The sequence below is a fragment of the Oncorhynchus nerka genome, linkage group LG26 (assembly GCF_034236695.1).
Source record: "Oncorhynchus nerka isolate Pitt River linkage group LG26, Oner_Uvic_2.0, whole genome shotgun sequence".
Lineage (NCBI taxonomy): Eukaryota > Metazoa > Chordata > Actinopteri > Salmoniformes > Salmonidae > Oncorhynchus > Oncorhynchus nerka.
The window spans coordinates 20,122,743-20,251,345 of record NC_088421.1 but is presented as its reverse complement, the minus strand read 5'-3'; the positions used below and the strand labels follow the sequence as shown (position 1 = coordinate 20,251,345).

At 44.5% G+C, this 128,603-nt stretch overlaps 9 protein-coding genes and 1 long non-coding RNA gene across 17 annotated transcripts; 3 read left to right on the top strand and 7 right to left on the bottom strand.

Moving 5' to 3' along the window:
- The first annotated feature begins 12,237 nt into the window (after positions 1–12,237).
- On the top strand, positions 12,238–16,007 carry LOC115110679 (butyrophilin subfamily 1 member A1-like). Of its 2 annotated transcripts, none has more exons than XM_029636521.2 (7): positions 12,238–12,359; positions 13,605–13,685; positions 14,105–14,203; positions 14,324–14,425; positions 14,534–14,809; positions 14,928–15,006; positions 15,110–16,007. In XM_029636521.2, exons 2-7 carry the CDS (start codon positions 13,626–13,628, stop codon positions 15,694–15,696), a joined length of 1,203 nt encoding a protein of 400 aa, XP_029492381.1. In that variant the 5' UTR covers positions 12,238–12,359; positions 13,605–13,625; the 3' UTR covers positions 15,697–16,007. The 2 variants fall into 2 exon arrangements, with proteins under 2 accessions (XP_029492381.1, XP_029492382.1); XM_029636522.2 differs by having other exon boundaries at positions 12,240–12,359; positions 14,537–14,809.
- Positions 16,008–16,011: 4 nt separating this feature from the next.
- Positions 16,012–17,290, bottom strand: LOC115110696 (nucleoplasmin-like). Of its 2 annotated transcripts, none has more exons than XM_029636554.2 (6): positions 17,189–17,290; positions 16,953–17,068; positions 16,767–16,849; positions 16,422–16,632; positions 16,173–16,262; positions 16,012–16,074 (listed from the first exon to the last, which is right to left on the bottom strand). In XM_029636554.2, the coding sequence occupies exons 2-5, from the start codon at positions 17,002–17,004 to the stop codon at positions 16,186–16,188; spliced, it is 423 nt and encodes a 140-aa protein (XP_029492414.2). In that variant the 5' UTR covers positions 17,005–17,068; positions 17,189–17,290; the 3' UTR covers positions 16,012–16,074; positions 16,173–16,185. The 2 variants fall into 2 exon arrangements, with proteins under 2 accessions (XP_029492414.2, XP_029492415.2); XM_029636555.2 differs by having other exon boundaries at positions 16,953–17,065; positions 17,189–17,281.
- A 93-nt stretch (positions 17,291–17,383) lies between these two features.
- LOC115110909 (ATP-dependent DNA helicase Q5-like) lies at positions 17,384–34,032 on the top strand. The gene is given in 18 exon segments (XM_065010935.1): positions 17,384–17,657; positions 17,834–17,957; positions 18,113–18,472; positions 18,474–18,557; positions 18,560–18,637; positions 19,147–19,950; positions 20,040–20,747; positions 20,914–20,996; positions 29,731–29,952; positions 30,325–30,421; positions 30,955–30,991; positions 31,100–31,158; positions 31,772–31,845; positions 31,961–32,584; positions 32,677–32,722; positions 32,851–33,066; positions 33,174–33,246; positions 33,325–34,032. Coding segments are annotated over 18 exon segments (3,882 nt in total). The 5' UTR covers positions 17,384–17,565; the 3' UTR covers positions 33,426–34,032.
- LOC115110699 (uncharacterized) lies at positions 21,497–27,014 on the bottom strand. Its single transcript, XR_010461201.1, has 3 exons — positions 26,403–27,014; positions 23,490–23,679; positions 21,497–22,765 (listed from the first exon to the last, which is right to left on the bottom strand). It is a non-coding gene; the product is annotated as an uncharacterized LOC115110699 (long non-coding RNA).
- A 115-nt stretch (positions 34,033–34,147) lies between the features above and the next one.
- Positions 34,148–48,450, top strand: LOC115110675 (cerebellar degeneration-related protein 2-like). Its single transcript, XM_029636517.2, has 5 exons — positions 34,148–34,745; positions 44,969–45,081; positions 45,956–46,104; positions 46,400–46,564; positions 46,741–48,450. Exons 1-5 carry the CDS (start codon positions 34,667–34,669, stop codon positions 47,726–47,728), a joined length of 1,494 nt encoding a protein of 497 aa, XP_029492377.1. The 5' UTR covers positions 34,148–34,666; the 3' UTR covers positions 47,729–48,450.
- A 2,924-nt stretch (positions 48,451–51,374) lies between these two features.
- Positions 51,375–64,431, bottom strand: LOC115110692 (rho GDP-dissociation inhibitor 1-like). Of its 3 annotated transcripts, none has more exons than XM_029636548.2 (6): positions 64,342–64,431; positions 55,209–55,404; positions 53,540–53,626; positions 52,561–52,637; positions 52,278–52,341; positions 51,375–51,844 (listed from the first exon to the last, which is right to left on the bottom strand). In XM_029636548.2, exons 2-6 carry the CDS (start codon positions 55,396–55,398, stop codon positions 51,645–51,647), a joined length of 618 nt encoding a protein of 205 aa, XP_029492408.1. In that variant the 5' UTR covers positions 55,399–55,404; positions 64,342–64,431; the 3' UTR covers positions 51,375–51,644. The 3 variants fall into 3 exon arrangements, with proteins under 3 accessions (XP_029492408.1, XP_029492410.1, XP_029492409.1); XM_029636550.2 differs by having other exon boundaries at positions 51,479–51,844; positions 53,540–53,623; XM_029636549.2 differs by having other exon boundaries at positions 51,479–51,844; positions 55,209–55,401; positions 64,342–64,425.
- A 1,011-nt stretch (positions 64,432–65,442) lies between these two features.
- Positions 65,443–68,707, bottom strand: alyref (Aly/REF export factor). Of its 2 annotated transcripts, none has more exons than XM_029636531.2 (6): positions 68,332–68,707; positions 66,730–66,885; positions 66,461–66,608; positions 66,172–66,238; positions 65,906–66,080; positions 65,443–65,758 (listed from the first exon to the last, which is right to left on the bottom strand). In XM_029636531.2, exons 1-6 carry the CDS (start codon positions 68,572–68,574, stop codon positions 65,744–65,746), a joined length of 804 nt encoding a protein of 267 aa, XP_029492391.1. In that variant the 5' UTR covers positions 68,575–68,707; the 3' UTR covers positions 65,443–65,743. The 2 variants fall into 2 exon arrangements, with proteins under 2 accessions (XP_029492391.1, XP_029492392.1); XM_029636532.1 differs by lacking the exon at positions 68,332–68,707 and adding an exon at positions 67,377–68,325.
- A 1,332-nt stretch (positions 68,708–70,039) lies between these two features.
- On the bottom strand, positions 70,040–71,537 carry LOC115110697 (mapk-regulated corepressor-interacting protein 1). Its single transcript, XM_029636557.2, is given in 4 exon segments — positions 70,040–70,840; positions 70,946–71,050; positions 71,240–71,389; positions 71,392–71,537. Coding segments are annotated over 4 exon segments (387 nt in total). The 5' UTR covers positions 71,459–71,537; the 3' UTR covers positions 70,040–70,775.
- A 9,411-nt stretch (positions 71,538–80,948) lies between these two features.
- On the bottom strand, positions 80,949–83,059 carry LOC115110686 (protein phosphatase 1 regulatory subunit 27-like). Its single transcript, XM_029636533.2, has 3 exons — positions 82,147–83,059; positions 81,619–81,769; positions 80,949–81,375 (listed from the first exon to the last, which is right to left on the bottom strand). The coding sequence occupies exons 1-3, from the start codon at positions 82,664–82,666 to the stop codon at positions 81,255–81,257; spliced, it is 792 nt and encodes a 263-aa protein (XP_029492393.1). The 5' UTR covers positions 82,667–83,059; the 3' UTR covers positions 80,949–81,254.
- Positions 83,060–109,129: 26,070 nt separating this feature from the next.
- Positions 109,130–117,291, bottom strand: pecam1a (platelet and endothelial cell adhesion molecule 1a). Of its 3 annotated transcripts, XM_029636503.1 has the most exons (15): positions 117,144–117,288; positions 116,981–117,004; positions 115,071–115,364; positions 114,479–114,760; positions 114,045–114,305; positions 113,614–113,901; positions 112,582–112,881; positions 112,029–112,310; positions 111,762–111,894; positions 111,517–111,587; positions 111,145–111,198; positions 110,957–111,046; positions 110,742–110,798; positions 109,643–109,671; positions 109,130–109,434 (listed from the first exon to the last, which is right to left on the bottom strand). In XM_029636503.1, exons 1-15 carry the CDS (start codon positions 117,199–117,201, stop codon positions 109,306–109,308), a joined length of 2,352 nt encoding a protein of 783 aa, XP_029492363.1. In that variant the 5' UTR covers positions 117,202–117,288; the 3' UTR covers positions 109,130–109,305. The 3 variants fall into 3 exon arrangements, 2 of the variants coding, with proteins under 2 accessions (XP_029492363.1, XP_029492364.1); XM_029636504.2 differs by lacking the exon at positions 109,643–109,671 and having other exon boundaries at positions 109,329–109,434; positions 117,144–117,289; XR_003860660.2 differs by lacking the exons at positions 109,130–109,434; positions 109,643–109,671; positions 110,742–110,798 and adding an exon at positions 111,301–111,360 and having other exon boundaries at positions 111,016–111,046; positions 117,144–117,291.
- Between the last annotated feature and the right edge of the window lie 11,312 nt (positions 117,292–128,603).

Genomic DNA, 128,603 nt, shown 5'->3' with positions numbered 1-128,603 from the left:
GCAGTAAACAAAAGGACATTTCCCCTTTTTATCCTGAAGACTTTTTTCGCCCCTTGAAAGTGCAACCTAGCGAGGGAAGGTGACCTTTGACATCAATGTTTCTGTGGCGTCTCTCTGTCACATGCTGGAGGGGTGGTGACAAAGGTCAAACTGCATCACTCGGAATCACTGTTCAGGCAGGCATCAAACTGGCCCTGATGTTTTGAAGGTGACCATTTTGTCAATATGAACAAGCCTACTTCCCTATGCGTGATTCGCAGTGGGGCAATTTTCCTATGTAAATTGCTACAACCGTTCTCCTACTCATCACGCATCCTCATTTTTATTTATTTTATTTGACCTTTATTTAACTAGGCAAGTCAGTGAAGAACAAATTATTATTTACAATGACGACCAAACCCTAACCCGGACGACGCTGGGCCAATTGGGACTCCCGAGCATGGCCGGTTGTGATGCTGGATTGAACTCTCTCAGGCAAAGAAATTCCTTTGTTGTAATGCTGTGTAATGTCGTCCAAATTAACTATGGGGGCCATAATGTGTATTTGAGCATGCTTGTTGAGAGGAACCTGCTTCCAAGGAAAGAGAGAGATGCTGAAAAGGTCACACTGTGTGGTTTCTTGCTAGGGACCCTGGTGACACAGTAGGACACTGCATTGTCCCCAATACAAAGAGACTCATTTAGGCCCAGGGTAATCACCTAGTTTTCCGGCAGGGCTTTTGAAGAATTCCAGCACCTCATACAGTGTGAGCCTGCCTAATCTTGTTTGAAATGGGTGGGACTGGAAGGAGGCGCAGAAACTGTAGTGTGGTCGTCTTATTGGATAGATAATTTATGGTATTGTTAAAACAGTCAGGTCCAAAATGAATGAAACAAGGCATGACAATTGGTCAATGAGGCTGAAATTAGGGAATGTCTTCCTAATTGGGACGTTGGGCTAGCCTCGTAATTACCAGGCTGATTACCACTGCGTTATCAAAACAGAATGTAACCTCGCAAGACTTTTGGGATGTTGTACAAGGTTAACGTTGGGCAGATCGTCGACATTCAATCTCTATTTTAATTAGATTCTCGTTGAATCTCCAATTTAAATGTAGGCTTGTTAGAAGTTGTTCAGTCATCTCTGTAGTTAATGTGCTAATGGAGGGTTCATCATACTATAGTCTAACTCACATTAATCACTGTTCCCTCTGTCCTCCTGCAGGATGCCCCTCCTCAGTACTACAGCAGCAGACAGACACTGGTGGGAAACCCCTGTCTGGAACAGACTCACGACAATACACACTCACAGGTAAAAAGGCCCAGCACTGGATGGGTCAATACGTTTTCAGTCAATACGTTGTCAGTCCCATTGATACCTGTGTGTCAGGCGGAGCTGGGGGGTTGGTTATAACTTCCAAAGTAGCTGGTATCATAAATGCATTAATATTTGAATGGTCGTCAATCATCATTAAGTAGTTTATACCTGCACCGGGATTATTAGGCGCACAGATTGATACAAGGCAATGTGCAACGAGCAGACAAGTCAGAACCATGGAGAAAGAATTAGGCCTAGGCTACACCTTGCTCTTTAGATAAGTCAGACATTAAACTAAATAACATCAATCATGCATGATCAGGTAGACCGCAGTCTACAACATAAGCAGCAAACACATCCACATCAATTTGATAGGCTATTGCTCTCTGTAGTCAAGCACAAGGAACTGAATCCCATGTGTCTACTACTGTGCTATAGTTCAACCTAATTATGTAATATAGAATAGACTACTTTTGCGTTCATATGCCATTTAAAAACAATTTACAGGGGAGAACATTATAGTAAACCTACTCACCGAACAGATGTGTCGTGTCATGGGGTCATTCATGCATAATCATGCAATGTAAAATTGTAAATACATTTTGAAATGTCCAAAAAACAGGCAGAACCTAATCCGAACTAACATCTATGTATATTGTCAAAAATAAGAAATGATACGGTTTATATCCCTGAATAAATTTTCTTTCAACTTAAAATTGAGCTCATGAGACCCTGCTCAAATTGTCACTCTTTTTAAATAGTAACCATTCCAGTCATGAGATGTGCATCCCACTTCGCACTTGCAAGTCTTTGCTTTTCAAAAATATTATTTTCTATTTATTTTGTTATATATTCCATAATATTCTACCTATAAAATAGGGATGCTTTGACTGTGATAAGGGCACAGGAATATAAAAGTGTATTTTCTACTAAATTAACAAACAAGGCTATTGCCAATGCAATTTCATATAGCCATAATCACCAGCAGCTAACCAGCAGCGCAGCGCCAGTCTCAGGCCAGGGGGCCCATCAAGGGGGTATAGCGACACACAGCTGTACATTGCTTTATAAAATAAGCAATACCAGCTCAGACCAATTCCAAGATTTAATAAAATCATATTATACAGTATATCATATTATATGTACATTTGTCATGTTTTATAATGTTAAATAATATTTATTTTATTTGTTTTTTGGTACAATGTTTTTCTTGTAAAACATCTCCAGGAACAGGAGTCCCCGCTACTGCTGTGTGTGGATAGGTTTATTGCTCTGATGTGTATAGTCAGCAGTGATGCACTGACAAGGATTCTCCATGACCAAACAGACACCAGCAGTATCTTCCATCAAAGTGTTTGTGACATCTCTCTAACTGTTCCATTGTGTTCCTTGGCTGTCTGCTTCTTCTCTCCATCAGTCAGGACAGCTGTTCCTTATCGGCCTGCCCTCCAGCTACCGCCTGCCCTCCCTGGAGGCGCCCCTCCCCAGGCTGCCCTCCTACGAGAGTGTCAGGAAGAAGGACCGCCAGAGACAGATACACATGATGATCGCTGACCGTTTCGGCCTCAACGGCACCATGCTGACTGAGGTAAGATACCGGGGGGTGGACGGGTACCATTGAGATAAGTGGCAAGTTTCCTCATAAGTATTGAACGCTGCCTGAAAGTGTAGGTTATTGAACGTCACCAAAGTCCATCTTTAGTCCATTATTAAAGAGCCTCACATATATCATCTGTTGTTTACTCCTAAGTGCAGTGACTTATAAAAGAGAATAAATGAGAGCTTTTGTTCATTATGAATGTGCTGTCACAGGATAACTGGAGCTTGTTCTAAGATGAAACACTATTCAGAACGCCGTAAATAGGAGCCCTATCATCTCATCTTCTGCTGTAGTGATGCACAGACTGCGCATTCCCAGGTTTTACTGTGTTGATCTTTCGCCGGGGCTTTGACTTGTGTAACGCTCGAGCAAACAAGGTAATGAGAAAAAGGCAAATCAAACATAATTAAAGCTTGCGTCCTCAGTGTAAACAGTGGCAGAGAATGCAGCTTTGTGCTTTTTTCCTCCTTTACTCGTCTTTTTTTGCTCCTCTTTTTCTTTAGTAAACGTCCCAGTGAATAAGTGCCCTCCCATCAGTCCCCCATTCTGTCACCGTTAGCTCAACGTGGCCCCTGTCAGACTTTAGAGGGGGTCTAATGTCCCATAATTGCCCTGTCTGTGCTGTGGCCGTAGGGGCTGGAGTGAAACTTTGTTGCATTGTACGTGTGTGGTGTTTTTATAGGCATGCAGGGCTGTCCTTGCCGCCCGCGTGGCCCCAAGCAATTAAAAGATAAGGGGTTAGTCAGGGAGTGAGGAGCTGGCTGATGACGGAGATAGGCTCTGTACTGGAGGAGTGATGCTAAAGGCAGCCCGGGTGCTGCCAACCTAATCTGTCATGTAAACGCTAACATGATGCCATTAGGTTTGATGTTAGAGATCATGTATCAGCCAATACACGCTAGGAAACACCTACACCTGGGAAATGGAGTCTCTAATCTTAGATGGGATGTAATTTTAGAAGGTCATGGGTTATTTTGTTGTGTGTGTGGAATATATAGCGTTTAACATTTTCAGTATTTTTTATAGCCTCTCAATTATGAGTGTTAGCATTTATTTATTTATTTTTTATTTAACCTTTACTTTAGGAAGGTGACTCATTCTAAGTGGCTCACTTTGTCACAAAGTATAGCTTGATATGATGAGCCGCGACCCACTCAAATCAAGCCATCCACTCACCCATTTGACACGTACCCACTTACCCTAGGTTCTAAAGCAGTGTTAACCAAAGCTTACTCTTTCTCTCCCACAGCCCCCTCCAACGTATGAGGAGAGCATCCACCACTCCATTGAAGTGCCCTTTGACATTCTGGGGTCTGTAATAGACGCCCCTCATCCCCAGAACATTTACCCTCCGCACACTGGCACAGACCTAACCACTCAGTGCCCATCCACTCAGGATGCCAACAGTGCCACCCTACCAGTCTGAATCCTCAGACTCGCTACTGACACACGATGACAAGAACAACTGGAGTATTGATGCTTTTTATCCATCTTGATGTGCCAAACTGGTCAGAGGATAACAGACAGGGGAAATGCACACATTCTCAATAGGTTGAATCAGACCCAGCAGCCAATGGGTTGACTGTACTGTAGGAACATCCTGCAGTGACAGTATGCTGGAAGATAGTGAAATTCTACATTGTGGGTTACTCCATACTGACAAACTTGAATGTCTAAACACCTCTTGTCAGTTGTGATTTTAAACTGGAGCCTAAATAAGATTGATGATCTGGGAAGACTTGGATTGCCATTCTTCAGTGAAAAGGGAAACCGTCCTGCAGATGACCAATACCATGACTATATATGTCTGAGGTGGCAGGTTCTAATGCCAAAGTTAACTGTAAGAGGAGACCGGCCAGGTAGAAAGACACTCCATGACAAATGTGCTGCTGAAAAACAAAGACCATTTTGCTGTGAACAGAAAAAGCACCAAAAAGGGAAGAACGATCTTTAGATTTAAAAAAAAAATGTTTCTCATATTTTCTACATTTGATCATTTTATGGATTAAAGTAATCTGGATTATTGTTTTTTGGGGAACTGTGTTGTAGCAAGTTGTTGTCTGAGTAAAACCACTCTCCTCTTTTAGTGCAATGTCTGAGCCAAAAACGTATAAGCGTGAGTTGTAAAATGCTCCTATGTCCTACCCTGCTGAATTTGGGTTGTACAGCTGAGCCAGCTACAATTTGTGTGTTAGTCTTGGAACCTGTGAAGAGTGAGTCAACAACACCAAACATGTGTTGGCTCTGGTAACGGGTCTTAAAAGCCCAATGCAGCCATTTTTTTTATTACAAATAATTTATGGGTAACAATAATGTACCTTACTGTAAATTATCAACATTGTTTTTTTGTTGCTTTTAAGCATTAAACGTTTTAACAAGCAATAATTGTGGTCTGAGTGGAGAGGAGAAAGGGGAAAACTAGTTGCTATTGTTAGAGGTTTGGAACTCTTTATTATTAATCTATTAACTCATTTACCACCTGGTGATGTCACCAGGCAATACGAAACTCCACCCATGCAAAACCTGCTGTTTAGAAGGTCTTTTGTAGAATGTATTTTCAACCAGGAAATAATACTGATCAAATCTTGTTAGTTTCATCAGCTGTTGTACAATATGATGCAAAACACAAACTGAATTTTGACTGCACTGGGCCTTTAAGATACAATTCAGCATTGGGATTGTGGGAAGCGGTAAGGAGCTAGCTTTGTTTATTCAAGACCTCTGTGAACAGTGAATGAGAATAGTTGTGTAAAAAGCTTATTTTTTGTTGTTGATTATAACAGTCCCTGCACAAGTCCCTGCACAAGCTTGAGAAGAAACCAGTATGAATGACAAGAAATGTGTAATATACAGTGCCTTGCGAAAGTATTCGGCCCCCAAAACATAAAGCAAAATCTACAATGGAATGGTTAAAAAATAAACATATCCAGGTGTTAGAATGGCCAAGTCAAAGTCCAGACCTGAATCCAATCGAGAATCTGTGGAAAGAACTGAAAACTGCTGTTCACAAATGCAAGGAGGAATGGGAAAAAATTTCAGTCTCTCGATGTGCAAAACTGATAGAGACATACCCCAAGCGACTTACAGCTGTAATCGCAGCAAAAGGTGGCGCTACAAAGTATTAATTTAAGGGGGCTGAATAATTTTGCACGCCCAATTTTTCAGTTTTTGATTTGTTAAAAAAGTTTGAAATATCCAATAAATGTCGTTCCACTTCATGATTGTGTCCCACTTGTTGTTGATTCTTCACAAAAAAATACAGTTTTATATCTTTATGTTTGAAGCCTGAAATGTGGCAAAAGGTCGCAAAGTTCAAGGGGGCCGAATACTTTCGCAAGGCACTGTATTTCCCTCACATAATGTCTGAAACAAAAGTATGAGGTTTCAACAGCCGTTAGCAAGTTCTATTCAAAAGACATATAAATTCCTGTCTGTCACGTAAACTAATTGAGATGGTGGTGGCTTCTAGATAAAGACATGTTTAACATAGCGCCTGTGTGCTGTCTCTGTCTGGCCTTAATGTCCACTAGTGTCCTTTTCACCTCATTTAACACATGATTTACTTAACAAAAGGCACATCTCAATAGGTGGTCCAGGTATGACATGAACAAGCAGGGGGAGGGGCAGGTGGTACTTTCCTCTTTTGTTCTCCATTGTTCCTCAAACAAGGAGGAGGCTGATGACATCACATCTGACCATCTCCTTTTATTTGATTTATTTAACCTTTATTTAACTAGGCAAGTCAGTTAAGAACAAATTCTTATTTACAATAACGGCCTAGGAACAGTGGGTTAACTGACTTGTTCAGGGGCAGAACGACAGATTTTTACCTTGTCAGCTCGGGGATTCGATCTAGCAACCTTTCGGTTACTGGCCCAACGCTCTAACTACTGGCTACCTGCCGCCCCAAACCTGCCACTCCAAAATCCTTGAAGTTAACTTAAAGTTTGCGGTTGTCTCTAAAACACTATTTTGCTCAAAACATCTTTTTTTAACCCTTTAGTGTATGTATTTATACTTGGGATATTTGAACAGGAAAAGTAAAACAAAATCACTGGAGGACGTCTAACTTTCACTTTCCGAACCCTCTAAACTGCACTTTACATTGGTGGGAGCAGTGTTTTTGTGCATTTTGAATGACCCTGGAACCTAACGATTATACACGTGAATTAATGACCTGTAAGTTTACTTTGAGCCCACCACCAAGTTAAATCTGACCTGTGCACACACATTGAACATATGTATGTAAATAATAAACTTGTTATTAAATCCAATTGTATTAGCCACATTCACCGAATACAACAGTAGACCTTACAGTGAAATGCTTACTTACAAGCCCCTAACCAACAATGCAGTTGGATATACAGATAAGATTACGGATAAGAATAAGAAATAAAAGTAACAAGTAATTCAAGAGCAACAGTAAAATGACAATAGCGAGACTATATACAGGGGGGTATTTTATATTTTCTTAATCATGTAAATTGTTACTTGCAATGGGTGAATTGTTTTTAAAAGTCATAATGACAGTCTAATGAGGAAAATGGATGCATCTGTTTCTGTATTAATGAACATATGTTACCTCTGTGCCTTGTCAAAGTACTTCTCCATCCATTGTCACTCAAAAGCTTAACCTCTGACATCTGGTGGCCAGCTATAGAATTGCAGTCTTGAAGATTACACCATATTAACTGAAAACTGAACCAACCCACCCCATACTTTTGAGACAATACTCTCACATACACATAATGGGTCACAGTCAGTAATATATAGAACTCATTAGATGAAGTGTCCACAAGGGTTCCATTGTCCTGCTGTTGGGTGTCTAATGAGAGAGAGAGAGAGAGAGAGAGAGAGAGAGAGAGAGAGAACAAAAAGAGGTCATTAAGCTCCTCACAGTTGGGCAGCACAGCTGGAAACAGCCTAAGGGCAGAATGAGAAGACACTCCAGGATGAACAACTTCCATCACCGTCTTCTGACTGACAGACACAAAGTGCAACTGTTTGGTAATCCCCTTGAGCTCTTGTCGTAAAAGATGAGCCCCATATAGTTAATTAGGTCGTTTGATCCCTTAAAACACAGACCACAAAAAGAGGTGACATGGGGTGCTCTCTTCATCATTGACATCTCAACAGCTAATTAAGCATAAAGATTTGGCATTTAAGGGATTAGCACATATATATATATATTGAAAGACAGGTTTTTGTTAAATTTACAATTACTTTCTGATAACCCTTCTGATTTCAATGAAGGAAAGCAACTAGCAGTGGATTTTTTCTTCAATAAATGTCCTAATCTTTGTAGCCCGTTACACTCATACCTGTATATGGATTGAAAATGACAGATTTGGGCACTAATAAGTGCATAAATTGGAATGCAGTTACTGTACATGCTATACATGACATCAGAGCTCTGGCTCTGAACTTCACAGTGCTGTATGGGTTTTGGCTGACAGCCGTTCTGAACTTGAGCAACACGCGTGCCAGAGGTCTCCTCAATCACTCCCAGTAATTGGGCAACTTTTACAAATATTTTGTTGTCTGAGTGAGGGAAATGATGTAAATGAAGATGAATCAATGTATTCTGAAAGACGAGATGTTGAGGAATATAATAAATACAGCTTTGATGTCATACATTCTCCGACCACTACCTTGTATCCTTTTCCCTCTTGCTCTCATCCAACACTTCCCACACTGCCCCTACTCGGATGGTATCGCGCCGTCCCAATCTTCGCTCTCTCTCCCCCGCTACTCTCTCCTCTTCCATCCTATCATCTCTTCCCTCTGCTCAAACCTTCTCCAACCTATCTCCTGATTCTGCCTCCTCAACCCTCCTCTCCTCCCTTTCTGCATCCCTTGATTCTCTATGTCCCCTATCCTCCAGGCCGGCTCGGTCCTCCCCTCCTGCTCCGTGGCTCGACGAATCATTGCGAGCTCACAGAACAGGGCTCCGGGCAGCCGAGCGGAAATGGAGGAAAACTCGCCTCCCTGCGGACCTGGCATCCTTTCACTCCCTCCTCTCTACATTTTCCTCTTCTGTCTCTGCTGCTAAAGCCACTTTCTACCACTCTAAATTCCAAGCATCTGCCTCTAACCCTAGGAAGCTCTTTGCCACCTTCTCCTCCCTCCTGAATCCTCCTCCCCCTCCCCCTCCTCCCTCTCTGCAGATGACTTCGTCAACCATTTTGAAAAGAAGGTCGACGACATCCGATCCTCGTTTGCTAAGTCAAACGACACCGCTGGTTCTGCTCACACTGCCCTACCCTGTGCTCTGACCTCTTTCTCCCCTCTCTCTCCAGATGAAATCTCGCGTCTTGTGACGGCCGGCCGCCCAACAACCTGCACGCTTGACCCTATAACCCTCCTCTCTTCTCCAGACCATTTCCGGAGACCTTCTCCCTTACCTCACCTCGCTCATCAACTCATCCCTGACTGCTGGCTACGTCCCTTCTGTCTTCAAGAGAGCGAAAGTTGCACCCCTTCTGAAAAAACCTACACTCGATCCCTCCGATGTCAACAACTACAGACCAGTATCCCTTCTTTCTTTTCTCTCCAAAACTCTCGAACGTGCCGTCCTTGGCCAGCTCTCCCGCTATCTCTCTCAGAATGACCTTCTTGATCCAAATCAGTCAGGTTTCAAGACTAGTCATTCAACTGAGACTGCTCTTCTCTGTATCACGGAGGCCCTCCGCACTGCTAAAGCTAACTCTCTCTCCTCTGCTCTCATCCTTCTAGACCTATCGGCTGCCTTCGATACTGTGAACCATCAGATCCTCCTCTCCACCCTCTCCGAGTTGGGCATCTCCGGCGCGGCCCACGCTTGGATTGCGTCCTACCTGACAGGTCGCTCCTACCAGGTGGCGTGGCGAGAATCTGTCTCCTCACCACGCGCTCTCACCACTGGCGTCCCCCAGGGCTCTGTTCTAGGCCCTCTCCTATTCTCGCTATACACCAAGTCACTTGGCTCTGTCATAACCTCACATGGTCTCTCCTATCATTGCTATGCAGACGACACACAATTAATCTTCTCCTTTCCCCCTTCTGATGACCAGGTGGCGAATCGCATCTCTTCATGTCTGGCAGACATATCAGTGTGGATGACGGATCACCACCTCAAGCTGAACCTCGGCAAGACGGAGCTGCTCTTCCTCCCGGGGAAGGACTGCCCGTTCCATGATCTCGCCATCACGGTTGACAACTCCATTGTGTCCTCCTCCCAGAGCGCTAAGAACCTTGGCGTGATCCTGGACAACACCCTGTCGTTCTCAACTAACATCAAGGCGGTGGCCCGTTCTTGTAGGTTCATGCTCTACAACATCCGCAGAGTACGACCCTGCCTCACACAGGAAGCAGCGCAGGTCCTAATCCAGGCACTTGTCATCTCCCGTCTGGATTACTGCAACTCGCTGTTGGCTGGGCTCCCTGCCTGTGCCATTAAACCCCTACAACTCATCCAGAACGCCGCAGCCCATCTGGTGTTCAACCTTCCCAAGTTCTCTCACGTCACCCCGCTCCTCCGCTCTCTCCACTGGCTTCCAGTTGAAGCTCGCTTCCGCTACAAGACCATGGTGCTTGCCTACGTGCCTACGGAGCTGTGAGGGGAACGGCACCTCAGTACCTCCAGGCTCTGATCAGGCCCTACACCCAAACAAGGGCACTGCGTTCATCCACCTCTGGCCTGCTCGCCTCCCTACCACTGAGGAAGTACAGTTCCCGCGCAGCCCAGTCAAAACTGTTCGCTGCTTTGGCCCCCCAATGGTGGAACAAACTCCCTCACGACGCCAGGACAGTGGAGTCAATCACCACCTTCCGGAGACACCTGAAACCCCACCTCTTTCAGGAATACCTAGGATAGGATAAAGTAATCCTTCTCACCCCCCTTAAAAGATTTAGATGCACTATTGTAAAGTGGCTGTTCCACTGGATGTCTTAAGGTGAACGCACCAATTTGTAAGTCGCTCTGGATAAGAGCGTCTGCTAAATGACTTAAATGTAAATGTATACGAGCAACACAAACATCCATGAGACCAAATGTGAACTTCACATTTCCAAATCATAAAACTCGTGTCATATACAGTGTCAGTGTTTATGATCACTATGTTTGATGTACAGTTACCAGATGACATGTCATCATACCCTGTTTTATTTTTTAACAGAAAGAGACGATTTGTTTATTGGGAAGAATATTTGCCGCAGTACCCACACCTGAATGCACTCATGAATATTTTCTGTGCACACCAAGATTACAATCCGTTTCTCTGAATTGTCTTGTGAAAGCCTAACACTGTAATATGTTATAACTTAGCTAGTCATGTAGGCAATAGAACAAGCTTTCAAATCATGCCCTCCTGAGCCAGATTGCGGTTTATAATGGACCGTTTTTGGATTGTGTAAACAACAACAGTAATTGTGTGATGGCAGGAATGCAGGGTTGTGTTCCAAACGAAACAACTACAAGTGTGCTTGCTCTAGTTCCTCAACAGCACAGCTAGGAGAGCTAAACTAAATCCTTCTGGTTGAAGACTCTTCTTTGACTCATAAAAGTGCATTGAAAATGCTTAGGAACTGTGCACACTTTGGAGAGGTATGTGGCCACTTAGTCCTCTCGAACCTACTCACTCAGACCCTTGTAATTTTGGGGGGGTCTTATGTTACACCTGCCCCATATTCTCCAGGAATAGTCTTATCATGTTACAGAATGTATCCAGAGTAGTTTTAGATTTTGTTATCAAGAAATGCGTCAAAAAGTACAGTAAATGTAAAATGCACAGAAAATAAACAGGGTAATAATGTTTGGATTCAGTCTTGTGTCAGGTGAACTGTTGCATCCTCACCTTTGATCTAATAATTTTCCCATCATCTCCAAGCTGTTCCCTTTCAAATGCAACCATGGTTATGCATTTCATATAATTTATATTGTACACACACACACACAAGTATTTGAACCCACGTTTACCATGTTTATTATATTAAAGACACATTCATTCTCCTCTACTATATAAGTAGGACAGGGTGACAATCCCTCCAACTTTGAGAAAAAACACTTTATATCAGTTGTCTCGAGATGGCTATGCATATTCATGAAATTAGGCTAGTAGCATAGTTAGCATAGTATCTCTCTCCATTGCATTCAGGCGTTAATTAACAAATCTTATCGAATATTTAAAACGGGATTACAATAATGCTATGTATCCACCAATCCAAAGAAAGGATAGGCGGGAGCTAGACAGCCCGTAGTTCCACTTTGTGGACAACTGATGTACCACAACAATCATGGCGGCGCTGTTTGTCTGCCTTCGGATTCAGAAAACGGAGAGAGCCGAACCATCTTCGTTCCTAGGAAAATCTTGTATGTAAACAAGGTCAGTCATACTGCAGCATACAGTCAACTTGTTCTCCAGTAGAATTACTCCTCCTGTGTATAGAAGACACCAATCGGCTTACATTACAACATTGTGACAGGTATGTCTAACAAGTTTGTACGACTCAACGGCATGATTGTGTCAAATTTGCCATAAAATATAATACATTAATTTCGATTGCATGAAAGTCCACAGACGTCACATAACAGCATGGCATTGTTTAGTGTCGCAAAAATAACTTAACTATCATGCATAGTGCAAAATTAGACATGTTGCAATGTCAACCAAGGATATATAGGATCAAGCTCTCTGGCAGTGCCACAAAGTCACACGACCCTACTCATTACTTTCTTTGTGCGCAGACTGCGTGTGTCTAGACTGGTCTGTAACTGGGTCACTGTCACTCAAACAAAATATGTAATACACATAGGCCTACTCTGAATACCTGAACAATGTTTCCTGTTTTTGTTTTCATGATTTAATTTGCCTACTCACATTTGTGTTGCATTGTATTCCACTTCCTTCCATTGTATTTATTTGTATTCTATTAAAGGTTGACATGAGTTTACCATTCATTTTATAACAAATGCCACCTGGTTCTGCTCTCCACAATGTGTGCTGATGAATATGCATTTCATTTATCAAAATTATTATTTTGTGCCAGTCATTATTATTTGGTCTATATTGTGCTTGCCATCCTCTATCTGTTTGTGCTTGGCTGTATCAGGACCATAAACCCTGTTTGGAAGTCCTCCTAGGTAATCTGCTAAGGGCTTCAGTGGCACACTGACCTAACTCACGTGCCACATTTACCCTGCTACTGACAGCAGATTTACTGGCTTAGCCCACAAGGTGTGTGTTTGTGTGTGTCTGTGTTATGGAAAAACAAAGGCCAAACACATTACTGCTGGCAGATGAGACAGCAGCAAAGAGCATGCAGGGCCAGTCACGTTGCAGAGGGCCAAGTAACCTCTGCTCTGACTCATCACTGATCCTAACCAAGTTAAGTCTTCTTAACAGGGGAGCTGCGGTACTCCTTTGGCCATGATGCCAATGTCTTTTAACTTGACTCGGGACAGAATAAAGGGCAGTAGGGTGGAACAGCTGACACATTTCTAATGAAAGTAGGGCAGGGGTAGTTTTAGATTTCAAACCATTTGAGTCCCCTTAGAGAATTTAGTTGGTCCTGCTACCACTGAATCAGATCAGTGGTGTGGTTTTAGTTCAGCAGTAGCACCTGTCAATCTGAAATCCTTACACGGGTAGTGTATATTCTGTCAAGTAGAGGTTCCCTGTCTGTCAAGGTACATTTATAATGCTATTTTATCTGTCTTTTTCTTTGTAGAGTCTCAGCACAGTTTCCAAGATGATGCAGTGTTTCCACTTTATAGTCGAGCCGGTCAAGAACATCACAGCCAAGCTTAAGGTACAGTAGGTCAAACTCCTGTCATGCATTACAAATCCTCCAAACAAAAACAACACCATTTACATGTTTTTTTGTTCAAATCTTTTTTTGCTAAGGTCAGAGATTTTATCATAAAGGAAAGTCACCTTGAAACGGCTGTGGAGGGGTTGTCATGGTAGCGTCACCAGTCACATGCTTACTCAAGTAGATAGGTTTTAATTGTTCCTGTAGTTTGATTTAATTACCTATTGATTTATATTTAAAACAAATTAAAAGCTGATGGGTCCTTTTCTGGGTTGACCTTATTACTTTTTAAACCACTAGCAAAACACTAATTTCTGTCCTAAATCTGTTTCCTTTCCTCTTTTCCTAATATTTATATTTCATTGCTACATTCTATGTGATCTAACTCTTTTCACTCTTTTTTTTTTGTCTGTCAGGAATCTCGCAAGAGGGCGAAGAATGAGAAGCGAGAGCCACTGGAAGAGAATCAGCTGTTTATAGTGGAGCTGGCTAGAGATCTCAATCGAGTGTGCCAGGTACACTGAAATATATACACACCTTTTGTAACATCCATTATGCAAGTATCCACTGTCAGGTCTAGTTTGGAGGATAAACAAGTCTACTAAATCCCCCACTTGTCTATGTCCTCTCTGCAGAGGTCTGAGGTGCTGGGGAACATCTGGAAACTAGAGGACATCTGGCCCACTCCTCTTTGCAGGGCCTTCATCCTGGAGTGGGCGTCTCTGCTGGAGAGTAAGGTATGGAGAGCAGGAGCCAATATACTGTAACAGCTATTAATATATACTGTATAGTTTGCAGGCGACTTTCTCCAAACACGTGTTGAATGAGTCTTCACCTGTTGTCAGCAGAAGAGGCCCATGCAGTCGGATGGCTGGCCAAAGGAGAGCGAGTGGAGGGAGCAGGACCTGTTCAGTGAGAACGAGATGGAGAACGCTAAGAGGACCATCATTAACTGGACCAAGGACCTGAGAGCCCAACCTGAGCAAAGTGTGTGGCCTGGGGAGGCTGTGGCTCAAGTTCTGGAGGACCTCCAGGCTGCATGGAGGAGTCGCCACATGCCCAACCTCCTGACAGCCATGGAACTGCTCATGTGGGTCTTACTGACACAGGGCCTGGACAAGGTGGGGGCCTCCTTAAATATCAATTGTCCCCCTTTAAAAGAAATGAATGTATATTCATGTTAACACCTCTGATATTTACCAAAGCTGCTTTCCTCCCTCTCCATCTTTGTGCTTGCAGGAAGCCATCCCTCAACAGTGGCTCATATGGAAGCAGAGGACTCAGAAGATAGGTGCTGCCCACTACATTCCTCACTCAGGTATGTGATGCCTTGGACAGGCATTGACAGAGCCAGGTGTGATGTTCACAGAACGTATCGTTAATTTGACAATTTTTTGTTACTAATCTTATGTATATTCCAGTATGGGACTGGATCTCTAATGCAGCAGTGGAGATTTCCCTTGACCTGGACACGGCCAACCCTGACCTGCTGATCTCCAACGACGAGAAGAAGATGCGCTGCGGTTTCGAGAGAAAGGATGTGCCAAACTACCACCAGCGATTCGATGGCTGGTGGTGCGCCACAGGGGTGGAGGGTTTCAACTCTGGCCGCCACTACTGGGAGGTGGAGGTGGGGGAGCGGGACTTTCGGCTGGGTGTGGCCAAGGAGTCAGCCCTGAGGAAGGGCTTCAAGTCCCTGAACACAGACACGGGCTACCTGACCCTGCGCCTGGAGAGGGGCACGGAGCTCAAGGCCCTGACTGTGCCCTTCACTGCCCTGCCGCCTGGTCTCATCCCCCGCAAGGTGGCCGTCTACCTGGACTACGAACAGGGCCAGCTGTCCTTCTACGACATAGACAGCCGCTCCCACATCTACACCTACAATGAGAGCTTCAACGAGAAGCTGTTCCCTCTGTTCGGCACGACGGAGATCATTAAGGACCTGGTGATCAAGTCCCCTAGGAGCAAGGCCTATTGCCTCTGTCCCTCCCTGTGCCTGTGGGGCTGAACTTTCCCTCTTAACACCATCCCTTCACCCTATGGTTACCCTCTCACCACTCCTGTAGAGTAATCAGAACCTTCGTTACTGTAAAGAACTAGACCATCATGATATTGGATAGCTATGTGACCACTGATGCTGCTGCTTCTATGTGATTATTTCTGCCTCTTCCTTACTCCAGTTATGCTATGCACTCACATGCTCTGTATTTTCGTACATTTGAAAGAATACCGTAGTATTATTGTAATCTATTGTGAAATATTAATCCTGCAATAACAATGCACTTTCCGTGATGAATAAATATACGAAACTCAAAGGTTCTACTTTTAGTGCTGTGTTTTATTGAATTCCTTCAAATTTGATCATGTTATTGAAGAACACTGTGATCTGAAAAAAAAAACACAATAACTATTTCATACTGAACTGTACAATGTCATAAGGTAATCCTGTTATGAAGCTTAGAAGTTCTAGATTTGTTTACTTACCAAGTGGGGGTGTTCATGAGAAGAACTCCTTCTCCTCCTCCTCCTTCTCCTCATCCTCCTCCTTCTCCTCCTCCTCCTCCTCCTCGACCACTATGACAGCACAAAAATACCAGGTATCATTTGAATTGAACTTAAAGCCAAATAAAAAACAGAGTCCCAGAATTGACATACAAATAGTTTCTGATTAATATTTATTTTCTTGCCATTCTCTCGACAATAACATCATTTTCTCATATCTCAATTACTTACATGTCAAATGCTGTCCAGAAATGAAGAGGGGGCCCTGCCCAGAGCGAAGGTTGAAGATGACAGGTGGGATGAGCTCAAACCCACTGAAACTGACCATAGGTTGGCACATAGGGTGAAGTGTGGCAATGGGCACTGGCTTGCAGCATTCCCCAACTCTGTCCTGTACCTCCACCACATGCATCTCCTTACTGGCCTCTGCACTCAGACACATCTATACACAAGGGGAGCAGAGATTAGGAGTTGGGCTGTCATTGGACTATGTTAATTGTTGTGTCACGGACTAAGTCAAAGTGATCTCTGCTAATGGGGTGTGTGGAGATGGACTAAAGACTTGAACAGACTGACCGTTCGGATAAAGAACTGATGCTCCAACAAATCCTCCGCTATTTCAAACACTGCCTTTCTCTGGGTGTCATTCAGCTCACAGCCTAGTCAGAGGAGAGAGGAGACCCTGGGTTTACAATACATTGTTGTGCATCTAGGTCACCAATTTCAAACCATCTCAAAGTGGCATTAACCTCAGTTACATACCCCAGAGCACACAGACAGTGTCAGAAACAGAGGGTGAAAAGGAGAGATCCATGGAGATGAAGTGGAGTGGAGTTATCCTCTTAATATTCTGCAATCCTATGCCTCTTCTCTCCCTGCTTTATTGATAAATAAATCAGGGTTTTTGATTGTGTCAGTGTTTTTGGTTTGGGTGTTGATAAAGTGGTCTATGGAGGTCACCAAATTCAATTAGAACTCAAATGTAAATTGTAACTCACCTCACTGAACAAGACAACAAAACAATTCTAGCATTAAAATCTGTCCTGGCCTGGGTCGTGCTAATCAGGTGCTAATCACAGCGCATTCGACTCTCATTGGCCAGGAAAACAAAGGCGTGTACCAATGGATGATGAATCCAATCAGAGTTGTGTGTGTTTAATGTTTTTTGCACAAAACATAAACAGATCTGTTTCGGGCATTTGACATGAAATAAAAATCAATATTTAAAAGAAAACCGTAGATAAAATATGTTTATAGAGATTCACTGGTTAAAATATGGCTTCCTTTATTATGTGCCGACTGGCACGATGTCATCGATACGCGACGACGAGAGAATTAAGTTTGTTGTCAAGTTGGACGTTTTTCTGGATAAGAGATGACTTCCATTAAAAAGGCGTTAAAACCCAATTTTGGGTTCGATAAGTTCCGATCCCAGACGCAGGAGGACGTTGTTACAGCAGTTGTTAAAGTGAGACCATAATAGGCATGTTGAACTTACAATAACTTACCTATGAACGGCTCATTGGCTGTTACCTACTACTAGCTAGCATGATCAGTTATTGTCATTAAACATATCTGAGTAATGCCGTTGCCCAAATCGGACTGTCGATGGAATATTGTAAATTACTGCCCCTGTTGTGTGCAGGTGACAGGGATGTTTTTGTGTGCATGCCCACCGGGGCAGGGAAGTCCCTCTGCTACCAGCTTCCCGCAGTGTTGGCTAAGGGTATTACCTTGGTCATATCCCCTCTTATCGCTCTCATCCAGGTCAGTCTCTCTTCTTTAGTATTTTCTTCTGTTGTGTAATTTGTCCTGATTACATGGTTGATTCTGATATAGACTGAGCTATCCTTAACTGCATAGCTAGCTACTTATTTAGGTTTCTTCAATGATGATCCCTTTCTCTGTATCCACCATAACAGGACCACGTGGACCACCTAAGGGACCTGAACATTCCTGCATGCTCCATCAACTCCAAGCTCCCTGCAGGGGCGTGCCGTCTGATCCTGGCCGATCTGGAGAGTGAGAGCCCCAGGTTGAAGCTGCTTTACATCACCCCAGAGATGGTGGCCTCCTCTGCCTTCCAGCCCTGCCTTACAGGCCTACTCTCCCGGAGCCTCCGCTCCTACCTGGCTGTGGACGAGGCTCACTGTGTCTCCCAGTGGGGGCATGACTTCAGACCAGACTACCTCAAACTGGGCAGTCTGCGTGCCTGTCTGCCCGGGGTACCCTGCGTGGCGCTGACAGCCACGGCACCCCAGAAGGTGCAGGAGGACATAGCAAAGTGTCCTGAGGCTGCAATCACCGCTGTCCTTTGCCACACCTGTGTTTCGCAGTAACCTGCATTATGAGGTGGTGTACAGGGAGGACCCCTGGAGGACCCCTACAAGCACCTGCATGCCTTCATCAGGGAGGCCCTGACCATGGGGGAATGCCCCAAAGGACAGGTTGGTGGACTAGATTCCCCTCTGACTCTCTCTTATATGCAGTATCTCTTACTACTCTATCTAATGGATGGTGTAATCAGTTAGGACTGGGCGATGTGGCCTAAAAATCACAAGTCTATTGTTTATTATGGGCGATTCACGATATATATCTAGATTTAAAGGTCAAATACACTGCATTTCAAACAGTCAGCAATAACATAATGAATTCAGGGCTTGTGATGTTATACCCACTAATAATGTAATTATTTTATCAAAATAGTTTAATCTGCTATTTTGCAATATTCACTGATCTGGCTGAAAATGCCCGTTTTGCAACAAACTGAACATAAATTTACCAGAATCAGTGTTCATTGATTCTCTGGTTTAGTAGTGTCTCCTCTGCATGCAATTTGAGGAGTTGAAAGGTTAACTTCTCCTCTATTACAGTAAAATCATGAATGGTGTAATCAGAGTAATGTATTTCGGTGTCCTTATGACCGATTCTGTTGGAACAAATAATCTTCCTGCAGGATGTACTACTCCCCCCAGTTACTACCAGGAATCTGGGCATGCGGGGTGAGACGGGCTGCCCTCTTCCTGCAGGATGTACTACTCCCCCCAGTTACTACCAGGAATCTGGGAGTGCGGGCGAGACGGGTTGCCCTCTTCCTGCAGGACATACTACTCCCCCCAGTTACTACCAGGAATCTGGGCGTGCGGGGCGAGACGGGTTGCCCTCTTCCTGCAGGACGTACTACTCCCCCCAGTTACTACCAGGAATCTGGGCGTGCGGGGCGAGACGGGTTGCCCTCTTCCTGCAGGACGTACTACTCCCCCCAGTTACTACCAGGAATCTGGGCGTGCGGGGCGAGACGGGTTGCCCTCTTCCTGCAGGACGTACTACTCCCCCCAGTTACTACCAGGAATCTGGGCGTGCGGGGCGAGACGGGTTGCCCTCTTCCTGCAGGATGTACTACTCCCCCCAGTTACTACCAGGAATCTGGGCATGCGGGGTGAGACGGGCTGCCCTCTTCCTGCAGGATGTACTACTCCCCCCAGTTACTACCAGGAATCTGGGCGTGCGGGCGAGACGGGTTGCCCTCTTCCTGCAGGATGTACTACTCCCCCCAGTTACTACCAGGAATCTGGGCATGCGGGGTGAGACGGGCTGCCCTCTTCCTGCAGGATGTACTACTCCCCCCAGTTACTACCAGGAATCTGGGCGTGCGGGGCGAGACGGGTTGCCCTCTTCCTGCAGGATGTACTACTCCCCCCAGTTACTACCAGGAATCTGGGCATGCGGGGTGAGACGGGCTGCCCTCTTCCTGCAGGATGTACTACTCCCCCCAGTTACTACCAGGAATCTGGGCGTGCGGGGCGAGACGGGTTGCCCTCTTCCTGCAGGACGTACTACTCCCCCTAGTTACTACCAGGAATCTGGGCGTGCGGGGCGAGACGGGTTGCCCTCTTCCTGCAGGATGTACTACTCCCCCCAGTAACTACCAGGAATCTGGGCATGCGGGGTGAGACGGGCTGCCCTCTTCCTGCAGGATGTACTACTCCCCCCAGTTACTACCAGGAATCTGGGCGTGCGGGGCGAGACGGGTTGCCCTCTTCCTGCAGGATGTACTACTCCCCCCAGTTACTACCAGGAATCTGGGCGTGCGGGGCGAGACGGGCTGCCCTCTTCCTGCAGGATGTACTACTCCCCCCAGTTACTACCAGGAATCTGGGCGTGCGGGGCGAGACGGGTTGCCCTCTTCCTGCAGGATGTACTACTCCCCCCAGTTGCTACCAGGAATCTGGGCGTGCGGGGCGAGACGGGTTGCCCTCTTCCTGCAGGACGTACTACTCCCCCCAGTTACTACCAGGAATCTGGGCGTGCGGGGCGAGACGGGTTGCCCTCTTCCTGCAGGATGTACTACTCCCCCCAGTTACTACCAGGAATCTGGGCATGCGGGGTGAGACGGGCTGCCCTCTTCCTGCAGGATGTACTACTCCCCCCAGTTACTACCAGGAATCTGGGCGTGCGGGGCGAGACGGGCTGCCCACTTCCTGCAGGACATACTACTCCCCCAAGGACCGGGAGCAGTTGAACTTCCTCATCCGCAAGGAGGTGGCCCGCAAACAGGTTACGTGTAGACTACACTGTCAACCTGCCTCACAGGCTTATGAATAGTATAGAAATATGATGGTGCTGTAAATGCATGGGGATTGCAATTGGTGTGTAGAGTGTTCAAATCGTTTTATGTTTGTTTATTTAACTTTGAGCGAATGATTGTGTGACTTCTCTGCAGGCAAAGCGTGGCTCCGAGAAAGATCAGGACAAGGCTTCCATCACAGACTTCAAGACCATGGTGTCATTCTGTGAGCAAGAGGGGTGAGTGTTATATAACACAGGGGTTCCCAAACTTTTACACTCAGGCCCCCCCTTCCAGCATTGGGGAACATCTCTCGCTCCCCCTGCGCTCGCGCGCCACATCTATTTCTGTGGGCACAAGCACTGTTCATGACACACCCCTCTTGTTGGAGGAGAGAAGATTTTACAATATTTCCTGCAAATCTACACATTTTTTCATGGTGTGCAGAGAAACCTTTGCTGTTTTAAAGCAAATTTTCTTGCAATTCTATATGTTTTGTCATGTGATATTTGAGTGACTCACATTACAAAAAAATCAACAAGCTAGTTGATCTGGACATTTCTGACAAGTTATAAATTGCTCTCTAAGGTCTGCAATGACTGAGAAACTGATGATGCACTACATAATTATGAAATTGCAACTTGTGCATTCTATTATTTAAATGTTCAAGAGTGTGTGTGTGTGTGGGGGGCACAGCAGCAGCCCACAGTTTGGAAACCACTGATATAACTCACTACAATCATCTGCATTTTTGTTTTATTTCATGCAAGAGATACAAAAGCGTATTGCACTATTTTAGGCAGCCTAAGAAAATGCTTTTTCAGAAGGAAGAGATGCCATTTTTAACCTATGCAACAACTATACGGAAATGACAGCATGACTCTTTTTCTGTTTTTGTGTATAACTGTGAAGCATATTACAAGGCTTCCTCACTACCTCAGTTCCATGTTTGTACAGCAGAGGGCAGGCATGGTCCTCTGAATCGCCTGAGGAATGAGATAATGGCTTGTTTTTGCTGAACTAATGCTGTGTTCACGTGCTAGTCGGAACTAGGAAACAGACTTTTTCGACTTGCTAACTGGTTGTAGTTATCCACGTGCCGCGTTCAACCAGTTAGCAAGTCGGACATTTCTGAGTTTCCTAGTTTCATCTAGCACTTGAACAAGGCAATAAAGCAAAGGAAGTTCTTTACATAGAAGACATATGGCAACACTCTCACACAGTGTTTGTTGTTGATTGGAACTGCAGAGGGCTCTTTCTTAGAGTCTCTGAGCCAGTGGCAGAGGTTGAGTTGACACCCATACATCCTAGAACTGACAGACATTCATCTCCCCAAGCAATCTCCTGTGCTTCTATTGGGATCTTTTAGCTACATGTCCAGTTGTTTGTATTACTTGATGCCTTTTGTGTGTGTGTGTGTGTGTGTGTGTGTGTGTGTGTGTGTGTGTGTGTGTGTGTGATTCCATGCTCCTGTGTTCCTTGTGTTGTGTGGATCAGTTGAAGCCGTCCTAGAGGTCTAGTCTTGTCCATCTCTCACGTCAAAGACTGCTTTTGTTAGCCAGCAGAGCTCAGGGATGCCCCATGGAATGTTGATACTCCTGGAAGCCTGGAAGCCGGGCCTGTTTTGCTGCTTCTCAGGGAGGCTCTGTGTGTGTTTTGTATGGAGGTGGGTTGTTCAAGGGCCGGGTTCCTTTATAGATGGGCTCCAAACCCTCCCCATGGGTCCTCCTCATTCCTCGGGGGTTAATAGGCCCATAGAGTGCTTCTCTAGAATGTCTCTCCTGGTGATATAGTGGTGACAGAGGGTTTTCAATTCACACCTCTCTGCATGGGTCCTCATTCTTCTGGGGTTTAGAGGTCAGTAGAGTGCCTGTTTATAATGTCTCTCCTCATTATTGGGGGAAGTGGGGATTGTCTCAGGTTAGCTGACTATGTGGGCCCTTGGTTCTGGTTCTGTGACAGCAGCAGCACGTCAAACAGGTCATCAGCAGCATGAGCAGGAAGACCACTAGGAAAGAACACACGATTGACAACAGCTTTTATAGTAGCTAGCCTACATATTTGAATTTTGTCCAGACAGGATGATTGATTTCACACTATCTAAAGTGTGAAATCAATGAAAGACTCAACGTGGCTGGGTCTTTCAGCATGACAATGATCCCAAACACACCGCCCGGGCAACGAAGGAGTGGCTTCGTAAGAAGCATTTCAAGGTCCTGGAGTGGCCTAGCCAGTCTCCGGATCTCAACCCCATAGAAAATCTTTGGAGGGAGTTGAAAGTCTGTGTTGCCCGGGCAACAGCCCCAAAACATCACTGCTCTAGAGGAGATCTGCATGGAGGAATGGGCCAAAATACCAGCAACAGTGTGTGAAAACCTTGTGAAGACTTACAGAAAATGTTTGACCTCTGTCATTGCCAACAAAGGGTATATAACAAAGTATTGAGAAACTTTTGTTATTGACCAAATACTTATTTTCCACCATAATTTGCAAATAAATTCGTTAAAAATCCTACAATGTGATTTTTGGATTTTTTTTCTCATTTTGTCTGTCATAGTTGAAGTGTACCTATGATGAAAATTACAGGCCTCTCATCTTTTTAAGTGGGAGAACTTGCACAATTGGTGGCTGACTAAATACTTTTTTGCCCCACTGTACATACATACATACATACATGTATGTATATACATACGTGTGTGTGTGTGTGTGTGTGTGAGAGAGGTGTAGCTTACCGATAAAGAGGACGAGGACAGCGAAGGCCCCCATCTCCAGAGGGCTGGCGGTGGGGAGACCCTGCAGTTTGGCCCAGAGCTTCTGTAGCAGGGTCAGCATCTCCTCCCTGGCATCCATCATGTCCCTCACACTGAGGGTGGGTGCAGCTCTGTAGTATCTGGGTGCAGGTTGTGTGATGTGACCACTTTGCTGAAGCCACAAATAAAAGGATAAAGTGGATGAAAGATGGATTATTGATTATTAATAATGGATAATTATTACAATATATTGTTCGAATTATTAGAATCTTGGCATTTGTTTCATTCCTTATTCTTCACCCATAATGGACTGTGAGTCTAGAAGTCAGAGATGCTGTATGTTACTGTCTAACTCTGTACATGACCTGACACCAATGGAATGTTGACAAACCATTGCGTTCATCCTTGAATATATAGGAGAGCTGCTAGTGCATGTGTTTCTGATGAGTAGGTATGACAGAGTGAAATCAACTGATTCCAGCTCCTCCTATAAGAAAGAGGAGGATCTAGAAAGTGTGTTATAATCTGGTAATATGTTGGTGTGTGTGAAGGGTTGAGTTTTTCTGGGTCAGTGGGATTGTGTCTGTTCCAGGCTTACTAGACTAATTCTAGGGCTCTCCCAGCAGCATGGCTGTGGACTGACACACAACCGTTATCACAACTGTCATGAGACCGAGAGGAAGGTCCCACTGGCTGACTGTATAAAGGGAGGACTTTTATCTATGTTATTTCAAGGGCAGACACTGATATTTGCCTTGTTGTGTGTTAAAATATATTCTAAGTTTCTGTCTATTCTTTATGCACATATGAGTAAGGACATATGTTGCTGTTGCTATGGGAAAGTATGTTCCCTATAAACTGTGAATAGCAGTTGGGTGTGACAATTGATGCCAAGACAGGATCCTGCTCATATGAATTATCTCATGATCATCCCTTCACAGTTCTCCTCCTCATCACACTCTCTTTATCTTCTTCTCTCTAGTTATGCACCTTCTCCTCTCCCAACCCTGATCACACTGTAGGCTACTTGATTACATTACATGTCAGTTCTCTTCCTCACAACACTAGATTGACTTGGATTTAAGTTTCTCGGCATACACATCACAGACAAACTGAATTGGTCCACTCACACAGACAGCATCGTGAAGAAGGTGCAGCAGCGCCTCTTCAACCTCAGGAGGCTGAAGAAATTCGGCTTGTCACCAAAAGCACTCACAAACTTCTACAGATGCACAATCGAGAGCATCCTGGCGGGCTGTATCACCGCCTGGTACGGCAACTGCTCCGCCCTCAACCGTAAGGCTCTCCAGAGGGTAGTGAGGTCTGCACAACGCATCACCGGGGGCAAACTACCTGCCCTCCAGGACACCTACACCACCCGATGTTACAGGAAGGCCATAAAGATCATCAAGGACATCAACCACCCGAGCCACTGCCTGTTCACCCCGCTATCATCCAGAAGGCGAGGTCAGTACAGGTGCATCAAAGCTGGGACCGAGAGACTGAAAAACAGCTTCTATCTCAAGGCCATCAGACTGTTAAACAGCCACCATTAACATTGAGTGGCTGCTGCCAACACACTGACACTGACTCAACTCCAGCCACTTTAATAATGGGAATTGATGGGAAATGATGTAAATATATCACTAGCCACTTTAAACAATGCTACCTTATATAATGTTACTTACCCTACATTATTCATCTCATATGCATACGTATATACTGTACTCTATATCATCGACTGCATCCTTATGTAATACATGTATCACTAGCCACTTTAACTATGCCACTTTGTTTACATACTCATCTCATATGTATATACTGTACTCGATACCATCTACTGTATCTTGCCTATGCTGCTCTGTACCATCACTCATTCATATATCCTTATGTACATATTCTTTAACCCCTTACACTGTGTATAAGACAGTAGTTTAGGAATTGTTAGTTAGATTACTTGTTGGTTATTCCTGCATTGTCGGAACTAGAAGCACAAGCATTTCGCTACACTCGCATTAACATCTGCTAACCATGTGTATGTGACAAATAAAATTTGATTTGAAATTTGATTGGATTAAGATATAATTTAATGTATTGATTCTATTAAAGGGGAAGTCTTTAGAAAAATGGAATAGTGCTTCAATTCATTTGACAGTATTTTTTTTATTGACTATAGGTGTGGCATGTAAAACAGATACCAGACTGTTGGCTCAGTCTCTTTGTCCTGTTGTCTGTGTCCCTTTTAAAGAGCTTCTGTTCCTGTTGTGTTGCTGGACCAGACCGAGTCCATCGTGGTGGAATGTGTTCTGGCCAATGTATTTTGTATGAATTCCGCTGACAATAGTTTTTACTTTAGTGCTGTTTCCCACAGCTGCTCTGTCTCTCTCTCCCAGGTAGACTCCCACCAGCTGGTGTGGTGATAGATCCCAGTCAGACTGGGCTTTCACCAGTCTCCGGTTTCACGGCTAGGCTGGGGGGGTATGGGAGCAAGTCTTCCCACAGTAGTAAAGTCTAGCTAAATATTCCGCTTTTAGAAATGTCATTATGATAATGACATACAGGAAGAGTGCTCTCCTTCTAGAGCTGTTCCAACTCTGGTCCACACTGTGTTCACATGTAAATAGCCTCCCTATTAATACACAGCTGGAATACACTGATGACAGCTAAATTACACTCTTCACATTCTTTTGGTTAGGCTATAAAGTATGCTAACACTGTTATTCTGGCCTGTATTTGCATGTATATAGGCTACATGTACACACTCACAACCAGCATACACTCACCTGAACTGTATGGGTAGTTTGCAGATATGCAACAGAGTAAATAAAGGTGCTAAACTGTGCTTGTCTAACGAAGCGAATCAGTTAGTGATGTAACACAAGCACCAACACCTACCTGAGTGAGTGTGGAGAGCGAGTTCCCTGTGTGTTGCTGGGTGAGTTGGAGCCAGCAGTGAGACAGAGGTGGTGACCTCGCCTCCTCGACCCAGCGGTCTTTTCAGGATTAGGGTTAGCAGAGATAAGTCCTCAAGTAGCGATTAGCATCGAAGCCAAGAGATGACCAAAACCCCACCCGCTGCACTGCTGTCCTCTGTACAGTCTGTTCTGGGCTCCATTTGAGCTTTTTCTCCAGCTGTCATTGGTTTGCTTTCCACCGTCTCTCGCTCCACTCTTACTCTCTCCTTTTATTCTTGCTTCTCTCCCAGTTAGTAGTAGCTGTTGTCATCTCTTGGTGCCAGTGGAAAAGGCAGCGGTTGTGCAATATCAACGCTGTTTATCTCCACTTACACAGGACTCCTGCTGTGTTTTTGTGCTCTCTGCCTGTTGTATTAATATAGGCTAGTTCATCATCTCCTTCTGCTGTGGGTCATTTTCTTCTTCCTTCACTCCTCCTCTGGAAAGACTCTGTTGCTTCATGAGCTCTGTCTCTCTGTCTCTCTCTCGCTCCCTGTCTCTCTCTCTCTCTCGTTCTCTCTCTCTCTCGCTCTGTCTCTCTCTCTCTCACTCTCTCTCTCCCCTCCTCCCTTGGTGAGACTGCCTCTTTCCCCCTTCTTTGAAAACTGTGGAGACTGGGTTTCCATCCGAGGTAGTCTTACTTTGTGTTATGGAGGTGTCTTGACTAGTATTCCTCCAAGAGACACTAGCCTGTATGAATGTGTGTGTGTATACATGACATAATATTGTGTATTGAGTGAAAAAGCAAGCTGTTATACAAAGAAGCGGAACAGCCATACTCTAAAGAGTGAATAGACATTCAGATGTTAATCTATTTAAAAGTCATTTAGAACAGTAACATCCTCACCAACCACCACCCATATGACCAATCTCACTCACCTACAAGTCTCTTAAAAGTAGATCATTTTGGTTTGCTATTCAGACGAGACTCTAGGCAAGCAGTTATTTTATAAAACCTCGTCTCTGTTTCACATTATTCACTCAGGAATCTTTCCACACCCACAACCCCTTTTTCTCCTCATCAATCGAGTTTGTCAGAATAGAAGGGAGTGGTGTGTCTTGAGTGATCAGAAACCGCATCCAGTTCACAGACGTATCGATAAACGGGTGTTCTTTTACTGGAGAATACACTTCACACTCCTGCAGAGTCACTGCATTTGATTTCCATAACTGTTTGACCGCACCCATTTTGATTTGAATGAAACTTTCCATACATATTTGCCCATGGTAGAAGTGGTCAGAAAGTGTCTTTTTTTGGGGGACCTGAATGCCAAAACATTCTAGCTCAAAGTTACCCATTGCTCAAAGTGAGTCATCAATGTCTTCATTCCTGGAAAAGATAAACAGTTGAGTTTTAAATCATTTAAAAGCTTACAAAAAGGGTTGTCAATATTTTTGATCATTTCTTCGGCTGAGACACAACATGCTCTTGAATACAGGGTGGGTGTCATTTCAATCATAGAAATATAATTAATAGAATGTGCCTATCCCTTCAGACCCCTGCAATTAAGCTGATACACCATTGACATTTTAAATGTAATTCAAATGTTTACTTCCAATTAATACCATAAAGATGGCTGCTGGTCCACCCACCATTGAATGTCGACTTAAATGGGAATGTCTATTCTATGCTCTATATTTCTTTGATTTCAATAGGTTTCCTATGGAAGGTTGACAGTGTTATTTAAACAAACTGATATTCCCATTCAAGTCAACATTCTCTGATGTGTGGACCTCCAACCATTTTAAAAGTTGACATTTTTATTTGAGTCACATTTTAGTAAATGTATCAGCCCAAACATGACAACCACCCTGTATTCAAGAATATGCTGTGTCTCAACCGATGGCAGGCACAACACACAAAAACCTCAGATGAGGAAAAATAGGGTCTACGCTACAACATACGGGAAAATGTGTTTTTGCTGTTGAGTTTACACGTTTTTAGATGATTGACATCAAATGTAAGAAATGTTTTGGGAACAAATAATCAAATAGTTTGACAACCCTTTTTGTAAGCTTTTAAATTATTTAAAACTCAACTGTTTATCTTTTCCAGTGATTTTAAGACATTGATTATTTCTCATGTTATGGTGGGGTATGCAAAATAAGTCAACTTGAGCACCTATATCGCCTAAATGTTTTGGCATTCAGGTTTCAAAACTCAGTGGTCTAAAGTACTTAAGTAAAAATACTTTAAAGTACTACTTAAGTAGTTTATTTTTATTTTACTTCACTACATTCTCTAAAGAAAAATGTACTTTTTAATCTTTACATTTTCCCTGACACCCAAAAGTACTCCTTACATTTTGAATGCTTAGCAGGACAGGTCAGGAAAATTGTCCAATTCACGCACTAATCAAGAGACCATCCCTGGTCATCCCTACTGCCTCTTATCTGGTGGACTAACGAAACACAAATGCTTAGTTTGTAAATGATTTCTGAGTGTTGGAGCATGTCCCTGGCTATCCGTAAAAGTTATTTTTTTTTAAAGATCATAATTGTGCCGTCTGGTTTGCTTAATATAAGGAATTTAAAATTATTTTTTACTTTTGATACTTAAGTATATTTTAGCAATTGCATTTCCTTTTGATACTTAGGTATATTTAAAACCAAATGCTTTTACTCAAGTAGTATTTTACAGGGTGACTTTTACTTGAGTCATTTTCTATTAAGGTATCTTTACTTTTACTCAAGTATGACAATTGGGTACTTTTCCCACCACTGCCAAAAAGTCACTTTCTGACCACTTCTATCATGGGCAAATATGTATGATACGTTTTTTGTTCAAATCAAAAGGGGTGTGGTCAAACAGGCATTCAAATCAAATGGAACAACCCCTCTCTGCTCAAGTGTGATTAACATCTAGTGATAGCGAGTAGTGCCAAAGCCTTATTTGGCCAGTTGAGTGTGACCTTGTTTGATCACACGTCATGCACACACACACACATCGATCATAGACTGTAATGGGGAATCTGTTACACAATGGTAGCTATTGATCAATGATGATCCTCTTTTGTCATTTCTCCATGACACAATCATTTTATAATTCCTCCTATCAGCAGCATTAGCTACTTTTCTGATGTCATGTACACTTTTCTGTATTGTGAGTCTTAATGAGGAATACACAATATCTTGGCTCTGAGCATTTTGAGACGCTGTGGGCTCTACTGAGCTACTCTGTAAATGCTAGGCCTCCTAGGGGTTTGACCTCTAGCATGTCTGTGCAATATGTTTGTCTCTCTCACACCTGTATTTCTGGGCTCTCTCAGCTGCCGCCCTGCCACCATCTCCAAGTTCTTTGGGGACCAGAAGCCAGACTGTGCGGGGGCCTGTGACTACTGTCGTGACCCCAAGGCTGTGCGGGCCCAGCTGGAGAAGGGGGCTACTTTGTGTACCAAGACTGAAGCAGCTCGGAGCACACAGCCCAGGGGCCCGTTTGGGTTTGACCGTGACCTCTACGCCAGGGGGAGGAAGGGCTACGGCTTTGAGAGGTCAGAAATGCAACGATCTAGTAGCCTGGAGGCCAGTCTAACTCTGTTGGTTAAAGTAGAAACAGACTGGCATCCAGGCTAACATTTGTTGTAGTTTTTAGTTGCTAACAGGGCAAGAGCCTGTAAGTAAGCATTTCACTGTAAGAATACCTGTTGTATTCGGCGCACGTGACAAATAAACTTTGATTTGAGATGGGGGGGGGGTCTTTCCTTCTGACTTGCTATTCATGTTTTGGTTGCACTATTTGGTTGGGTTAGAATTATTTTCAAATGTATTGTTGACTTTAAAATGTGTTTTCTAGCTGTCACTCATAGACAGTACAGTAGGAATGCTGAGGTCTGTGGTGATGTCATCTCCTCAGGCATGATGAGGGAGGGCTGGGAGAGTGGAGGTGATGATGATGATGGCTCCGAGCATCGGAGGAAAGAGTTCGGAGATCTCTTCAAGAAACAAATGAACCTGCGCAAGGTGAAACCTCGCATTCATGTACAGTGTACATGCTGTACATGGACAGCCCTGCTGTCATACTGTTATACGCAACATCTGACTCATAAGCATTCCATTGCTTCAGTAAACAAACCTTCATACACTGTAGCAGCTTCCTCTCTCTCCACATCTGTGTTCCAGCTGTGGCCAGCCAGCCAGGCAAGGAGGCTACGGGGCTAGGGGCCCCTGTAAAGGCACCATGTGGTAAATCTCTCCCATATGTGGAGTCAAATCAGCACAACAGGGCTATTCAAATCCATACTATTAATCCTGACAAACAAAAGACGTGTTGAGTTGAGCCATTATTTTGAGACTGTTGGTTTGAGATGCTGCCAGCAACAGCATGGGGCTTGGAACACTGAAAATATTAGAAACTAGGTGAGAGAGGCAGCAGTCTAGTGCTGGAGTGAGGAATTTGAGGGGCCCTCTGTAGGTTCTCTGCTCTAACTGACAATAGAAGTGTGAGGGGGTGTCTTATTTCCCTTTGTTTACTTCTCTCTCTCTTTCCTCTGTAGGTGTCTGAGGGACACAAAGATTCATTTATCCCCCCAGGTGGGTTCTCTACTGTTGTAATATCAGTGTAGACAAGCAAAGTGACTGACTAATAATACTGTTATGTGACTGAATGGGTTTGGATATTGTGTTCAACTGTTTCTGCAGATGATAACTGCCCACTCAGGGAGGCCAGCAGCCAGAAAATCCCCAGGCTCACTGTCAAGGTACAGCTCTAGTATGGAAACGTCTCACACACGTGCATGCTCACATGCATGCTCACGTACTTGCAAAGCAATATGCACACTCACATGTTTTTGATGTTTAATGCACATGTCCTTGTGTATTCAGTGTCTCCACCATCATGAGCTCGTTAGAAACTATTTATTTATTCATCCATAATTCAATTCTGCTTTAAATCGTTCACCCAACAAGATGCTGGCTTATCCAGGGTCCCACTCTCAATTTGTGATCTAATGCACAGAGCACTGAACATCTATGTTTGCAGATCGAGGGAACAGAAAGGGGATTGTACTACCACTGTGGTTCATACATGTATTACAAGAATAGCCATTTTCAAGGAAAAAAATTAGCCCCATTTGTATTTTTTTAGCGGTGATTGTATGTCATGATTTTAAAAAGTTTCAATAAATGTATGTATAGTGTTGATTTTATTCTGGAGCTGCTACTGACCAGTTCTCCCTTGTAAAGACATGCTTTAAATCTCAATGACACTTTCCTTTTAAATAGAGGATGAAATCAAATGAATACTTCTTCACTTGCCTTTAAAAAAAAATAGTTTTGAGGAGAGTGTGTGCCAAATGTGTGCATCACTTCTAGGCCCGGGAGCACTGTGTGGCTCTGTTACAGGAGGCTCTGAATAACCACCAGGTGGCAGCAGCACACACACACAGGTACCAGTCACTACTAACCACATGCACCTAAAATACCAAGTCACTGATGCCACTGGGACAACTGAACTGACACTTAGATTTCTTTCTTTGCATTTTCCCCCTGCCCCTCATCCAGCTCTGACACACTCTCCTTGGCAGGGGATATTGTACATGAGGTCTTCATGAGGTCCTCCAACCCCTTCCAGGCTGCCAGTGAGCTGCTGAGGGCCTCTAACTGCGAAGGCTCCACTACAAGTCCAGGGGCAAACAGGGGGACAGGGAGCGGGGGTCCTGACTGCCTGGCTGGGTCCGGAGAGTCAGCCGGTGAGGAGGAGAGGGGAAAGAGGAAGGAGACAAATACTGGAGATACAGCACCAACCATCAGCTCCTCCATCAGAGCTAAAGCCAATGCAGTCTCTCCCTTCCTGAACAGTCCCACCAAGACAGGAGGCAAGGCCCTGAGCAAGAAGCAGAAGCTAGCGGAGGCTGCTAATAACTCCCGCAACATTACCCAGTACTTTGGGAAGAAACCAATTGAAAAGAGTCAAGAGGTGGGGATAAGAACCAATGATGTGTCATCTCAGGCCTTTCAATACCACCCCAGTCACTCCCCTGCTACTGTCTCCATGGATACCATCCCTATGGACACTAGTCCCATGGAAACTATCCCTATGGACACCATCCCCACAGAAATCAACAACTTGGATAATGATGATGATGAGGAGGTTAAAGAGGAAGCTAAACTGGACTCTATCACAGTGTAAGATGTCCCTCGGAAGTTGTAGATAGCCTTTGACTGGTTTATTCTGTTTTGCGACTCTCTCTCTCTAAACTCCTTTGTCTTATTCACAGGCAAAATGCACATGAAAACAAGGCTAAATCGTTGCTAAAACAAAGGGTATGGAGATCAATATTATATTGCCACAACAGTCTTATTGTGTCGTCCATCTTTTTTAACAGTAATGTAATGATGACATCATTGTTAACATCTACTACCACATGTTCTCTGTGTGTCAACTATGTGAGGACAGTGAAGAGAGGGAGGCCCTCCCCCCAGCCAAACGTAGCTGCCCCCTACAGGACAGCAGGAAGAAGGTGACCTTTAACCCAAACATCCAGGAGACTGTACTGGAGCCAGGGAGCCCAAGCAAAGCCCCCAAGCCTGTGTCTCTGAAGGAGGTGGCTGACATCGTGGTGCGCTGTCTAGACCCTTTCTATACGCAGGGCAAGTTTGCCACCAAGGTGAGGGAGAGAGGGAAGGGGCATAAGCTGTGATTAAGATATTTAGTTCTTCATTTGTCACTTTTTCAAATTGTAGTATTCCAAATGTGAAATCTTCCTTGTTGTAGGAGCTGTTCAAGTCATTTGCCCGCTACTTGTCTCATTTACTAGCAGAGGGGAGGAGTAGGGGAAGAGGTCAAGGTGAGGAAGACAAACATTGTGTGATGCTCACTAGCGCAAGCTGCCTTTTCTAATAATGAACTATATTTTTGTCCACAGTGAAAATGCAGGCCAAGATACTGAGCCGTTACAGAGATGATATGCTGCTATGCTGTGTCAACTCCAGGCTCATGCTGTCGTGGTGTGGAGAGCCGCTGTAATGGCGGCTATTAAACATGTACTGTATACAGCACGTCTGCTGCTGCTGCTATGGAACAAGTAGTCATCCCTGCTCAACGCCGGACAGAGGTGGCTCTTTGTTTGATGTTAGCACCATGTGACTAGGACATTGATGCTATGGCTATACCAGGCCAAACCCTGCTGCTACCCGGTCTGTCATTCTGCCTGACTAAAGAGGACAGCCAGCTGGATGTGTAACAACCACACTCTATCCTTGATTGATTTAGGAGCTGTAATTTCATGTCTTTTTTGTTGTTAGTTTGTTATTAGTTGTTTTCATGAGATTCTCAATGAGAACTTTTGTTTATCCTGAGGAATCCCCCAAAATATGAATTAGTTTTTTCTCTTGCCCATAAGTTATCTTGTCGAAAAAGATCAGAGCTGGCCATGTCTGCCTGTGCAGGTTGGTGACTGGGTGGGTGCCTTTTCAAACAGTCAGTCATTTCAAACATGATGGAATCCAAAGAGCACTTGATGCACCAATGGGGAAAAACTCCCAGCCATCACAGAAATGTATCCAAAAAACCCAGCCTTCACACACTATTGCTCCATGTGAGACCTGTTTATAATAAAATCTCTAACACTGAATGTCTAGTGGCTGGTACTAAATGGCTCATGGGCTGTATACAATTAGATTAAGTGGAAAGACTGTTTTATGGAGCAGCATCATCCCCTGTATAGGGAAGGGGGTTGGGGATCGTTGCAGAATGGATCTGGGGAGATATCGGTGCAAAGCATGAGTGAGTGGGGGCTTGTAACAACAGCTGGAGGCCTACGTAAATCACAATGGCGGCGGGGGGAATTATGAGTGGCATTTGCCAGTGTCACACATTTGTTCAGTGAACGTACACGTCTCAATATTGTACAATTATTTCCGACGTTATTCTCTATTTTTATTGTAGGCCGAACGTGCTGTCGTTGCGTATAGGGACTTGGTTACAGTGTTCAGTTTGTGCGTGCATTTTGTCGGCCTTGAGATATTAATTTAGTGTCAGGTGCGGTAAATTGATGCATCTGTCACATTCGAATGGTTCATTGCAGAATGTTGGGGGCAGGTGCGCCCGCGGCTTTCCTAGTGAATGATAAGGGTCGCTGAATGGGTTACGGTTTGGGAGGCTGCGCTGTTCGAGATTTCTTGATCATACGAGGCATGCTTCCGGGCGAGCGGTCAGAGACGTTACAGAGCGCACGGTGAACAGCCACAACGATAGACCAAGCATCGATGCTTCGTGCAGTCAGGATGGAGGAGTTTGTTACTGAGGAAGATGAGCCATGGTACGACCAACGGGATTTGGAGCAGGGTGAGTAGACTGACACACCATTGTTGTTACTTTGTGGCGGTTGTGGTTATATTTGTTGCAGGTTTTGTTTAACCTTGTATGCGAATCATTCCGATACAATAAAAACATTCCCAGCAAAAAGCAGCTGATGCTGGCTACCGACCTCATCACTGTCATTTAATGCAACAACATGAAGATGTATCAAAGGATGCTAATTGACCCCTCAAGAAAAGACAATATTATTGACATTGTTCATTTGAAGAATATATGACATGTTCTGCAATTTTAGCTCGATATACAAGCGTGCGTGTCTGGAACGGACTACTGTCTTCATTGTCGATATTATCCTTGATATGATCAAACTGAAATTTTCTGATTGCGCTCATGCACTTTAAAGACGTACCCCAAGTCCCATACATTTGAGAATGAGGCGTGGGATCCATCGAAATTCTGCTGCAGGTTTCACCTGTCAGACCATGTTACACTCTGTTATTCTCTCCTGTGTGTGTGTGTGTGTGTGTGTGTGTGTGTTGCTCTCTGACACACACACAGGCCTACTTCCATTTCTCTCATTTCCACCTCTGTGTATAGTCACTGCTCTAGACTTCCCCTTTATCCATTATCGAGCTCTTTGCCAATTATTCTGATCTTGTCAGTGACGTGCAGTGTTCTCAGAATAACCCTGCTGTCTGTCTGACTTCACCCTCCATCTCTCACATCATAAATGATGAATGGTCACGTGCCAACCCTCTGCCCTCAGTTATTTTCCTCAAGTCACCAAAATGCTGAGTTGTGGTTCTCTCTTGCATGGGGATGTGCTGGTGAGGTATTAGGTGATGGAGCCTGACATCAGGCTGACAGACTGAGAGATAATTTAAAACAAGTGGGATATTCAGGGAGACAACTGGTTGACATTCGCAGGATTCTGTGGAATTTTGAACAAAAATCCTGTGCAGTTGCAATCTCTGAGTGAGGAAAATGTCAGGTCTGTTTTTTTAATCGTTTTTAAAAAATTACTGGCTAGACTGAAGACACGGCATTTACTAACCTCATGTCTGTGCTCTGATAAATCATAGGGATCAATAATGGAGACGCTCCCAAAGAATCTGTTTGGAGATGCTTGTTGAAAAGGCACATAATACACACAAACTTTTCCATTCACCCAGGGCTTAGTCTGATAATACATCCCTCCTATAGAGTGACACACCCCTTTGTATCTCTTCTTCAACTGTTTGATTTAGTTAACTCAATTGAACCCCAATCGTCTGTCTCTTCCTCCACTAATGGCTAGATAGACATAGATGAGGATCTGTGTAGTCTCTGCTCTCACTCCCTGTGTATTGATCTGGCAGAGCAGTGTCTCCCACCTCTGGTCTTATCCCCATATTTCGAAACAGAACGGGAAAGAAGCTATTGTTTTAGCATTTTATATGTCCCCACAAGTTATGATATAGGTCAAAGCTGTATTTTCCTAGCAATCAGTCATTGTAAAGGGTAAGGTTGGTATATTAGGATAGTAGGCGGTGTGAGTTCCAGATGGTGGGATGAGGTACAGTATATGTCCTTCCCCAGCCCTCGTCCTCCACATCACCCCATTGACTGATGACCCAGAGAATAAAAGCAGCTTTGCGTCTCATCAGTGATTCCCTGGTCAGGGTTTGGGAACCAGGTGGGTCCTGCTGTTCTGCAGCCAGCAGCAGGCTCGATCTCATCTCACAGCGTTTTCCAAAATGGAGAGTCGGAGCATTAAGCCCAGCTGGATGATCTGTTTAGGGGGGCCTCAGACATGGCCTCTCAGGCTGGGATCAGAGATTTCAGCCTGGAGGTTAGAGGGATTTGAGGCGACACGGCATGTCAAATTGTAATAGTACAGTTTTAGCATGCTGTTCCAACCTAGGGAACAGCATGCTAAAACAGCCAGCAGCATACCACTGCTGGCTTGCTTCTGAAGCTAAGCAGGGTTTTTTATTTATTTTATTTATTTCACCTTTATTTAACCAGGTAAGCAAGTTGAGAACAAGTTCTCATTTACAATTGCGACCTGGCCAAGATAAAGCAAAGCAGTTCGACACATACAACGACACAGAGTTACACATGGAGTAAAACAAACATACAGTCAATAATACAGTAAAAAAAAAAAAAAAAAAAAACAGTCTATATACAATGTGAGCAAATTAGGTGAGAAGGGAGGTAAAGGCAAAAAAGGCCATGGTGGCAAAGTAAATACAATATAGCAAGTAAAACACTGGAATAGTAGTTTTGCAATGGAAGAATGTGCAAAGTAGAAATAAAAATAATGGGGTGCAAAGGAGCAAAATAAATAAATAAATTAAATACAGTTTGGAAAGAGGTAGTTGTTTGGGCTAAATTATAGGTGGGCTATGTACAGGTGCAGTAATCTGTAAGATGCTCTGACAGTTGGTGCTTAAAGCTAGTGAGGGAGATAAGTGTTTCCAATTTAAGAGATTTTTGTAGTTCGTTCCAGTCATTGGCAGCAGAGAACTGGAAGGAGAGGCGGCCAAAGAAAGAATTGGTTTTGGGGGTGACTAGAGAGATATACCTGCTGGAGCGTGTGCTACAGGTGGGAGATGCTATGGTGACCAGCGAGCTGAGATAAGGGGGACTTTACCTAGCAGGGTCTTGTAGATGACATGGAGCCAGTGGGTTTGGCGACGAGTATGAAGCGAGGGCCAGCCAACGAGAGCGTACAGGTCGCAATGGTGGGTAGTATATGGGGCTCTGGTGACAAAACGGATAGCACTGTGATAGACTGCATCCAATTTGTTGAGTAGGGTATTGGAGGCTATTTTGTAAATGACATCGCCAAAGTCGAGGATTGGTAGGATGGTCAATTTTACAAGGGTATGTTTGGCAGCATGAGTGAAGGATGCTTTGTTGCGAAATAGGAAGCCAATTCTAGATTTAACTTTGGATTGGAGATGTTTGATATGGGTCTGGAAGGAGAGTTTACAGTCTAACCAGACACCTAAGTATTTGTAGTTGTCCACGTATTCTAAGTCAGAGCCGTCCAGAGTAGTGATGTTGGACAGGCGGATAGGTGCAGGTAGCGATCGGTTGAAGAGCATGCATTTAGTTTTACTTGTATTTAAGAGCAATTGGAGGCCACGGAAGGAGAGTTGTATGGCATTGAAGCTTGCCTGGAGGGTTGTTAACACAGTGTCCAAAGAAGGGCCGGAAGTATACAGAATGGTGTCGTCTGCGTAGAGGTGGATCAGAGACTCACCAGCAGCAAGAGCGACCTCATTGATGTATACAGAGAAGAGAGTCGGTCCAAGAATTGAACCCTGTGGCACCCCCATAGAGATTGCCAGAGGTCCGGACAGCAGACCCTCCGATTTGACACACTGAACTCTATCAGAGAAGTAGTTGGTGAACCAGGCGAGGCAATCATTTGAGAAACCAAGGCTGTCGAGTCTGCCGATGAGGATGTGGTGGTTGACAGAGTCGAAAGCCTTGGCCAGATCAATGAATACGGCTGCACAGTAATGTTTCTTATCAATGGCGGTTAAGATATCGTTTAGGACCTTGAGCGTGGCTGAGGTGCACCCATGACCAGCTCTGAAACCAGATTGCATAGCAGAGAAGGTATGGTGAGATTCGAAATGGTCGGTAATCTGTTTGTTGACTTGGCTTTCGAAGACCTTAGAAAGGCATGGTAGGATAGATATAGGTCTGTAGCAGTTTGGGTCAAGAGTGTCCCCCTTTGAAGAGGGGGATGACCGCAGCTGCTTTCCAATCTTTGGGAATCTCAGATGACACGAAAGAGAGGTTGAACAGGCTAGTAATAGGGGTGGCAACAATTTCGGCAGATAATTTTAGAAAGAAAGGGTCCAGATTGTCTAGCCCGGCTGATTTGTAGGGGTCCAGATTTTTCAGCTCTTTCAGAACTTCAGCTGAATGGATTTGGGAGAAGGAGAAATGGGGAAGGCTTGGGCGAGTTGCTGTTGGGGGTGCAGTGCTGTTGACCGGGGTAGGAGTTGCAATTCATAATTGAAATTCTCAATTATGGTGGATTTATCAGTGGTGACAGTGTTTCCTATCTTCAGTGCAGTGGGCAGCTGGGAGGAGGTGTTCTTATTCTCCATGGACTTTACAGTGTCCCAGAACTTTTTAGAGTTAGTGTTGCAGGAAGCAAATTTCTGCTTGAAAAAGCTAGCCTTGGCTTTTCTAACTGCCTGTGTATAACGGTTTCTAGCTTCCCTGAACAGCTGCATATCACGGGGGCTGTTCGATGCTAATGCAGAACGCCATAGGATGTTTTTGTGTTGGTTAAGGGCAGTCAGGTCTGGGGAGAACCAAGGGCTATATCTGTTCCTGGTTCTAATTTTCTTGAATGGGGCATGTTTATTTAAGATTGTTAGGAAGGCATTTTTAAAAAAATATCCAGGCATCCTCTACTGACGGGATGAGATCAATATCCTTCCAGGACACCCCGGCCAGGTCGATTAGAAAGGCCTGCTCGCTGAAGTGTTTCAGGGAGCGTTTTACAGTGATGAGTGGAGGTCGTTTGACCGCTGACCCATTACGGATGCAGGCAATGAGGCAGTGATCGCTGAGATCTTGGTTGAAGACAGCAGAGGTGTATTTAGAGGGGAAGTTGGTTAGGATGATATCTATGAGGGTGCCCGTGTTTAAGGCTTTGGGGGTACCTGGTAGGTTCATTGATAATTTGTGTGAGATTGAGGGCATCAAGTTTAGATTGTAGGATGGCTGGGGTGTTAAGCATGTTCCAGTTTAGGTCGCCTAGCAGCACGAGCTCTGAAGATAGATGGGGGCAATCAGTTCACATATGGTGTCCAGAGCACAGCTGGGGGCAGAGGGTGGTCTATAGCAGGCGGCAACGGTGAGAGACTTGTTTTTAGAGAGGTGGATTTTTAAAAGTAGAAGTTCAAATTGTTTGGGTACAGACCTGGATAGTAGGACAGAACTCTGCAGGCTATCTTTGCAGTAGATTGCAACACCGCCCCTTTGGCAGTTCTATCTTGTCTGAAAATGTTGTAGTTTGGAATTAAAATTTCTGAATTTTTGGTGGTCTTCCTAAGCCAGGATTCAGACACCGCTAGAACATCCGGGTTGGCAGAGTGTGCTAAAGCAGTGAAAAGAACAAACTTAGGGAGGAGGCTTCTAATGTTAACATGCATGAAACCAAGGCTATTACGGTTACAGAAGTCATCAAAAGAGAGCGCCTGGGGAATAGGAGTGGAGCTAGGCACTGCAGGGCCTGGATTCACCTCTACATCGCCAGAGGAACATAGGAGGAGAAGAATAAGGGTACGGCTAAAAGCAATAAGAATTGGTCGTCTAGAACGTCTGGAACAGAGAGTAAAAGGAGGTTTCTGGGGCGATAAAATAGCATCAAGGTATAATGTACAGACAAAGGTATGGTAGGATGTGAATACAGTGGAGGTAAACCTAGGTATTGAGTGATGAAGAGAGAGATATTGTCTCTAGAAACATCATTGAAACCAGGAGATGTCATTGCGTGTGTGGGTGGTGGAACTAATAAGTTGGATAAGGTATAGTGAGCAGGACTAGAGGCTCTACAGTGAAATAAGCCAATAAACACTAACCAGAACAGCAATGGACAAGACATATTGACATTAAGGAGAGGCATCCTTAGTCGAGTGATCAAAAGGGTCCAGGGAGTGGAGAGGTTGGTTTGGGGGTCACAGCGATTTAGACAGCTAGCCAGGCCATCGGTAGCAAGCTAGCATAGGATGGAGGTCTGTTGTTAGCCACCTCTTGCGTTCCGTCAGTAGATTAGTGGAGTTCCGTGTTGTAGAGGGGATTAGTCCAAATCACACAACAACAAAAAAATAAAAACAATAGATATAGTTATAGAGGCCCAAGAAGAAACAATAATAATAAAAATAAATAAATTGTCCGATTGTCTATTCTGAGAGCATCCGGTAAGACAGCTAACGGTTAGCAGGCCGCAGATGGGCATTCAGGTAACGTTGCGACGGAGGAGCCAGCCGGATCTCCTTCGGGTAGATAACGTCGGCAGTCCAGTTGTGAAGGCCCGGAGGGGCTCCGTGTAGGCAGTAAAACGGGTCCGGATAGGTGACTGCAGCCCAGGAGTGATTGACGGAGCTCAGGAGTGGTTGACGGAGCTGGCTAGCTCCGGAGTAATTGATGTTTGCTCCGGAATCGACGAAAGCAGATAGACACACGGATAGCAGCCAGCTAGCTGTGAGATCCGGGAGTGAATGTCCAGAGAGCAGTTGAAATCCAGGGACATGGAGAGAAAAAATCGGTCCGGTATGATTCGGTTGGTCCTGGTCAGTTCCTGGATGGGAGACCAGATGCTGCTGGAAGTGGTGTTGGAGGGACAGTAGAAGGCACTCTTTCCTCTGGTCTAAAAAAATATCCCAATTCCCCAGGGCAGTGATTGGGGACACTGCCCTGTGTAGGGTGCCGTCTTTCGGATGGGACGTTAAACGGGTGTCCTGACTCTCTGAGGTCATTAAAGATCCCATGGCACTTATCGTAAGAGTAGGGGTGTTAACCCCAGTGTCCTGGCTAAATTCCCAATCTGGCCCTCAAACCATCACGGTCACCTAATAATCCCCAGTTTAAATTGGCTCATTCATCCCCCTCCTCTCCCCTGTAACTATTCCCCAGGTCGTTGCTGCAAATAAGAACGTGTTCTCAGTCAACTTACCTGGTAAAATAACGGATAAATAAATAAAAAGGGGTCATATTGTATTTGCTATGGTCTATTTCCACTCACTTTCACACAGAGTGAATATGTGATTATTATGTAAGTGATCTGTATTCAGGTCTGCTCACCTATTGCACTCAGTGGTCATAATCATCAGCTCAACATGTGTATCCCGTCTGTCCAGGTGGTAGGGTATGATGTCATAGTTGTAGCAGCTGGTGCAGTGTGGTTGTGATGTGCTTCACTAGATGCTATTTGAGTTATACACATCCGAGGGCATAAGGATGATGCATAGCCACACGTGCAGAAGGCTGCAGTGCACATGAGCTGTGTGTGTGCCAAGGTTGCCATGGGGAGATGTCAGTTTCAAAGTGTCATTGCTTTGTCCTGTTACAGTTCTTATGTTATTCACTTGTATTCAATGAAGTGGGTACACAATTACTCTTATTTACCGGGATATCTCTTACCATCTCAGCAAACTCCGATTCTTATCCGTTTGCCAGCACAAACAACTGTTGTGCGGCAGCGTTTTGATTAAGGCACAACCATAAGATTACATAACTTTTAAGCTTAAGACAATGTGTACCAGGCACTTTTGTGTTGGTCACGTAGCGTCTGTGTTGTAGTGATTTATTTGGAATGCTCGCTCTATTGTCTCACACACAAGAGCTGGTACTGTTTTATAATACAGACCCTTATCACTCTTCTAGTTCTCTCTAATGGTCTGTCCATTGTGTTAAAACAGGAAGATATGGTAGCCTTACAGATGAGCTAATTACATTTTTAGCTACAGTACCAGTCAAAAGTTTGGAGACACCTACTTATTCAAGGGTTTTTCTTAATTTTTTACTATTTTCTACTTTATAGAATAATAGTGAAGACATCAAAACCATGAAATAACAAATATGGAATCACGTAGTGACCAAAAGTGTTAAACGAATCAAAATATATTTGAGATTCTTCAAAGTAGCCACCCTTTGCCTTGACAGCTTCGCACACATGGCATTCTCTCAACCAGCTTCACCTGGAATGCTTTTCCAACAGTCTTGAAGGAGTTCCCACATATGCTGAGCACTTGTTGGCTGCTTTTCCTTCACTCTGCGGTCCAACTCATCCCAAACCATCTCAATTGGGTTGAGGTCGGGTAATTGTGGAGGCCAGGTCATATGATGCAGAACTCCATCACTCTCCTTCTTGGTCAAATAGCCCTTACACAGCCTGGAGGTGTGTTTTGGATCATTGTCCTGTTGAAAAACAAATGATAGTCCCACTAAGCGCAAACCAGATGGGATGGCGTATCGCTGTAGTCATGCTGGTTAAGTGTGCTTTGAATTCTAAATAAATCACTGACCGTGTCACCAGCAAAGCACCATCACCACTCCTCCATGCTTCATGGTGGGAACCACACATGCAGAGATCATCCGTTCACCTACTCTGCATCACACAAAGACACAGCGGTTGGAATCAAAAATCTCAAATTTGGACTCATCAGACCAAAGGACAGATTTCCACCGGTCTACTGTCCATTGCTTGTGTTTCTTGGCCCAAGCAAGTCTCTTCTTCTTATTGGTGTCCTTTAGTAGTGGTTTCTTTGAAGCAATTTGACCATGAAGGCCTGACTCTCGCAGTCTACTCTGAATAGTTGATGTTGAGATGTGTCTGTTACTTGAACTCTGAAGCATTTATTTGGGATGCAATCTGGTGCGCAGTTAACTCTAATGAACTTATCCTTTGCAGCAGAGGTAACTCTGGGTCTTCCTTTCCTGTGGCAGTCCTCATGAGAGCTAGTTTTATCATATCGCTTGATGGTTTTTGTGACTGCACTTGAAGAAACTTTCAAAGTTCTTAATTTTCCATATTTATTGACCTTCATGTCTTAAATTAACGATGGACTATCATTTCTCTTTGCTTATTTGAGCTGTTCTTGCCATAATATGGACTTGGTCTTTTACCAAATAAGGCTATCTTCTGTATACCACCCTACCTTGTCACCACACAACTGATTGGCTCAAACACATTAAGAAGGAAAGAAATTCCACAAATGAACTTTTAACAAGGGACACCTGTTAATTGAAATGCATTCCAGGTGAGTACCTCATGAAGCTGGTTGAGGGAATGCCAAGAGTGCAAAGCTGTCATCAAGGGTGGTTACAATAAAGAATCTCAAATATAAAATATATTTTGATTTAACACTTTTTTTTAGTTACTACATGATTCCAAATGTGTTATTTCATAGTTTTGACGTCTTCACTATTATTCTACAATGTAGAAAATAGTAAAAATAAAGAAGAACCTTTGAATGAGTAGGCGTCCAAACTTTTGACTTTACTGTACGTGTTGAAGACGGGCCTCTTGTCCTCTGCCTCTGTCCCTTTTGAATTGTTAACTCCTGTTGCCATTCATTGCATTCTCTCTGATACACACACACACACACACACACACACACACACACACACAGCTACTGCTCCAGACACCCATACTATAATTCAACTCTTAGATGTGTACTGTGCAGCAGCATGGTGTTCCCCACTGTTATGTTCCTGTTAGTGCTGACACCATGCACTGTGCTGATTTAACATGCTGCATTCATGTTCTGTAATGGAGGTCAATTGTTCTCTGTTTAACACTCCCTCTCCTCCCACTGTACTGTCATGGGCTCTGAGTAGTGGGGCAGGCATGTTGGAGCCAGGAGCCAGCACAGCTCCCCTCTTCATCCTTACTCTCAGTCCAAGTAGGCCTCGTCATTGCAGCACCCGATGAATAATGGATCCATCAAGCTGCTGGTGGAAACCAAGTGACTCGCTGCCCTTATCCCTCCCAGGTCTAAAATGGGATCATGTTTGTATGTGTGTTTATTTGTGGAAATGTCTGTCTCAAAGCAGATTGAGAGCAGAGATGTGCTGGAGTTGATTGGTTTCTGGGGAAAATGTTAAACAATCTTGTCGTGACAATAAAGATGTATGTGTAGCAACCAGTGCAGCTAAAACCTTTACGCTTGTATGTACAGACTGTACAGCCGCTCTTCTGTTTGGAGTGGGGTAATACGAACTACGAGGGATATCTCTGTCATTCTGACCAGGAGTAATGGTAAAAGAGTTCTGAGATGACCTGTATTGGTGTTTTGCCCTGTGTAATCCAGACGGAACCTAGTTAGCACAGGCTTTCTCCCTTATCCTCCTTCTTTCCCCTGCAGTCAGACTCCATTTTCTTGAGCTGATCTTGGCAGAGATCACAGAAGCTGGTCTTAATAAGAGAAGATGGAGGATTATTTTTTTTCTTTACTCCAGCAGGGGGAATTGAATGAGGGGATTTTCTCTATTGCTTGTTCTGATTGAATTTGAAATGAGGGGGCAAAGTCTTAAATCCATCACTTTAAGGAAAGCCAGAAAGCATTGCATTAATGGAGTTAAAACATTCCATAATGATCTGATGCAACACTTTAACTGAGCTGGGCTACTGCCAATATTACTGGTGGATGAAATGTGAATGAAAGAGTTAAAATAGTTGTTTTTCTGTATCCAGACCAGTACTCTCTCTCGACCTCTCTGTCCCCTCACAGACCTGCACCTGGCAGCTGAGCTGGGGAAGACCCTTTTGGAGCGCAACAAGGAGCTGGAGGACTCCCTACAACAGATGTACATAAACAATGAGGAACAGGTGCAGGAGATCGAGGTATAGCATCATTACCACTTTCACTAACTATGTGTGAGTGTGTGTACATGTCATGATTGATGCTGATGTCATGAATGATCCTGCAAAGTGCCCTGCCCTACCTCTTCAAACTGTATCTTAAATTACCCCCCCCCCCCTCAAAAAAAAAAAAAAACTGAACCAGCACTTGACCCCCCCTTTCTAGCTCTGACTCTACTGATGGCTACTTTATTGAGGAAACATTTACTTTCTATGCCTTTGACTGGTGGTGTGTTAGCTGGAGAGTGTGGGTTTTAAACTACTGACCGTGCACTTCATGATCCTGCAAAGTGGCTCTTCTCTCTAGGCTAGAACAATTACATTCTCCTTGATGCGCCATCAAGCCAATTAAACCCTGCAGAGCTCTGATAGGAGTGGAGCAGAGTGCAGGTGCATGAGAGAGGGATAGCGAGCGAGTGTGTGTTTACTTAGTGTGCGGCTGTGTGGGAGAGGGGAACCCTCTGACTCTGAGCCAGATCTGCCACCTCATTAGACAACAAACACTGGCCTCCTTATTAGGCAACAACAAAGCTGCCTGCTAATGGCCGACTCAACCAATCACACACTTTAATCTGCTGGAGAAGAAGAATAGAGGTGATCCACACTTGTTTGTGTAGACCGGAATTAGGAAACTGTGATGCTATTTTGCTTAACCATCATGGAATACTGTCATATCTATGTGACTGATTTAAAACATTTTTTACAGCAGTCTCTTGCATTGGGCGTGTCTCAGTAGTCTAAAACAGCTTCCTCTCCTCCTCTCCATCTGCACTGACTCCATCTGCACTGCACTGACTCTTTAGATTGTCTCCCTGTAAGGTCCATGTCTTCATTCACATGTCTATTCCCCCTGCAGTACCTGTCCAAGCAGCTGGAGATGCTGAGGGAGATGAACGAGCAGCATGCCAAGGTCTACGAGCAGCTAGACGTGACGGCCAGAGAGCTGGAGATCACCAATGAGAAACTGGTTATAGAGAGCAAGGCCTCGCAGCAGAAGATAGACAGGTGAGGGTTAATACTCTCCCGAGTTGTTCTCGCTGCTATGATCTACAATATGAGCATTCACTCTATGTAAGACTGTACCATGACACTCTTTCTTCATGGTGTGTATACCAAGGATTTGTAAGAAATATTTGGTTTAAGAGTTAACAACCTTAGTTCTTGAATGGTTCCTACTGTTCATAGTAAATGAATGCGTCTCACCGTTATTTTTGTAACACAGGCTCAGTATAGTCTTGTACATTATGTTGTGATGTAAATAAGCTTTAGTCCACTTTCGTGTGTGTGTGTGCGCTTACAGGTTGACGGGTACCATGGAGACACTGCAGGCTCAAGTGGATACCATGACAGCTCGTGTGGAGGAACTACGTACACTAGAGGAGCTGAGGAACCACAGAGAGGAACGGGAGCGACGCAAGAATGTCCACTCCTTCCCCTGCCTTAAAGAACTCTGCACTGCACCAAAGTACAGTAAACAGCAATGCTCTATGTAGTCTCTCTCTAAAAAGTCCAAAGTACTGTATGTGAAAATATGCTGAGTACATTTGACAAATGACCTGAATGTATGGTGTTCAGATTACATAAGAATGCAATCTCTCTGTTGTATCCTTGTGCTCCTCTGTGTGGTGTATCGCTCTACAGATATGAGGATGGCTTTCTGGTGGCCAACCCCGGCAGTGTGGACCTGGTGTCTGAGCGTGAGCGCCGGCCGCTGGACGAGGAGAACGAGCGTTTAAAAGGTGTGGTCTCCTCCCTGAGGTCCGCCATGGTGGCAGAACGGGGCCGGAGGGAGGGGGCAGAGAGGGAGTGCACAGCTGTGCTGCAGGAGTTTGAGCTTATGGAACAACGCCTCCTGGGTGCTGAGGGCTGCCAGCTGCGAGTGCAGGAGCTGGAGGCGGAGCTACAGGAGATGCAGCAGCTGAGGAGGTCCCGGGTCTGTCTGTTGGATGAGGGTCTGGAGCAGACTCTGCTCAACAATGCCCCGGAGACCGACACACCCGAGGAGGGACCGGGGCAAAAGGAGGGAGCGGAGGGGATGGGGGAGTCTGGGGGGACAGGAGGAGGGGGGCAGCAGGGAGGCCCAGTGAGGAAGAGCTGCAGCGACACGGCACTCAACGCCATCTCGGCCTCCGACGCCTCTGGCAGGCGACAGGGCAGCTACGCAATCCACGCCAACGGCGTTCGCAAGCGGGGCATGTCCATCCTGAGGGAAGTGGACGAGCAGTACCACGCCCTGCTGGAGAAATACGAGGAGCTGCTGGGGAAGTGCCGGCGCCACGAGGAGAGCATGTGCCACGCGGGGGTGCAGACGTCACGCCCTGTCTCCAGAGACCCCTCCATGAAGGACTACAGCATGGCCACCCCCAGCCCCTCAGCCATGGCTGCTGCACCCCCCACCCCGCCCCAGACCCCCTCTACTCCAGAGGCCCTGGAGGGCATCAGCCGGCAGGTAGACCAGGTGGACAAGCGGCTGGGCCAGAACACCCCAGAGTACAAGGCCCTGTTCAAAGAGATCTTCTCCCGCCTGCAGAAGACCAAGAGTGAAGTGAACTCCACTAAGGGAGTCCCCAAGGGTAGAAAGTCCCCACGGGTTGGAAGTCCTAAGGGAAGAAAGTCCAAAGACAAATGAGCTGCTTTCGTGATACTAGTGAACATGCACTGAAAACAATGGGTACAAAAGCCACAGATTTTCTTTCTGAATTAGTTTCTCTTTGTTTGACCGTGTTTGTTCAAAGTGGTCACTTGATGACAGGTTACCTGTACTTCTGCACTGGGGAAATGATACAATCTACTGTGGATGATCCCTCAGCTGTTTTATCCATCTCTCTGGACACTGCCACGTTTTATCCATCTCTCTGGATACTGCCACGTTTTATCCATCTCTCTGGATACTGACACGTTTTATCCATCTCTCTGGACACAGACACGTTTTATCCATCTCTCTGGACACAGACACGTTTTATCCATCTCTCTGGATACTGACACGTTTTATCCATCTCTCTGGATACTGACACGTTTTATCCATCTCTCTGGACACTGACACGTTTTATCCATCTCTCTGGACACTGACACGTTTTATCCATCTCTCTGGACACTGACACGTTTTATCCATCTCTCTGGACACTGCCACGTTTTATCCATCTCTCTGGATACTGCCACGTTTTATCCATCTCTCTGGATACTGCCACGTTTTATCCATCTCTCTGGACACTGCCACGTTTTATCCATCTCTCTGGATACAGCCACGTTTTATCCATCTCTCTGGATACTGCCACGTTTTATCCATCTCTCTGGACACTGCCACGTTTTATCCATCTCTCTGGATACTGCCACGTTTTATCCATCTCTCTGGACACTCTCTGGACACACGTTTTATCCATCTCTCTGGACACTGATCCATCTCTCGTTTTATCCATCTCTCTGGACTGCCACGTTTTATCCATCTCTCTGGACAGCCACGTTTTATCCATTTATCCATCTCTCTGGACACTGACACGTTTTATCCATCTCTCTGGATACAGACACGTTTTATCCATCTCTCTGACGTTTTACTGCCACGTTTTATCCATCTCTCTGGACACTGACACGTTTTATCCATCTCTCTGGATACAGCCACGTTTTATCCATCTCTCTGGATACTGCCCGTTTTATCCATCTCTCTGGTTTTATCCATCTCTCTGGACACTGCCACGTTTTATCCATCTCTCTGGACACTGCCACGTTTTATCCATCTCTCTGGACACTGCCACGTTTTATCCATCTCTCTGGACACTGACACGTTTTATCCATCTCTCTGGACACTGACACGTTTTATCCATCTCTCTGGACACTGACACGTTTTATCCATCTCTCTGGACACTGACACGTTTTATCCATCTCTCTGGACACTGACACGTTTTATCCATCTCTCTGGATCCATCTCTGGACACGTTTTATCCATCTCTCTGGACACTGTTTTATCCATCTCACGTTTTATCCATCTCTCTGGACACTGACACGTTTTATCCATCTCTCTGGACACTGACACGTTTTATCCATCTCTCTGGATACTGACACGTTTTATCCATCTCTCTGGATACTGCCACGTTTTATCCATCTCTCTGGATATTGACACGTTTCGCCCATCCCAGTATGAATGAATTGTACAGCTGATGACATTCATCATCTGGGTAGATGAAATGCCTTGATTCTTGACCTAATTTAAGATAATTTGACAACCTAGTCGTGCACTTTGTTCAAGACAATGTTTAAATGACTGAGCGTGTATACTGAGACTGCACTAATTCTATTTAAAATGTATAAATAATTGCTATTTAATGTTTTTGATGACTGACAATGAATAATATGTGCAGAGCTATTCATAAAATATTTTCAAAAACCATCTAGTTAAATATTCCTGATCTCAATAACACTGTTGCCTTAACATCTTAGGCTTCATGTATGCATCTATCCAACATATACATTGGTTTTGAAATCAGTAGGTGAAGCCAATAAACTTCAATTGAAGGAGCCCATGGTAGTAACTTGTTCTAAAATAAATACTGTATGTAAACTGTGAATTGACCTTTGTAAATTAGGTTGTTCAAGCTAGAGAACTGAGGACCTCCTGATAATGCACTGCATAGAAATGGAACTCTCAACCACACTAAGCTACTGTAACTGTGCTCTCTAAGCACCGACTCAGACCATGGGTACATCTCCATGACTCCTTGTTTTCTGGACTGCTTATTTCAAGTACACAAGGGGCTCTAGCTGCCCTCCAGTACTTTGGCTTTTCATTTTAATATTTTCCTTGTTCTCTTCTGCTCTTCATTGTGTACAAACATCATGTGATATGGTCTTCTATGCATTTGTAGACGACTATCTAAATGTCTAACATGGTTCTGTTTAATGAGAACGGTTGCTGGTGTGTTAGATGGAGCCTGATAGAAGGGTGAAGATGGTTTACAGAACATTGTACTTTAGAGCTGGATCAATAACAGAACAGTGTAAAAAGTAACATGACTTTATTGATTAAAAAGACAACGGGACCTCCAGTCTGAAGACTTTCATGTGACAGGTGAACAGTGTTCTCCAGGTGGCACAGAGGAGTAGATACAAAGAATCAAAACCATACTGAAACAACGATCCATTGAAACCAAACAAAGCCCGAGCCCGACATCACAGGTTATGACGTTGAAAAATGGAGTGTAGAAAAATATAACACGGTTATGTAGTAGTAAGAGGTCTTGGCTGTTCTCGTTCTGTGCACAAGTTAGACCTGACCTAAAACATCAGGTTCAAATAACTATTTGATGTTGAGCTCCCATTCTGAAAGTCAACAGACCTTAGCAGAGAGCAGCTGGTGGTTGTAAAGGCTAGAGGCACAGCCAGTTTTGGTAATCCTGGAGTTGATTCATACTCAAGGTGAGCAGATTAACAACCCTTGTGACATTCCTCTCTGCTCACAAGGGCCACCAGCAAGGCCCCATATGAGACGCTACTGTAATGGAGTTAGTGACTGGAAGAAGGCCTCAAGGTCTGCTTAGAGGGCATTTGACAAGGAGCTAATTTCTTAGTTAACAAAACCACATTCACGTCAGCAAACTGCACATCAGGTGGTCTGCACTGAGACCTGATGCCGTGAGGGAAGGGAGCAGAGATGGCTGCTGTTCACTTTCATAGTCTACTTCTACTGGCTAATCTGGAAAGAAGGTACAAGAATCTCAATGGTCTGATCATCTGTTCGCACCTGCACTCAGCCTAAAACTCTTTTACTCAAACCCTGTAGGAGGCTCTCGTAACAATCTGACAGTTCTGTTCTGAAGGCAAATGGCTCTTTGTGATCATTTCCTTCATTGTTAGTTCTACGGGAATCCTCTCTAAGGCCACATGGCTGCTGAATGAACTAGGTAGGGAGGTGAAAACCCTGAACAGGAAGAGGCACACTTGCACCTTCAGCAGGTGGTCACAGTGCCTCTGGTGGACTGCCGGTAAGTGCTGTTCAATGCCACCTCTTAACGGTTAGGAATTCACACTAGTTCCAGAATAAACTAATTGTGTGGATTCTGGTACATATAATCTGCTCAAAGGCTTTCCACTGACAGAGGGCCACATCCCCAACAAAGAGTACAGAGTGTGGACCACAGCCTTTAACACACAGCAACACCTTTACAAGGCAGATCATGGTTGTATAAAACAATCAGCAGGAAGGGGGGTAAAGAGGGGATGAAGGGGAAAGGATGGAATTCACACAGTTGATTGACATCCATATCAAGAACATTAACAAATCAATCTTTCATTAAAAAAAAAAGTTTATATACAAGCTAACCAAAACAAATTCATGATTGTGCACATGATTTGCTTTCTCCACATATTCAATACTCAGCATCACAAGGAGTGTGTGTGGGGGGGGTGAATGGCATGACAACGTGATTGGAATGAAACTACTGCAGGGATTGGGGTGGACGAGAGAAAAATTTGCCTTAATTACTTATCACATTATTATGAATTCAAAATAATGGAGGGGGAATAAGAAGAGGGGGAAGAATTAAGTTGACTGGGACTCAGTCTTTCCACTCTTTCTTGATGTTAAGGTTCCACTCCCAGGAGAGGTGGTCGTGCTTATCGTCATCAGTGAACTTGGACTTGATGTTGTAGGTGCCGCGGGCCAGCATGCCTTTAGGGGCCTCCTCCAGAGGAGTCAGGAACTCATACTCTGCCGGCCGCGGCCCGTAGCTCCCCACCATGTAGTCTGACTTGTCAACTACACAGAGAGAGAGGAAAGAGAGGAGGGGCTTAGATTTATTTTCCAAAGTTGCCTCTTGACAAAAACTTCTCTGCGTCATCAAATACAAATTCTATGGCCACTCCGGAACTATTAACAAGTCATTTAATGACCGTCTAGGAATGCCAATGTAAATACCTCATCTACTAACTTGACCTATTTACTGTGCACAGGCGAATACAGTCACCTGAGTTGACCAAGCCACTCCCAACATCCAATCCCAGATACATCCCTAACCCCTGTCTCCGATGCACTTGTTGTGGACATCTGAGATAATTGGATAAGTATAAGCAATATGGTCATATCTCCATGTTGTCCTCTAGATGAAAGGTACACTATATTGCTTAACCTTATCCGGCATTCTCAAATCCTCACAGTAGACAGAGCAAGAAAATGAAACAGCAGAACTTACCCTTGACTCCTTTCCTGTAGGTCTGCTGGGCATACTTCAGTCCCGACACAATCTCCTTGTTGACCTGCAGACAGAGACAACCGTCAGTGATGAGGTCCTCTTTACACATCCACCTTTCGGATAAGACAGCAGCCCTTTCATGATGGGACATGGTGTGTATTCAGCTTACAATTGAATTTCAGTGGCCAAAATAGCTTGATAGTGGCCAAGCTGACACTGGTCATGTTAGTTCGATTGGATAAACAGACATAACACATTGCTGAAAAAGGCCAGACTCATTCACCTTGAAGCTGATCTTTATCTTGTACTCCACGCCTTCCTTCAGGACAAAGGACTGTTTCTTAAAGGACTCCAGGTCTCCTGAGGAGGTCGAGCAGAGAGAAAGAGGCGGCCAGACCACAGAAAGAGAATGTCAGAGACCCTCAGGCAGAGTGAATGCAGGAGGAGTCTATCATTTTGTTCCAATATATGCAATGTACAAAGTTCTCCCCTGGAAGTAATCGTGTTAGACTGGATGGGTGAAAGGTGTCAGATCAGTGATTCAGCATCTTTAAAAATGTGAGCACAAAGGCAGGATTTTCTAAGTGTTCCAGGTTCCCAATCTGGCCCTCAAACCATCATGGTCACCTAATAATCCCCAGTTTACAATTGGCTCATTAATCCCCCTCCTCTCCCCTGTAACTATTCCCCAGGTCGTTGCTGCAAATGAGAACATGTTCTCAGTCAACTTACCTGGTAAAATAATGGATACAACATTTTTATTAAAGGGTTGTAGCCTGCTATTATAGTGTCCACTAGATGGCGCTTCCCTGTATGTGAGTTCAGCTCTATGGCCCTGGTTTCTTCCCTGTAGGTGGCTCTACAGGCCATATGAGGGCAGAAGAGTCTCAAACCAGCAGAAGAAATGCCTCATTAACTCGAATAATAAAACCAATCCATTAGGAATGGCCCATGGAACATGCCTGATATGTCTACTGGAAAACGTATGTTTGTAAACCATAGGTGGCCAGGTGTTGCGGCTACTATGAACAATTGCGTCTGCTATGAGGCAATGTCTTTTGTCCCCCCCAATGGTAAGCTTAAGTTCCACCCTCACACATTCATATGGAAAATATTACATGTGCTCACTACAAAGGCTTCTTTTCACACTAAAACACATTAGAAGTCTTTCAATATGGAGCCTTTTCTCAAAAAGTGCACCTCAGTCTATTCTGAAACACGCCCTCTAAATACCAGTACAACCACAGTGCTGCTCTACTCACCCTGTAGGTCAAGGGTCAGGGGCAGCGGCGCCGTCTCACACATCAGGGTCAAGCGTGTCACCTGGACATTGGGAGCGTTGGGGTCTACTGGGAGAAAGGGAAAAAAACAAAGCAAAGTACAAAAATGTAAAAATAATTCATGGTAAACACAAAAAACATTGACTATTATAAGAAGTGCGTGTTTAATTCTTTAGAGTCTAAGACATTGTGGGGTTAAGATGCTCATACTATGGATCATTTAGCTATTTGATTTAGAATTTTAGGACACCTTTAGGTATAATTTAAAAAAAATAAAATGTTGATTTAGGCCTTTAATACTAAAGCCCATAGAAACGCATTGAATAACAAATTAATGAATGGAAAAAAGGTCAGTCAAAAATAAAATTATAAGAAATAAGGTTTTAAAGTGTCAGTCCTAGATCTAGGAGATAGATTAAAAAAATAATGAAAAAAATAATAATAAAATAATGAAAACTGGAAATATATATATATTTGACATATTTAACCATTTTTATGGGTTGGCACAAAACTACCTTCAAACTTCCATTTGTTTTTAATGGAGAATCTCCCCTTTCAATGGCTCCCGAATGGCGCAGCGGTTTAAGGCACTGCATCTCAGTGCTAGAGACGTCACTACAGACCTTGGTTCGATTCCAGGCTGTAACACAACTGGCCGTGATTGGGAGTCCCATAGGGCGGCACACAATTGGCCCAGCGTCATCTGGGTTAGGGTTTGGCCGGGGTAGGCAGTCATTGTAAATGAGAATTTGTTCTTAACTGACTTGCCTAGTTAAAAAAAAAGAGAGTGGTCATAATAATTTCTAGGTCTAACTGTTCCAACTCTACAGACATTTAACATGAGAAGACATTTTCCAGATGTCTCATGGTCTGACAAACATTGTTCAAGCTGTGCCAACTTTCAGATGCGGAAGTACGACATCGGAGGATGTGGTGGATTGAGATGCATCCAAATGCAAAAAAAAACTTCTCTCTAGCTTAAATTGAATGATTTTGATGGGGATTTTTTGTCATGCACCGGTGCGTCAATCAACTCAAGGGGGCTAAGTCAATAGGCTAAAGCAGAAAACTACAACAGCTCATGAAGAACAGTTCAACTGTGAATAATGACATTTGCAACAGATGGAAGTGAGTATCAGACATAAAACAACGTGAAAATATTTCTACCAGCAATCTGTGGTTCATCGCAGTCTTTGATACCGCAGCTCTAACTAAAGCCCAGGCGGCTTGGCCTCCTTTCCAGTCAGCAGCCTGTATCTTGCCAGCCTGTATCTAGTTCACAGATTGTTGCAGGTGTCAGCTACTGACCTGTCTGGGGGGGTAACTCTGTCACTGCTGTACCCACTGAGCACCAAGACTGCCAACCTGTTGCCCTCTCCCACCCTCTCTTATGGTATTTGCAAACTCATTCAATTAAATCCCTGAAAAGAAAGCCTGCTGAAGGACTTGAAAGTAGGAGGGAATTATAAGAAAATAAACAAAGATGGTTGCACGAGATGTGGATGTGGGTTTGTTTGTTAATCAGTTTGAGAGGGAGAGAGAGAAATAGTCTGCAGGGCTGGTGTGTCCAAATTGCATGAGTGTGTCTGCAGAGTGTGTGTGTGTGTGTGTGTGTCTCTACAACGTGTGTAATTGGAGCAGCAACACAAACCTGCAGCCGCGGCGGCGTTCCCCAGCAGGGCCTCCTTGTACTTGCGCAGGCTCTCGTCGTCCTTGTCCAGCTCCTGGATCTCCTGCAGACTCTTCTGAGCGGGGGGCTTGTAGTTGACCCCGCCCTCCGCTTCCTCGTTGGCCGCTGCGATGGCCGCCAGCTGCTCCGGGGTGGGATCCTGCTCTGCCATAGTCTACTGAGAGCGAGAGAGACACAGGTCAGGAGGTTTGGTCCAATACGTTGAAAATAGATCAACAAACTGCAAGGCAAAACACTGTAAAACACTGTTGTTGCGTAGTGAGCACAAAACACTTAAACCCCCCCCCCCAAGGCACTGTCTTACCGAAAAATGTAAACGCCTTTATTAAGTTACACCGCAGGAGGACAAGATTAAAAACAGCACACCTGAGCGTACTCCCTGAATACTTTGTGAAGGTTGAAAAATTGGTCCTCCCTACAGTACCTCGTCTTCAGGTAAACCACTGGTCTGAAATGACTGCATTGGTAAAAGACGTGTAGTAGAGACCTCACATGCTACCAACTAATGAATCATGTGAGATTGGTTACTTTTACAAGGGAGGGAGGAGGTAAGGATTTATTTCCAAACTTTTCAAGCAGGGCCAGAGTTTGAAAGATGGTAGCAGCAAAGATGGTTTAGTATGAACCAATAAAAATCCCAGATCACGCTTGTAGGCGATGTCATGGCGACATTGGCTAGCTAAGCTCATGCGCAGAAACACGTCATCAGGTCTAGCGGTCGTCTAGCGTGGATGTGCAGGCCATCAAATCAAAGGCACTCCTCGATATAAAGTTGTTTTTGACAAAAATGAAAATGTGTCACTTTGTCAAGTAACAACTAAGGAATACTTTTGCACTTCTCAAACCCTGGTCTGGCCTCCAGTCTGCTTCGCATGGGTTCCCGGAAGTCGTGCGATATTGGGCCTCTGGGTTTAGAAACTCTGTGGTAGCAGTCAACACGCCACTTCCCAGATGCTCATTAGGATCCTTTAAATAAATCTGATTTGCATGCATTGTGGGGCAGGTACCAGGTTAATAGGGTGTCCTGGTAGATGATTATAGATTTACATCCTTCTCTCATTGCATTTTGACCTCAGCAGCCTCATTGCTGCTCTGAAACAATACCCAATCACACACACAGAGCCAAGGCATGTGACTGAGCCTAACCAGAACCTTCTATTGCGATAAAGATCTCTGGGCCTGACTCACACGTCCTGGCTTGGACTTCATTGGACACAGTCCTAGCATGGAGGTCATACCAGAGAGGGGCCAGCGCTGTACATGCGGGGGGGGAACCACGGTGGGCTGGTTGGTCTCAACACAAACCCTCTCCCTCCCTCCTCTACCACGCTGTAGTGAGCTACAGTCAAGCTTCTGTGGATCAAGCAGATAACAACATGCTAATGTGGGGAGCAGCACCCAGCTGCACTGCATTACCAGTCAACATCAATTAGGGTCTGGGGAGAGTGATGCTACGCAGGAATCAGGACAATGATATTAGAGGGAGGGTCCTCTTGCCAGAGAGGTGGGTGTCGTGAGGAGAGAGCAGTTGGTGTTGAAATCAACCTTTCCCCACAGATGGGAAGTGAAAGGGGATACCTAGTCACTTGCAAAACAGAATGCATTCAACTGAAATGTGTCTTCCACATTTAACCCAAACCCTCAGAGAGGTGCGGGGGGGCTTCCTTAATCGACATCCCTGTCATCGGCCTCCAGGAGCAGTTGTTGGGGGTTAACTGCCTTGCTCAAGGGCAGTTTTGTAAGGGCAGTTTTCTAAGGGCAGTTTTGTCTAAATACATTTTGTCTAATGTTTATTCATGTGTTATTTGAGTCACTCAGACATTAAAACAAAATCTATGTGCTAAAAAACCTAGCTAGCTAAAAAATCTTTAGCCGACATGGCCCAGTTGATCTTTTGACATTTCTGACAAGTTATAAATAGCTCTCCAAGGTATACAATGACTGAGGAAAACTGATGATACTCTACTCAATTTCGAAACCGCACCTTGTGCATTCTACTATTGCAGCGGACACCCCTTACCCCACAGTTTGGGAACCACTGCGCTAGGCTACCTGCCGGTTAAGTACTGTAGTAAAATAGAGGCCTACGTCTAGCTGGTGTAATACCTCTGCTACACCGAGGTGATTTCATAACACTGCTGCTCTGTACTTTCTGTCTCCCTTCATGAAGACAGGCCTCCTTGTTCTTCGTGGTATTGTGAGTGATTGGCACAGAGCGCCTCTCTGTATCCGTGTACACACCACAGACAGTCAGCAGCGTAGTCTTCAGTGGTAGCAGTTCAGCGTGATGGCGCCAATGCCATGCTGCATTTTCTACTGATGCATTAGTGATTTACTGCAGTACTGCATCTAATACTTTAAAAGCTTCACTTTACCACAGACCAATAGTTTTTTCCCCACAGCAATAAATGACAGGATCAAAATCTTAAACTCTGCACTTACAGGGCAGGTCAAGGCTACTTCTAGTGCTTGTATCAGCTTACTGTGCTTTGTTAAGTAGAATTTCAACTGAGAGACTGCAAATCCATTGACCCAATCTGTTACTGGTGAACTGACACCAGCTGGCCCCAATTACATTGCAACAAAGCAAATCAACTCGGGAAAAAGCTAATCAACTTGGCCTGTGCTGTAGCACTGTGTAATTACACCGTAATACACAAGTGTATTAGTGTAATACAATCAATTAACTGAGCAACATTGAGTATCTCTGACAAATTGTAAAACAGAAAATGGCAAGAGCAAGAATACTACTTTGACAAAGGGCCCTGGCAGACCTCCACAACACAGAACAATGCCAGTATGTTTATGGATGTCAGTCGGTTCACAGGAAACCACCTAACCAACAACGAGAAAGGAAGCCTAGGCTATGCTATATATCACACACTGTCATGCTCATGCAGCAGTCGAGTTTGAAACACACTTGTTCAAGGACCGTAGTAGCTCACACATTCCAACATAACGAGGGAAAACTTAGCAATGGTAGAAAAACATAAGAAAACAGGCTAAAAAGCCACGTAGAACGCCTTGGGGGATGTGTGAAAGATGTTATTATTGGGCTACACACAAACACGCAACTGCAAAGAGAAAAAAAACAAGTTCAACATTGATGTTGTGCCATGAGCAAGGCTCCAGATGTTGAACACAGACGCCGGTATTACCTTGGTGACATAACACACCATAAAAACCCCAACTCAACACGCAATCCCAGCATTAGTACATTAAAATCACACCACTGCAAACAAGGGCTCCTGTCTGGCTCTCAAACCTCTCACCACACTAACCAGTTCCACCCCCCTCCTCGCTCTGTAATCGTCTCCCTCCCTCTGCCCCTCTCTGTTTTGCATAGCGCCTGACAGATGGACCTGCGCCAAGCAGGAACAGGGAGCACGTTGCACCGTTTTTCCGCAAACAGGGCCTCTCCACGTTCTCATTAAAGCAGAAATTCCTCTTCTGTTAGCAGTAGTGTGTTTTGGTAGTTCAGCTGTGCAAATGTGTGTGAAGTTGGAGAAATAGCGAGAAGGACTGGTTGTTAGGAGTGGGAGGACGGGACCAGATTCAGGGATACTGTGCCATCTTTCTCACGTCATCTCTATTCATCTCTAGTCGCTCCTCCTCATGTGCTAGCCTAGATCCAGACCTGAGCCTTGGTGGACTGCCGCTACATACCGAGTTGTCCCCCAGGATTGGTGTGGTGATAAATGAGAGGGACATACTTTAGGAGTGCTATATTTCTCTGCTGCTAACGCACACCACAACACAGCCCCTCACGACTGGCCTGCTGTTGGGTCAAGCGGCTTCAGCTGGAGGGGATGTGTGCTTCAGAATAAGTGGGTAGATAAAAGGAGGGGGTGAGGTGTGGGACACAAGGAAATAGTGACAAACAAGAGGGTGAAAAACAGAAATCATACTGTTGAGAGTACTAGGTTGTGAGTCAAGGTGGCTAGAGTTTTTTTTTAAATAGTACAATGCAACAATTATTATAACAACAAGAAATACATATTTTAGTAGAAAGTTACAACGGATGTGAGGCACCATCCGAGCAGTGACCCACTTCAGTCTCACACGTTTATCAGTGTGGCCATTGCTTGGTATGACTGCCTAATGCCCATAGGCAAACAAGTAGACTATAAACACTGTTCAATAGTTGGCAGCCATCTCATTCTCAACACAGTTTGGCTTGCATAGAATAAGTTATTGGAGCACGTTCAGTTTCTGGCTTGACCAACCACGTCAAGATAATGATTCACATGCGATCTTCACTAAGCACGAAATGGATGATTGGGTCAATTATAGGTCCACTGAGCTCAATGAAATAGATTAGGCCAAGTTTCAACAATAGCATAAGTCCCAATACACATTTATCCAGCAGCTGACATTACACAAATACTGACTGACTACGGAAATAAGGCCTTGTTCACTCGTCACTGCTAAGTGACATGTTTTGGTGTAACTGAGGTATATAAATACAGGTAGTGATCGGCTTATGTGTCAACATTGAACCCCTCACACTGGTTCTTACCACTGGCTGCTAAAGAAATACCAATAGCTTTAATTGGAGGGTTATCCCCATTTGATCAGGTTCTAGAGTAGCTGACACCCAGATTAGGGCTGTTCCTTAGCTACAATTAGAGCAGTAAGATTAGTGACAGAGATTACTGCTAATAAGGCATTGGGGAATAGCAAAGGGGAAGTGTTTGGGGGTGTAAGTGGTGACACATCAAGAGGATTCCACTGACAAACCTCTTTGGTGTACTATAGAGATTCAAGGGCCTTCATTACTAAATTTAACAAGGGCGAGACACGCCTCCTGAGTTGATGAAAATGGCTAAAGATATTGTGGTTGATGGAGGCTTTCTGTAAGCAGGACACAAACATAAATAAATTCAGCACAGGTCAGAGTTGGAGGCAAAATTGACAGGAACTCAAAGACAACGCCTTAAGTTCATCTTTTCCTTCAAAGTTAGATCCGTTTAATCTTAAAATCAAAAGATTTCTTGGTCAGAAACCAGCTCTTAATCCCCCAAAAAAGGCAAACAAGAAAGAGTTCCTCAAGAAATTTCCAGCTCATAAATCATTCTTCTGTAGTAAAGGTCTCATAGCTGTCTTTTATTTTTTTGTCCAACTAACCCATTCACTGTGTACTCTCATAGGACTTCACATTTGACATTTCACAGGGAAGAGTACAGGAAAAGGACAGCACAAGGCTGACAGCAATTTTAACAGAATTTTGATAGATGACAAGATACATTACAAATGCTAAAATATAAGCATTTACTGCAATCTAGTGTCTCAGCCATGTCCCAGTTCTAAGGCAGGGTAAAAAATAAAATAAAAAGTGATCACCCAAGTGTATTCTGCAATAGAGAACAGCTGGCATTGTCCAAAAGCTACAATTAGCTTTAAACCACAGAGGGGGAGGAGAAATGGCAATCAGGAAATCAGGGATTACGTAATCATTAATTGGGCTGAACTCCAGCTCCAGGCAGGTCTCTGATAAACCTACCTAATCACTGACACAACCGCCTCCAGGAACGTTGTGCTGTACCAACCTTAGATTTGGCAAGCAGCCTGGATACTCTTTTTACTCCTAATGTCACACACAAAAAACATCTATGGCTAGTTTGATCCTCTCTGTTCTGTCTCCCTCCCTGCCATAGACTTAGCTCTGAGAGCGAACTTTAGCATTTCTCCCTTTCCTCCCCACAGGACGCACCGTTTCATGTCCTTGTGATGTAGCTTTGTGACGCCCTTCTAGACTTATGTGCCATTTACCAGAGTGCTTGACTTCCTTGTGCTCTGCAGCACTTTTGTCAACTGTGATTGTATGTTTCCTTCATGTTCTGCCGACAACATGACTCACATCCGCCAGTTAGAGAAGAGGACTGTGTTTAACCACACGTTGGACTGCACTTAAACACACATAGTAATGCAAAAGGCTTCTAAATGATCCCCTTGACTTCCCCTGTAAGCCTTTCTCCACCTGACGTAAACCCCATTGTCTTGATTTGTTAGCAGATATTCAGGTAAGCAACAGTGGCTTGATGTAATGTCAGACACGCTGGGCTGCTGCACAAAGCAGAGGATGCAGCGCTAAATGCAGAACAGTGCCTTCAGGAAGGAGGACTGTGCCTGACAGAGCTGATGCAATGCAGGAGGCACTCATTTCGACAGAGTGAGACATGAATAAACAGAGCAGAGAGGAGTCAAAATTTGAGGAAGTATCAGACGAAAGAGAAAAAATATTCTACCTCAAGGGGGGAAAAGCTAGAATAAATACGGTCTGAGCATTAAAAATAGCCGTCTGAGAAATCACTCTGTATAGACATAGCAGGAAGCTGAGAGTGAACGGGAGTGCCAAGGTGCCAGATGAAAGGTCAGGGCTCTCTCCCTGCACGGTGGGGGGGCTTAGCGAGTAGCGACACATGCCCAGATTATGTCTGCCTCCCTTGGTAACAAGGCAACAGCATCCACTATGGACAGTAATAAGCCTGCTGTTGTATGGTGGCTCCATTCAGTTGGGCTTTTTAATGTGGCGTCATTGACAGAGCAATGACCTGATGATGGGTGGTACACTTGATGGCACTAATCATGTGGTCTGAGGAACATCTCAACATCTGCAACAAGAAACTAAATAGTATGCAGTGTAACGTTTGCCCTCTGGTGGATGATAGCAATGACTAAATAAGGACATATCCAGCATGAAGGGAAGCCATTTCCTTTTGAATGAGGTGTATGTGAAGGCTGATATCCCCTGGGGGACATTTGGGGGTTGGGGGTTGTGTGGTCTGTTGTTCAGTCTAAGCCACAGTACAATGAGGAGGAACAGCAGAAGAGAAGAGCTAATCTTTAACACTGCTGTATGTGTGGAGATGCTGGCCAGTGTCCTCGTTTCTAGTTCCTTGCGAGTTACAGCAAAAACAGAAGGGACCGACGTGCCACTTAAAGGCAGTAAGAGGGCAGATAGCCAAATGGCTCTGAGAGAAAAGGAGTCACCATCAGGCCTGGTTCTTGTCATGACAGGCTATAGGAGGGGGTGGAATGTGTGGGAGGCGTCATTAAATGCCTCCATACCTTCATTGTGGCGAGTTGTCTTTATGTAGACTGTGTGCTACGTAAAGTAGGCCATCAGATGGTGCTGTGCTCAGCCCTGAATTTAATCTCCTTTGGTTTGCTACAATTTCCCCAGCCAGATCCCCTGCCTTAATGCAGAGTGACAGGGAAGTAGAGACAAGGAGAGAGAAGCGTAGTGATGACCCACAGCCATGTAGCCTATCCTGTAATGGAGGTTAGAAATCAGCTAGCTTGCTTTTAGATGATGGAAGCTTGCTTTTTTTTTAAGAAGAAGAAAAATAGCTGTGCATCTTGATCAAAAATCAGGTTAAGATTGGTTCCTGGAATCATGTGGAGTAATGTCCAAGGCATGTGGTTGTCGAATGAGAAGTTAACTTGCATCAATCCAGAGGCTGGAACATTCTCTAAAAAGTCATATTAAATAACATAGCTTAGAAAACATGAAACCAATTATTGTTGAAAGGGGTGTACTGAAAAACATCACATCAGATTTCAAATCTCTAGTCCTACTCAAAACAAAAAAAAGCCTGTAGAAAAACAGCATTTCGGATGAGAAAGCAATGGTAGTTGCAGTGGTGAGCTGCCATTGATTGGATAGTGGTAAAGGGGACAGATGCCCAAAGTATCTCTATGGATCAATACCCCCCTCTCTCTTTACATTGCCACAAACTGACAGGGAAATACAAGATGTCACATGAACTGAATAACAGACTAGTGAAGCCCTAAGGCTGAAAATATGAGGACGCTATTTGGCTTGAAGTGTATATCAATTAAGTCAACATTACATGTCCCCGACCTCTGGAAAGATAAATATTAATATGTAGAGTTAGTTTTTATTCCTGTTGCATAGAACATTGTAAACTGGTTAGGTTAACAAAAACAAGGCTAAGGGGACCTTTGAGCTGCTGAACATCCAGCAGATGCTATAGTGTTCTTATGTAGGTCGATAAGCGCAACAATTGGAGCAGCCAGGCTGTTGAAATGTTGGTATGTTTGGTTTACCTTACAGACACTATAAATCGTTTTACTTACAGTGAGTGAACTACCTGTAAATGGATAATACTAGGAGGAACGGGTTAAGTTTGGTGAAGACCTAAGACTCGCCCTGGCCTACTCTCCAACAGAAGGAACTAGAACTCTACCGCGCCATGCGTCAGAAACAGAAAGGAAAGGCTTCACGTTCGGAAAAAGCCAGCCCCCGTAGTTTTGCAAGCATGTCATCGCCAGTCTATCGGGTTAATGGGCCTAATGATTTTCAGAAAAGATGCACACGTTTGTATGCCATAAAAACACGTCCTAACAGATAGGCTGCCTGGGTTTAAAAGTTGCATTATTTGAAGTGTGCCAGTCAGTTGGTGAGTCCTCCTGGATCCGTCAGTCAAATCCGAACTTCACTAGGCCTATTTTAAATACACATCTGTATCAAACTCGCTTTCAGAGAGGGTATATAAATATTTGTAGCAATTTACAGGATTCGCTCATTCCCTTCAATCAAGTTCAAGAAAAACATGTTCAATGATGAATCACCGCGGAAAATGAACTTGCATTCCAGGAAGTGTCGTCTGCTGACAGAACGTGAGCAACTTTCATGCGATGAAAAGTTAGCCTATAGATACCCATTAATTGAGTCTGATAAACAACTTTTTTCTCTTGAATAGTGCTGTTTTGAAATTCATGACTTGCTTAGTCAACAGGATCTAATCACAGATCAATTTAGTGGATATTCACAAGGATATCCTACCTCCATGGAAAGAGATTACTTATCACTGTATAATTAAACTTGTAGCAATCGCAGAGCAAACATCAGTGACATCAGTTTCTGGTCTGCATCACAATTAAAATGAGTAATCTACACTAGTCGAATTAAACTACACATCATGAAGTTGCTAGTTAGCATGTAACAAGTTGCACTAGTAACCAGAACTCGCGACTTTGTACTACCAAAAATTGACGTACAAATAAGCTATCAGCGTTTTAACTTAAATGTATAGACAAGTTGATTAAATATTTTCTCGGACTTTACCGTTATGCTGCTGCTGCTGCTACACTGGAGTACGCGCCACTGAATGGCGAGGAGGGAGCAGCTCAAATCAAACGCAGGCACACTTCCGGGAATATTGACTCGCACTACAAAGGCTGTAAGAACGTAGGCGGGCGCTCAGCAACAAGCCTGGTGTAAAGTGCACTAGTCAGGTAAATGCTCGTTACTAATAAACTCGCAAATGTATTTGTAGACTAGAATACACGTATAGTAAATTAGCGCAATGATCTTAACAGTATGACAATTCGCAGCCAATCTCGTCATTTGAGAGCTCAGACGGGACATGAGAATGACCAACAAGTTTTTAAACATCAGTAATGGACAGACTGCAAAATTGACAAAGTAGCCTTAACAAAGCAATGTTCAATCAATGAACTATGCGGCCATCTAGTGGTTTAGCCTAGGTAATCCAGTCACTCATATCTGGGCGACATGCAACAGCTTGCTAATCAAATTGTTCGCAGTTGCGTCAATTGACCTTATTCTAGTAAACCGACAGGATACTTTACGTCGCCAAATGACAAGTCTTTAGTTTCCCATGTCCTAGTGCACCGTTGGGTGCAGTGCACTTCAGCTAAGATTTGCATGACAACCCCAGTACTTTGTGTCCGGCTGTGTTACACAATGTTTGGAACCAGGAAGACATTTGGCACTGCAAAACTATTTGGCGTAGAGCCCTCCAAGCCATAAGAAAGCAAAATAGTTATGACTACACTGACCGACCATCTTCATGGCCCCTTATATTTTTAGCTCCATGCACACTACTTGCTCACACTGACCCGACACGTTCTGCTTTTTATCATATACCCTGATGCCTAAATCACCTTAACTCTACATATCTACCACGAAGATCCTATTCCCTGCACATTGTAAATATGGTATTGGCACTAACCCCGTAGAAAGCTTACCTTTGTTATGTGTTGTACCGATATTGGATCACTGCATTGTTTAAATGAGCAATCAAATCACATCTTAATTGTCACATGCTTTGTAAACAAGTGTAGACTATGTGAAGGCCCTCCCAACAATGCAAGGGATTTCACTGTACTTGTGCACTTGACAATAAAAACAAAGCCGTCAGAGTATGGTTAATATGTACTGCAGGGTTTATTACAATGATCTATGGGGAAAGGAATCAGATCAACAGGGAAAGCCCCACCCACCCCCTTAAACCTACAGTCAAAACCAATATTTTTTTCCAAAAAACAAAAATGGGTAAAAAACACATCGGAGCATTTAAAAGGATTGATACACAAATTTAAATCACATCAGAAGACATCCAAGTGTAAAATGTCCTGCATCTTCAACGCTGTAACAACTGCAACTGTCCTCATGTTCAGCCTGGAGTGTAATGCAGCCTGGAGGATTCACCTAGGCTTTGCTCTTAGCTTGTTTCCATCTGGGGTGGGTGGAGGAAACGCATCAGATAAGACGCATGCTACCATAGTAGGCCTGTCCCAGCATTAATGTCAAATATACATGTAGGCAGACAAATGTTTGTTTTTTAAAACTATAATCTCTTTCTCATTTTCAAACTGAGACTCACCCTGGCATTGTAGGCATCTAGCTGGGCATCCAGCTCTTCAGCGGAAAGTGGCTTAGTGCTTCCCCCGCGGCCACCTCGGCCCCTGCCTCCTCCACGTCCTGCTCCACGTCCTCTCTGCATCCCTCTAAACCCACCACCACGACCCCTGTTCATGCCACCACCTCCTCGGTTCATACTGTAGAACATCTGAACATTAGCACCTTCCATTCATGACACTTATCATTGGCTCAGGTTGTTTTGGAAAACAGCTAAATCTTAACACTTACCCCTGCATGGGTGGTCGTCTTTGTGTGTCGATCTGTGATGTGACAAGTTGTATGTTCATGGGACGCCCTGCAAGAGAAAGTATTCAGGTTATCACCAGCAAGAGTAGTGTGCTGAAGATAAACATCCGTATGGCGCTGTAGTTCTTTGCATCAGCGGCGACTCCAACGGTGTGGTTATTTGTTTAAATTGTTCGTTAAAAGCCACGAGCTGGCTTTGATGAGTTAAACATCCATTTTCTGAAAGAGAACTAGCAAAACAGCAACTGTCAAAGCCACTTGAGAAACCTACCATCAAGTGGTACACCGTTGTACTGTTTCATAGCTTTTAGAGCATCTGCCTTCCTCTCAAAGTGGACATCTGCAGTGCCTAAGCTCCTGCCCGACCGGTCATAGTGAACAGCTGCCTTCTTCAGTGTACCAAACTCTGCAAAGAGCTCCTGTAGTGAGAGAAACCATGTAGTGATTGTAAGTGATTTCAAGTGCCATTTTGGAAATGCTAAGCCACGGTAAATACGCAATTTCGAAAGAGTCAACCAAGTCAAAGAAAATAAGCTGTACCTGAATATCTGCGTCTGAAACGCCAAAGTCGAGATTGGAGACAAGAAGCTTCCCTCCGGTTTCCACACCAGCGCCACCCCCGCCGCCCCCAACACTGGCATTGAAGCCATGATTGCCGTACATGTCGTGTTGCCATTTATCAGGAAGCTGCTTGGGCTGCAACAGATGAAAGAGAACGAACCTGCTGACTTCAGGCTCCCCTGTCTCTGCCAATCATAGAGTCCAGTCCACACAGCTGGGTAGGTGCTGGGGAGATCAGGGACTACACAGCCAACAGGGCCAGGTGGTTGGCACACTACTACCCCGTGGAGATTCCCAGCATTCCCCGCCCCATTACTACAAGCAAGTAAACCAGTGCAAAAACAGGACACATGGCAACATATCAATTCTAGACACTAGACCAAGCTAACAGGCCATAAAGCATTTAGCTAAAACTGATGGGCTCTAATTGTAAAAAATAAAATGAAACAACTCCCATACTAGAATGAAGAAATGTATGCATTGACGTCTGTTGACGCTATTTTGAGCAACATTTAGCAGTAAACAAGTCATTAATAACAGTACACATTTACTCGCTACCATCTGCACTCCGCTCCCACCCCCTCGTTGGCTAACTAGGCTAGCAATGTCGCCCACTGTTCTCTTGCCATCTGCTCCTCCAGGCGGCCATCCCCCAGCGAGAGTAGTATGCTGAAGAAAGTCATCCATCCGTATGGCGCTGTAGTACTTTGCATCAGTGTCGACTCCAGCTGTGTGGTTATTTGCTTAAATTGTTCTTTAAAAGCCATGAGTTAGCTTTGATGAGTTACGTGTCCATTTTCTGAAAGAGACAACTAGCAAAATAAAGTAGACCAACTACCTGGCCTGAACATGGATGGCAACCATCTGAGCGTCCATTTTGAAACCACGCCATTTTGATTGAGTTGTGACGAGTAACAACTAGAAATGTAGAGATAAAAATATGTAATAATAAGAGGGGAAAAGTCCACTGCTCCATCCATAAAGGACACCATTCTGTGTTGATATGGTACTGCTCAAAGGGGATTGTGTTAACCCGCCAGCCACTCCCAAAACAAAAAGAAAGGAGTGTAGGATGAAACTCCCCAAAAGTTGCCTCTGCTACAAAAATCATCCAACTGCAACGATATTATTCGATGCAGTGCCATTCGGTGGTCCAACAAGTGACTTTCTGGGACGAAAGATACTGCGACAGACCATGAAATAAATATTTCATTGATTGAAGATGCTGAATTCAAAATGGCGCCGTCTGGGCCTTGTAGGTAAGCAGCTATTCCAGAGTTAGCAACTAGCTAACCTGCTCCAAAAGCTTATTCTCAAAAAGTGGTAACAGACATGGGTTTGGGTGGACAAGGACACGTTATGTGCATTATATTTCCATATCAACCACAATTTAAAAGGGTTTCCCTTCGTTAATTCGAGAGAAATTCGATTAGATAGCTAAGTGCCTCTCGACTAGCAAGCTAGCCATTGATAGCATTGGGAGCAGCTAGCAAGCCTGAAGATTAGAGGACGTCGAGCAGGCATTTTCAGGTTACGAGGCGTTTTCCTTTTTCTCAGCCCATTCCTCTAAATTTCTCATACCCTGCTGTATGGCGTAGGTCTTGCTCTGCCACGGCTCAGGTTCGGTCGGTTCCTCATGGGGCCCGATCCTCCACCTCGGCCCCCAAAGCCTCCACCAGCTGCTCCACGGCCAACACCACCTCGGCCCCCGCCAGAGCCTCCCCGGCCACGGCCTCTTCCACCACCACGGCCTCCTGCGCCCCCTCTCTGCTGCCTGTTCTGCTTGATGATGTCGTCTAGCGACATATCCATTTTATCGGCCATTATGCAGTTTCAATTACGCTAAGAAGAACTGTTAGCGAACTAAAAACTAGCCTGACTGAGCCCTGCCTTAAGTAAAACCCTTGGTAATAACCCTACTCAGCTGCGTGAGAGAAAAAAAACGCTAAAATGGAGCGCAAGCTGTCTTTATAGCCACGTGCCCTCGTTACGTGGAACGGATGACGCTGTCAGTGTCCGCTTGTTGTGCGCCGCCCCTTCCAGTTTACTCAGGTTATGCTGTCAAATCAAGAAGGGACCATTTGAAATTGATCCCTTGAGTCATATCACTACAAAGACCTGTGATGCTATTATCAGTGCAACAGCGCAATGGTCTCGAATTTACTGTAGTGCTGGTTATACAAAAATAGATCTGACATATTCCTTGATAGTTGGTGCAACTCGGCTTGGCCCCTCAGCCATCCGAGACACGGCCTGGTCACCCATCTAGAAGGCCGAGACAGTACAGGTGCATCAAAGCCGGGACCGAGAGACTTTAAAACAGCTTCTATCTCCAAGCCATCAGACTGTTAAATAGTCAGCACTAGCCAGTTTCCCCCAGTACACTGCCCTGAACTTAGGGCACTTTTACTAGCCAGCTACCTTAGACTACTTTAATAACGTTTACCCACTTCATATGTATATACTGTATTCTAGTCCAGAATCATCCTATAACCGCTGTACACACTGTTCCTGTTCATACCGTATACTAGTCATATGTAACCGATGTGAAATGGCTAACTAGTTAGCGGTGTTGTGCGCTAATAGCATATCAATCAGTGACATCACTCGCTTTGAGACCTTGAAGTAGTGGTTCCCCTTGCTCTGCAAGGGCCGCGGCTTTTGTGGAGCGATGGGTAACGATGCTTCGTGGGTGTCAGTTGTTGATGTGTGCAGAGGGTCCCTGGTTCGCAGCGAGGGAACGGACTAAAGTTATACTGTTACATTGATGCTGTAGAAGGTGCTTCGAACATTGTTTTAGAGAATGCAGCAGTACGTCCAACCAGCCTCACAACCGCAGACCACGTGTAACCACGCCAGCCCAGGACCTCAACATCTGGCTTCTTCACCTGCAGGATCGTATGAGGGGGGTGTGGAGGGGTTGCTGAGGAGTATTTCTGTCTGTAATAATAGCCCTTCTGTGGGGAAAAACCCATGGTCGCATTCCTGCCCAGTCATGTGAAATCCATAGATCAGGGCCGAATTAATTTATTTAAATTGACTGATTTCCTTATATGAACTGCATTCAGTAAAATCTTTGAAAATGTTGCAATTATATTTTTGTTCAGTAGCCTATTACACTGTTTTCAGTAACAATGCACAAACAAAACAAAGAGCATGAGACAACAATTTACCATCCTACTGTAGGTTCTGTGATGTTTGTACATACATCATTGGGGAGTATACAGGTAACACATCCAAAAAGAGAATTTAGGTCAGAACATCTATGACCAATGATTTGAGAGTGAAATATTGTAAAAGTATTTTATTCAATATTTTTTTTCAAGGCTGGGAAGTCAATGTGGAGATGTCTAAGTCCATTTTAGGGGCATGAATCTATATGAAAAATGTTGGCATTTATCCTAAACAATTTTTGGTTTCCAAAACTCGCCCGTACAATCAGTTTCCATTCCAATATATCTACAATTCAACTATCTTCCAAAAAAAAAAGAACGTCAGCCCTTCAGCATTATCCTTTGTAGATTGAAAAGAAAACAGTTTATATTCAAGACTGCAGTCCTTTAAAGTGTCCCATGAAGAATTTGTACAGTCTGTACTTCGGCATCAGGATGTCAGCATATTTCATTGAAACTCTGCATCAGTCCCATTCACATAAAAAAAAGAAAGAGTGAAAAAGAAAAATTAATGGCTGTAAAACCAAGAACCGGAAGAGAGAATCCCTGGAAATCAAATGCCAGCTTTCCACGTCAACCCGATGAGAGGTAGGGTAAGAAAATATTGAGCCCGGACAGAGAAAGAGCGGGGGGGGGGACTGGGGTGGATAAGGGACTCCAAAAATGTTTTGGTTGTTAGGACATCAGTCCACTGCTGTTGAATGGGCAGACTGTTAGTCCAGGTGGGCTGAAAGAGAAGCGGCATTCTGGGCAGGACTGGCCAAAAGGTTGATTTGCTGGCTGACAGAGGAGGAGAAAGTTCTCAAGGATAATTAGTGCAGAAAAAAAAGCTGTTGACTATAAAGAGAAAGACTAGGACTTCTTGGAGTCCTGTGTGTTGCGTTTCTTGAGGTCACTCAGGTCAACTGGTGTGAAAGCTGCGAGAAAGGATCAAAAATAACATTACTACTCTGTCTTTTTGACAAATCTAGTAAATAGCCTGTTTAAATGACAAACATACTCAGATCCATCAAGTCACTTACAATTTAAGTTGGGATTTGGGTTCTTTTCCACATACTCCTGTGGTCCACGGTCTTTGCGTTCGCTGCTCTGTGGTGACCGGATGTCTCTGAGCACACACTGCCAGGCTGTAAAGAAGCATACACATGCCAGCTTTCAACCATCTCCTTACATACCACATTCCATCCAAATGGCTCACCTGAGCTCAGTGGTACAGGGGCTCTGTATGGAGCTTTGGATCATGTTGATGGCCTACTCAGGTGGGAGACGTTAAGGGCTAGTCTTAGTAAGAGATCGGCCTTATGAGACAGACTCACTGTCGTGGATGAAGCGCACATTCTCTTCATGCGCTGGAGTGAAAAGCTCCCCACTGTTCGTAGGAGACCGAGGGCTGGAAGTCCGCTTGTAGTTGTTCACCATCCTGGGAGCAGATGAGCTGTAAAGCAGCAAAGATACAAATAAAAAACAAACAGCAAGAAAGAATGAAAAAAACAGGACAGGCTAGAAAATAGAACATACGTTTTTCTGGCATGCATGCAGTATACCTGATTCTACAAGATACAGCTTGATATACAGTTACCACACAACACAACCATAACAGGTAAACAACTCTCTTCCAACCTCATTCTGTGTGCAGTCTGTCTCTTGCTCCTTTCTAATGAATAGTTGGGGGGGGGGGGGCTTGAGAGAATATGAAACTTCTTTATCCTCTGTTGGATAGCTAGTGGTGGAAACAAGGCGTGACATGATTCATTCTAAATAAAGACACCAATCACAAACAATAGATGAATGTTGACATTTGAAAGCTAGCTAGCTAAAACAGACTACAAAATACAGTTACTTAACTATACAGCCAGAAAGCCACATTGGATGCAACACTATCGGCATTAGCTTGCTTATTGATGTTACTTATGCTTCAATGTTTACATGTTTGTATGACACTTCACGTTACACAAGCGAGCTAGCTAACGTTAGCTAAGACAGCTAACAATAAATTATACTAGACAACCCATATTGACCAGTGACTCGTAAAATATAAAGCACCTACCTTGCTAACTAACGTTACCCAATATCGTATATTTTAAATTAACATTTTTGTTGGTTAGAAATTAGCTTGCGGTTGAAGTAGTGGGTGACAGATAAAGGATAACGTTAGCTAACTAGCAAGCTAACGTCAGCTTATTCGGTACCATAACGTTAGCTATCTAGCGAATGTTTGCTACACGTTAACATCTAATATTATTAGCTAAGCCATTTAACTTTATCTAGCTGAATATATCCAGACAATAGTACAAATTAAATGTTTCCAACAGCAGTGTCATATTAATTAATAACGCTATAGCCATCTTGAAATAATCCGAAAATTACCAAGATGTAAACTATGTTTACAAACCTGTTTTTAGATTCGGCTTCCTTTCCCTTTCTTTACTCAGCCAACAAGATGTAACTAGCGTTAGCGAGCTAGGCCTCCCATCGGCTAAAACGGTTGCCAATGCCAACCAATCATTTCTGGGCAAGTAATTTCAAACGGAAGTCAACAAAACTTAATAGGTTTGTTGGTTTAAAATAATGCTAAAATCCCAAAGGAATGCTTCTATGAATGCCTTCTCCCCAACATTTACCCTCTCTGCTCGGATCTTTTTAGTACTTGTTTAAATAAAACAGACCATGGACCAGCTTGCGAAGAAGTTAGAAAAAGCATTGGCTAAAAATACCCTTACCTGAGATTATAGACCCGAACAAAATGCACCCTAGCAATTAAAAACATAATGCACCATAGTTATTTAAAATATCACAAAGCCCTAGTCAGACCATTACTGTTCCAGCTGGCTTATAGGCGTTATTAGGTAGGTAATGTTAAGTGTAGCACAGATCATTTTCGGCCAACTTGAAGATGCTTCCTCAGTTCCCGACTTGGAAGAACGAATTTCTTCTAAATGTCCATGTGTAGTTGCAGGGGGGTTCGTTTGAATTTAGAAATTGCTCCAATATTATGTTAAATACTAAATACTTTTTTGGGGGCTCCATTAAGTAATCAAAAAAGTGTGTACACCACCATCTTGTCTGTTTAAAATATTTTCTCATTGATTGAGAAAAGTGTGTTGCTTTCTTCTTCGTGTAGTTTTCCGGCAGACTATAGAAGACACTTTGTTGGGTATTGCTGCCTTTCACAGTTTGGAAAGTGCATTGCACATTTGTTCACAATAAAAGGAAACTAAACCGCCATGTAACCCTATATTACCCCTGTAGTGGCCTACTACTCAAATTACATTTTATTTGTCACATGCTTCGTAGACCAACAGTGAAATGCTTACTTATAGGTCCTTTTCCAACAATGAAGAGTTAACGATAACAAGTTTAAAATAGTATGGCTATATAGAGCCCCACACTATTTCCCTGTTTGACCGCTAGGTTTTATGGGTATTATGACACCTCCACTGTGGGGCTTCTAAACAGTGTTGCCAACTTCGCGACGTTGTCGCTATATGTAGCAAGTATTCAGACCCCTCTAGCGACATATTTTTTAAAAAACGACTAGCGACAAATCTAGAGACTTGGCTTACATTCAGGGCGGGATGTAAATGTAAAAAAAGTGTTTTTTAAAATAAATAAATCAAATTTAAACTAAGTAACTCCGCCAGAGTGTCTCTTTTGCCAGTCCCAAGCCAGAATAAAGAAGGAGGGTTGGAATTGTGACATTAAAAAAAAACAGAATCGACAGAAGAAAGTTCATTTGTAGTTCTAAACATATTTAGTTTTTTTACTCACCTTTTGTCTCTCCCACGACTTTATTCCTCTCTCCTACAGCATCCATCACAATTACATGCACATGTCCAATTATGCAAATTAGTCGATAACATCATTTAGCAACTTTTAGGACAGCCAATAGCTGGCAACACTGAAAGGGTGTACCAGTACCTAGTAGATGTGTAAGGATATGAGGTAGCTACAGTTTAAGTCGGATGTTTACATACACCATACATGCTGGCCAGACCATACGCGTCGCGTGCACGAACGTCGCAAAATACATTTAGAAATCCATGTTATTCAATTATTGCACCCACACTGCTCAAGAGCGTTTGCATTGCCAAGGGCTAAAATATAAGTCATTCCTATTTCTGATGCAGGTCACGCTGCAAGTCCTGCCTCTCCCATCTCCTCATTGGTTTATAGAAGCAGGTACCCAAGTTCCATCTCCTCATTGGTTATACCCACGTGGGTGATTGTAAGACTAAATATTTTGCAGGTTGTCGTGGTAATACTATGAAAGTTTAGATGCCAATCACCATATAAGTTCAAAGATGAAAAAGCTTGGAAGGAGGAGAGATGACTAGAAACGATTCGGTTGGCCGTTTTATGTGTGGATTAATTGTCGGAGTAGAGGACCTTGTGCATTTCTGGCAAAATAACAACTCAATGTTTATATCCCAGGACAAATTAGCTAGCAACAGCAATCTAGCTAAATAGGACAAATAAGCTAGCAAGTGCAAGCTAACTAGCTAAATTGCCATACATGTTTAATGCTTTTCGACCTGTCCCAAAATTAATGTCATTGGTTCAGAGTTTGTTTTGATATTTTAACCTGTGTGTCGTGATCGCGTTTGGTGTAGGGGGACAAAATAAATGTATGCACGATAGCGCACGATGGAGCACTCGCGCAGCCGGTTTGGGTTCCGTGTTAGCCAAATACATTTAAACTCACTTTTTCACAATTCCTGACATTTAATCCTAGTAAAAATGCAGTGTCTTGGGCCAGTTAAGATCACCACTTTATTTTAAGAATGTGAAATGTCAGAATAATAGTAGAGATAAGGATTTATTTCAGCTTTTATTTCTTACATCACATTCCCAGTGGGTCAGAAGATAGCATACATCAACTAGTATTTGGCTACCTGAAACATTTGTTTCAGGTAGCCTTCCAAAAGCTTTCCACAATAAGTTGGGCAAATTTTGGCCCATTCATCCTGACAGAGCTGGTGTAACTGAGTCAGGTTTTTAGGCCTCCTTGCTCACGCACGCTTTTTCAATTCTGCCCACAAATTTTCTATGCGATTGAGGTCAGGTCTTTGTGATGGCCACTCCAGTACCTTGACTTTGTTGTCCGTAAGCCATTTTGCCACAACTCTGGAAGTATGCTTGGGGTCAATGTCCATTTGGAAGCCCCATTTGTGACCACGCTTGAACTTCCTGACTAATGTCTTGAGATGTTGCTTCAATATATATCCACATCATTTCCCCGCCTCATGATGCCATCTATTTTGTGAAGTGCACGAGTCCCTCCTGCAGCAAAGCACCCCCACAACATGATGCTGCCAACCCCGTGCTTCACGGTTGGGATGTTGTTCTTCAGCTTGCAAGCCTCCCCCTTTTTCCTCCAGACATAACGATGGTCATTATGGCCAAACAGTTCTATTTTTGTTTCATCAAATCAAATCAAATTTATTTATATAGCCCTTCGTACATCAGCTGATATCTCAAAGTGCTGTACAGAAACCCAGCCTAAAACCCCACACAGCAAGCAATGCAGGTGTAGAAGCACGGTGGCTAGGAAAAACTCCCTAGAAAGGCCAAAACCTAGGAAGAAACCTAGAGAGGAACCAGGCTATGTGGGGTGGCCAGTCCTCTTCTGGCTGTGCCCGGTGGAGATTATAACAGAACATGGCCAAGATGTTCAAATGTTCATAAATGACCAGCATGACCAGAGGACATTTCTCAAAAAGTACGATCTTTGTCCCCATTTGCAGTTGCAAACCGTAGTCTGGCTTTTTTATAGCGGTTTTGGAGCAGTGGCTTCTTCCTTGCTGAGCAGCCTTTCAGGTTATATCGATATAGGACTCGTTTTACTGTGGATATAGATACTTTTGTACCTGTTTCCTCCAGCATCTTCACAGGGTTCTTTGCTGTTGTTCTGGGATTGATTTGCACTTTTCGCACCAAAGTACATTAATCTCTAGGAGACAGAACGCGTCTCCTTCCTGCATAGGAGGCTGGTTCATAATAATGTCAGAAATTGAGAAAATGGAATGGCATCCAACATATGGAAACTATGTGTTTCATGTATTTCATACTATTCGTCTGATTCCGCTTCAACCATTACCACGAGACCGTCCTCCCCAATTGAGGTACGACCAACCTCTTGTGGTTTGTGGTAAGTGTGAAAGCGAGTGTATGGCGTCAGTATGCATGTGTGTGCATGTTGTGTGTGTGCGTATGTAGTGTCTGTGTGTTGGGGTGTCAGTGTGAGTGTGTGTGTAAAGTCTGTGCAAGAGAGTTAGTGCAAAAAAGGATCAATGCAGGTAGTCAAGGTAATCATTTGATTAGCTATTTAGCAGTCGTTTAGAAGTCTTGTGGCTTGGGGGTAGAAGATGTTCATGGTTGGTTCCAGACTTGGTGCATTGGTACCGCTTGTCAGCTTGGGTGGCTGGAGAGTTTGAAAATTGTTGGTGCCTTCTTCTGACACCGCCTCATATGACAGGAAGCTCTCAGCCCCAGTGATGTACTGGGCTGTACGCACTACCCCCTGTAACGCCTTGCGGTCGGATGCCAAGCAATTGTCATACCAAGCGTTGATGCAGCCAGTCAAGGTGATCTCAATGGTGCAGCTGTCAAACTTTTTAAAGATCTGAGGGCCCATGCCAAATATATTTTCAGCCTCCTGAGAGGGAAGAGGCGTTGTCTTGCCCTCTTCACGACTGTGTTGGTGTATTTGGACCATGATAGATATTGAGTGTTGTGGACACCGAGGAACTTGAAGCTCTCAATCCGCTCCACTACAGCCCCATCGATGTGAATGGGGGCATGCTCGGCTCGGCCCTCCGTTTCTTGTAGTCCATGATCAGCTCCTTTTTCTTACTGATGTTGAGGGAGAGGTTCTTGTCCTTGTCCTTGGCCTCCCTATAGGCTCCCTATCATCATCGTCGGTGATCAGGCCTACCACTATCGTGTCATCTGCAGTCGTGGGTGAACAGGGAGTACAGGGACTAAGCACGCACCCCTGAGGGCCCCCCGTGTTGAGGGTCAGCGTGGCGGATGTGTTGTTGCCTACCCTCACCATCTGGGGACAGCCTGTCAGGAAGTCCAGGATTCAGTTGCAGAGGGAGGTGTTCAGTACTAGGGACATTAGCTTAGTGATGAGCTTCAAGGGCTTTATGGTGTTGAACGCTGAACAGCATTCTCACATTGGTGTTCCTTTTGTCCAAGTGGGAAAGGGCAGTGTGGAGTGCTATAGAATTGCATCATCTATGGATCTGTTGGGGCGGTATGCGAAATGCAGTGGGTCCACAGTTTCTGGGAGGATGGTGTTGATGTGAGCTATGACCAGCCTTCCAAAGCATTTCATGGCTACAGTTGTGAGTGCTACGGGGCGATAGTCATTTAAACAGGTTATCTTGGCGTTCTTGGGCACAGGGACTATGGTGGTCTGCTTGAAACATGTAGGTATTACAGATTGGGTTAGGGAGAGGTTGAAAATGTCAGTGAAGACACTTGTCACCTGGTCAGCGCATGCTCTGAGTACGCATCATGGTAATCCGTCTGGCCCTGTGAATTTTAACCTGTTTAAAGGTCTTACTCACATCAGCTATGGGGAGCGGGATCCCACAGTCATCCGGAACAGCTGGTGGTCTCATGCATGTTTCAGTGTTGCTTGCCTCAAAGCGAGCATAGAATATATTTAGCTCGTCGAGTAGGCTCGTGTCAATGGACAGCTCGCACCTAGGTTTGTCTTTGTAATCCGTGATAGTTTGCAAGCCCTGCCACATCTGCCAAGCATCAGAGCTGCTGTAGTAGGATTCGATCGTAGTCCTTTATTGACGCGTTGCCTGTTTGATGGTTTGTCGGAGAGCATACGGGTTAGTGCGCCACTCCTTAAAAGCGCCAGGTCTGGAATTTAGCTCAGTGCGGATGTTGTCTGTAATCCATGGCTTCTAGTTGGGATATGTACGTACGCAAGCCCTGCCACATACGACTAGCGTCAGAGCCGGTGTAGTAGAATTCAATCTTAGTTTTTTATTGATGCTTTGTCTGTTTGATGGTTTGTCGGAGGGCATCCTGGTTATGGTCCCACTCCTTGAAAGTGGCAGCTCTAGCCTTTAGCTCAGTGCGTATGTTGCCTGTAATTCATGGCCTCTGGTTGGGATATGTACGTACGGTTACTGTGGGGACGACGTCATCGATGCACTTATTAACCACTAGGCTAACCACTAGAGTAGCCTAGGGTTAGAGCGTTGGACTAGTAACCGGAAGGTTGCAAGTTCAAATCCCCGAGCTGACAAGGTACAAATCTGTCGTTCTGCCCCTGAACAGGCAGTTAACCCACTGTTCCTAGGCCGTCATTGAAAATAAGAATTTGTTCTTAACTGACTTGCCTAGTTAAATAAAGGTAAAAAAAAAAAAAATTAAGCTGTTTACTGATGTGGTAAAACACCACAATGCCATGAATCCAATAACATATTCCAGTCAGGTGATGTCAATTTGTTTGCCCTCTAGTTGCACTGGTGACATGCTGGTAGAAATGAAGTAAAACAGATTTCAGTTTTCCTGCATTAAAATCATAGCCAGTAGGAGCGCTGCCTCTGGATGAGCTATTTCTTGTTGGCTTATGGTCCTATATTGCTCGTTGAGTGCGTTCTTAGTGCCAGCATCGGTTTGTTGTAGTAAATAGAAATACTCACAGGGATCCTCTCATGCTCCCTCATACTTTGCCCATCAACCTCTACTTTCCTTACTGTCTCAGCATATGACACTTTATGCACTGCTCTCACCCTGGAAACTTCAATCTGTCTCACTTGCACAGGACATTTATGATCCCCAGCAACATGGCCACCCCCACAATTGAAATACTCCCCCAGCCCACTCCCATATGTACACTTCTCACATTTAGGAATCTCCCTCCTACATACTGCTGCAACATGACCATAAACCTGGCACCTGAAACACCATAGTGGGTTCGGAACAAAAGCTCTCACCCGGAAAATGTATATACCCTAGCATGACTTTATCCGGCAAACACTCTAGTCTGCGCCGCACTAAACAACATATGTCACAAACACCGGGGACCCCCAACTTCAGTTGATTCACTCAACCCCACCCCAGCTATCACTCCTGTCAGCTGCGGTCTGCTCCGGAGATCAGTCCCCAGACTAGAAATGCGCAACGACCTTTCCCTCTGAGCAGCAGACACACAAAAAAATCAACACATGTCCATCTCTGGATACTTTGACCGAATTGACAGAACCCCACTCCTTCACCCAGCCTGATACCACAAACGGATTGGCTAAAAGGCATGGATCCACTTTCTCCATGAATTGTACTCCCACTGAGCCAGAGTCATCTCATGCATTTTCCTGATCATTGCGGTGAGGCTTGGAAGTCTTCACTTCACCTGATGATCCGTTGACTGCTCAGGATCTTCAGGTGCGTAACATGCATTTTTCTCTCCTGTACTTGACCCAAAGGAGAAAGTACTCAGCTTGTATTTCACCGTCAGTTCAGGTTTGCACCTCGCACCCTTCTTTCTGCCTCGCTTCTTCTCGCCATCCATCCTCTTGCTCGCCCAGTCCTCCGACAAAGGTGTGTTACCGTGTGGTTTCCAGCAGAGTAGACAGCTGTGTTGTGTATTGCTGCCTTTCGCAGGTCGGAGTGCAGATTGCACATTTTGGTCACAAACAAAAAAGGGAAAAGGGAATGGGAAAATCTTAAATTGCACCACCATCTAAACCTGCACATCTATACACTATCCCCCAAAATCCACCACCCCATCCGACTACTTTGACCCTAAACGAAATAAATGTTTTCTCGTTGGAAGAAACATGATGGAATTTTGTCATTAAAATTGTATGCTTGTATTATTATATACCTGTGTAATTGCATCATTCAAGTCATGACTGTGTCCCGAAGTTGATGGGTTTATTTGGTCCCCTCGCCACTTTTGAAGTCACACTTGAAATTTTATCAGTAACACGTAAAATTGAGGGCTCTACAAATGAGTTAGTTGGTAGGGGCGAGGGCTTGGTTTGGGATTCACCGTACGACTTGAGGGTCGTTCAAGTGAAACTTCCAAGTCAGAACTCCACACTTCAGAGATCTCTGACAGCATGTGAATGCCACAGTAAGTCTAAACATAAACCTCAGGTTGATATGAAATGACTATTCAAAAAACGTAAAAACATTATTTTAATGAAATGATGTAAATTAGCAGCTCGTTACCCTTTTCCTCTAGGTGATCCTTATCATGGCCTATAATAGGCTACATAGATTTTTCCATCAAGGGTCAATCAGTGAGATAGAAAAGAGTTGCGTCCCCACCAATTAATTTAATCAATATTTATAAAAAGCACCTTTATTTATGAAAATATTTTGTAAAAAAATAAGACTTTCATTGGTGAAATTCATTAGATTAGTTGAAATGGGCAGAATACACTGTTAGCTATTTCAGAAAATAACAACTGCCAAGCATAATAGGAAAAATGCCAATACAGCAGCACCAGTGCATGTATGACATAGTAGCTATTTTCCAATGATCTCTGGCCTACCAAATGAAATGTAATTTTTGATGTGAATTGCTATTAACGCCCTCTCTCTGCTCAGCAGAGATGATACACACAACTTTTCCCAAGCCATAAACACACAGGCTAAGTGCAGAGAACAATGTAAAATACAGTCTGTACTCTATCTGTATTTTGGAAGCAGTGAGTTGAAAATAGTCTCTGCCCATATGCAGGAACTATCCTTAATGCTGCGTAGTTTTGTGGAAAATTCAAGCAATGGACAGATTTTTATAAGATTGATCACAGAATTGGGCTGGATGATCTCATTGGGTAATCAGAATGAAGGCACCCTATTGATTCATTACACAGACTAAATAACTGTTTACTGTGGTGTGTCACACTGTATTTTTTGGTATGTGGTGCTAAATGATCTGGGAAACTGAAAGCTGCTGGTGCTATGAACAGCCTGAGATGCTGTTTGTGACAACTAAAGTGACAAGACTGGTTTGCATGTTTTTGTGGAAAAGCACCAAACAAAAAGTAGCCAACTTTTTTAAAGCAAAGAATGAAAAAGATACAAAAAATAATAACCTTTACAAAGCATTGTCCACCTTGATATACAAAACCGCTCCAAAAAGCATTGTGAGTCACAATTATGCATTTAGCAAAGAATAGGCTACAAGTGCTCTGTAGCAGGAAAAGTGGGCTGGTCCCTTGTCCCAGACTTTCTCCTTCTCTCTGGCTGGGCTTTTCCATTCCAAGAAGCTAGTCTCAGGACCAGGGTACACTATCCATCTGTCCACATCATGCTCCTTCAGGTCCTGTTCTGTAGGTGGCCAGTGAGTTACACAGAGCCTGCCTCAAATAGATTGACCAGCTCCTTACAGTCTGGGTCAATGAGGTCCACTGGCTTCTCCCCGTTCTCGTTCTCTGCAAATGCACTGGCACCAAGAGAGAGCAGGTAGCTAAGGAGGGACAAAATACAGTGTTGTTCAGCACAAGTCACATTCAAGGCATCTTCATTGTCTATATTCACACTGGCTATGAAATGCTGCATGTCTGGTTCAATCAGGTCACCGAGGTCAGTATGGTTATTTCTCAAAGAAGCAGCAATGCTGCATGATAGATAAATTGAATGTTGTGTTTTGTGGTCTCCGTACTGTAGGGAAATATTTCTGTGGACGTTTGTGTTTCATTTGTACACCAACCTGGCGATTTCGGGGAAGCCATCACTGCAGGCCATGTGCAGCGGCGTCCAGCCTTCCTCATCTCTCTGGTGGACATCAGCTCCATATTTCACCAGCAGCTTCACGCAATCCAGGTTCCCTGTGAGTACGGCCTCATGGAGTGCTGCCATACCTGTACACAGAGCACCATACATGGGCACAGTCAGAAGAGGGCTCAGCTGCACTGTACATACCCTTACACTGCTTTTCTGTCATTTCAACCTCTGCTTTTAACTTCAGAACTTTTCTGAACTTTCTCTATGCATTTGTCAAACAATTATTTCAAGCTTTTATACTTTTACTGGTTTAGAATATACATAAATATTTGAGACCCTTTAACCTCTCAGTAGTTTTATATTTGTCAACACAATATCACTCCGAAAAAGAAGCTGTTGTAGTTAGTGACTATATTTTCATGCAGACAGTTGTAGGTGCCATTGCCTGCTGTGGTAACTCCTGTCAATCTCTCAACACTTTCCCCTGTCTTTATGTATTTGTAGATTCACTCACCAGATGGGAACAGGGTATGCAGACGTACTTTCTTCGCTCTCATAAAGCGTCCAATCTGCTCCATCTCACCATGTCGGACAAGGTCCTGGAAGATAATGTCATTGGAGAAGTGTACAGCCCGGACTGGCTTGAGTGGTAGAGGTGCAGGAGTCTGCTGTGCAGGTATGTGTGCTGTGTGACGTGCAGCAGCACTGTAGCGTGTTCCTTTGCTGTACGAAGGGGTGTAACTGGAACTGGTTTTGTGTGTAGGTGTGTAAAGTGATGGGGTGTAGCTTGTGGGGGTGTAGTGAGTTGAGCTGTACTTTGTTGGGGTATATGAAGTGGGTGTGTATTTGGTGGGGGTGTAGTGCGTAGGTGTGTAATTGGTGGGGGTGTAGTGCGTAGGTGTGTAATTGCTGGGAGTGTAGTGCGTAGGTGTGTAATTGCTGGGGGTGTAGTGTGTTGGTGTGTACGTCATTGGTGTGTACTGACTATATCGCGTGGTGTACGATGACACTGGTAGCTGGTAGCTATACTTCATCCCTGCGGTCAACACGGTTCTTCCTCCCCCTATGCGCTCAGCCCAGGAGGAGGGGTGGGAGAAATCCAAGAAAACTTTGCAATCCAGTCAGGGGAAACAATTTCCTTTGTCCTTTTCACGCTTATCGTCCTTGACTTCTTTCTGATCCTTGAGTTTCCAACCAGAGTAGCACCGCTACTCTCTCTGCAGAGTACCAAAACTTTCCCAAAGTCAATTCTCACTGGCCAAACTTCCTCTTTTTATGTCTTTCTTTCCTTCTGGTTCTCTGGATTTCTCCCTCGTGCTTCCTGTCTTGTTTCTCCCGTCCTTTTGTATGTCACTACAGTTTCCTCTGGCTTTGTACAGGCTGGTGGTCTGATGGAGCCGGTGGGAGAGGGTCCCTATATACACTCTGGAGGGCTATTTTGGTGCCCCTCATCCCTCATATCGAGTGACTTTAGCTTGGAACGGAGTGGTCTCTGCCAGGCCAGGCTCCTCCCACTATGCGATCACATGACCCCTGACACTGCCTCCACCCCTATCCCCATAGCACAAACACATTGGGGTCTTTATTGAGCTTGCCCAACATGTCTAATACCACATCACATCAAAATGTCCATGATCAACATCAGCAGAGGAACAAACTGTCATTAACAGTTGAGGGAAATGAAATGTTTACAGTTCAGTGCAAATGTGTTTTATGGCCCCTGGGTTCAGGTCAGGCAGCCTTTTTTGGAATTTCACAAGGGACAGCACTGACACATGGTCATGGTGGTCAACAGTGTGAGAGTCACATGTCGAGTCACATGGCTTATATATGATTTTCAGAATTAGTGACATTTTGTTTTTGTTGCTTTGGAAAGGTTCAAGAACTCTCGCCTCAAAACAACAAAAACCTGAATACTTGAACTATTTCAACAGAGGTAATGTACGAGAATTTAGGACACGTTATTTGACATTAAGAAAATAGCAGACAAACAAGGTCTTCAAAAGTTATTTTATTTGCAATGAAAGGATAACATACTTTTTGGTTGCTTGAACAACTACTGTATCTATTCTTATTGTGACAGGTCTTGAAACTTTGGGAGGATCAATATTTTGACTGTAGCATCTCTGCTATTAGAGCAAACAGTAACCCCATCACATGGTTGACATCTGATCTACACTCATTTGCCTGGACCCATTGGACCAATAGTAACTTGCCATACAGGACGTTCAGGAACCACTGGGCCAATAGTATCTAGCCATTCAGGGAGTTCAGTGCAGGAGCGCAGTCTTGGCCAACAGTTGTGTCATAGGGACATAAATCTATGCTGCGAAATGTAACCCATTTCTCTAGATGGCATTAAAAGATCAGATGGTTTTGGTGTAAAAAAGAAGGCCCTTTACAGTGCAGTGATCTTTCAATCTGTGTGACCTTCAATCATATTGGACAATCTGATTAGCTCAAATCCCAAAGCAATGTTTTGAAATGTAGTAAAGTTGGTACTGTCGTTACTCCATTTTCATGTCATATGATTTTGTGAGTTGGAAGTTGTGCGTGTGAACCGTGACAGCTGGGACATTGTGCCAGTGCCAGCTGTTCTCATCAGACAGGCAGGAACTTCTAAGAGTGGCAGAGCTGGTTCAAGCTGGATTTCAAAGGCTTTGGACTTGGACATTTCACAGGAGCTGCTCCATGCTAGCCAACGAAAATAGCATGGCTACCATCCCACTGGTTTTCTCTTACCAAGGTCTCGCAGGGTAGACTTACTGTGCCCTAAGGGGCAACCTTTATGGTTGACTAGAATCCACAACATAGGCTTCATTTTACTATCAGGCCTGGCTTGAGAAGCAGTGCATTATACTGTAATGTACATCCTGTTATGTGTGTCCTCCATCTGTCATTAGGTACAATTCCACTATAAGGATCCACTGGCTCACTTATCATCAAGATGTTAAGGCTTATGTTATATCACATCATGGCAAATTGTATTACAAAGAGAGAGGAGATATAAGCTTGTTGCAAAACCATCCTTCTTCTAGAACTGTTGATTGTAATTAGGGGTATAATAGGCTTGTGTATTCAGTTACAAATACATTAAGTTGCATACACCCATTAACTCCATCCATTACCTAACTGGAGGGGCCCTTTAAACTCATTATGATTATCCACATTTGTCACGACCGTTGTCTTGAAAATGACCTGACCAAGGTGCAGTGTGTTGAGCGTACATTTGTCTTTATTATGAAATGTCGCCAACAAAACAACAAACAACAAACACAACGTTTACTAGGGCTACACAGGCCACTAACAAAGACAACTACCCACAAAATACAAAAGGAAAAAAGGCTAAGTATGATTCCCAATCAGAGACAACGATAGACAGCTGTCCCTGATTGAGAACCATACCCGGCCAAAACATAGAAACACAGAACATAGAGTTTCCCACCCGAGTCACACCCTGACCAACCAAACATAGAGAATAAAAAGATCTCTACTGTCAGGGCGTGACAACGTTGGGATTGGAACTGTATGGGTGACTTTACCTTCGGATTAGAACTGACCCCGGCCCTGAACATAAACCTTTTTTAGCCCTGCACTGTCTCCACCCAGCGCAGCTGACCATTCTGCACAGAGGAGCTGGTGGAAAAGTCTTAGAGCTCATGTCTAGACAAATTTAGGTGAGAGTCATTTATAACCGCAGCTCGGGGAAGAGACTTTATGCACTGATTATCGAGTTCACCAGTCTCTCATAAAGACGTGTGGTGAGAGGGTGGTGGAGTTCCATGAACTATGGTGCTACCCCTTCCCAAAGCCCCTACCCACCCAAGACCGAGAAGGGCCTCATTTGGTGGGAGTTGTTTGTTTGTTGTCCTCTTGCATCACCCTTGGGTACATGCCAAAAGGATTGCTCACGTATCTGTAGGGGTTGAATCACCCTCCACTCAGTGTGCTATAGATAGATACAGGCCCACCTCCCGCATGCCTTATAGGGCACATACAGTATTGCATACTGTCAATTACCACCAAGCAGTTCCATGTTAAAAGCTTCCTGGTGTGTGAATCGCTGTAGTGTTTCAAGTTAGTAATCACAATAATCACTATAGCAGTAGCGTATGTGGTGAGTGGGTCTGTGCATGGTGATGAGTGTAAGTGTGTGGTGTCAGTTGTGAGTGTGGGTGCATGTGTGTGTGTATGCTTGTGTGAGAAGAGTGTCAGTGTGTGCCTTAGTGTATGCCTGTAGGCGTGTGTGCCTTAGTGGGTAGACACAAACATAGGCACACACACACACACACACACACACACACACACACACACACACACACACACACACACACACACACACACACACGATAACAGCAGCTAATGAGGATCCATAATAAATACCTGTGGATGAGCATAGAGTCCGTGCAGGTAGTACAGTGGTAGCTGTCTATTGAAAGGTCTTATGGCTTGGGGAAAGAACCTGTCTCTGAGCCTTTTGGTCCGAGACCCGATGCTTCGGTACCGCCTGCCGGACGGGAGCAGAGAGAACAGTCCATGAGAAAAGAGAGAACAGTCCATGTTTTCCAATTGCAGCTGTGTCATGACTTATGTAAACAGTGCATTCGGAAAGTATTCAGACCCCTTGACTTGTTCCACATTTTGTTACGTTACTGCCTTATTCTATAATGGATCAACAAAATTCCTCATCAATCTACACACAATACCCCATAATGACAATTTATTTATTTTTGCCCAAAAAATGTATAATAAAAATATTAAAAATGATATTTACATAAGTATTTAGACCCTTTACTCAGTACTTTGTTGAAGCACTTTTGGCAGCGATTACAGCCTCAAGTCTTCTTGGGTATGACGCTACAGACTTCGAACACCAGTATTTGGGGAGTTTCTCTCATTCATCTCTGCTGATCCTCTCAAGCTCTGTCAGGTTGGATGGGGAGCGTCGCTGCACAACAATTTTTAGGCCTCTCCAGAGATGTTCAATTGGGTTCAATTCCGGGCTCTGGCTGGGCCACTCAAGGACATTCAGAGACTTGTCCCGAAGCCACTCCTGAGTTGTCTTGGCTGTGTGCTTAGGGTCGTTGTCCTATTGGAAGGTGAACCTTCACCCAAGTCTGAGGTCCTGAAAGCTCTGGAGCAGGTTTTCATCAATGATCTCTCTGTACTTTGTTCCGTTTATCCCTCCAATGATCCTTACTAATCTCCCAGTCCCTGCTACTGAAAAACATCCCCACAGCATGCTTCACCGTAGGGATGGCGCCAGGTTTCCTACAGAAGTGATGCTTGATATTTAGGCCAAAGAGTTCAACCTTGGTTTCATAAGACCAGAGAATCTTGTTTCTCATGGTCTGAGAGTCTTTAAGTGCCTTTTGGCAAACTCCAACCAGTCATGCAGCCTTATGTGCCTTTTACTGAGGAGTGGCTTCAGAGATGGTTGTACTTCTGGAAGGTTCTCCCATCTCCACAGAGGAACTCTGGAGCTCTGTCAGGGTGACCATCGGGTTCTTGGTCACCTCCCTGATCAATGCCCTTCTCCCCATCTCTAGGAAGAGGCCGGTTCTAGGAAGACTCTTGGTAGTTCCACATTTCTGGTCGGAGGGAGAATTATTATTTTTTTTAATCAATTTTAGAATAATGCTGTAACGTAATAAAATGTGGAAAAAGTCAAGCGGTCTGAATACTTTCCAAATGCACTGTATAGTTTAAGATCTATGTTATAAATTATCTGGCAATGCACATTTTCCTTCTATAAATAAGCGGTTGAAACAGTCAGGTTTCTGTACCCACAGCAAAGTATTAGGATCCTTATAACGACAGACCTTCAATAACAGACCAAAGGTTTAGGACACAGCCGAGGACAGACAGAGGCATCGTGATGTTAACAACCTGTCAAATAGGCTTATCATGTTGACCGGACAGCTATGGAATCCAAAACACTTTGATGTTGACTTTCATCAAGCTGGTGGCTGGACAGTTGGTAACTCACTCTCTAAATATGTTCAAGGTGAGATGAAACCATAGAAACAAGAACAGTGAAACAACCAATGTCAGCAAAGATTTCACAAGTATTCATGGAATATTGGCTATTCCTGGATCAACACTGGAGTCCCCTGCTGCACTCCATTGTATGATTGACGTACACATTATTTTCAGGATCATCCTTAGATATGAGGATACATACAGAGAGAGAAAAACATTAGGAACACCTGCTCACTTACCAGGTGAGTCCAGGTGAAAGCTATGATCCCTTATTGATCCACTTCAGTCAGTGTAGATGAAAGGGAGGAGACCGGTTAAGTATTTTTCAACCTTGAGACAATTGAGACATTGTGTATGTATGCCATTCAAATGGTGAATGGGAAAGACAAAAGATTTAAGTGCCTTTGAACGGGTATGGCAGTAGGTGCCAAGCACACCAGTTTGAGTGTGTCAAGAACTTCAGCGCTGCTGGGTTTTTCACCCACAACAGTTTCCTGTGTGTCAATAATGGTCCACCACTCAAAGGACATCCAGCCAACTTGGGAAGTATTGGAGTTAACATGGGCCATCTTCCCTGTGGAACGCTTTCGACACCTTGTAGAGTCCTTGCCCCAACAAATTGAGGCTGTTCTGAGGGAAAAAGGGTGTTCTAATGTTTTGTACACTCAGTGCATATTCTGAGCTTTGATTAATCTCCTAACAGATTTTGAGCAGGACTAGGGCATGGGGCTGTCTGCAAAATGCATACCTATTGCCAAGTTGGCAGACAGCATTCTTGTACTGATGATGGGGTGCCAGGTACCGCGTGCTTCCTGTGCATGGCGTGATGAGCCTCTTCTCAGAAGAGCCTGGCCTGCTCCGGTCACAGTGAGCCCCATTGGTGGTAGCACTATGCTCTCATCAGGGGGGCAGAGACAGGGAGCAGACTGACACACCTGGATTACTGGACAGTGAACACTGTGGGACTGGATCTCAGTCTGGATCCTCCAGGCCCAGTGGGAGATACACGCTCGGGCCGGCTAGATCCAGTTACGGCACGTGTGGTTAGGCCAGAATAGGAAGCCTACATCTAAATCAGGAGCCAGTAATCCTCAGTCCTTGCACAGGGAGTCTCCACCATGCCAGCTGCAGTCACCAGTAACAGTGGCAGAAGGGTGAGACTGAATCGACAGCAGACATGAGGTCATTTATAGTAGGGAAGTTTGCATGTTAGAAAAAGTGATGAGAAAGCATGTCCATGACTTCTCGATTTTCCCCCAACAACTGGTTGAGCCACACATTTAGGGCCCTGAATATATCCCCCTAGAGTTGGTTGACGCATCGGTGCATCAATCTAAGTGACATTTAAACAAAATCCCCATAAAAATCAGTTAGTTTCAGCTAGATATTTCAGTTTTCCATTGGATGCGTCTCAATCTACCGCATCTGCCGATGTGGCACTTCCCCATCTGAGGTGAAAGGTGGCAGAGCTAGATTGGTCTTCTCACGAAAACGTCTGTAGCATCCCAACTGATACTACAAACTAGTATGACCACTCTATGGAAATGTCTCACGAGCCTCTCACGACCACTATGGGGTTCTCCGTTTTGTTCTACGACACCCACAAGTGTCAGGGGACTCGTCTCAAGTCAGTACCGTCGATGTGTCAACTTCAGTTTTTAGCGTCTGATCCGTTTTGGCTACAAAGTGTCACAGGACTCGTCTGAAGGTAACCGGTACCAGTTGTAAACATTAATGGAAGTATGGAGGTGGTTTTGTGCCTACTCAAAAAATGGGGTTAAATATGTGTAAAAAATATATACAGTACCAGTCAAACGTTTGGACACACCTACTCATTCAAGGGTTTTTCTTATTTAAAAAAAATAATTTCTACATTGTAGAACAATAGTGAAGACATCAAATCTATGAAATAACAGATATGGCATCGTGTATTAAGCAAAAAAGTGTTAAACAAATCAAAATATATTTTAGATTTTAGATTCTGTAGCCACCCTTTGCCTTGATGAAAGCTTTGCACACTCTTTGGCATTCTCTCAACCTGCTTCACCTGGAATGCTTTTCCAACCGTCTTGAAGGAGTTTCCACATATGCTGAGCACTTGTTGGCTGCTTTTCCTTCACTCTGCGGTCCAGCTCATCCCAAACCATCTCAATTGGGTTAAGGTTGGATGATTGTGGAGGCCAGGTCATCTGATGCAGCACTCCATTACTGGCCTTCTTGGTCAAATAGCTCTTACACAGCCTGGAGGTGTGTTGGGTCATTGTTCTGTTGAAAGTAAATGTCCCACTAAGTGGAAACCAGATGGGATGGCGTATCACTGCAGAATGCTGTAGAATGCTGTCTCACGTCACCCCGCTCCTCCGCTCTCTCCACTGGCTTCCAGTTGAAGCTCGCATCCGCTACAAGACCATGGTGCTTGCCTACGGAGCTGTGAGGGGAACGGCACCTCAGTACCTCCAGGCTCTGATCAGGCCCTACACCCAAACAAGGGCACTGCGTTCATCCACCTCTGGCCTGCTCGCCTCCCTACCACTGAGGAAGTACAGTTCCCGCTCAGCCCAGTCAAAACTGTTCGCTGCTCTGGCCCCCCAATGGTGGAACAAACTCCCTCACGACGCCAGGACAGCGGAGTCAATCACCACCTTCCGGAGACACCTGAAACCCCACCTCTTTAAGGAATACCTAGGATAGGATAAAGTAATCCTTCTCACCCCCCTTAAAATATTTAGATGCACTATTGTAAAGTGGCTGTTCCACTGGATGTCATAAGGTGAATGCACCAATTTGTAAGTCGCTCTGGATAAGAGCGTCTGCTAAATGACTTAAATGTTAAATGTAGCCATGATGGTTAACTCTGCCTCACAGACAGTGTCACCAGCAAAGCACACCCACACCATCACACCTCCTCACCCATGCTTCATGGTGGGAACTACACATGCAGAGATCATCCGTTAACCGACTCTGCGTCTCACAAATACAAGGCGGTTGTAACCAAAAATCTCACAAAGGACAGATGTCCACCAGTCTAATGTCTATTGGCGTGTTTCTTGGCCCAAGCAAGTCTCTTCTTATTATTGGTGTCCTTTAATAGTGGTTTCTGTGCAGCAATTCAACCATAAAGCCCGGATTCACGTAGTCTGCTTTGAATAGTTGATGTTGAGATGTGTCTGTTACTTGAACTCTGTGAAGCATTTATTTGGCCTGCAATCGGAGGTGCAGTTAACTCTAACAAACTTATCCTATGCAGCAGAGGTAACTCTGGGTCTTCCTTTCCTGTGGCGGTCCTCATGAGAGCCAGTTTCATCATAGCTCCTAATTTGTTTTGCTACTGAACTTGAAGAAACGTTCAAAGTGTTTGACATTTTCCGCATTGACTGACCTTCATGTCATAAAGTAATGATGGAATGTTGTTTCTCTTTGCTTATTTGAGCTGTTCTTGCCATAATATGGACTTGGTCTTTTCCCAAATAAGGCTATCTTATGTATACCACACTTACCTTCTCACAACACAACTGATTGGCTCAAATGCATTAAGAAGGAAAGAAATTCCACAAATGAACTTTTAAAAAGGCACACCTGTTAATTGAAATGCATTCCAAATGACTACCTCATGAAGCTGGTTGAGAGAATGTCAATAGTGTGTAAAGCTGTCATCAAGACAAAGGGTATATAAATAAAAATATATTTTGATTTGTTAAAAGAAAAATTGGTTACTACATGATTCTAAATGTGTTATTTCATAGTTGTGATGTCTTCACTATTATTCTACAATGTAGAGAATAGAACAAATAAAGAAAAACCCTTCAATGAGTAGGTGTGTCCAAACTTTTGACTGGTACTGTATATACATATTTCCTGAGCTTTCTTCTATCTCCTAGATATAGGACAGACACTTCAAAACCTTATTCCTTATCATTTATTTTTGATTGTCTTTTTTGCCATTTATGAATGTGTTACTCAATGTGTTTCTGTGGGGGGTAGTAATGGCCAAATCATTTGTTTATATTTCTTTTTCATACCTAAAGGGGTCCTAAAACTCAAAATCAACTACCTAAATGATCCATGGTATGACCATCTTAAAACTATTCCATATGTCATCTTAAATTAAACAGCATGATCATTACACAGGTGCACCTTGTGTTGTGGACTATAAAAGGCCACTCTAAAACGTGCAGTTTTGTCCCATAACACAATGCCACAGATATCTCAAGTTTTGAGGGAGCGTGCAAAATGCATGCTGACTTCAGGAATGTCCACCAGAGCTGTTGCCAGAGAATTGAATGTTAATTTCTCTACCATAAACTGCTTCCATCCACAGACCACGTGTAACCACGCCAGCCCAGGACCTCCACATCCGGCTTCTTCACCTGCATGATCGTCTGAGACCAGCCATCCGACTGCCATTCATGCCATTCAGTCGTGCCATTCATCCGCCGCCATCACCTCAAGGTTTCATAATGATAATGCACGGCCCCATGTCGCAAAGATCTGCACATAATTCCTGGAAGCTGAAAATGTCCCAGTTCTTCCATGGCCTGCATACTCACCAGATATGTCACCCATTGAGCATATTTGGGATGCTCTGGATTGACATGTAAGACGGCGTGTTCCATTTCCCGCCAATATCCAGCCATTGAAGAGGAGTGGGACCCTTTCACAGGCCACAATCAACAGCCTGATCAACTCTGTGCGAAGGAGACGTGCTGCATGAGGCAAATGGTGGTCACACCAGATAATGACTGGTTTTGTAATCCACACACCTACTTTTTTTAAAGGTATCTGTGGACCAACAGATGCATATCAGTATTCCCATTCATAATGGGAATATTCCCATTCATAAATGAGTGCCTAATTTATTTCAATTGACTGATTTACTTATATGAACTGTAACTCAGTAATATTGTTGCATGTTGCGGTTTAAATTTTTGTTCAGTGTTGATGAAAAGCCGAAATCAGTATGAGATGCTGGTATTTTAAAGTATACTTAATTTTCGGAATATCACATACTCTCAAACGTTCTATTTTCGAATATTCAATCAGCTTATTATTTGGAATGCAAGTACACATATTCAGACACGGCCATCCTCTTTTCTGGTTTGATGAGTTTACAGGATTGTAATAATCAAGGCCAAAGGTACCCTGGATATGTGACCCTTCTCACAGCCCATGGAAGTGGTGACCGACAGTTACACCTACATTTCTGTGCCTTCATTGTAGGCATCAACTATTGCAAAACATGGAGGCTACAAAGTTTGCTGTGCATCACATAATGTGGCAAATTTCCATTGACTGCTTATCAGCACTGCCCTCTATGCGTGTCTTTGAACATGCAGTGGCAGGCATCCACAAACGGATGATCTGACAGCTTTCAGAGCCTAATCTGAGCCTTGCTCCTAGCACGGACGGCAGACCACCCCAAACTAAATCGGGCTATTTGCTCTGCAAATGGGAGCGTCCGGCGTCCACCACCTGGCCCGAGATGTATGGCATGGCCATCATGGTTCCCATGCCTCTGGACTCTAGAGTTGCTGAGCCCTCAAGGCACAAGGGCATAGTTTCCATGGGAATTGGTCAATATTTTCTTACAGAGAGAAGACCAAAATAGTGTTGCCCGGAAAAATCTCAATGATAAATTAATTTGTTTGACTTTCAGTGTTGCCTTTGCTTATTTTAAGTTGACATAAAAGAGACAGGAAAGTTACAGCATATTTAACAGCACATAGAAAAATGAATTGTGTACTTTGGCTTGGAGGCACTTCGATTGTGGACATTTTGCCTGAAAACTGTTATAGGTAGGCTTATCATATGATGTGCTCAGACCCAGAGAAACTAAGACACACGTCTTCAAGAACACAAACAGTAGGCCTGCTGCTGCACCCATCACACAAGGAGGGCACCATGGGAATTTCAAGGCTATATTTAGTTGGGGCTCAGTTTTAAATAACACCCTTTCTGTGTAAACGCACCAATCAATTTAAAAGTCAAGGCTCCAAAGATTGTTGGAGAGTATTCCTTGAGGTAATTTAAGCTGAAAGAAAGAGAGTTAGAATTGTGACTATTTGTGGTCACAATTCATGGCTGAAATATATCACCTTGACTTTCAAGGAGGTTCACTGGTACTCTGAAGTGTATGCCTATACCATGGTCTGAACAATGGTTTAGAGCAGGCTATTAGACATGAGCATATGCTTAATACAGGGATACAGGGATATATAGTTCATGCTAATTATGATCACATAGATTAATGCAGATGTTTCTGACCACGACTCCATTTTGTTGCTCCCAGCCTATAGACAGAAACTAAAAAAGGAAAGGCTCATGCTCAGGTCTGTTCAACGCTGGTCCGACCAATCTGACTTCACGCTTCAAAATTGCTTCAATCACGTGGACTGGGATATGTTCCGCATAGCATCAGAAAACAGCATTGATGAATACGCTGATTCGGTGAGCGAGTTTATTAGCAAGTGCATCGGTGATGTTGTACCCACAGCAACTATTAAAACCTTCCCCAACCAGAAACCGTGGATTGATGGCAGCATTCGTGCAAAACTGAAAGCGCGAACCATTGCTTTTAATCAGGGCAAGGCGACCATTAACATGACCGATACAAACAGTGTAGCTATTCCCTCCGCAAGGCAATCAAACAAGCTAAGCGTCAGTATAGAGACAAAGTAGAGTCACAATTCAACAGCTCAGACACGAGAGGTATGTGGCAGGCTCTACAGTCAATCACGGACTAAAAAGAAAACCAGCCCTGTCGCGGACCACGATGTCCTGCTCCCAGACAAACTAAACAACTTCTTTGCTCGCTTTGAGGTCAATACAGTGCCAACGACACGGCCCGCCAAAACCTGTGGGCTCTCCTTCACCGCAGCCAACGTGAGTAAAACATTTAAACGTGTTAACCCTTGCAAGGCTGCCGGCCCAGACGGCATCCCTAGCCGCATCCTCAGAGCATGCTCAGACCAATTGGCTGGTGTGTTTACGGATATATTCAATCAATCCTTATCCCAGTCTGCTGTTCCCACATGCTTCAAGAGGGCCACAATTGTTCATGTTCCCAAGAAAGCTAAGGTAACTGAGCTAAATGACTATCGCCCCGTAGCACTCACCTCCGTCATCATGAAGTGCTTTGAGAGACTAGTCAAGGATCATATCACCTCCACCCTACCTGACACCCTAGCCCCCTTCCAATTTGCTTACCGCCCCAATATGTCCACAGACGACGCAATCGCAATCACACTGCCCTAACCCACCTGAACAAGAGGAATAGCTATGTAAGAATGCTGTTCATCGACTCCAGCTCAGCATTTAACACCATTGTACCCTTCAAACTGGTCATTAAGCTTGAGACCCTGGGTCTCGACCCCGCCCTGTGCAACTGGGTCCTGGACTTCCTGACGGGCCGCCCCCAGGTGGTGAGGGTAGGAAACAACATCTCCATCCTGCTGATCCTCAACAATGGGGCCCCACAAGGGTGCGTTCTCAGCCCTCTCCTGTACTCCCTGTTCACCCATGACATGGCCATTTCGCCTCCAACTCAATCATCAAGTTTGCAGACAACACTACAGTGGTAGGCTTGATTACCCATAACAACGAGACGGCCTACAGGGAGGAGGTGAGGGTCAACAAAACAAAGGAGATGATCGTGGACTTCAGGAAAGTGGGTGGGTGCAGAGGGTGCACCCCCCTATCCACATCGACGGGACAGTAGTGGAGAAGGTGTAACATTTTAAGTTCCTCGGCGTACACATCACGGACAAACTGAAATGGTCCACACACACAGACAGCGTGGTGAAGAAGGTGCAGCAGCGCCTCAGGAGTCCGAAGAAATTTGGCTTGTCACCAAAAACACTCACAAACTTTTACAAATGCACAATCGAGAGCATCCTGTCGGGCTGTACCATCGCCTGGTATGGCAACTGCTCCGCCCACAACCGTAAGGCTCTCCAGAGGATAGTTTGAGTTTGAGTTTATTTTTTATTTTTACAGGGACAGTGCACATTAATCAACGTTTCAGTAAAAGTGCCGGTTTTAGCCAGCCGGCTAATTTTCAACCGCAGTCCCTGGGCAGGTTATTAAAAACAATTACAATATAGACAATAGCAACATAGAACAAGCAAGACATAGCAACATAGGACAAGCAAGACATAGCATACAGACAGAGCAACATAGGACAAGCAAGACATAGCATACAGACAGAACAAAAAGCAGCAAGACAAAATTCATAAAAGCAACAAAGTGTTTCCACACCTCACAAGCTACAGACAACAGACAACATGGAAAGCGGCAACACACAGCTAGGGACCATGTTCACAAATCTGATTGACCTTTAGCCATGTCTTCAAGCATTTTGTGAAAGTGTGATATGTGGTGCAGTTATGTGTGTCTGATGGCAGTGTATTCCAGACATGGGAGCTCTCACAGAGAATGCAGATTTACTAAAGGTGCTTTTCCTTAGGGGAACTATACAGTCACCTCTCATGGCAGACCTTGTGGATCTGCTGCCATATGTCTGGGTTTTCTGTTTAACAAAAATATTGAGTGGAGGGGGAGCCAGGCCATTAAGGATCTTGAATACAAGACATGCGTCGGTGTATTGCACAAGATTTTCCCAACTCAAGAGCTCATGCTTTCTAAGGATGTGACAATGATGATGGCTATTGGGCTTCCTATCAAGCACTTTGAGAGCCTGTTTGTAGACAGACTGAATAGATTTTAATGTTGTACAGCAAGCTTGGGCCCAACTAGTCAAGCAGTATGTTAAGTGGGGGAGTATCATAGTTTCGAAGTACAGTTTTGCTACCTCTGTAGTCAAACAATTTCGTATAAATCGGAAATTAGCTAGGTTGAATTTGGTTATTTGAATTACCTTTTTCACATGCTTTTTAAAAGAGAGGTTGGTATGATGCCAAGGTACTTAAAATCGGATACCACCTGGAGCTTTTCCCCTGACACATAGACATCTGGCTCAGTAGCATCTGTTGCCCTCTTTGTGAAGAACATGCAAACAGTTTTTTTCACATTGAGATGCAAACACGAGTCACTGAGCCACTTTGTAACCTGGACCATTACAGTAGTGAGTTGTTGTGCAGCTTGTTGTTTGCTCTTTGCATGCACATATATCACTGTATCATCTGCATACATTTGAACTTCAGACCCAGTACAGACAGAAGGCAGATCATTAATGTACAGGCTGAACAGGAGGGGCCCCAGTATTGACCCTTGGGGCACGCCCACATCATAGCTACGAGTGGGCGACAGCTCATTGCTCACTCTGACACACTGAGTTCTGCCTTCAAGGTATGATTTCATCCATCTCAAGGCATCAGGGGAAAAGTTGAACTTGGACAATTTTGTGATGAGAATCTCATGGTTAACAGTATCAAAAGCCTTCCTTAGGTCCAGAAACACAGCCCCAACAGCACCCCCTTTGTCCATCTTGGACTTCACATTTTCCAGAAAAAAGCAGTTGGCCGTTTCTGTGGAGTGTTTCGCTCTGAAGCCAAACTGCATGGAGTGTAATGTGAAGGGGCTGTTGTTGAGGTGGGCAATCAGTTGTTCTGCTACACACTTTTCAACAACCTTTGACACCACAGGTAGTATACTAATGGGCCTGTAGTTACTCACGTCAGCAGGGTCGCCTGATTTAAAGATGGCCGTTATTATGGCCGACTTCCATACCCTTGAAACACACCGAGACCAATAGATGTGTTGGTGACCTTAGTAATGGGGCCAATGAGTGACTCTTTGTAGTTTTTAAGAAAGGTAGAGTCCATCCCAAACACATCTTTGGCTTTAGAGTTCTTTAGTGAGCTAATCACCTTGTTCACCTTTGACTCAGAAACCTCCCTTATGATGAAGACAGGTTGAGTGTCATTCACTAGCACTGAGCCCGAGAAACCAGTGGAGGGGTTCTGTGTCAGTACCCTGACAGAGTCAATAAAGTAGGAATTGAAGGCTATTGCTATTTCGACTGCATCCTGTGTTAGATTGTTATTCACCATGATTTCTAGTCTTTTTGCAGTGTTACTATGGTCTTTACCTGTTAACTTTTTTAGATTCTCCCATATCAATTTAGAATTTCCCTTTGCTTCACCAATTATGTTAATAAAAAAGTTTGCCTTGGCCTGTCTGATTTCTTTCATCACCTTATTTCTCAACATGGTAAACCTACGTCTGTCATGCTCTAATTTAGATTTTAGGGCTATTTTTAGAGCATAATCTCGTTCTTTTATCAATTTCCAGATTTCTCCATTTAGCCAAGGAAGAGTACTCTTTTGGCCAGGTTTGGATTTGATTTTCTTTAGGAAGCCATTTATTATAGTCTGGATTGTGGATAGAAAAACCTGACTATCAGCTTCCACGTCTGTATAGGACAAGAGATCATTCCAGTTTATTCCCTTAATTGCTTTTTCAAAATAGTTTAATTCACTCCTAGGTATTCTGAGTTGATCCGGCTTTCTAACAGTAGAGAGGTTAAACCTGCTCTTAGACAGCTTTCTGGCTATAAGTGTCAGATTATGATCAGACAGAATGATTTAGTCACTCTCTCTGGTTTATTACTGAACACCAAATCAATCTGTGTTTTAGAGCAACAAGTCACCCTGGTTGGCCCTTTAACTAGCTGTGTAAGGTCAAAGGTATTAGTGATCCGTTTGAGGGTTTTCCTACAACACTTGTCTTCATAATTAATGTTAAAATCTCCCATTAAGATGACCTCTTTCCCAAAATCACATTCCCTAAGCATGGTATTAAACTGATCAAAAAACACACTTTTGGTGGAAGGTGGCCTATACATTCCAATGAGGGTAAAAGACATTTGGGGAGACAGTGTAATGTTCAGGCCGATACATTCTAGTTGATTATCACATGACCACTCAATTTGTTTACATCGGATATGTTCTTTAATGTAAATCATCACACCCCCTCCTCTTCCCTCAATCCTGTCTCTCCTGAAAACATTGTAGCCAGGCACAATCAAAGCAGCACATGGAGAGTGTTTATGGAGCCATGTTTCTGAGAGGCAGAGAAAGTCAAGGTTGGAGTCTGTGAGTAGATGTTGAATTTGATCACTTTTTGGAATGACACTACGAATGTTCAAGTGCCCCCCTAGTAGTCCCTTGGGCTTAGCTCGTGGGTCCCAGATGACTCGAGAGTGATTGACACATTGAAAAAAGTTAAATTTTCTGTGTTTTCTGACGGCTGGGTTTAGGCCGTTTTGTTTCGTTTTGATTAGGGGCAGTTCGGTAGCGCAATTAACAATCCCTCCCGCCTGCACTGGATGCGGGGAACTAATTAAAATAGCTTGCGTACCAGAAGCAGAGTCAGGGATCGCATATAACGACTCTGGTATGTTTGAAGAGTCAAAATCTATCCTGGAGCCGGGTGAGTCGAGAGAAACCATAGGACCATAGCACTCACCCACTTCCACAGCGGCGATGATCAGTGGACGAGGCCATCCACCGTTCTCCACTCCGGTGCGTATCACTGGCTCGGTGATATTGGGTCCAGGATTGAGTTGTACATCCCCGGAGAGCAGGAGGGTAATGAACAGGTAGTTTAACAGTTTCCGATAAATGTTGGACTTGTGTTTGTTATGCCTAAGCGGTTCAGTAGAATAAGGAGCGAGGTAGACTTGGCCATTATTCAGAACATTATGGTATGCTGTGTACTGTCCGCTCCCGCGGAACGGTGAACCAATGTGTTTGGTGTTGATATTCTCCTGTAGTAGACTGATTGTGTCATCCCAGCAAGGACGCACTGAGATTATCAGTAGAGCAGCTACATATCTGACAATCATGGCAGAGTACTGGAGATAAAACACATAATTGCGCTTTAACTCTTTGCATGAGTTACTTAGCTGGGATCGGCGTACACCTGATGGTTTAGATAAAATTACAGCATTCGAATGAGAAGCGGCACCTGCCGCACCACCCTGTCTTCCGTCCGCCATTTTCCTTGTGTCACGAGTTTTTCAAGGTAGGGTGGAGTGTCCTTAAGGTCTAGCCGATAGTGAGGTCTGCATCACCGGGGGCAAACTACCTGCTGTCCAGGACACCTACACCACCCAATGTCACAGGAAGGCCAAAAAGATCATCAAGGACAACAACCACTCGAGCCACTACCTGTTCACCCCGCTATCATCCAGAAGGTGAGGTCAGTACAGGTGCATCAAAGCTGGGACCGAGAGACTGAAAAACAGCTTTTATCTCAAGGCCATCAGACTGTTAAAACTTCTGATGGCTGGGGGGCAGTATTGAGTAGCTGTGTGGTGGTTTGTTGGTTTGTTGTGGTGCCATATTCTTTCCATTTTTTAATAATGGATTTAACGGTGCTCCGTGGGGTGTTCAAAGTTTCTGATATTTTTGTATAACCCAACCCTGATCTGTACTTCTCCACAACTTTGTCCCTGACCTGTTTGGAGAGCTCCTTGGTCTTCATGGTGTCGCTTGCTTGGTGGTTCCCCTTGCTTTGTGGTGTTGCAGACGCTGGGGCCTTTCAGAACAGGTGTATACATACTCATGTGACACATAGATTTCACACAGGTGGTTTCATAGCAAAGGGGGTGAATACATATACACGCACCACTTTTCAGTTGTTGTTTTTTGAGAATTCTTTGAAACAAGTCATTTTTTTTTTCATTTCACTTCACCAATTTTGACTATTTTGTGTATACAGTGCCTTGCGAAAGTATTCGGCCCCCTTGAACTTTGCGACCTTTTGCCACATTTCAGGCTTCAAACATAAAGATATAAAACTGTATTTTTTTGTGAAGAATCAACAACAAGTGGGAAACAATCATGAAGTGGAACGACATTTATTGGATATTTCAAACTTTTTTAACAGATCAAAAACTGAAAAATTGTGCATGCAAAATTATTCAGCCCCTTTACTTTCAGTGCAGCAAACTCTCTCCAGAAATTCAGTGAGGATCTCTGAATGATCCAATGTTGACCTAAATGACTAATGATGATAAATACAATCCACCTGTGTGTAATCAAGTCTCTGTATAAATGCACCTGCACTGTGATAGTCTCAGAGGTCCGTTAAAAGCGCAGAGAGCATCATGAAGAACAAGGAACACACCAGGCAGGTCCGAGATACTGTTGTGAAGAAGTTTAAAGCCGGATTTGGATACAAAAAGATTTAAACATCCCAAGGAGCACTGTGCAAGCGATAATATTGAAATGGAAGGAGTATCAGACCACTGCAAATCTACCAAGACCTGGCCGTCCCTCTAAACTTTCAGCTCATACAAGGAGAAGACTGATCAGAGATGCAGCCAAGAGGCCCATGATCACTCTGGATGAACTGCAGAGATCTACAGCTGAGGTGGGAGACTCTGTCCATAGGACAACAATCAGTCGTATATTGCACAAATCTGGCCTTTATGGAAGAGTGGCAAGAAGAAAGCCATTTCTTAAAGATATCCATAAAAAGTGTTGTTTAAAGTTTGCCACAAGCCACCTGGGAGACACACCAAACATGTGGAAGAAGGTGCTCTGGTCAGATTAAACCAAAATTGAACTTTTTGGCAACAATGCAAAACGTTATGTTTGGCGTAAAAGCAACACAGCTCATCACCCTGAACACACCATCCCCACTGTCAAACATGGTGGTGGCAGCATCATGGTTTGGGCCTGCTTTTCTTCAGCAGGGACAGGGAAGATGGTTAAAATTGATGGGAAGATGGAGCCAAATACAGGACCATTCTGTAAGAAAACCTGATGGAGTCTGCAAAAGACCTGAGACTGGGACGGAGATTTGTCTTCCAACAAGACAATGATCCAAAACATAAAGCAAAATCCACAATGGAATGGTTCAAAAATAAACATATCCAGGTGTTAGAATGGCCAAGTCAAAGTCCAGACCTGAATCCAATCGAGAATCTGTGGAAAGAACTGAAAACTGCTGTTCACAAATGCTCTCCATCCAACCTCACTGAGCTCGAGCTGTTTTGCAAGGAGGAATGGGAAAATACCCCAAGCGACTTACAGCTGTAAACGCAGCAAAAGGTGGCGCTACAAAGTATTAACTTAAGGGGGCTGAATCATTTTGCACGCCCAATTTTTCAGTTTTTGATTTGTTAAAAAAGTTTGAAATATCCAATAAATGTCGTTCCACTTCATGATTGTGTCCCACTTGTTGTTGATTCTTCACAAAAAAATACAGTTTTATATCTTTATGTTTGAAGCCTGAAATGTGGCAAAAGGTCGCAAAGTTCAAGGGGGCCGAATACTTTCGCAAGGAACTGTATCTATTACATGAAACGCAAATAAAAATCAATTTAAATTGCAGGTTGTAATGCAACAAAATAGGAAAAACATCAAGGGGGATGAATACTTTTGCAAGGCACTGTATAATGGAGCAGAACATTTGACCCTGGGAACATACTGACCGTACATATCACCCCATTAACACCGCTCCCCTAATAGTTTCCTATGACCGAAAGCAAACCAATGTTAAAAGGCTTCCAGCTTCACAAAGCCAAATATGTTCCAAAGGGGGATCAATAGTTTTATGTGTTTAGTATGTTTAGAATAGTGCTTTGTGTGCTCCCTTTGGAGACACGGGCCACAGTGAGAGGCTGTAGCTGCTGACAGTGATCAGGTATGAAGAATGCTAACCCGTGAAGGGCCACAGCAGTAAACAGGGCCAGCAGCTGTCCAGTCCACAGCCAGAGCAGGAGTGTCCGGACTTCACACGGAGGGAAGAGAGCCAGGGTGCAGGCCTGCTTGTCTGGGGATAGGGTTACCCGAGCCGGCCCTCCATGGAAAATGAGGGTGGGGTGAAAGGCCAGCCGTGTGGGCATTTCAAATGGTAGATGTTTGATTACACAATGGGGGCATGTGACTGAGTTTTGCCCTGGGAATGGTTGGCATTCAGCAACCAATGGATAGGAGGACAGATCGTGATTAAAACAAGTAACATGCAGTAACTAACCTTTACAAACTTGTACCCTCCACATCAAAGAACAATGGCATTCTGGACAATCTTCAGATGGCATCCTCTATAGCAAAGTGCAGACAAGACCATTTACCAGTCATCATTCCTACCTAGGAGAGGACACTGACATAAGTGCAAAATATAAGATCATGGTGGACACACAGGTCCATAATAACCGTGACAACTAATGGACTTATTGAAACTTACCTCAAAACGAATCCCTCCTTAATCTCTGACACAATATCTATGTAGTGTGTGCCCTTATCAACACTGCTCCCACCATGGAGGATCAGCCTGCAGGAGCTCTCGCCCCTGTGACCTCCTCTTATTGTCACACCATTGGGGCATATCTCTGGCATACCGTTCCTCGTTAGTAGCTGTGGAGGTTTCATGACAGGAATGAATTAAACTGAGTAGCCAGCGGGCAAAAGATTGGATGGTAAAAAAAAAAGTGGGAAGCAAGCTGCGTGACCTAATTACGTAACACAAATAGAATTTCCAGCTGGAGTTTGACCTATTGCAGACCAGCAGGTTGGGGCTGTGCTGTCTTCAGTCATGCACCTGCCAAGAGAGCTTTTCAAGGAAACACAGAGGTTATGTAAAATAAACACACCTATCTATAGCCAAGCTGACAGGACTTATTAGTCCTATTAAAGATGACGACCACACACAGTCAATCTCTGCCTTGCAGCCATCCATGCTTATCAAACCTCAGCTCTGCTCTTCAATCATCATGTCTACCGTTTACCAGTGGACAGAGAGACCAACCTATGAAAGGTCATATGAAGAGTTGATTTGAGAATTTAAAGTTCCTACCACCAGTTTAGAATTAGTTGCCATTAGGGATGAAATAATGCATGATATTATGAAGAGACAGATATTATTAGGCCAAATAGTTAGTTATTCAATTAGTTATGTTCATTATTCTAAATACAATTTCATAGTATTGACTACTTTAGATACAAATCATATAAGAATTGATCATTGATTGGTTATTATTGTTTATACAATGGGTGGTTTGGAATTCCCATTGTTAGAGTCTATCCTGTCCATGATATACTAGACAACATACACATGGTCACTAGAGTCTGGACTAGACAGACAGGCAGAAATCCCTTATAAAAGTCAGGGTAGGAGTCGAGAAACCCGCCTAAAGCTATACGATATTACAGAGAACAAGTTAATTATCTTAAATCCTGGAAAATATTTGTAATGCTGAGCTTCTTGTTCATGTAATTCTTGCTCGTGTTGGGTTGTTGTGCTAGCGCCCAATTGACTCCTTGAAGGAGAGTTCTCCTTGTCGGACTTTACCCAGAATGCACCACACGGCCCATTGCCAACGTAGGGGCAACGTACATAGTGGGTGTTAATAGGATTCCAATGACATGTTATATCGGTGGTTGTCTACCCCACAGGACTCCCGAGTGGTGCAGTGTTCTAAGGCACTGCATCTCAGCACAAGTGGCGGCACTGTAGTCCCTAGATCAAATCCAGGATGCAACACTGGCCGTGATTGGAAGTCCCATGGGGCGGCGCATAATTGGCCCAGCGTCGTCCAGGTTTGGCCGGGGTAAGCCGCCATTGTAGTAAGAATTTGTTCTTAAGTGACTTGCCTAGTTAAATAAAGGTTCAAAAAAGATTCCTTAAGTAATTACCATTTTACTATGTAAATAACTGTGCTGCAAAAAAAGTACTACACAAGTATGATATATTCAGTATCTGAACATGCGAATGATCTAAATCAAAGCTTTACCCCGTTATACTGAACAAAAATATAAACACAACATGTAAAGTGTTGGTCCCATGTTTCATGATATGAAATAAAATATCTCAGAAATGTTCCATACTCACAAAAAGCTTATTTCTCTCAAATTCTGTGAACAAATTAGTTTACATCCTTGTTAGTGAACATTTCTCCTTTGTCAAGATAATCCATCCACATGACAGGAGTGGCATATCAAGAAGCGGATAAAAAAAAAGAAGCAGAATTTAAAATGAAATACCTAAATAATCCATGGTATTACCATCTTAAAACAATTCCATATGTTATCTTAAATTAAACAGCATGATCATTAAACAGGTGCACCTTGTGCTGGGGACAATAAAAGGCAACTCTAAAATGTGTAGTTTTGTCACATAACACAATGCCACAGATGTCTCAAGTTTAGAGGGAGCGTGCAATTGGCGTGCTGACTTCAGGAATGTCCACCAGAGCTGTTGCCAGAGAAATTAATGTTCATTTCATTACAATAAGCCACCTCCAAAGTCATTTTAGAGAATTTGCAGTATGTCCAACCGGCCTCACCATGTGTAACCACCCCAGCACAGGACCTCCACATCCATCGAATTTCTGCACAAAGCTCTATCAAGTACATTACTCGTTGTCCTCACCAAGGTCTTGATCTGACTGCAGTTTGGCGTCGTAACCGACTTCAGTGGGAAAATGCTCACCTTCGTTGGCCACTGGCACGTAGGAGAAGGTTGCTCTTCACGGATGAATTCCGGTTTCAACTGTCCGGACAGATGGCTGATGGTGTGGTGTGGGCGAGCGGTTTGCTGATGTCAATGTTGTGAACAGAGTACCCCATGTTGGCGCTGGGGTTATGGTATGGGACATGCATAAGCTACGAACAATGAACACAATTGCATTTTAACAATGACAATTTGAATGCACAGAGAGACCGTGAAGAGATTCTGAGGCCCATTGCCGTGCCATTCATCCGCCGCCATCACCTCATTTTTCAGCATGATAATGCACAGCCCCATGTCACAAAGATCTGCACACAATTTCTGGAAGCTGAAAGTGTGCCACTTCTTCCATGGCCTGCATACTCACCAGACATGTCACCCATTGAGTATGTTTGGGATACTCTGGATCAACATGTACGAGAGCGTGTTCCAGTTCCCGCCAATATCCAGCAACTTCACACAGCCATTGAAGAGGAGTGGGACAACATTCCACAGGTCACAATCACCAGCCTGATCAACTCTATGCGAAGGAGATGTCGCACTACATAAGGTAAGTGGTGGTCACACCAGATACTGACTGGTTTTCGATCCACACCCCTACCTTTTTTATTAAGGAATATCTTTATTCCCAGTTATGTGAAATCCATAGATTAGGGCCTAATTCATTTATTTAAATTGACTGATTTCCTTATATGAACTGTACTTCAGAAAAATCTTTGAAATTGTTGCATGTTGCATTTGATATTTTTGTTCAGTGAAGATGGGGGAATAGATAGTAGCCACCTGTTTAACATTGCAGGAGTTATATTATCACTGTTCTGGTATGAGACAAGAGGTCAATGTTAGGATAAAGATGTGTAAATTACAAATGTAGGACTATGGGAGCTGGGCTTGTTTGTGTAAACCTGCTCTATTTTCCGTATGTAGTGTTATACAGTATGACATACCTTGTTGCTTGTTTACATGACTTAAATTACTGTCTGAGATTTGAATCAGATGAGCTGATCCATTACTCATGAAAGGGGGAAAATGAACATAAAGTTTACATCCAAAAATGTATGCATGGAAACACGAATACCGGGGAATATGGAGAGCAGGGTAGAAATTGAAGGAACAGTTGTACTGAGAAGAGTTAGAGAAGAGATGATTGAATCTCCGCGTTTCCTGGTGACTTGTGTTTAACGATAGGCAAGTCAGGTAACTCGCCACACCATGAGGGGGAAGCAAAAAAGGTGTAAGTGTAAGTTTGCTTCACCTGATCGAGTCTGACCACAAGTCAGAGACCACTATGATGACACAACACATGTGTTTGATGGATCCTTTCTATATCCTCCTCTAGTCTACAGACTGTGTCAGTGTATCATGTTGACAATCTGCCCTCAGGTCTTTGATTATAATCATTCTTTTTTTTAAAATTGAAAACATGTATTGCAGAGGCAGTGCTTAGTGTGCTTCTGTGGGCAGATATCTATCAAGTACATTACTAATAGGGGCTTTAGCTGTAACTGTGGTGTCTGCTAATAGCAGTATTTTGCGACATCTGTAAAACACAGTAAACTTGAACACTGTATACAACTGGAAAGCACAAACTCATAAGTACCTGGAAACGTCTACATTTGTGATAGTAGCAAATCTAAAAACAATGAACCTGCTGCCGCAATGACCTCACCACTGAGTCTCAGCAGTGCACAACACTGGACCCATAAGGCCAAGTGAAAAAACATAATATTCATAGGGGTCAACGTGCCAATTTTAGCAGCGTAGCCAATGGTGTAGCTGGAATCCTGCTTCAGATACAGGAGGGGCCAGATCAGGTTTCCTTGCTGAGACACGAACACACAGGCAGTAAAGATAAAGGGACACAGCGTCCCACACTTCTAAATGTGAAAAGTCCCAAAGACACATTTATCACTCTCTCCTACTGTATCAACATTATGAAGACATTAAGAAAACCTGTCCTATCTAGTTACCACGCCAGTGGTCTTGTGACTATGGAGGACATACAGTCTGGTCTTCTCCTGTGCAGATGGGCAGATGACATGTAACAGGAATCCACAGCGTCTATGACAGCACATGACCTCACATGATGGATGCAGGAACATGGTAAATGCAGCAGTGTGTATTTGACAGGGTAGACAGGCTCTTCAAACATCAGACCAGGCCCTCTGAAGAGGACAGCACCATCCATGGCCAGGATATGTCAGGGTTTGGAGAGGAGGGTGGCCGGGTTGACGCCGCGAGGTATGCAGGAGATTCACCAAACTTGGGGTTATTTCTGTATGTAGTGTCCTTGCGGAGGGAAAGAGTATAGGACACAGGGTGTAAACATATAACATTTTGGCTTTATTATTGTGCAGTTGAAAATTAAAAAGCCAATCTGAGCTATAATAAATGTCGTCGAAAAATTGCTTGCACAGGTTAAAAACCCGCTCATTAATACCCAGCCACCATATTCTTATTTATTCTACTTCTGCTACAGTCATTTTAATTCCATAGCGGCACATGACCTCCCGCTGCCAGTTCTCAAAATATGCTGCTAACCGCTGTCAGGGCAGACCTGTTAAGTAATATGATTCATTCACCCACACTCTAAAAGCTGAAACTGCAGAGTGTGATGTAACGATACAGTAATAACAACCTGCAGAGATCCAGACTGCTGAAACATGGAGATGGATTCGGTTTTCATTTTGGAACGCATTTTGGAAAACTATCCATTCATAGATGACTCTTTGGACCCACGGCCTCCTCTTAAAGGGGCCGTCTTTATCGATAGTTTTGTCTTCCCCTTGGGGGATTACCTAAAATAGCAGTACTTATTTTCTTTCTTACCGTATCATATTACAAAATAGATTTGCATGGACATGAAATATTATAGTGTTTTGTTACATTTTGAACTTCCCAGTACGAGAACCAATAGTGAATAGTTTGACTACACTAAAGGTGGCTGGACTTGTCACTCTGAACTTTTCCTTACATTTATGCTTGCTAGGATGGCGATTAAACTCAACATGACCTGAGGTAGGGAAGGAGGAGCCCTAGCTTAGACACACTGTCACTAGAGCTCTCTCTTTCTCTCTCTCTTGGGTTCACCCTTACTTCCCCCTCTGCTGTACTGCTCCCTCTCTGTCACACACAGGTGTGCACACAAACATACTGCAACATGCACACACAAATAACTGAAACATAAGGGACTGGGCTATCTCTAATGAAGATAAATGCTTCATCCTAAGGGCTGTGGTATACAGTATATACGTTAGACTGAACTGGGAATGTAGTTGAGAGCATTTAAGTGGGTGGCAGGCTGAGGGTGTTTAGCTGTGTTGTCGGGATTGTATGGCTTTTCACACAGGGTTGATCAGTCTTTCAACTTCCCTAAGAGCTTCCTGTCAAAAGACAAATCCACATGAGCTGGACTGTCAACAACATGTGCCATGACATTAATGAACGAATCAATCTCTTGTGGGCTATAGGCCTTTGTTGTTCAGATCACCTTGGTGATGGCACAGACCTTACTAATGTAATGTTGTTGTGTTCACTTGGGCATGATGACTCCACTAGCCTTCCGGACTGAAGAGAGGTTCTGAAAGTACTGCAGTTCGGTGTACACCTTTGTACAAAGACAATATAGCCTACACTTTAATGTTTGTTTGTCTGTTTTTAACCAACTACTGAGAAAAGGAATGAAAGTATGGAAACTGAAATGGATATGCATTGATGCTAAAACACAGTGGAAACCTCTCACATGAGTTCAGCAGTGTGGCACCAAGTTTTCCTACTGAATCGTAAGCAAGGTGCTGCCCTCCTCTGGTCAGGAGAGGGAGAGGGGTTTGCCTGGTCACCCACCAGGGGGTATAGACTTTCTTTTCTCATATTGTCACACTTCTCTACGGGGGTGTCACAGCGCATGACTGTCACTACACCCTGCAGGCTTCAAAAGGTTTCCTTCCTGTCCATGGAGCTCAGCTCACAATGGAGAAAAATGTATTTGTGTGTATTTTCCTCTGGGTAACAACACACATCCTATGTGCACGTTCTCAGGAGAGGTGACGGAAAGCGTCAATAACAATTTTTTTCTCATTGAGACACAGGACAAGGTCTCCCATTCTGCTGCATTGTTTTATTCTCAATTCACAAAGGCATAATTACAGGCATTTAAAGACTCTACAAAAGGTTAAGAAGAAGAGGTGTAAAAAATATAGAAAATATACAAATGCATTCAAATCAATAACAGCTCAATGGGCTGAATAAATCAGAGAATAAATATTGATGGTGGTCATTCAAGTTGTCCGTCTTGTTCTGACCCTTGTTCTGGTTCTGGCTCTGGTTCAGGCCGGGGTTCGTGCTCTGGTTCTTCTGACTCATGGTCATTGTGGTTTAACTGGGCATACTCAACTGAGCCTTGCTGAAATAGACAAAATAAAATAAAAATTACAAGAAGAAGCCAGTGTCTGTTTCTGTGTATTCCAGCAGTTTCCTCCTCCTGTGTTGAATCTGATTTTCTCCATAAGGGGTCCCTCTAAGACAAAACAAAGTCATAAGGTCTATGTACTGTATGTAAAACAGTACTGTTACGTACATGAGTGTATTTGTTAGTACATTGCTCTACTTACGCCGTCAGCTTGTTCGGACGCTGACTCACCTGCAAAAACAAGAGCAGGAGACAAGTTCAGGAAAATAACACCTTCTACCCAGAGCCTCCCCCTTCCCCAAAACAACACCCTCCACCCAGAGCCTCCCCCTTCCCCAAAACAACACCCTCCACCCAGAGCCTCCCCCTTCCCCAAAACAACACCCTCCACCCAGAGCCTCCTCCTTCCCCCTAAACAACACCCTCCACCCAGAGCCTCCCCCTTCCCCAAAACAACACCCTCCACCCAGAGCCTCCTCCTTCCCCAAAACAACACCCTCCACCCAGAGCCTCCCCTTCCCCAAAACAACACCCTCCACCCAGAGCTTCCCCCTAAACAACACCCTCCACCCAGAGGCTCCCCTTCCCCAAAACAACACCCTCCACCCAGAGCCTACTCCTTCCCCAAAACAACACCCTCCACCCAGAGCCTCCCCCTTTCCCAAAACAACACCCTCCACCCAGAGCCTCCCCCTTTCCCAAAACAACACCCTCCACCCAGAGCCTCCCCCTTCCCTAAAACAACACCCTCCACCCAGAACCTCTACCTCTCCTCAAGACTGACGCCTTGGGCTTATCGCATTACAACCACTAATGTGTGTGTTACTAGTCAGTTTCCCTGCCGACAAGCCCATTGTTTGACAATATAGAGGCAGGCCAAAGCCCATGATTGTTTTCTCTTCCCCTGCGCTGCAACATTGTTTGATACAAATACCATTGACATTTGCAAGGAGTAGGTCAATTACTCAACAATGGGCAATATGGTTGGCGTGTGGGTTCTTATTTCAGGGGTAAACAAGGGAGCAGTCTGTCCTCTGACTCCACTTGACAGATGCACCCTGTGTTTGGGTTGGATTGTAATAACAGGAAGTTCCCTTTGACGAGAGCAGGAAGTGGACAGCTGGCTAAGCGGCTGGCTTAACGGCACCCTCTCTCACTGACAATGCAGATGTTTAGAGTTAGGCTTCGCCTGGTTTCCTGCATGGCACATTTCTCAAACCCCAGAGAAGAAGCCCATCTAATTTGCTGTTTCTCAGTGTATATAGGGCTTCAGTGAACATTGAACAGGATGTCAGTCTTACCTTGATTCGAATTCCGCACTTCGCTGTACACAGTGTCTGTGCCTTTCTTCACGGGGGCTAGAAATGCAAAAACAAATGCTTCATAGGGACATAATCAAAAAATGCAAGTGGACAGCTCATGATTATTTGACATTAAGCAATAGATCAATAATAATGTTGCCATGCGTATTTGAAGCCTAGCACCTCCCAGCTAAGAGGATGGGTCAGTCTCTTACCTCTGGTGGGGTCTACCTCCTGGGGATGGACCTCAGTGTATTGTGGCTCAGGTACCTCAGTAGTTTCCTCGCTGGTCTGGTCGTCAGACTCTACAAGTCACACTTAATGTTAGACATGAATAGTCACATAGTTAATGCTCCTACTGTTGAAATGAAGGAGTTGACCTCATGAACTCTGGTACACTCACCTGAGCCTGAGACGTGATCACTCCAGACGCTCCTTCCCATGACCCCAGGAGTGACTGCAAAACACAGAGACCAGGGGTCAGTCATACAGGACACCGGTCACATCCAATTGGATGAAACATTCATTGCTTTGCCATATTAGGTATGCATCCCCTCACCTGCTCTTTACCCTGAGCCAAGCTAGGAGGAAGGAACACACAGAATGGAAAGATGACATCCTGAGAGGATGAAGGGTTGGAGCAAGGTTAGGGCTGAGATGGTAGGGGTCTGCAAGACTCTATAAACTTTCTATCATGGGCCAATGGTTTAGTAGTGTGAAGTCCTGACAGCAGATATAGGTTCTACTGTACAGTAAATCAGTAGACAGATCTTACCATTGGCAGCCTCATTGACTTCTCCATGGGTCAGCCTCAGAGTCTCGTCTGTTTTAGTGCTTGCTGGCTTCCTGAGAGAGGGGGAACAAGAAAACACAATGAACAATGAAACAGGAAACTCCTATATGGCCTTTATCGTTTTAATATTCACATCTTCCCAAACAAAGAATTGTGCATCACTGTACATTCAATGGTTTGTGAATAGACTATGGTAGTATGATGAAGTCAAAGTCAGGCCTACTCACACTGACAGTTCCACTGTTCTCTCTCTTCTGAATGGAAGAAGGCATTTCTTAACGAGGATGATGATGATGAGAGACACTGTGAGCAGGATGCAGAATGCTGCGATCAGCCCCTTCTTCCAGCCAGCCAACTTCACTGCAGACAGCAAGGTTACAGAGGTTACCTCAGGTCAAGTTCAGCCACAGTGGATTTAGCTAAATGACTTCTAGTCACACACCAGTGTGTTTGTGTGATAAGACTTTCATCTGCAAGATCCCTTCCCCTCTCACCTCCAACAGTGACCATGGCACTCCTCTGGCTGTCATTGGATGGGTTGTTAGTGACGCAGTAGTATCCGCCTCCATGCTCTCTACTGACACCTTGAAACGAGTGGGATAATCGCATGTCATTGGTGATCTTGGACAGCAGGGGCAGGGCACTCTTTGTGTGATACCATGTGTAGGTGATGGGGGGCGTGCCCCGCTGGACAGTGCAGGTTAGGGTCAGGTCCTCCCCCTCAGCCACGTCCCCCATTTTGGGTGTCAAGGTCAGTACTGGCCTGGACACTGGCTCTGTGGGGAATTAATGTTGTTGAGTCATTACAGTAAATCTACTATGTCATCAGTTAGACTGACTGTACCAGCATCTCCCTTTTATAAACCAGAGCCATATGTAGGTGTATGTATGTATGTATGTATGTATGTATGTATGTATGTATGTATGTATGTATGTATGTATGTATGTATGTATGTATGTATGTATGTATGCATGCATGCATGTATGTATGTATGTATGTATGTATACATTTGGTTCTGTTATAAACAGGTGGTGTGGCCAACTCACCTATGATGGTGGCAGTGCGTCGGAGGTGATCTCCTGAGCTCTCCATGTAGGGCTGACTGGGGTTGTTCTTGGCTTTGCATGAGAAGCTGTGGATGTCAGAGCTCCTGTGGATGGAGGTGATGTTGAAGAGGGCCAGATCCCAGGGTCTGCGGACCACCCTGAACTCAGCTTGTCTGTGGGGGCTCAGCAGGGTGTAGGTAATGGGCAGACTACCGTTGTCACTCTGACACTGGAGCTGGAAGGGCTTGCCCAGGATCAACCTGCCCCCTACCACGCTCAGAAGAGGGACTGACACAGGCACTGACAGAGGGAGAGGGGGAACAAAAAAGAGAACGAATAAGACAGAAAGCGACCAGAGAAGAGAAAAACGGTTAGAAAATCAAGCACATGCAATGTTTGAGAATGTTGAATGAGAGTGTTTTTAAGAGTGTTTTGACCTCATCCACTGTCACAACAGAAATTACACGATTGTTATAAGGCTGTTATTGCATCAAATGGTTGTTTTATCCAACATAATAAGGGGTTGTTAGAACACTCATCTATCTGTGTGTGTTAAACCTAACAAGGCCGCATTCCATAGCATAATTAGTGTCTGTGTGCCTGACTGGAAGCTACCAGGGAGAGATGGCTCGGGGCCAGACCCTGGTTTCTACACAATGAGAAGTTTTTACAGCAGATACTTATAATTCACAGCAGACAGTATCTTTCAAACCAATCTTAAACTTGTAACCCATTCCATACATCTGTTGTTTGTCATGTAGACTGAAGGGGGTGTATCTCGGCTATAAAAGACCTTTGTACCTTTGTCTCGAGGCTCTCAAAGAATCATCTGAGGGTGATTCGTTAACCAGCCATCATTATCTTAGGGCACTCAATCGATTCACTTTATATGTGTGTGTTGTATTGACCTGCTCCCTTATTAATAAGTGAATAAAGATTCAGTTTAAGCATATCTCTGACTTGTGTGATAAGTTTGTCTCTCCTCATTTGAAAGTAAAGAAATTAACCACCACACCACACAACGAGACTCACCTTTTGCCTTGAGGACAATCTGTGTGCTATTTTTGAAGATCTTTTTGGTTTGGCCTCTTCCTTGGGCTTGGGCCTGGCAGGAGTAATTTCCATTAAGGGAGGGGTGTGCTGTGGCACTGTAGTTCCCTCCTGATGTCAGTAGGACTTGGTTCCTGTACAGGGAGTACTTCACGTCCCCAATGTTGATTCTCTCATGGGAATAGAGGGCAGTATCACAGTTCAGTGTGAAGCGCTCTGTCTCAAACACCTCTCTGGGCTTCATCACCAGGACTGGCTTGGAAAACAACTCTTTGGGGATTAGACAGAAAAAGCAGAGTTTCAAACATTAAATTCAAAGACACTTTGGCATGGCGAAACATTAAATTAAGTTAGAAAACGCTCACACGCTGTGGCCCAACCTTTTACAACACAGTCAGACATCCAATACTTGCCTTTGACTTTGATGCTCTCATAGGCTTCTTTCTGCACATTGCCTCTTTCCACCTTGCACACATACTCCCCAGAGTCCTCTGCCAGCACTCTGAGCGAATGACTGAGACTAATGGAGGCTGTCTTAAGCACCCTCTTGTCCTTGTTCAGGAAGACCGTCACATTGGATGGGGGGTTCACCACCCGACAGACAAACTCGACAATGTCACCCTCAATCACGTCTTTACCAGGAAGAATGTTCATGACAGGTGTGATGAAAAGTTCTAATGATACAACAGAAGAACAGGGAAACTCTTTAACCCAAAATGTATTTTCTTACAGGTGATCAAATATTGAAGCACACAGAAGCATAATGCCCATAGCTACTGTAAATCTGAACCGGTACCTTCCAATAACAAATGCAACAGTTATAGTCAGCATTCAACCCCACACTTACCTTTGACCATGACCTTGACAGTGTTACTGTTGTTGGACCTCCCAGCGTCAGGCAGCATGGTGATTTCAAAGTAACAGCGCAGGTGTTTGTCCCCAGCATGCTTCAGCTCCAGCCTGGTCCCCACTGAGTTCCCAATGGCCCTCACCTGCTTGATCTTATCCTGGTCCTGGTAGAAGTGGAAGAGCAGGGAGCCAGACTCATCTGGGGCACTGCAGGTAGCTGCCACCTCATCCCCCTCAAACAGGATCTGGGAGGTCACCTGCAGCACAGGCGTCTGCAAGCCTGTGGTCGAACAATCAGTGTCAGTCACTAGGATGTCACATACCATGTATCATCAGGAGGAAAATACTTGATACTGTATGTACCTACATATAATGGATTATGAATGAAATATTTGTTATTTTATTTGATTTAACCTTTATTTAAAAAGACAAGTCAATTAAGAACTAATTCTTATTTACAATGGCGGCCTACCCCGTCCAAACCCTAACCCGGACAATGCTGGGCCAATTGTGCACCGCCCTACGGGATCTAGAGATCTAGAGAGTTTTACCAGAAAGTCAATATAATCATGGATCCATTTCAGCAGTACCTGTGACTGTGAGTCTGTGGGTTCTGCTGCCTTTGCTCTTGTCTTGAACTATGACCTGGCACTTGTAAGTGCCAGAGTTGGCAGCCCTGGCCGGGTTGAGCTGGTGAAGGGCCGCAGATTCGGTGGTGTTTTTGGAGTAGACCAGGACATCGTCTCGCAGGAAGTTGAAGCTGTGTGTCATGGGGTGGGACTGGTCATGGCTGACGCTGACCTCACAGTTCAGGTTCATCAAGGTCCCACTGGTTACCTCACCACTTGGGTCCAGTTTGAGTGTCACACTATCTATGGTGAATACTGGACAAACACACACAGACACACAAAGACACAAAGACATCCAAGGCTAATGCAAACTACTATTTGGCGTGCAAAATAACCAAGGCTAAATGGACTAGCCTTCAAGACTAGCCAGGGAGTTCCCTCTGTGCTTTACTCCAGTCCTCCCGACAGAGGAAGGCCCTTCCCTGGTGCCTGGCGGCCCTCCACAGTAAGCAGTAGGTGTGCCTGGTGGCCCTCCACAGTAAGCAGTAGGTGTGCCTGGTGGCCCTCCACAGTAAGCAGGAGGTGTGCCTGGTGGCCCTCCACAGTAAGCAGGAGGTGTGCCTGGTGGCCCTCCACAGTAAGCAGGAGGTGTGCCTGGTGGCCCTCCACAGTAAGCAGGAGGTGTGCCTGGTGGCCCTCCACAGTAAGCAGGAGGTGTGCCTGGCGGCAATCCACTCCACTGCACAGTAAGCAGGAGGTGTGCCTGGTGGCCCTCCACAGTAAGCAGGAGGTGTGCCTGGCGGCAATCCACTCCACTACACAGTAAGCAGGAGGTGTGCCTGAGGGCCCTCCACAGTAAGCAGGAGGTGTGCCTGAGGGCCCTCCACAGTAAGCAGGAGGTGTGCCTGGTGGCCCTCCACAGTAAGCAGGAGGTGTGCCTGGTGGCCCTCCACAGTAAGCAGGAGGTGTGCCTGGTGGCCCTCCACAGTAAGCAGGAGGTGTGCCTGGTGGCCCTCCACAGTAAGCAGGAGGTGTGCCTGGTGGCCCTCCACAGTAAGCAGGAGGTGTGCCTGGTGGCCCTCCACAGTAAGCAGGAGGTGTGCCTGGTGGCCCTCCACAGTAAGCAGGAGGTGTGCCTGGTGGCCCTCCACAGTAAGCAGGAGGTGTGCCTGGTGGCCCTCCACAGTAAGCAGGAGGTGTGCCTGGTGGCCCTCCACAGTAAGCAGGAATTGGAGGAGGAAGGAAAGGAGGAAAACACTTTAACAAACACAGACCAACTGTCCCCTCCCCTGGGAGGTCTGTGGCCTTACCTTGGCTCCTGATCGCACTCAATACCAACAACATTATTGGGCCTGAGCTGACACAACAAAGTGTTCCACATCCTCCCTGGTAATGCTTTTAGAATAGGTAACACATACAGCTCAGCCATGCAGGAGAAAAGGCTGAGACCTGAGCCAAAAGTACTTTGGAGCCAAATTTGTGACTCAGCCTTCGGGGAATAGATACGGTCTGTTATTACAGTTATATGCCACCAGCTCGCTCTCAATACCCCACCAAGAGCTCAGAATGAACTAAGTTGCTGAGAAAAATAAAACCATTACAGTATCTGAGAATGTAGATGGATCAAAAAGGTTCAACATCTCAGACGCTTGTTCACATGCTGACACAAAACAATGAAACCAACTGCGTATTCCGCTTAAAATACCTTCAATAAATCGAATGAAAAATATGAAAATGTCAAGGAAGCCAGACGCTCACAATACCCATTTCCTACAAAAATAACTATTTTGTGTGAGGCATAAAAATAGCCGCTTATCAACCGTAGAGAGGACCAACTGCCCTCAAACTGTCTATGCTGGGACTTTTCCAGCTCTATGGTGCATTTATTAAAGTGGCATCAAACACAGAAAGTAATTGTATCTCATACTTACATGACTGAGCTCCTGCCCCTTGCCCTGTGAGTGGAGATAAGTGGAGGGAGACAGAGGAGGAGGAATAAGAATAGAAAGCAAGTGATGTGAGAGACAGACACACATATGAACTAAAGGTAACCTATCTGAGCTCAGAAAGTAGAGTAGAGTGCTGGATCCTTACAGAGGGTGAGCAGACAGGTCAGCAGCAGCAGAGGCAGGTAGAGTGGTGGGGAGTCCATCCTGAGTGATGACACTGATACAGCACCACAGCCAGGAGCCAGAGTGGCAGGCGCTCACATAGGGACAGGGGAAGAAGGGAAACAGGGGCCGGGCCACAGGGAATGAGAGGTGGAGTACGCAAGGAGCAGGAAGGCGGAGAGGGCGGGGCATTATTGTCTATGTGTGTGTGTTACGCCTTCGTCTTATCATTGGCCTTCTTTTTGTTTCATTGACCAGGAAATGACCGCTGCTTCCTCAGGATATGCAAGTTCCTAAATGTAAAGTGCCTTGACTTACCCCAAATTTTTGTTACAGCTTGAATTCAATGTTAATTAAATTGTTTTTTCCCCCTCACCCATCTACACACAATACCCTATAATGGCAAAGTGACATTTTTGCAAATTGATTGAAAATTAAGTACAGAAATATTTAATTTACGTAAGTATTCACACCACTGAGTCAATGCATGTTTGAATCACCTTTGGCAGTGATTACAGCTGTGATTACAGCTGTAGGTTATTGTCCTACAGAAATGTGAATTCATTTCCCAGTATCTGGTGGAAGCAGACTGAACCAGGTTTTCGTCTAGCATTTTTTCTGTGCCTCATTCAGTTTATTTTTTTTATCCTGAAAACTCTCCAGTCTTAACGATTACAAGCATACACATTACATGAGCAGCCACCACTATGCTTCAAAATATGGAGAGTGGTACTCAGTAACGTGCTGTATTAGATTTGCCCCAAACAAAAAGTGAATTGCTTTGCCACATTTTTTGCAGTATTACTTTAGTGCGTCGTTGCAAACAGGATGAATGTTTTGGAATATATTTATTCTGTACAGGCTTCCTTCTTTTCACTCTGTCCATTAGGTTAGTATTGTGGAGTAACTACACTGTTGTTGATCCATCCTCAGTTTTCTTCTATCACAGCCATTAAACTCTGTAACTATTTTAAAGTCACCTTCGTCCTCATGGTAAAATCCTCTCTGGCAACTGAGTTAGGAAGGCCGCCTGTATCTTTGTAGTGACTGGGTGTATTGATACACCCTCCAAAGTCTAATTAATACCCTCACCATGCTCAAAGGGAATTCAATGTCTGCTTTATTCATATTTTTACCCATCCACCAATAGGTGCCCTTCTTTGCAAGGCTTTTGAAAACCTCCCTGGTCTTTGTGGTTGAATCTGTGTTTGATATTCACTGCTCGACTGAGGGATCTTACAAATAGTTGTATGTGTGGGGTACAGAAGTAAGCTAGTCAGCAAAAAGTAATGTTAAACACTATTATTGCACAGAGTGAGTCCATGCAACTTATTATGTGATTGGTTTAGCAAATCTGGACTCCTGAGCGTTTTTAAGCTTGCCACAATAGAGGGGTTGAATACTTATTGACTCAAACATTTCAGCTTTTCATTTATTTATTATTATTTGTATATATTCAAATCATAATTCCACTTTGACATTATGGGGTATTGTGTGTAGGCCAGTGACCAAAAACATCTACATTTGATCAATTTTAAATTCAGGCTGTAACACAACAAAATGTGGAAAAAGTCAAGGGGCATGAATACTTTCTGAAGGAACTGTATTTGTTATTGTCAGTAGTTGAGTATTAATTAAGCCTTGCCTGGCTTTGTTAGTGTACATAGAGGGACGAAGTCATGACTTTAACAAGTGTGGATTTTAGCCAGTAGATAGGACCCTGGTTGATTGGCAGACATGATATGATGCTACGATATGATGAGTCTGAGTGTTGACATTGAAGCCAAACCCATGCAGGAGTGTGATGAGTGACTACTCAATGTAGTCGTTGATACCACCTGCTGTTAATCTTCCAGCAACACAGTAGGGGATCATACAGTACAATCTGAATCTTATTCTAACCTCTCATTACAATGTTGTTCAAAATAATGAAAGATGACAAGAATCCTTAGATGAACTCCTTCAAGATATTCTTAGCAATATCATCTTCGTCATTAACGTCAACTCTCCATCACTCATGTCTGCTAATGGAAATTGAGTTTTGAATTAGATATCCCCAAATACAGACCAAAATGCACTTTGCCCATGTGCTTATTGTTTCTGAATGATTGGCAACTCCAACAAAACCCTCGCTAGGTTTTAAGGCAGTATGACCATACAACACATAAAGGGTTAACCTACAAGTTTATGTCTGTAGCCAGGAAATTCCATTTTACAGTCAGTGGGAGAAAGTCAAACCGAAAGACTGTGCTTCATTACTGCTTACCTTGTGAGGACAACTTCTTTGCTCCCCCTCAGACAAAAGCCTTGGGCTAGTGTGGTTCTGATGAGATCTACATAGTACACTAATAGGGACTTGACAAACAGAGAATGTCTGAAATAACCACTCTGTCCAAAGAGCATATAGGGGCATTTTACACAAACTGTCTGTCTGTCCACATTGTAGTGTGAATTCCTGCTCAGTCCTGATTGCAATTCTCATATCTCACCACTAAGAGGTGCTAAAGGCTCACAGGGAAAGGGCTACAGCAGCAACATCACCTACTCTATGTTCTTATCACTGCATCCACATCTGCATATGCCCGTAGCCTGTAATGTTTATGTAGCATTGAAATATTAAGTGAAATTGGGATGAATTGGAATGAACCTGCCAACATTCTGTAATTGTACCTTTGCTGTAGGTATTACTACAGGAGTCATGTAATGAAACCCAAAGCCAGTACAGAGCCTGAGGTGTTGCCCTAATTGCTGCTGTCCTTGTGTTGTGTTGTGTTCTGCTGTGCTGTGGGGTGTTGTGTTGTGTTGTGTTGTGGTGTGTTGTGTTCTGTTGTGTTTTGCTGTGCTGTGTTGTGTTGTGTTTTGCTGTGCTGTGTTGTGTTGTGTTTTGCTGTGCTGTGTTGTGCTGTGTTGTGGTGTGTTGTGTTGTGTTCTGTTTTGCTGTGCTGTGTTGTGGTGTGTTGTGTTGTGTGGTGTTCTGTTTTGCTGTGCTGTGCTGTGGTGTGTTGTGTTGTGTTCTGTTTTGCTGTGCTGTGTTGTGGTGTGTTGTGTTGTGTTGTGTTGTGTTCTGTTCTGTTCTGTTTTGCTGTGATGTGCTGTGTTGTGTTGTGTTGTGGTGTGTTGTGTTCTGTTTTGCTGTTCTGTGCTGTGCTGTGTTGTGCTGTGGTGTGTTGTGTTCTGTTTTGCTGTGCTGTGCTGTGTTGTTGTGTGGTGTTCTGTTTTGCTGTGCTGTGTTGTGCTGTGCTGTGTTGTGTTCTGTTTTGCTGTTCTGTGTTGTGTTCTGTTTTGCTGTGCTGTGTTGTGCTGTGTTGTGGTGTGTTGTGTTGTGTTCTGTTTTGCTGTGCTGTGTTGTGGTGTGTTGTGCTGTGTTCTGTTTTGCTGTGCTGTGTTGTGTTGTGTTTTGCTGTGCTGTGTTGTGCTGTGTTGTGTTGTGCTGTGGTGTGTTGTGTTCTGTTGTGGTGTGTTGTGTTCTGTTTTGCTGTGTTGTGTTGTGTGGTGTTCTGTTTTGCTGTTCTGTTTTGCTGTGCTGTGTTGTGTTCTGTTTTGCTGTGCTGTGTTGTGTTGTGTTGTGCTGTGCTGTGCTGTGCTGTGTTGTGTTCTGTTTTGCTGTGTTGTGTTGTGTTGTGTTTTGCTGTTCTGTGTTGTGTTCTGTTTTGCTGTTCTGTGTTGTGTTGTGGTGTGTTGTGTTGTGTTCTGTTTTGCTGTGCTGTGTTGTGTTTTGCTGTGTTGTGCTGTGCTGTGCTGTGCTGTGCTGTGTTGTGTTCTGTTTTGCTGCGCTGTGTTGTGTTGTGTTCTGTTCTGTTTTGCTGTGTTGGGTTGTGCTGTGTTGTGTTGTGTTGTGTTCTGTTTTGCTGTGCTGTGTTGTGTTCTGTTTTGCTGTGTTGTGTTGTGTTGTGTTTTGCTGTTCTGTGTTGTGTTCTGTTTTGCTGTGCTGTGTTGTGTTGTGGTGTGTTGTGTTCTGTTTTGCTGTGCTGTGTTGTGTTTTGCTGTGCTGTGTTGTGCTGTGCTGTGCTGTGTTGTGTTCTGTTTTGCTGCGCTGTGTTGTGTTGTGTTGTGTTCTGTTCTGTTTTGCTGTGTTGGGTTGTGTTTTGCTGTGTTGTGCTGTGCTGTGTTCTGTTCTGTTCTGTTTTGCTGTGTTCTGTTCTGTTTTGCTGTGTTGGGTTGTGCTGTGTTGTGTTGTGGTGTGTTGTGTTCTGTTCTGTTCTGTTTTGCTGTGTTGGGTTGTGGTGTGTTGTGTTCTGTTCTGTTTGGCTGTGTTGTTTTCTGTTATGTTTTACTCTGCTGTGTTGTGTGGTGCGGTGTGGTGTGTGTCTTTGCGTCTCCATATGACCCAGGACCTGAGTGATGACCTGTATTCGATAAACATTCATGGGACAGGTCAGTGTTTAATTGCACCGCTGGCTCATGGGTTAGTGTCAAAAAGCTTTGTTTTCTCACAAAGTCACTGAGGGGTCCAGCGCCCACCCACATACTGTACCCCAAGTCCTTCAGACTCAATGTTGCAATATAGCTGGAAGCTAGCATGCATATATAGATGTAACATCCCCTGTGCAGTCATTTGCTTACATTGCTTACATAAAATGCCTTATTTCATGTTTTGCACTCATGCTTTTAAGTTTTCACACATTGGACAAACGGACTTTTCAAAGTCACCTGCCTTACACATACTGTATATTAACACAGACTCCTTGTGCACCTAATTTAAACTAAAACATACTGTTTTGCTGCTCTAGGTTGTCATTAACAGCGTAGTTGTCAAACATTCTTCTACCCATGATGCTGCTGTGTGTAATTGGCATCCATGGCCAGTCTGTCTGTCTGTCCACACGAAGGTGCACAGCTGACTGTGGCTGATGTACAGTAGAGATGGAGCCGACTGTCTGAATGGATCTGGCTGAGCTCCTCGTCATGATGCTCAGTCACTTGGAAATCATCCTACAGGTCCCACAGGGAGGGGAAGAGTCACCCGCCTGCTGCGGCAGAGGCAGGGCTGAGTGCAGCAGGGAGGTGGTGGGGGGTGTTATTTGAGCAGAATGTCTGTCTACTTGACATTTTCTCATGGTTTCTCTTATCAGGCATACATTACATTCAGTGAATGACCTCCAAAACTGACGATAGTGTTGTTGAGAGAATAGAGTGGCAGGCTGCATGTGTTTGTATTCGCCATTAAAGAGCATTCACATATTAGAGTGATTGATGGTGCCCTGTAGCGCTGCTGTTGAGGCGGTCAGTTCTCTGTGGGTCGTGGGTACAGAGGTCTGATTGATGTCATAGCTCCGGGCGGCATTGTCAAATCTCCCCTCCTCTCTTCTGACTGGCTCAGGCTCTACACACCGCACTGCTATGCTTCTGCCTATAAGACCTCTCACCGTGCCAGTAATGCATGTCATCAATACCAGAGAGGGAGAGAGAGGGAGGCAGGGAGGGAGCGAGAGGGAGGCAGGGAGGGAGCGAGAGAGAGAGAGAGAAAGAGAGAGTGGTAAAGGACTAGAGAGAGAGGCATGGAGGGAGAGAGAGGGAGGCAGGGAGGGAGGGAGAGGGAGGCATGGAGGGAGGGAGAGGGAGGCAGGGAGGGAGCGAGCGAGAGAGAGAAAGAGAGAGTGGTAAAGGGCTAGAGAGAGAGGCATGGAGGGAGAGAGAGGGAGGCAGGGAGGGAGAGAGAGGGAGGCAGGGAGGGAGGGAGGGAGTGAGAGAGAGAAAGAAAGAAAGAGAGAGTGGTAAAGGGCTAGAGAGAGAGAGAGAGGCATGGAGGGAGAGAGAGAATCATGTAAACTGCACATTAGCAGCCTACTCAATGAGAGCACCATTGTCTTCTAACTCAATCAGACCAGTAGCCCCAGTATCCTCTTACTAACTCGTTAGCATTTCTCTTTGTGATGTTACCCTGGAATTCATCTCTCACTTTGAATTAGTCTCAGCTAATTTAGCTTGTATTAGATTCAACCTTCAAAAACTGTAATGTACTAGCCTCATTTCAAGCTTCTAAATCACATTTTTTTCATAGGTTCTGCACATCAACTAGTGAAGTAGCATGACACATGACGACAACTTTTGGGCCTTGAAGCAGTAGAGCACATCTCTAGCTGAACGCAAACATTTCCTACTGTCCAATAGGACTGGTATGAGAGTGAATTGTTATTGACATTGTCATTATTGAATTGGTGTAACACAGTAAAATAACACAGATATATACATTTACATTTAAGTCATTTAGCAGACGCTCTTATCCAGAGCGACTTACAAATTGGTGCATTCACCTTATGACCTCCAGTGGAACAGTAGTGCATCTAAATCTTTTCAGGGGGGGGGGTGAGAGGGATTACTTTATCCTATCCTAGGTATTCCTTAAAGAGGTGGGGTTTCAGGTGTCTCCGGAAGGTGGTGATTGACTCCGCTGTCCTGGCGTCGTGAGGGAGTTTGTTCCACCATTGGGGGGCCAGAGCAGCGAACAGTTTTGACTGGGCTGAGCGGGAACTGTACTTCCTCAGTGGTAGGGAGGCGAGCAGGCCAGAGGTGGATGAACGCAGTGCCCTTGTTTGGGTGTAGGGCCTGATCAGAGCCTGGAGGTACTGAGGTGCCGTTCCCCTCACAGCTCCGTAGGCAAGCACCATGGTCTTGTAGCGGATGCGAGCTTCAACTGGAAGCCAGTGGAGGGAGCGGAGGAGCGGGGTGACGTGAGAGAACTTGGGAAGGTTGAACACCAGACGGGCTGCGGCGTTCTGGATGAGTTGTAGGGGTTTAATGGCACATTTAATGGCACATACATAAATCATTGCAAGGATCAATGTAGCCACCTCTAGCTACAGCCTTTTATCAATACGTGGCACTATACTTCACATAGGCAGCTATAGGAAAGCAGTGATATTCTATTACACCGTACTCCATGGGTTGACAGTTCCCACTAACAGGTGAACCTTTACTGAGTCAACAACTTCACAGACATTAACGATTTTTCTAAAGCAAATTAAGTTGCCAAATTTCTCTTGCTTCTGACACACTGAAGTAGAGACAATGATGCCAATCAGTCATTCTTACAGTAAGTTAGTCTGGCACATTTTGAATCATTCGTTTCCCTAGTTTGTGCTCTCACGTTTTAATTGTGTTTCTGGTGCCCTATAGACCAATAGCCCTTTAAAAGACGTGGAAAATCTGTACTGGAATCTAAGGTTATATATCAAGTCAGAAATCAGAGTATTCAAATAGAAACACCTCAGAGGTCTTTCTCTACAGGAAGACTTAACTTTAAAAAATATATATCATATATATCATAAACAACATTTTCCTCATCACCTCAACAGTGTAGTCAAGCGAGGCTGACAGCCACGGTTCTCATGTCGAGAGCTGGGACTATTTGGGTTCTTTAGGTATTGACATAGCTTTCTACCTATACCAATGTTCTCTACCCATTTAGTACTTTAGAAATCAAATAAAAATCGAATGTTATTTGTCACGTGCTGAATACACCTTACAGTGAAATGCTTACTTACAAGCCCTTAACCAACAATGCAGTTGTAAACAATACCTACAAAAATAAGAATAAGAATTCAAATGAACAAATAATTAAAGAGCAGCAGCAAAATAACAATAGGGAGGCTATATACAGCGGGTACCGGTACAGACTCAATGTGGAGGCTATATACAGGGGGTACCGGTACAGACTCAATGTGGAGGCTATATACAGGGGGTACCGGTACAGACTCAATGTGGAGGCTATATACAGGGGGTACCGGTACAGACTCAATGTGGAGGCTATATACAGAGGGTACCGGTACAGACTCAATGTGGAGGCTATATACAGGGGGTACCAGTACAGAGTCAATGTGGAGGCTATATACAGGGGGTACCAGTACAGAGTCAATGTGGAGGCTATATACAGGGGGTATCGGTACAGAGTCAATGTGGAGGCTATATACAGGGGGTACCAGTACAGAGTCAATGTGGAGGCTATATACAGGGGGTATCGGTACAGAGTCAATGTGGAGGCTATATACAGGGGTACCGGTACAGACTCAATGTGGAGGCTATATACAGGGGTACTCAATGTGGAGGTACAGACTCAATGTGGAGGCTATATACAGGGGTATCGGTACAGACTCAATGTGGAGGCTATATACAGCGGGTACCTGTACAGACTCAATGTGGAGGCTATATACAGGGGGTACCGGTACAGACTCAATGTGGAGGCTATATACAGGGGGTACCGGTACAGACTCAATGTGGAGGCTATATACAGCGGGTGGAGGCCAGGGGGGTACAGACTCAATGTGGAGGCTATATACAGGGGGTAGGCTATATACAGGGGTACAGAGTCAATGTGGAGGCTATATACAGGGGTACCAGGGGGTACAGACTCAATGTGGAGGCTATATACAGGGGGTACCGGTACAGACTCAATGTGGAGGCTATATACAGGGGGTACCGGTACAGACTCAATGTGGAGGCTATATACAGGGGGTACCGGTACAGACTCAATGTGGAGGCTATATACAGGGGTACCTGTACAGACTCAATGTGGAGGCTATATACAGGGGTACCGGTACAGACTCAATGTGGAGGCTATATACAGGGGCGGTACAGACTCAATGTGGAGGTACAGACTCAATGTGGAGGCTATATACAGGGGGTACCGGTACAGACTCAATGTGGAGGCTATATACAGGGGGTACCGGTACAGACTCAATGTGGAGGCTATATACAGGGGTACCGGTACAGACTCAATGTGGAGGCTATATACAGGGGGTACCGGTACAGACTCAATGTGGAGGCTATATACAGCGGGTACCGGTACAGACTCAATGTGGAGGCTATATACAGGGGGTACCGGTACAGACTCAATGTGGAGGCTATATACAGGGGTACCGGTACAGACTCAATGTGGAGGCTATATACAGGGGGTACCGGTACAGACTCAATGTGGAGGCTATATACAGGGGGTACCGGTACAGACTCAATGTGGAGGCTATATACAGGGGGTACCGGGTACAGACTCAATGTGGAGGCTATATACAGCGGGGGGTACAGACTCAATGTGGAGGCTATATACAGGGGTGTACAGACTCAATGTGGAGGCTATATACAGGGGGTACCGGTACAGACTCAATGTGGAGGCTATATACAGGGGGTACCGGTACAGACTCAATGTGGAGGCTATATACAGGGGTACCGGTACAGACTCAATGTGGAGGCTATATACAGGGGGTACCGGTACAGACTCAATGTGGAGGCTATACGGTACAGACAGGAGGTACAGGGGCACAGACTCAATGTGGAGGCTATATACAGGGGGTACTATATACAGCGGGTACAGACTCAATGTGGAGGCTATATACAGGGGGTACCGGTACAGACTCAATGTGGAGGCTATATACAGGGGGTACCGGTACAGACTCAATGTGGAGGCTATATACATGTGGAGGTATACAGGGGGTACAGACTCAATGTGGAGGCTATATACAGGGGGTACCAATGTGGAGGTACAGACTCAATGTGGAGGCTATATACAGGGGGTACCGGTACAGACTCAATGTGGAGGCTATATACAGGGGGTACCGGTACAGACTCAATGTGGAGGCTATATACAGGGGGTACCGGTACAGACTCAATGTGGAGGCTATATACAGGGGGTACCGGTACAGACTCAATGTGGAGGCTATATACAGGGGGTACCGGTACAGACTCAATGTGGAGGCTATATACAGGGGGTACCTCGGTACAGACTCAATGTGGAGGCTATATACAGGGGTACCGGTACAGACTCAATGTGGAGGCTATATACAGGGGGTACCGGTACAGACTCAATGTGGAGGCTATATACCTGCACAGACTCAAGGGGGTACCGGTACAGACTCAATGTGGAGGCTATATACAGGGGGTACAGACCAATGTGGAGGCTATACAGAGTCAATGTGGAGGCTATATACAGGGGGTACCGGTACAGACTCAATGTGGAGGCTATATACAGGGGTACCGGCACAGACTCAATGTGGAGGCTATATACAGGGGGTACCGGTACAGACTCAATGTGGAGGCTATATACAGGGGGTACCGGTACAGACTCAATGTGGAGGCTATATACAGGGGGTACCGGTACAGACTCAATGTGGAGGCTATATACAGCGGGTACCGGTACAGACTCAATGTGGAGGCTATATACAGGGGGTACCGGTACAGACTCAATGAGCGGGGGCACCGGTTAGTCGAGGTAATTGAGGTAATATGTACATGTAGTAGTAAAGTGACTATGAATAGAAAATAACAGAGAATAGCAGTGGTGTAAAAGGGGGGAGGGCAATGCAAATAGTCTGGGTAGCCATTTGATTTGACATTCAGGAGTCTTATGGCTTGGGGGTAGAAGCTGTTTAGAAGTCTCTTGGACCTGGACTTGGCACTCCGGTACTGCTTTCTGTGCGATAGCAAAGAGAACAGTCTATGACTAGGGTGGCTGGAGTCTTCGACAATTTGTTGGGCCTTCCTCTGACACTGCCTGGTATAGAGGTCCTGGATGGCAGTGGAAAGTGTTGTGGTTCTGGCGGCGTCCGGTGAGCTCTCACTGTAAATCTCCCGCCGGGCCGTACCCATATCCGCTGCAGGCCTCCAAGCTGAACAGCCTCTGGCATGTTAGAACAATGTAGGTAAGGGAAGTTGGCAAGTCAGATCTGTAACTTTGGGATTGCCTTGACCAATCAGCCCAGGATGATAGTAAAACGGGCAATAAGTTAAACTTCAAGAAAGGGAACAAATATATAACCGTAAAAAATGTCTGCAGGTCCGAGGGCCATGAAACAAGTGCAGATCGGAGGGCTATCAAGCGAAACAGACCAATGAAGCGCGGGTAAATGGCGGGAGTATCTATGACTCTCTGAAGAGGCTTCCCCCTTCCCTCTGTGTGTGGTTCTGGGCCGGGAGGGTGGCTCTCGTCCAAGCTTAGTTCCCCCTTCCCTCTGTGTGTGGTTCTGGGCCGGGAGGGTGGCTCTCGTCCAAGCTTAGTTCCCCCTTCCCTCTGTGTGTGGTTCTGGGCCGGGAGGGTGGCTCTCGTTCAAGCTTAGTTCCCCCTTCCCTCTGTGTGTGGTTCTGGGCCGGGAGGGTGGCTCTCGTTCAAGCTTAGTTCCCCCTTCCCTCTGTGTGTGGTTCTGGGCCGGGAGGGTGGCTCTCGTCCAAGCTTAGTTCCCCCTTCCCTCTGTGTGTGGTTCTGGGCCGGGAGGGTGGCTCGCTCAAGCTTAGTTCCCCCTTCCCTCTGTGTGTGGTTCTGGGCCGGGAGGGTGGCTCTTCAAGCTTAGTTCCCCTTCCCTCTGTGTGTGGTTCTGGGGCGGGAGGGTGGCTCTCGCCCAAGCTTAGTTCCCCCTTCCCCTCTGTGTGTGGTTCTGGGCCGGGAGGGTGGCTCTCGTCCAAGCTTAGTTCCCCCTTCCCTCTGTGTGTGGTTCTGGGCCGGGAGGGTGGCTCTCGTCAA

Coding starts and splice junctions, on each gene's coding strand:
- pecam1a (XM_029636503.1), bottom strand. CDS start 117,201: ATGGACTCCCCACCACTCTACCTGCCTCTGCTGCTGCTGACCTGTCTG. Junction 113,902..114,044: donor TGAGAGCATCAAAGTCAAAG/GCAAGTATTGGA, acceptor TAATCCCCAAAG/AGTTGTTTTCCAAGCCAGTC. Junction 111,199..111,516: donor AGTCAATGAGGCTGCCAATG/GTAAGATCTGTC, acceptor TGTGTTTTGCAG/TCACTCCTGGGGTCATGGGA.
- LOC115110675 (XM_029636517.2), top strand. CDS start 34,667: ATGCTTCGTGCAGTCAGGATGGAGGAGTTTGTTACTGAGGAAGATGAG. Junction 34,746..44,968: donor CCAACGGGATTTGGAGCAGG/GTGAGTAGACTG, acceptor GTCCCCTCACAG/ACCTGCACCTGGCAGCTGAG. Junction 45,082..45,955: donor AACAGGTGCAGGAGATCGAG/GTATAGCATCAT, acceptor TTCCCCCTGCAG/TACCTGTCCAAGCAGCTGGA.
- LOC115110679 (XM_029636521.2), top strand. CDS start 13,626: ATGATGCAGTGTTTCCACTTTATAGTCGAGCCGGTCAAGAACATCACA. Junction 13,686..14,104: donor ACATCACAGCCAAGCTTAAG/GTACAGTAGGTC, acceptor TTTGTCTGTCAG/GAATCTCGCAAGAGGGCGAA. Junction 14,204..14,323: donor ATCTCAATCGAGTGTGCCAG/GTACACTGAAAT, acceptor TCCTCTCTGCAG/AGGTCTGAGGTGCTGGGGAA.
- LOC115110686 (XM_029636533.2), bottom strand. CDS start 82,666: ATGAAGTATAGCTACCAGCTACCAGTGTCATCGTACACCACGCGATAT. Junction 81,770..82,146: donor GCATACCCTGTTCCCATCTG/GTGAGTGAATCT, acceptor CTCTGTGTACAG/GTATGGCAGCACTCCATGAG. Junction 81,376..81,618: donor GGCTTCCCCGAAATCGCCAG/GTTGGTGTACAA, acceptor GTCCCTCCTTAG/CTACCTGCTCTCTCTTGGTG.
- alyref (XM_029636531.2), bottom strand. CDS start 68,574: ATGGCCGATAAAATGGATATGTCGCTAGACGACATCATCAAGCAGAAC. Junction 66,609..66,729: donor TTTCAGACGCAGATATTCAG/GTACAGCTTATT, acceptor CTCTCACTACAG/GAGCTCTTTGCAGAGTTTGG. Junction 66,239..66,460: donor CAACGGTGTACCACTTGATG/GTAGGTTTCTCA, acceptor TTTCTCTTGCAG/GGCGTCCCATGAACATACAA.
- LOC115110696 (XM_029636554.2), bottom strand. CDS start 17,004: ATGGATCTCTCCTTTTCACCCTCTGTTTCTGACACTGTCTGTGTGCTC. Junction 16,850..16,952: donor CACTGTCTGTGTGCTCTGGG/GTATGTAACTGA, acceptor TCCTCTGACTAG/GCTGTGAGCTGAATGACACC. Junction 16,633..16,766: donor ATCAGTTCTTTATCCGAACG/GTCAGTCTGTTC, acceptor CCTTGTGTATAG/ATGTGTCTGAGTGCAGAGGC.
- LOC115110692 (XM_029636548.2), bottom strand. CDS start 55,398: ATGGCAGAGCAGGATCCCACCCCGGAGCAGCTGGCGGCCATCGCAGCG. Junction 53,627..55,208: donor GAACGCCGCCGCGGCTGCAG/GTTTGTGTTGCT, acceptor CCTTTCTCCCAG/TAGACCCCAACGCTCCCAAT. Junction 52,342..52,560: donor AGATAAAGATCAGCTTCAAG/GTGAATGAGTCT, acceptor CTCTGTCTGCAG/GTCAACAAGGAGATTGTGTC.